The sequence below is a fragment of the Ammospiza caudacuta genome, chromosome 11 (genome assembly GCF_027887145.1).
Source record: "Ammospiza caudacuta isolate bAmmCau1 chromosome 11, bAmmCau1.pri, whole genome shotgun sequence".
Taxonomy (NCBI): domain Eukaryota; kingdom Metazoa; phylum Chordata; class Aves; order Passeriformes; family Passerellidae; genus Ammospiza; species Ammospiza caudacuta.
Window position 1 is genome coordinate 27,041,624 of NC_080603.1, and position 142,307 is coordinate 27,183,930.

Sequence of the window (142,307 nt, forward strand, 5' to 3'; positions counted from 1 at the left end):
TGTGTGCTCCAGTTTGGTGTCAGTGCTGCTCTGGATGGACCTGCAGCACATCTCCCTGCCAGCACAGCACATCTCCATCCCATCCCAGCACAGCACATCTCCATCCCAGCACAGCACATCTCCATCCCAGCACAGCACATCTCCATCCCAGCACAGCACATCTCCATCCCAGCACAGCACAGCACATCTCCATCCAGCACATCTCCATCCCAGCACATCTCCATCCCATCCGAGCACATCTCCCTGCCAGGACAGCACATCTCCATCCTAGCACAGCACATCTCCATCCCAGCACAGCACATCTCCATCCCAGCACAGCACATCTCCATCCCAGCACAGCACATCTCCATCCCAGCACAGCACATCTCCATCCCAGCACAGCACATCTCCATCCTAGCACAGCACATCTCCATCCCAGCACATCTCCATCCCAGCACAACACATCTCCACCCAGCACATCTCCCTGCCAGGACAGCACATCTCCACCCAGCACAGCACATCTCCATCCCAGCACAGCACATCTTCATCCATGCCAGCACATCTGCATGCCAGCAGCTCTGCAGGAAGGAGCAGCTCAGGGTCACACACCTTGCTGAGCTCAGCCCCCAGAGCCACAGCCGAGGCTCAGTTTTGGTGTGTGAGGCCTGGAGAAGGCAGTGCTGAGTCTCTGTGTGCAGAGCTGCCAATTCCAGCTGGCTGCTCTGCAGGCACAGGCACGGCTCTGCACTCTGAAGAGTCTCCTGGTAGTTTCTCAGCCAATAGGATAAACAGCCTAAACAAACAGAGCAAGTCTCAGATGAAGTTGTCCTTAAAATACACAGATTGATTGTGTTATCTGTAATAATAATAAAATAAACAAATTACACCACTTCAAATAGAACCAAGGGGGAAATCTCACTATATGGATAAAAGGAAGCAAGTCAGAACTGACATTAAAAGTACAAAAGAAAGAGCAAAACTGAATAAAGGGTCTGATTATCCCCCAAACATTCTGCAGTACTTCTGCTAATGCAGAACTGCCCAACACTGAGCTCAGGGGGCTGCTGTTGTTTCTCACCTGCTCACTCTTGGTGCGCAGGCTGTGAAGGCACCAAACCCCCGTGTCAGAGCAGAGTGTCCAGAGTTTCACTGGGTGCCTTGTTGGGGCTGGCGTCTGACAGCAGAAACAAATCACAAACTGATTCTTTTGCACTTGTGTCTGGATAAATGCAGGTGTTTGGCAGCAGGAGCACCACAAACCCCAGCACAGCGTCCCAACAGAGCAGCTTTTGTTGAGCAATAAGGAAACCTCACTCCCCCTGAGCAGCAGGGAGCAGCTGCAGCTGGAGCCCTGCTCACCAGGGATGGACATCAGGGGCACAGGGACCAAGCTCTGCCCTTGCTGTGGTGCCCAGGCTGTGCCCGGGCTCCTGTGCTCTGTGCCTGTGCCAGCCTGGAGCTCTCAGAGCTCCCAGAGCTCCGTGGATGGTGCTGTCCTCTGGCTGCTCTCCTCAGGAGCTGGGATGCTGCTTCAGCACCCCAATATCTGTGCTGTATTTGTCCTGGAGCCCTTCCCACTGCCATTGAATTGGCTCTGAAATATCAGCCCACAGTGGTATTTTTGCGCTTTTTATATTTGAAACCTAAGTCTTTGTTGGTCTTCTTCCCTGTGAGGAGGGTGAGCTCCACAGAGCTCTCACAGGGCTGGATTGGGTTTATCACCTGGCCCTGAGCACAGGGTGTGTCACTGGTGGCCATCTGGGGACCACACAGCTGCTGTGTCCTGGGCTGGGCTGGGACAGGCTGGGAAACATTTCCAGCTGGAAGGAAATCTGTGCCTGGATGTCTTGTGCTAAGCTGCAGAGGCCAGGGAACCTCCAGGGACAGAACCTCTGAGCACCTGTCCTGATGGGGCTGGGATGGATATACACCTGTCCTGGTGGGGCTGGGATGGATATACACCTGTCCTGATGGATTGGGATGGATATACACCTGTCCTGGTGGGGCTGGGATGGATCAGCCTGTCCTGGTGGGGCTGGGATGGATCAGAACCTGTCCTGGTGGATTGGGATGGATATACACCTGTCCTGATGGATTGGGATGGATATACACCTGTCCTGATGGGGCTGGGATGGATATACACCTGTCCTGGGGGGGCTGGGATGGATATACACCTGTCCTGGTGGGGCTGGGATGGATATACACCTGTCCTGATGGGGCTGGGATGGATATACACCTGTCCTGGTGGGGCTGGGATGGATATACACCTGTCCTGGTGGGGCTGGGATGGATATACACCTGTCCTGATGGATTGGGATGGATATACACCTGTCCTGGTGGGGCTGGGATGGATATACACCTGTCCTGGTGGATTGGGATGGATATAAACCTATCCTGATGGATTGGGATGGATATACACCTGTCCTGGGGGGGCTGGGATGGATATACACCTGTCCTGATGGATTGGGATGGATATACACCTGTCCTGATGGGGCTGGGATGGATATACACCTGTCCTGGGGGGGCTGGGATGGATATACACCTGTCCTGATGGATTGGGATGGATATACACCTGTCCTGGTGGGGCTGGGATGGATATACACCTGTCCTGGTGGGGCTGGGATGGATCAGAACCTGTCCTGGTGGGGCTGGGATGGATATACACCTGTCCTGGTGGGGCTGGGATGGATATACACCTGTCCTGATGGATTGGGATGGATATACACCTGTCCTGATGGGGCTGGGATGGATATACACCTGTCCTGATGGATTGGGATGGATATACACCTGTCCTGATGGGGCTGGGATGGATATACACCTGTCCTGGCGGGGCTGGGATGGATCAGCCTGTCCTGATGGATTGGGATGGATATACACCTGTCCTGGTGGGGCTGGGATGGATCAGAACCTGTCCTGGTGGGGCTGGGATGGATATACACCTGTCCTGGCGGGGCTGGGATGGATCAGCCTGTCCTGATGGATTGGGATGGATATACACCTGTCCTGGCGGGGCTGGGATGGATCAGCCTGTCCTGATGGATTGGGATGTATCAGAACCTGTCCTGGTGGGGCTGGGATGGATCAGCCTGTCCTGGTGGGCCTAGGATAGGTGCTGGTAGCAAAGTTTCATCTTGGATGGAGCTGTTCACAGCTCTAACATGCAAGTATTCATTTCCTTGAACTACCAAACACACACTTTATCCCTTTCAAACAAAACGCTCAACTTTTTAATGTGTCCAGCTGACAGAAATATATTTCAATTAAATATTATATCACAACTTATGATACTTATCACACTTACACTGAGTGTCTTACATCGCCCCACAAATCTTGCTGCTAATTCAATATTGCTATTTCACTCTGCTCTAATTTATGTTTAACAGGGTTCAGTTTGAATTTCATTATTGTTTGTCAGGAGTTAATTCTGATGATCAGTGAGTTCACCTGTTCTTTGTGGTTTGGCCTCAGCAAACACCATCATAGGAAGAGGGTTTGATCCCTCCAGGCTCCTCACACAGGGACACACATCAGTGCTGCAAGCCTCTCAGCAAACGCATGGTGTTGGTCACATTCTGTGCTGCCACTGCCTGAGCTGGTAAAAGAGGTGTTTTCTTACCCCTGATTATATGTGCAAATTGAAAAGAAACTGGTCAGGTGGGTGAGGTATAAAATAGAATCAGCACCAGCTATCCAGATGCAACATTCCTACAGAAGCTGTGTTTTATAAATCCTTCCTAACTGAAGTGAGCAGAGGTTCCGTGAGTGAACCCTCCAGGGTTTGCAGTCCTGAGTGTTCAGTGTTGGCATCACCTGCCAAGGTCACTGATAAAGCTCCTTTGGAGTCAGGAGGAGTGGGAGAATGAACCGTGATCCAATGCCTCAAAAATCCTGTGGGCTGCAGGGCTTTGTCTGCCTTAGTTTTGGAAGTTTCATTGCTGTTTTTTGAAGCAGCAGTTGTTGCTCTGGTGGAACCAACGTGCCCACAAAGCACAGCCCTGAGGCACAGCTGTGCGCACTTACAGGGGCTGACCCTGAGGAAGGAGACTCCCCCAGGTTCTCACTCTGAAACACCTCGTTCCATCAGGAACTGCCCTTTGTCCATTGGGAGAACCAACCTGCCATCAGGAATTTGGGTTTAATGCAGCCCGGGAGCGAGATTTCCCACTCAGTTTGGGTCACTGTTTTGTGCTCAGCTTGGTCTGGAAAGCAGAACCTGTCTGGATCATGGACATTGCTCGGTGACTTGCTGATCAATGTGCACGTCAACATAAGGGACTCTGCCATTGTCTTTTTCATTTTTTCTGCTGAAAAGACAGTTATATTAATAAAGTGGATATGAGTTGATAGTTTGGGCTGTTTTAAAATAGGCAATCCAGCTAGCATGGTAGAATCATATTTATTCAGTTTGGGCACTTTAGTTAATAATGGAGGTTTGTTTTTCAAAGGACAAATAGGGTTTAATATATTGGAGTGAATTTCCATAAAGTCAGAAGCCCAAGGCAGCACAGGAATATGCTGCATTTTCATGTGCTCACCACATTTCCATGCACAAATCAACTTAATTGTGTGCATGTTTTTGCTTGGGGCCTTGTGCTTCTGCTTTAAAACGAGGCAGTCTTTTATTTTGTTTTATCTTAGAGCAGCCTTTCTTAGGAACTGGCCCTGCAGCTCGTGGTTGCAGTGGCAGAGACAGTGGGAAAAGGCAGGAATGGGACTGTGTTCGTGCTCTGGGGCTGTGGCAAAGCCCAGAGGTGCAGCAGAGACTTGGGGCCACAAATCCACAGTGCCTGAATAGCCAGGCTGAGCTCAGGCTGCCAAAATCTCACCAGGGCAGCTTGCAGCCCTTCTGAGAACAAACAGGAGAGGAGAGAGCAGGCAGATGGGAGGGGTTGGAGCAGGGATGGTGCTCCTGAGGAGCAGGGATGGTGCTCCTGAGGCCAGGGCCCCTGGGAATGTAAGGGGACATTCCCAATGCCCCAGTGCCCCAATCCCAGGGCCTGCTCCTGCTCACCTGCTCCTGCTCACCTGCTCCTGCTCACCTGCTCCTGCTCACCTGCAGCTCAGTCAAAGCTCACACTCGAGGTCTCCCCTCTTTGGCCTTTCCTGCTGCCCTTGACCAGCCTGGAAACGACTCTGGTGGGACCTGGCTGTGGAATAGCAGGGCTTTGGGGAAGGAAGGGGTCAGCGCAAGCCCACGTTCCCCGTTACTCCTGATGGCACACGCACAGAGGGGCTGCTGTGGGCACCGTGGGCTGTGGCAGCCTCATCCCCCCCAGCTGTTCCCCAGCTGTTCCCCAGCTGTTCCCCCAGCTGTTCCCCAGCTGTGCCCCCAGCTGTCCCCCCACTGTTCCCCCAGCTGTTCCCCCAGCTGTTCCCCAGCTGTGCCCCCAGGTGTTCCCCAGCTGTTCCCCAGCTGTGCCCCCCAGCTGTTCCCCCGCTGTTCCCCAGCTGTTCCCCCGCTGTTCCCCCGCTGTTCCCCAGCTGTTCCCCCACTGTTCCCCAGCTGTGCCCCCGCTGTTCCCCAGCTGTTCCCCCAGCTGTTCCCCCAGCTGTTCCCCCGCTGTTCCCCCGCTGTTCCCCCACTGTTCCCCAGCTGTTCCCCAGCTGTTCCCCCAGCTGTTCCCCCAGCTGTTCCCCCGCTGTTCCCCCGCTGTTCCCCAGCTGTTCCCCAGCTGTTCCCCAGCTGTTCCCCCACTGTTCCCCCAGCTGTTCCCCCGCTGTTCCCCAGCTGTTCCCCAGCTGTTCCCCCGCTGTTCCCCCGCTGTTCCCCCACTGTTCCCCAGCTGTTCCCCCGCTGTTCCCCCGCTGTTCCCCCGCTGTTCCCCCAGCTGTTCACCCAGCTGTTCCCCCAGCTGTTCCCCAGCTGTTCCCCCAGCTGTTCCCCAGCTGTGCCCCAGCTGTGCCCCAGCTGTGCCCAGGTCTGTCAGTGCTGCAGACTGGCTGGCTCCTGCGTGGGCTGTGCATTCCCGTTTCCTGCCAGCCTCTCTCAGTGCTGTGCCTGCCGTGGGTGAGTGGGGCTGGGCTCTGCCTCAGGCACCCAGGGCCATCCCCAGGGCCACCCCCGGGCTGCTCCAGCCCATCCAAGAGCAGAACTTGGCAGGCACTTTTATGGACTGCCAGGGGAAGGTAGAGGCCCATAAAGTGGCGCTGATATGTGCAGTGTGCTTCAGCAGGAGGGAGACATTCTGTTCCCAGGCCTTTGAGGCGTTGTGGAGAAGGAAAACACACAATTGACTTCCCAGCTTCCAGCCACGTGCACCAGTTGTGGCAGTGCTGGGACAGAAACGCCGGATCTGAAAAGAGAGCAGGAACAATCCTGGAGCTGTACCTGCACAGGCTGATGCTGTCACTGTATTTGATCTGACAGGGAAGATGCTAAAATAAAACTGATTCTCTCAAGGCTCCAAGGAGCTGTCCCTGGAAGAGCCAGTGCAGCTGGAGAGCCTCCCAGGCTGGCTGGGAAGGCTCCAGTGTCCCTGCTGGGCCACCACGAGCTGCTGCTGTCAGAACAGGGTCCAGGTGAGAGCAGAGCTGCTCCTCCAGCCCTGGACTGTGCTCTGGGGCAGCACTGGGCACCTTGGCAGTGCAAACCCAATGCCCATGCTAGCTGAAGGAAGGAAAACTCTTCCCACTTCTCCTCCACAGTTCATTGTTTAGCTGCCATTTGGTTGTTTTCCATCAGGAATAACATTTTTTCCCCCTGTAATGAACCACAGTGTCTTTGTTATATGGTTCTGATTAATTGAGTGAGAAGTAAGACCCGTAGGATTCTTGCTTCTTTTCCTTTCTTCTGGTATTTGGTGTTTGTATAAGGATGGCCAGTTGCCAGCTTGGCTGGCTGTACAAGATGAGGAGCAGTTTGCATGCTGGGTGTGTGCATGTTATGTGTGGGGTTGGTGTTAATCCTGAATTTGCTGTTCATGGAAGGCCCATTGGTGTGGCTGCTCAAATCTGCAATGCACTGGGGAGTCACTTACCCTCCCATGCCTGCATGGGTCGAGTCAGAAATGGAGGAATTCCACCAGGATTCAGGGAGAGAATTGTTTAAATTGCAAAGGGATTGATTTGGGAAAACTGCAGGTAATTTCTAACTTTGCTCTCTGATTGCACAATCCGAATTCTTCCTGCAGTCCCCCAGGTGATGCCAGGTTATGCTGCTCTGTCTCCCCAGTGCCAGTGGGATCTCCAGTGGGAAAAAGGGAGCTCTTCATAGCTGGGCACTGGTGATCTGACCACGTTCCCCTTCCCTCCTGAGCTCCAAACACTTTCCTAATTCTCCTTGGCTCCCCAGTTCTCCTTCAGTCCCTCCAGTGCTGCTTTCCTGGTGCTTTGCTCTCCCTCTCTCCCCACTCCCATGTGCTGAGCAAGCTCCCATCCCTGCTGCTGTTCCTGTTTATACAAGCTGCCTCACGTGAAGGAAATTAAGAGGTTGTTTAGCCAAACTGTCTCACTGCACATTTTAATTCTCTAGATTTATGATAGAGCAGCTGTGGCTGAATCCCATTTGAAAAGCTTTTGGGACATTTTCCTATAAGTGTGAAATGATATAAAACCTTGGAAGGGGTGAAAGATTTTATCTAAAGCAATAACAGTAAAATATGTTTATGTTCAGGCTGTTTGTAAAACAAGACTGATGCATTCTTTCACCAGGGAACTTGCACCTACAGATGGTTTTAAGCCCAGTTGCCGCATGGATTGGGGTCTCTCTAAAAAGTCCCCACAGTGCTGTTGTTCACCAGAAATGGCCCCGGAATGTTTTAGAGTTGAGGGGGAAACGGGCACCTCGTGCAGCTGAGCCAGCATGCCAAGCAGGTCTGAGTGGGAGTGAGCACAGATTGCTCACCTGAACAAAAGCAATCACATCTGATCAATCAGTGCCGAGTTCTGCCCTCAAAGACAAGGAAAGGGAGGAAATCCCTGTGGAAGGATGCCAGGAATGCCAGTGCAGGCAGTTTGCTGCACAGGAGGGTTTGGCTTTGGGTTTGTGCAGTGTCCCCTTGCCAGGGGAGCAGCCTGGTGGCATCCAAGTGACTCAGGTTACCAACCCAGAGCCCTGACAGAACGTGGCTTTATTGCCTTCCTGCACCAGCCACAGAGCCCATGGCACGCTGTCCCCCTGGGTGACAACAGACGCTTTATCACCAAGGATAATCTCAGTTTGGGTTTTCCTTCCAGGCTGTTCTCTGCTCTCACAGTGGGACTGAGACCAGGGGCTGGAATGGTGTCACTGCTTATCCCCACCCTGCAGGGGTACTCTGTGCAAACTGAGTAAAAAATGTACTTTTCCTTTCCTCCTTCTTTGCACCCTACAGTGGAATTAGGAAAAGAAAAGGACTGTGTACAAATTAAGTGCAAAGATAGTGTGAAAATGAAGCAAATTTCCACAGCTTCTTCAGTGTGATTGTACAGAAAATGCAGGACTATTTTCCCAGCGGATTTGCATCTGATGTGTTTCTTCTTTCTGCATAAGGAAATGTTATAAAAACCCAGAAGCTTTAAATAATAGAAGAGGAAGACGTTCCTAGTGGGGCTGAGCAGAGCAGTCCCAATTTAACTGATGTAACTGTACATTCACTCTGGACCTTTGTCAACACACATTAAAAATACCTCATCAGTGTAACCCATTTCCTGCTCTAGGAGAGCCCTGGGAGATCATGGCTGCAGAGTGGCTGAGGAGCCACAGCCAGGCTGGGAAAGGAAGATGTGAAAGTTCAATTTCCCTGTTGCGTAATGCCCCGTGTGGCTCGGGCTCTCTCAGCACACCTCTGAGCGGGCAGGGGCACCCTGGCACTGAAATGGGACCTCTGCTATTGCCAGGAAAATCAATCCTGATTTGCGTAAAACTTCCAACTTCCACCACACAGAATCGTGGCTGATGAAGTTGCTGTGTTTAATGTACCCCTGAACAAAGAAGAAATTAAAATTAAGTCTATTTGTTTATCCTGCAGTAAGAGACTGTATTTACACTAGTTCCTATCACTGCAATGGGGCATTTTAAGAGAATAACTTGGTTTAATGTGCCTTGGTTATCTCATATATTCATTACTCTGAAGGATGGATTTTGATGAAATAGTATTTTCCTTTTTATAAATCAGGCACTGTAGCAGTGGTCATGTAATGCCTCACTGTCCCGTCTGCTTTTCAATAATCAAAACTCTTAATTTAGATTTGTTTACATAGGGTTAAAATGAAGTTTGATTCCTTTAGCGCCTTTATTTTACACTTGGCATGGTCCATAACGTGCCTGGATTTGCTTGATTAGTGATGAATTTTGGAAGGTCAGGTGTAAACCAGCGCAGGCAGAAATCCCAGGAGGGGCGAGGCTGGAGCCCCAGGAAGAGGGGTGGGATTGTGGGAGCCCCCAGAGCAGCAGCTGATGGACAGGCTGTGATTACGCTGAGGCACTGCTATTGTGCCATGACTGACAGCCCCAGCCTGCTCCAGGCACGTGGGAAGGGTTTGTTCACAAACTGCGCCCCAGGTGAGGCAGAAACCTGAGCCCTGTGCCAGCCGCTCGCCCAGGTGTCAGGGTGCTCTGCAGGGGCTCAGTCAGGGTGTCCCAGCATGGCCAGGGGCTGTGCCAGGATGGGGGCACTGCCTGGATGGGGGCACTGCCTGGGATTGGGCTGTGCCAGGGATGGGGGCACTGCCTGGATGGGGGCACTGCCTGGATGGGGGCACTGCCTGGGATTGGGCTGTGCCAGGGATGGGGCACTGCCAGGGATGGGGGCACTGCCTGGATGGGGACACTGCCTGGATGGGGGCACTGCCTGGGATTGGGCTGTGCCAGGGATGGGGCACTGCCTGGATGGGGGGTGTGCCTGGGACAAGGGCTCTGCCAGGGATGGGGGCTGTGCCTGGGACAGGGGCTGTGCCAGGGACAGGGGCTGTGCCAGGGATGGGGGCACTGCCAGGGATGGGGGCACTGCCTGGGGCACTGCCTGGGATTGGGCTGTGCCAGGGATGGGGCACTGCCTGGATGGGGGCACTGCCAGGGATGGGGGGTGTGCCTGGGACAAGGGCTCTGCCAGGGATGGGGGCACTGCCAGGGATGGGGGCACTGCCTGGGGCACTGCCTGGGATGGGGCACTGCCTGGGGCTGTGCCAAGGATGGGGCACTGCCAGGGATGGGGGCACTGCCAGGGATGCGGGCACTGCCTGGGATGGGGGCACTGCCAGGGATGGGTGCTGTGCCTGGGACAGGGGTTGTGCCAGGGATGGGGGCACTGCCAGGGATGGGGGCTGTGCCTGGATGGGGGCACTGCCTGGATGGGGGCTGTGCCTGGGACAGGGGCTGTGCCAGGGATTGGGCACTGCCAGGACACCCCCAGAAACCCCAGCAGCCTTTGCCTGGCAGAAGGAAAGCCCTGGGCACGGTAAACAGAGGAAATCACTCAGGATGCCTGGAATAGTTCTGTGTGGGGAGGCTCAGGCTCCCACGAGGAGCCAGCTGAGCCTGTAGCTCTACCCTGTAGACAGCTCAGTTCTCCTCCCAGGATGTGTAAACTGCCCCACACTAAACCCAGGGACCCTTGGGATGCAGGGAGGCTCTTGATGAGGAGTGCTAAGGGAGAAGTTTTCTTGGTTTTCCTTGTCCTGTGAATCTGTATTTGCATTTCCTTCTCCTTGTCCTGTGAATCTGTATTTGTGTTTCCTTCTCCTTGTCCTGTGAATCTGTATTTGTATTTCCGTGAATCTGTATTTGCATTTCCTTCTCCTTGTCCTGTGAATCTGGATTTCTGTGCATTTCAGGGAAAGTTATGATGCAGTTCTGGGATTGACTCCTGAGTTTGATGGACTGCCACACAAGGATCAAATCAAGCTGAAAGAAATTGAAGTTGTAGCTGTCATGTGGAGTGTGACAGCTGTAACTGCAGAGAGGGATGATCCCAATGGCTTGCCTTCAAACCCCTTCATTTTCCTGCTCACTGTAATCTGTTTGGACAATCTCAGGTCATCTGTTCTGTTACCTGCCACAATTACCTGTCATGGAGAATCTAGAGCCAATTTTACAGGGGGAGCAGCATTCCCAAAATATCTTAGTGTTGTTCCAGTGTGTGTGGAAGAATTCCTGGGGAAAAAAAAAAGATCTTTTGTTCTCTTGGCAGTTCTTCATGAAAAGTTCTTTATGAAAAGTTTGAGCTTGCTCACTTACAAGGTTTAAATGATGTCTGTTTATGCAGCACTTGTATCAGAATGGATTTACACACAGAATGTCCCCAGGTGGGAAGGACACAAATGCCTTTTTGTGCTGGAGTCTGTTGTTTAGCCCCTTTCCTTTGACTGCTTTGTCCCTGGATCCCTGATACTCCAGGTCTATGGGCAGCGTGGTGCCAGGCTCAGCGTGGAGGGAACGTGCAGGATGGGTCTGACATCCCCCTGATGGGGGACCAGCACTGCAGGGATGCAGCCTCTGTGAACTTGAGCATTGAGGTGTCTTGGAACAACCTTGGGACACTTTGCTTCCTTCCAGCATCATCCCATTCTTGTGAAGGGGTGGCTGAAGGGGGCAGGAGGATGAAAAAGCCAGAAGAACTTTTGCAGGAACGGTGTTCAGATATTTAGTGGCAGACAAGATTGTCACAGAACGTTCAAAGGCACATTTCTGCCTGATTTTCCTGTTATTAGTGAAGCTAAAATAATTCCTAGTTTCATTTCTAATAATGGTTATAAGGAATGGACTGGATTCCTGTTATTGGGGTATTTTTATACCTCCCCAAAACGGAGCTCTAAGTGGGTGCAAATTACCTCTGCAATTCACAGGTGTAAGTATCTGCATCCCATTAGCAGAAATATTTAAAAGAGGAGTTGGTGGAGAAGCACTTGCCTAAGCAGGGCTCACTGCAAATGAATTATTCCCAAACTTCTACTTTTTCTTTTCCTTCTCCCTCCTTCTAGCGAACAGTGGGGAGAAGCTGATGCTAAAGAAATGTTGATTTCCCAGCCCTGAGGACTTGAAGCGTGCTTTGGTGAGTGCTCCCCTCCCAGTTCAGTCCACATGCCTGAGCTGGAGCTGTGAGTCTGGGTGAATCTCTGCTTAGAGCCCTTATTAGTCCTTATTATAATCTCTGCCTTAAGTCCTTGTTAGATTGTGCTCAACACTTCCTCTAAGAGGTTAAGAGCAAATGGAGCTGGAATTGCCTTGTTTGGTGCGTGAGTGACACCCTGAGCAGTCTGTGCTGAGACACGTGGGGCGTGTGAGCACCCAGGGGTGCTGTGCCCGTGCCAGGGACACGCGGCAGGGCCAGGGACACGTGGCAGCGCCAGGGTGGCAGCTCTGCCTGCTGTGCCCATGCCAGGGACACACGGCAGCGCCAGGGTGGCAGCTCTGCCTGCTGTGCCCATGCCAGGGACACACGGCAGCGCCAGGGTGGCAGCTCTGCCTGCTGTGCCCATGCCAGGGACACACGGCAGCGCCAGGGTGGCAGCTCTGCCTGCTGTGCCCAGGGACAGCCATCCTGGCACGCTGTCACAGCCAGAACCCAAAGGAAAGCCAGAGCACCCTGTTTCCAGAGCATGCACATTCTCCTGCTCCAGCTCCCCCGTGTGTGCACGTTCCTGCAGGAGTCTCTCTGTGTCTGAAGGAGAATTGCTTTGCACAGCTGGGCACGTCCAGCCCAGGGCAGTGCCACACGTTGCAGGGCACGTCCAGCCCAGGGCAGTGCCACACGTTGCAGGGCACGTCCAGCCCAGGGCAGTGCCACACATTGCAGGGCATGTCCAGCCCAGGGCAGTGCCACTCGTTGCAGGGCATGTCCAACCCAGGGCAGTGCCACACGTTGCAGGGCACGTCCAGCCCAGGGCAGTGCCACGTGTAAATGGCCAGGCTGCAGCTGCAGTGGCCTCCCTGGGGCTGCCCTTGTGCAGAGCTGTGGGTGCTGAGGGACAGACCCTGCTCTGCCCTGGGGCACTGTGGGGCACCTGCAGCCCCACAGGAGCAGGAGGCTTTCATTGCCAGGACTGCCTGCACAGGAGGGCAGCCAGGAGGGCACAGTGCCCTCGGGTTGGTGGCTGTTTCCAGGTGGGCACTGAGCTGGGCTCCCAGCAGAAAGCAGCTCAGAGACAAGATCTGTCTGTGCTGTGGGGAGATCACCGAGCCTGGTGTCTGCCCCGCTTGAAGCTGGTCAGAATGTGAGACAACAGGAAATAACACCCTTGTCATCAGCAATTTTCCAGGCTTTGTCAGTGGACAGCTCAAAATGAGGAAGGCTGACCAGCACTGCTCTCATTCCCTGTGGGGAATAAACTCAGCTAGCCAGGATGGTTATGGGGGGAAAGAAAAGAGATCCCTCACAATTCTTGTCTTCCCCATCACCTGTACAGAAATGCACGTCCAGCTGCTCCAAATGGCATTGTTCCCTCTTAGAAGTGTTAGTTGGCAGCAGCAGTGGGGCAGTGCTAAAGAAATGATGTATTATTCAATTATAATAAAAGGATTACAGAGCTTTCTCTTCTTGCAGCCAGGAAGGAATTAATGCCTGCAAGTTCTGGTAGCCAAGGATGATAAAGAGACAGAACCACAGATCTTCATTAATGCAGAGGTTGCCTGTTTGAGCTCGTAATGTCCCAGCTGGTGTGTCCATGCAGTTACAGAGAAGGGGCAAGCAGAGTCAGCTCTGTTCTGTGAGGGATGACCAGAACCTGAGGACACTTTTCCAGATGAGCTGTGTCACAGACAGGCCTGAAAGACTGAGCTCTAGAAATGTCAGGAAGGTGAGAAAACCTCCTCCAGTGAGTCAGTCTGTGAGCTTCCACTGAAAACTGACCTTGTTCACCCTGGGATTACTCTGCATCCTAAGTGTCCAGTGAAGCAGGTCCTGAGGTTTTGGTTCAACCCTTGTTCATGCCTGATTCAGTCAGACTCCCACGGAATCCTGTGAGAAAAAATGAGTGAAAATCTGCCATCAAAACTCCTGCAGTGTGCATGCACCACAGACAGAGATCTGCTCTGCCTGAGCCAAACTGCACGGGTGCCTGAGACACTCTGGAGCTGTGTGAGGGATCGCAGGGAACACTGAACACGTGGTTTACATTGCTTTTGTTCTTCACACACCAGGGCTTGAGGCTCAGGTGAAAGGCAGGTAGAATCTGGTTTGGGAAGGGTCATAAAGAGAACTCAGTGTTACCTGCTGGCTGGTGGAGCACAGGTCTGTGGAAGAGAGGGGTTACAGTTCTGTCCCCCGGCCTTTAGGGCCTCCTGTCACCTCCCTTTGGGGCTGTGGGAATGGCTGCAGGGAGATGGATGACACTGACCAGCCAGAGCCTTTGTCTGAATTGATTTCCACATGGAGATTTGCCAGAATTCCTTTTTCCAAGGCGTCCCTTCTGGGAAAGCTCACTGCAGTGTCTGAGCAGGCTGACCTGCCCTCCTGCAGCCCCTCCTGGTGTGACAGCGCTGGGAAAGGGCTCTGAGACGTGGTTTCCTCCTTAGGTGTCACTGTGCTGCTTTCTCTCCTCTGCCCTTCCTGGGCAGTGGGTGTTGGGTGGCACAGCCATGCCCTGGGTGAGAGGGAGTTAAATCAGCTGCCTCCTGGAACAGGGGTGCGCAGCTCCTCTCCCCTCATCCTGCCTCTGCTCTTTATTTCTGCCTGCAGGGTTTGTGCTCAGCAGCACTTCTGGGTCTCCTGTGCTGGTTTCAGCTCCAGCTGCTCCCATCTGCACAGGGGATGCAATCCTGTGAGCGCTGCTTCTCCTGAAACAGCAAATTTCAGTGTAAATAAATTCCCACGTGAGAAACACATGAGAGAGAAGGACTTGGAGCCAGTACGAGTAGGGAGGTCTGAAGTGTTCCCAAAAATTCCTGAAAGCTCCCAGGGATTGCCTTTTTTGCTGAAAACTGGAAATACTTGACAAGGACAAGGACAACTCCACAGACCCCCTGGAAGTGCCCATGAACCACTGATGCTCTGCAAAGAATCCAGAGAACTTCCCTGGGTGGTGACTGCTGCAAATGAGGAGGGATTGTCTATTGCCTCACAGTTTGGGTGGGCTTTAATTACTTAGCACAAAATGCACAGAAAGAGAATTTCTAGGAAATGCTTTCAATCTATACATTGACCTTGCACCAATTAGAGCATTTAATACATTGCACATTTAAGTTAGACTTAATTTAGTAACACAGCTTAGGATATCATTTGGGATCAAAGATGCAGAGTCTTTAGATATTTTGTCATCCTTTTCAATCTCTTCAAGCCCTTGTCAGCGCTGTAGCATTCTTTTAGGACTGGGTAGAAGCACACACAGATATTTACAATGTTTTATTAGAAATGATTGCTTGTTGCTGTAATGAAATGTGAAAAAGGTAACATAAGGGCCTAAAAGTAGGTGAGAGACTGTAATATTGCCTGTTAGAAATAATAAACACACTGAGTCACTAAGGGCTATGTGAGATCATCATGTGGAGATTAGACAAGAGAAATGCTGACTGAATCCCAGTGGCAGGTACTGCAGCTCTCCAGAGGGCAGAGGTATTTCACAAAGAGGGTTTCTATTTCCTTATGAAGGCTTTGTCTGTGTTACTGCTCCTGCTGAGTCCTTTCCATGCACTATAACACTACAGTGTGCTGTGGAACAAACAAAAAGTCCACAGGAAATGTGGATTTCAAAGAAGTCTCCTCTGCTATCCAGGCTTATTTCAGTTCTTGTTCACACTTGATTTTGGCCGTGGGGAGGGAAGGGAGATCCTTCAGGGCACTGTTCTCCTGGAACAAAGGGGAGTGCATTGACAACAAACACTTTTTATAGGGCTGAACTCCCCCAGCTGCCCCCAGGCCCTGCATACACAGCACCTCTGACTCAGCTGAGAGGGATTTCTAAGAATCAACCTCACAGATCGGTTTTGCTTTGCTCTTGCTGTGGGGGATCAGTAGGAATGCCACAGTGGAACAGAAGGAAACCCTCCTGCAGCCAGACCTTGCTCTCCAGCCCCACAAACCCACTCAGGCCAGCTCACAAGCAGCAGCAGGACTGGGAGAAAATGTTTGAACTCCAGAGCTCCCCGAAGTGCTGGCCTGTGGCAGGGCTGGGGGGACAGGAAGGGTTCACTGGTGAAAGCACAGGTCAGCAGGTGTGCCACAGTGCCACCCTGATACACGGCGGGTAGGGAGGAGCTCAGCCCTTCCTCCTGGTCCTCAGGGCTGGGCTGGAACCTCAGTCAATGGTCTCCTTAGCTGGGGATGCAGAAAACAGGCTGAGAGGCACATTTTTACTGATAAAGTGGCTGAAAGGGAAGACACAGGCACTGTATCTTCCAGTTAGTCATCCTTCCTATAAGAACATGAAAAAAACTTTGATTAGGCTCTTCAGCATTTGTGTCCTTAATTTTCCCATTCCATTCCTACAGATTTCTTCTTTACCTAACTATGTATAATGAGGCTCTGAGGAATTAGATCGTTTGCTCACCCTGTACCAATCTTGTATAAGTTTGATTTATGTTACTTTGAATATTCAGGTCCAGCAGACTTGGGGTGAAGTTCAGGTCCTGCCTGAATGCCATCAGGACTCAGGGAGGATACCGAGTGTACAGGACTGTGCAAATTCAGGAAGAGTCAGGCAGCTGTCACTGGATGTTGGGCAGTAAATAAGTGGCTGGTTTCTTTACGTTCGGCCGCTGTGGCGTTCCCTGGCAGCGGGCACAGCTCTGCCCTGGGACCCGGGGATACCCCGCTCACTGCCGGGCTGTCCTGGCCAGGAACGCCCCGAGGGATGGAAAACCCGCGGGTTTCACCTGCCCAGAGCCTCCTCCGGGCCGGATCAGAGGCACCGGGCCGTCCTGGGCCCGGCCCACCCACAGCACCTGCGGGCCGTGCCGGGCTGTGCCGGGTCCTGCTGCCCGCGGGGCGCGGATGCGGTGGGAACGGGGCGGGAACGCGGGGCTGCAGCTCCCTCTGCTGCGGGACATCCCCGGGCTGCGCTGCGCTGCGCTGCGAGCAGCGGGGACTGCTCTGCGCCGGGCTCCCTTCATGGCGGGGATGCGGTGCAGATGCGGGTTTGCAGCTCCCTCTGCTCCAGGAACACCCCCGGGCTGTGCTGCACTACACTGCGAGCAGCGGGGGCTGCCCGGGCCGGGTCCCCCTGGGTGGAAATGCGGTGGAATTGCGGGGCTCCCTACAGGGTGCAGATGCGGTGCAGATGCGGGTTTGCAGCTTCCTCTGCTGCAGGAACGTCCCCAGGGTGCAGGTGCAGTACAGATGCGGTGCAGATGCGGTTGGGGATGCGGTGCAGATGCGGGTTTGCAGCTCCCTCTGCTGCAGGAACATCCCCAGGATGCAGGTGCAGTACAGATGCGGTGCAGATGCGGTGCAGATGCGGTTGGGGATGCGGTGCAGATGCGGGTTTGCAGCTCCCTCTGCTCCAGAAACGTCCCCAGGGTGCAGGTGCAGTACAGATGTGGTGCAGATGCGGTGCAGATGCGGTTGGGGATGTGGTGCAGATGCGGGTTTGCAGCTCCCTCTGCTGCAGGAACGTCCCCAGGGTGCAGGTGCAGAACAGACGCGGTGCAGATGCGGGGCTGCAGCTCCCTCTGCTGCAGGAACGTCCCCAGGGTTCCTCCCAACCCAAACCATTCTGTGATTCTATGACTTTGAAGTCTATAAAAAATGGAGATGCGATTAATAATAACAATTATATTTTTAAAATAATAATGGACAGAGCAGAGTTCTTACCTCCAAAATAAGTTTCTCCTTATGCACAGGGAAAGAACCTGGTTCTTCATAAAGTTCCCTTTAATGTTGACATTTAGGGGCATTAGTTTAATGTCTCTAAGGCTTCAAAAGCAATTTGCATAGTAAATTTCCCCCTTTATATTTCAAGTTCACATCAATGCACTTGTAAGGAATATGTAGCTTTTTGCTTTGGTGTTATCATACCTTATTTTTTCTATTTGCTTGTGTTTTTCTGCTCTCAGCCACAGCATGAACTTAATTGTTATAGAAAGCATATTCACTACATGAAATTTTAAATTTACATGTACAGATGAAAATGATTTTATGAGAAACACTCAAATGCTTCCAGGCCCTTTCTCTGGGTCCTGTCGTGGCCACTGGTGGCATATCTGGAAAAATGGTGCCTGAAACCCACAGGAGATGGTCTGTCCTTAGTGCAGTTCCTTTGGTTCAAAGGAGGTTGCTCACACTGTGTGTGTTTATCAGCAGTCCTTTAAAGCACCATTAGTGTTTGCTGTGATTGCTGCTCCCCTTCTGTGGCATTCCAGCTGCTGATTCACTGCTGAAGAGCAGGAAAATGTGCAGGAAAATCATGATCAAACACCCCCTCCAGAAAATACACAGAGGAAATATTCAACTGAGCAGACACTGAGAAAGAAGGTATTCCACTCCATACCGTGTCAAAATGCCATTTTTATTTCATTCTATAAAGCTGAACACGAGAAGTGTGTGGTGCAGTGACTGAAAGCACTCTCCACTATGCATGCTGCTAACTGCACTAATTCCAGAGGCAGCACTTCAGTAATTCCATGGAGTTCAATGGGCTGGTAATCAGCAGTGATTGCAGCTCAGTATGGAAGGGACAGTGCCTGATTTGCTCTGTAATGAGATCCAACAGGAGGGAGCACGGCCGTGCTGTCAGCGTGGGCACAGTGTGGCAGTGAGTGAGTGAGTGAGTGAGTGAGTGCAGCCTGGGGCTCTGCTGCCACCCTGCCTCCCTCCTGCATGTCCCAGCCCTGCTCACGGCTGGGAGATGGGGTTCTGGGCATTCCCACCATCAGCTGCCACAATTCCAGGTGGCACTCCCTGGTTTCCTGTGCTTTCCCACCAGTTCCAGGTAACACTCCCAGTTTTCCTGTGCTTTCCCCCCAAGAGCTGCCGTAGTTCCAGGTGGCACTCCCTGGTTTCCTGTGCTTTCCCACCAGTTCCAGGTAACACTCCCAGTTTTCCCGTGCTTTCCCCCCAACAGCCGCCCCAGTTCCAGGTGGCACTCCTTGGTTTCCAGGTGGCACTCCCTGGTTTCCTGTGCTTTCCCACCCACAGCTGCCCCAGTTCCAGGGGGCACTCCCTGTTTCCATGCCCCTGGGTTTGTGTGTGTGTGAGCAGCATCCTGCTTGGCCCATCCAGCTGATGGGAGCAGCTCCTTTAGCTCAATTCCCCCTTGTCATTTTTCAGTCATTCCTGCACTCCAGGCCTGTGCAGTGAAGCTTCTTCATGGAACATCCATATTTTACCACTTTGCCATGAAAATGGGTGTGAACTCCATCATCTCCAGTGGTGCTGTGTCTGAACTTCAGCTGTCACTTCCTCACCCCTTTGGAGGGTGACTGAAGGCAGAACTTGGTTTTGTTAGTGCAGGCATGTGAGCAAGAGCTGTGCTTTTTGTGACTCGTATCTATTTATTTTCATTTGTACATGCAGTTATCTTGCATATTTCTGGTGCCAGGCTTTCTGCTCCAGCCAGCTGAGCAGGAACAGAGATATTTAGAGTGGATAAGTTGTATCACCAGTATAGATTTACAGATAATTAAGCAAGATGGAAAAACAAACCAGAAATGCAAGCTGGTAAATGGGTCCCTATTCTGTGCCAGGACTCCTGGCAATGCATAAGGACAAGGAGAGATGTTGCAATAACCTGATGCTCATCAGCACCAAACTGGGACAGGAATCCAAACAATCGGGAAAATGGTTTGTGGTGATCCTTGTCACACCTGAGCCACTTTCCACGGTGTCCATTCTCCGCTTTCCTGGGTGTCCATTCTCCCCTTTCCTGGGTGTCCATTCCCCACTTTCCTGGGTGTCCATTCCCCACTTTCCTGGGTGTCCATTCCCCACTTTCCTGGGTGTCCATTCCCCACTTTCCTGGATGTCCATTCCCCACTTTCCTGGGTGTCCATTCCCCACTTTCCTGGGTGTCCATTCCCCACTTTCCTGGGTGTCCATGCTCCTGTGTCCCTTCTCCCTCTGCTGGAAGAGAGAGCTGAGCAGTGCCAGAGCCTGGGACCAGCTCATGCACTGAGAGCAACTCCTCAGGAGTTTCCAGGTTCAGAGGGGAAAATCCTTCAGTAGTCCCAATTACAACTTGCTTTGTCCTTCATTTTGGGGGGGTTTATTTATTATTTTCTAAATAAATTCAGTTAAGTAGTAAGGATTTCCCTACTTTGGAAAGTCTCAGGGCCTCTTCCAAATTCTGTTATAATTAGTTCAAGACTATCTCCAACTGTTTTCCTGAGAGGAAACCTTTCCTTGGCTGCAGGAATGTTGGCTCCTCTTCCCTGGAATCCTTCAGCAGTGTGATATCTCCTGACAGGATGCAGGTTTTGGAGTGATTGCTCCAGGCTTTAGCAGAGCAAGATTTGGGTCTGGGAGCCACTTCTGGCACTGCTGCCTGCTCTGGGAGCTGTGTCAGAGATTGGGTGCCTTGACTCCAGGGGCTGAACTTTGGCTCCAGAATTTGTTTTGATGTTCTCACTCTGCTTTCAGGGACATTATCCTGTGTTTGAGGAGGTAAAAATAGAACAAAAGCTGCTCAGGATTGTGAGGAAGGACTGAACTGCATCCATCGGGGCTGCACAAGGCAGAAGTGCAGCACAGTGCTGCCTGCCCAGTCCAGCTTTTGGCAGAGGGGGCTGTGTGTGATGAGATCAATGTTTCTGTAATTGTTCTGGTTTAACCTGTGATGTCAGCCTCACTTTCTGAACTCAGGGAAGTTCTACATAGGTGAAAATGAGGAGCCATGAACTGGGCACTCCTGAGCAGTCACAAAAGCAGCAAATGAGGTGCATATGAGCAGAATGAAAGTTCAGATTCTTCATTGTTGTCATGTGAGGCCCTGTAAAGCTTTGATTTTCTTCCTTTGATCATACCAGAACCTCCTCTCACACGCTGCAAATTCTTCTGTAATTTTGTCTGAACAATCCCACTTGAAATCCCAACAAGCACAGATGTTCAGGCAGATTTCAGAGTGAGAATGAATAATGAAAGTTCATTATGTTCTACAATGTCCCATTTAGAGCAGCCAGCTTGTTCTGAGCGCTGGTGTGAGCTGCAGTGGGCTCTGGGGCTGTCTGAACGGGCTGTGGTTCAGGAGACAGCCACGGGCACTCCTTCCTTTGCTGCTTGTGATGGCCAGGGAAGGGATTCCTGCCTGGGAAGGTGCTCTGGGGTCTCTGCATTCAGCACGGGCTGTGGCTGCCAGAGGTGAGAGATCTGTAACACTTCTCCTCCAGCGGCCTGGGCTGGAAATGCTGATTTCTGATGGCACAGTCCTGGTCCAGGGGATCCCATTCCCATGCAGAAGCTGTGGCTTCAGGCAGCCCCTGTCCCTGGCATCAGTGTCTGTCTGTCCCCTGTCCCTGCCATCAGTGTCTGTCTGTCCCCTCGTGGCAGTGCCCTCCTGTGCCCATGGCAGCTCTGCCTCTGGCTGTGCTCACCCTGAGTGCATCTGATCTGGAAACAGATCACAAAAAACCATCCATTATGGGAAAATGAGTGTGGAAGAGGTTAAGAAGGAGTAAAAATCTCCCCCTCTATTGTTCCTACCCTAATCCAAGCCCTCCTTGGCGTTGTGGTGATGTAGAGAGACTCCCTTGCCTGCTGCCATCCAGCATCCTTGAACAGTAAGGAAAGAAGGAAATTTCCATGGAAATGGCTTCATTGTTTCCTATCCTTGATGTAAGGACAGTCATTTTATTGTTGAGCTTGGAGAATGCAGTTTATAAAGGCAGGGTGGGTTTTCTCCTGGGAGCACAGTAAAGGAGTGAAGGATCTTTCTTTCAGTTTTTCTTAGCACATTGTGGAAATTGGAATTTTCCTGCCATAGGTTTTGCTGGGCAGGGGGGTGCAGGGGAGCAGGGCTGGGCAGCAGCTCCTCCCTGTGTGCAGACCCTTGGAGGGCAGCTCCGGGGATGTCAATGTCCCACTGAGGTCAGGCAGACACAGCTGCTGGCCATAACCCCACAGGAGGGGTCCCTGCTCCTCCAGAGCAAAGCTCTGCTGTCAGCCCTCAGCCTGGAGGTCTGCTCATTGCACTGCTTGTGTTCCTGCTGCTCGTTCACCTGCAGCTTCTTCTGCAGCTTGCAGTCGTGCTGGGACAGCCTGTGCCCTTCTCTGTGCCTTTGGGAAGCCACTGACCCCAGGCTTTTTGGGATCTGGTATAATTTCCACTGGAATTTGGCTTAGTAAATTTGTTTTCCTTTTCTACTTCAATGTCTTTTCTCTTACATGTCTTCCTAACATTTATACAGACCAGTGTTCGTTGCCTGCTTGTGGCAGACATACAGACCAATTTATACATTTATACTGACGAATTTATGCATTTATACAGACCAATGTTCATGTCTGCTCATAGCAGATATTTATACAGCCCAATTTACACCTTTATACAGACCAATGTTCATTGTGTACTTGTGACATTTATACAGACCAATTTATACATTTATACAGCCCAATTTATACATTTATACAGACCAGTGTTCATTGTCTGCTTGTGGCAGACATTTACACAGACCAATTTATACATTTGCACAGACAAACTTATACATTTATATAGACCAATTTATACATTTGTACAGCCCAATTTATACATTTATACAGACTAGTGTCTGCTCGTGGCTGTAGTGCTGCACTTGCACCAAGTGCCCAAGGAACCCCACAGGGAGTTGCTGCCCTGCTCATCATTTGCTGTCTGATTGAAATGTTTTCAGTGGAGGATAAGCAGGCGTTTAGGATCGCTACTACATCTGTAAGTGGCCTTGGCAATGCTCAGGGATAAATGCATCCTGTGCTCAAGCAGTTCACAGTTGCCATTGTCATGGTGACCTTTGCTGTTGTCCTCATTCAAATCTGGCAGGAGATAAAGGCTGGAACAGTTCTGAGAAGCAGAGGAGAGTGGAAAAAGCTCATTAATATTTCACTGAAGAGTGGTGAATGAAATCACACAGTCACTGCCATGAATTTCCTTAGCAGCAGACAAGATGGAGTGGAGGGATCCTGGCACTGGCAGACGTTTTCTTGTAGGAATAATTCCATTTGAACAGATTTGGGGGTTTTCAATGAGACGTGTTCTCATTGAACAGGGAGCTCTGCCAGACTTGACCAGCTCCCAGTTTTCCCTGTTGCTGAAGGTTAGAGATACCCAGTGAGTGATACCAGAACACTGCCTTAAGATCTCTGTTCAGTTTAATTGAAATTGAGGACTGAAGGGAGGCTGGGCATTGGCAAGGAAATGGGAAATTTACTGTCTCAAAACAGGAGAGCAGAGAGGACACTGCTAGGGGCTCAAGGACCAGTGATATCTTCACTGTGGAAAGGCTTCTGGCAGGTCTTTCAGAGGCACTGGTATATGAGACATTAAAATAATAACAGAATCTGATTCAGGAGCCAGCTCAATTCCAGAACTGTGCTATGGATGTCAGGCCCTGGTGGAGTGCTGGCACAGGAGTGAGTAATACAAAATCTGTAATACAAGCACTGGTAAAATGGACAGGAAAACAAAATTACTGCACCTTTCCCTATGAAATAAATCTCTTTTCTGTCCTCTAGGGCTTGTTTTCTGCCATTTGTGAGAAAGAAAGGCCCATTTTGCCATCTCATGCAGCTTGCTCCAAATGGGTTTCGATTTTCTCTAGATGAGGACATTTTTTGCAGATCCTAACAACTTCAGGAATTCTAGCAGTAAAAGGTTTTGATGGGATTCTCTAATTTAGGCTCAGGGTCTAACAGTAACCTGTTTTTCCAGGCCCAATGCATCTGGAAGCATCTGGGCATGTCATTCTGGGAAAAAAGGGTTCCTGATTAAAATTAATGATTAAAAATAATGCCAGCACCCCAGCACCTCACCCCAGAAGTAAAGCCATCATTTTGGGCTTGGACTTAACACTTCATCTCTCAGGTTAGCAACTGTAAGCTAAAGAAAGTTGTATATTTGCATTCATTTTTGCACGCATAGCAGTGAAGTTAAATTTAGTTTGTAAAAAAACCTCACGAAAATACAATGTGAGCATACAAATCAGGCTGTTTTGTGAGGCTCAGTAAACATAAAGGAAGCAGCATTTTAATCAAAATGAGGAATTGCATCCTAATCACCCCTGAGCACATGCATATTTCATAAGTACATGTTCTGCAGAGCAAAGGCTGTGTAAGGAAGGGGCTGCTGATGCTCAGCTCTCGTCTCTCAGCCCTCTGAGCCCTAGCAGGCTGGCTCTGCACAAACCCAGCCTGATGGGAGCCCTGCCTGCTCATGGCTGTGGGAAATGTTTGATAAAATAAAATCAACCAGAGCAGCAGCCGTGGTGTGGGGAGCGATGCTGGGAAAATGGAACAGGGAAGCCTTATAAATATGATTGCCTGGCAAAAGACTGTGAGAATATGGAGACTATAAGTGAAATTGAAATGAAAGCAAGCTTTGAGATCCCTCAGTTACTGAACAACTGGAAAACAATGGCATGGCCAGCTGAAGGTAATCCCCTTTTGATGGAACAACACCCTCTGCTTGCAGACAGGCCCAAGGCTCAGAGCAGACCCTGCCAGCTTGGCAGAAGGGGCCCAAAGAGGAGTTTTTAGGGTTTAAAATGTAACAGAGGATGGGAATGTAGTGATTCTTATAGACTGTACGTAAATGCCATAGGATTTGTGTATTGTACTAGATTGGTTAGTGAGAATTAGAATATTCAACACAGCCAATGATTTATTGTATTGGAACGGGAACCTCGCTCTCTTAGCTCTTGCCCCTCTTACTCTTTTACCCTTTTTACTCTCTTATGCTTTGGCTCTCTTGCCTTTTTTGCTCTCTCTCCCTCTCATCCTCTCTGCCCCTCTCTTCTCTCAGGCCTGCTCCGAGCTGTGGCTGCAGCTCCCAGCAGGGCCCTGCACCCAGGCCCTGTGCAATGAACCCCAAATCCCAGCAGGGCCCTGCACCCAGGCCCTGTGCAATAAACCCCAAATCCCAGCAGGGCCCTGCACCCAGGCCCTGTGCAATGAACCCCAAATCCCAGCAGGGCCCTGCACCCAGGCCCTGTGCAATAAACCCCAAATCCCAGCAGGGCCCTGCACCCAGGCCCTGTGCAATAAACCCCAAATCCCAGCAGGGCCCTGCACCCAGGCCCTGTGCAATAAACCCCAAATCCCAGCAGGGCCCTGCACCCAGGCCCTGTGCAATAAACCCCAAATCCCAGCAGGGCCCTGCACCCAGGCCCTGTGCAATAAACCCCAAATCCCAGCAGGGCCCTGCACCCAGGCCCTGTGCAATAAACCCCAAATCCCAGCAGGGCCCTGCACCCAGGCCCTGTGCAATGAACCCCAAATCCCAGCAGGGCCCTGCACCCAGGCCCTTTGCAATAAACCCCAAATCCCAGCAGGGCCCTGCACCCAGGCCCTGTGCAATAAACCCCAAATCCCAGCAGGGCCCTGCACCCAGGCCCTCTGCAATAAACCACAAATTCCACGACCTGGCCTCAGAGATCTCTCATCTCTGTCCGTCCTGACCATGCCACCCCCTGACACTCTGACAGAGCAGCACAGAGCTCTGTGCTGCCAGAGCTGCTCCCTGCCTGTGCCTGGGCAGGACAGAGCTCTCAGGTCCCTCCCTGTCCCCAGGTGATGCTCCCAGGAGGGGCTGGGTGTCCCCTGGAGGGGCTGGGTGTCCCCACGATGGGGACTGGCTGTCCCAGGGATGGGGACACTGCTTTGCCAATAGTGACACTGATGGACACTCCACTCCGCTGTGAGCACAGAGCCCAGCTTGTCATCAGCCCCAGGGAATAAGATAAACACATGAATTGAAAAGATTCAGTGTTTGAAAACACTCTACCTCCTTTCCAAGCATGATTTCTTTAATCTTTCTCTGAAACCTTCGTGTCTGGGGCAGTGAGCCACGGTTTCCATCTAGGCTGGTGAAGGAAGGTGTTTGTGGCCGGGCTTTCCATGCTGACACACTCTGTCCAGCCTGGGCTGGCACCCAGCCTGGCTCCTGCAGTCTGTCACTATCTGAGTCAGAAACCACACATCAGAGAGGCTGGAACCGTCCCTGCAGCTGAAAGGCTGTTTGCTGAGTGTGATTTTATCGTCTTTGGGACGTTTCCCCTCACAATCTCATTAAAGTATTCATGAGTTCTTTCTCTTGACTGGAATCATTAATAAATAGTTGATGTCAGAGGCATAGCTCTGCACTTCCTTTCTGGATGGATCTTTCTGTATTCCACATGTTCCCAGTCTGACACCTCCTAATCAGGGTGCAGAGCTCTGTATTGTATATATTATATTATACATAATATTCCACATGTTCCGAATCTGATACCTCCTGATCAGGGTGCAGAGCTCTGCCTTGTCAGGTGTTCCTGCCCTGGGCATCCCTTCCTCAGACACACGTGGGACTCTGACCCTGCCAGGGCACTTCCCAAGGCACAGATTCCCAGGAATTACAGCTGGGGGCAGCCCTGGAGCCTGGGCTGAAGGTTCCCTATCAAATGCAGGGTGTAGGTAAGAGCAGTGCTAACCAGCAGTGTTCTTACGCATGTTCCTGGTTCTCCAGAGGCAGAATTTGGTTCCAGAGCTTTCAGTCTGTCATCAAAACTCAATTTGATCACACTCCTGGGGCTGAGTTTCCCAATCTGCTCCCTCTGCCTTCCTTGGAGCTGGGCGGGAGAGAAGGTGATGGGGAAGTAAAGATGGAGCAATGAGGGGCAGAGACAACCCACAGCAGAGCTCCTGGGAATGCACAGCAGGCATGGAAATTGCAGCTTTACACATGGCTCTTGCAGCCATTAATTTTATCATTATTGGAGAAGGTCCCATGTACACAGCTGATTTTCTGCTGCTTCCAGATGGGGTCACAGCTGGGTCACTCCAAGCATATGCCCTCTTCTATTTTATTCCCTCCCTTCAGAAAGGGAGAGCTGTTTCCTCAGCAGTTTGGATGCTACCTTTAACCCTCCCTGTGCAGTTTCCCTCCGTGGTGTGCTGTTACAGACTGCACAGCATTGGCTTTTTCTCCAGCATGCCACAGACATTTTGGAGCCTCCACTGCAGGAGTGGTTCCTGAGAAGTGTGGCATGGCTGGGTTTGCTCAGTGCCAGGTGTGACCTCACTGCCATCCTGGGCTGATAACCTTGGCAGTGACATCCTGGGCTGCCATCCTGGGCTGATATCCCGGGCTGATATCCCGGGCTGACACCCTGAGCTGATATCCTGGGCTGACACCCTGGGCTGCCATCCTGGGCTGACACCCTGGGCCGATATCCCGGGCTGATATCCCGGGCTGATATCCCGGGCTGACACACTGAGCTGATATCCTGGGCTGACACCCTGGGCTGCCATCCCGGGCTGCCATCCTGGGCAGTGATATCCCGGGCTGATATCCCGGGCTGATATCCCGGGCCGCCATCCCGAGCTGATATCCCGAGCTGATATCCCGGGCTGACACCCTGGGCTGACACCCTGGGCTGCCATCCCGGGCTGCCATCAGCCGGCAGCGCTCGGCGGAGGTGTGGCTTGGCGAGGACACTGATGCTGCCGCTCAGCCGGGAGGGGCCGGGCTGGCAGCGTCCCTGCTGCCGCTCCATCCTCCGGCACCGCTCCATCCTGCCGGCTCCTCCCGCTCCATCCTGCCGGGCTGGCAGCGTCCCTGCTGCCGCTCCATCCTGCCGGCTCTTCCCGCTCCATCCTGCCGGGCTGGCAGCGTCCCTGCTGCCGCTCCATCCTGCCGGCTCCTCCCGCTCCATCCTGCCGGGCTGGCAGCGTCCCTGCTGCCGCTCCATCCTGCCGGCTCCTCCCGCTCCATCCTGCCGGGCTGGCAGCGTCCCTGCTGCCGCTCCATCCTCCGGCACCGCTCCATCCTGCGGGCACCGCTCCTCCCGCCGCAGCTCCCGCTGCTCCCGCAGCCTCTCCCGATGCTGCTCCGGCTGCCCCAGCCCGGGTACGGCTGCCCCTGCATCCGGCACGGGGAGCGGCATGCGGACACCCGAGCAGCCCCAGTTCATCTGACAGCACCGGAACGATCTTGAAGAATTCCATTTCTTTTCAGCACCTTTGCTGCTTCATTGTTGCCTGGCTTTTTGACAGCATGAGTTCTGCTCATTTGGGGTGCTGCCTCCCGAATATTTCTTCTTCAGATGCCACAGAAGAGAGTCTAGGAAAACAAAGAAACTTGCGATGTGGAGCTGACAGTTCTGGTTTCAGCCGGTGAAAACTTGCAGAATCAGTGAGAAGGCAAAGGAAAACACGCCTAGGACAATGTCGGTGACTCCTGGTAATTTGTCACTCAATGGGACGAGCTTCTTGACGGAGCATCACAGCATTCTGGACAAGCCCAGTGAGCAGAGAACTTGGAATGTCTTTCTGTTCTGCTTGACTCTTGCCATTGCACTCCCAGCCCTTCTGGGCAGCATTTATTCACTGGTTTCCCTGCTGAAGCTGCAGACCAAAAGCACGGTTTCGTGGATTGTGACCTCTGTGGCAGCAGATGATCTGATCAGCATGGTGCCAGTGATTATTTTCATGCTCATGCAGTGGTCAAGTGAAGTCCTCCCCCAGCCTCTGTGCACCACCTCCGCGTTTTTGTATTTATTCCAGGGCATTTCTAGCAACCTGAAAGGGTCTCTTATAGTTTCCTACAACTTCTACACCCTCAGCACGCCGGGGACACTGAGCTGCAGCGCCTCCAGGCGCCGTGTGAGTGTGGCGTGGGCCATCCTCGCCATCTGGACCGTCAGCCTGCTGCTGTGCACTTTGCCTCTCTGCGGCTGGGGCGGGTACATCCCCACGTCCTGGGGCTGCTTCGGGGACTGCGGCAGCTCCCACACCGTGCTGGTGTTGGCTGTGTACTCGCTGTGCCTCTCCCTGCTGGCAGGGCTGGCCGTTCCCCTCTCGCTGCAGCTGCTGTGCTCAGGTGAGCCCCAGGTGCTGCACACGGGGCACCCGCAGGGCTCTGCAGGCTGCAGCTGCCCCGGGACTCCCTGGGGCTGCGGGGCCCCGCGGCTGCCGCTGCTGGACCCTGGGGACAGAGCCCCGGAGCCCTCCCAAGCCTCGGAGGTGGTGTTTGGGAAGGGTCTGGCTGAGAGCGGCACCCAGAGCAGGAGCTCCACCGTGGGCTTGGCCCAGAAACGATTCTCGCTGATCCTGGCGCTGACCAAAGTCCTTCTCTGGCTGCCAATGATGGTAAATTCTCCGATGGCTTCACTTTGCAATGCTCACTTACATTTCAGTGGGACGTCACCTGTGGGCCATGGATTGAAACATGAACAGGGGCCAGTGCAGTGTTCCTCGTAGGGTAGCTGAGCCAGCAGAGGTGCTCTCCAGCAGGTCTGTGTCACTGCATGAGTTCCACTGGTGCCAGAGGGTTTGGCAGAGCCTGGTTCATGGCTCTGACACTCTCCCATCACATCATTCATGTCACAGGAACACCAGGGCAGTAAGGTCCCCCTTGGGTACTGCCAGCTGTGGGACAGGGCTTGCTCAGCATTCTGGGGCTGGGAATTGAGCTAAGAGCCCCTCTGTCCTGTCCTCTGAGACACATCCTTTGGGTTAAAAAGAGGAGTTTGGTATTAAAATGTAGTTTGGTGGCACCTTTGCAAACCCTGTAGTGCTGGGACAGGAGGGAGTGCTGCTGTGGGCATTGTGTGAGTTTGGGAACGGGAACCTGAGAAAGGGATCTGCTGGGAACAGGGAACGTGGGGAAAGGGATCTGCTGGGAATGTGGGGAAAGGGATCTGCTGGGAATGGAGAACGTGGGGAAAGGGATCTGCTGGGAACGGGGAACGTGGGACACTTACCCCTGCCCCTGGCTGTGTGAGGCTGGGCCTCCTCGGTGCCACATGGGACTGGCTGGCACTGGCAGCTGCTCAATGGTGCTCAGCAGATATATTTAGCTTCAGCGAGGGTTTTTCTGAGAAATACAGCATCAGAGGAGAGCAGTCAGTGTGTTTCCTCCACTGTCTGTTGGAGCCACAAGTGTCCTCAGCCAACACCAATGACAATCTGTGTCCTACAGTGGTGTCATATCCACAGCGAGATGCTCTCCTTGTTCCTGGAAGCATCTCCTGTGCCCAAAGTGATTTGCATTTCAAAATGCTCTGCCTTTCAGATACACATGGCTGTCCAGTACATCACTGGGCTGCAGAGCCTCTCTTTTGAGGCCCTGAGCTTCCTGCTGACGGTGCTGGCTGCTGCAGTCACCCCGGTGTTTGTGCTGTCCCAGCACTGGCTCCACCTGCCCTGCGGCTGCATCATCAACTGCAGGAGCAGCTCCCATGCAGTGCCCTCACCAGGGGCCAAAAGTAAGTGTGCAAGGGTTGTTGGTGTGACAGAGCTTGCACACCTGCCCTGGTAACCTTCCTGGCATCTTCTAGAGCCCTGTTTTTCCTTGGCTTTGTGCAAAAATAGCTGGAGGATCAGAGGGGGTCAGGTGGAAGAGGCTCACAGGGATCATCTGGTCTCAACTGCAAATGTTAAGGGCTAAATATTTCTGAGGATGTGGGAGTTGCTTTCCATTCTCTGGAGTGAAAATCCTCTACCATCAGTGGACAAATTCCTGACTTTCCCTGCTTGTTCAGGGAGAAAGAACTCCTGAATCTTAGAGAAAAGCCATCCCCAGTGCATGGCTTTAAACACACCACCAAGGTGCAGAATGGCTTGTGCTGCCCCTGCTGCCCTTCTGGACACTTTCCCAGAGAGAACGACTGCAGTTCATCTAGAAGGCAGCTCCTTCTCACAAGTCTTTCTTCTCAACAATTCATTTTTGTAATGGAGGGAAAATTGCCTGTTTATTCCATGTTTTAACATGTCATTTGCATTACGTTTGCAATTTCATTTTTCTTTGGTCCCAACTCCTAACACACTTCCTTTCCTTCCTGCCTAGGCAAGCACGGCGGTTTTGAGTTCAACCTGTCGTTCCAGCAGGGCTGTGGCATCTACAGGATATCCCTGGAGAGCCCTCCCCATGCCAGCAGGAATGGCAAACCCTCGTCCTACCCCAGCCTGGTGGGCTCTGCCTGCGGGGAGCCGGGCAGAGGCAGGGACAGCCTGGGACACACAGGGACAGGGGCGCTGGGACACGGCCCCCGGGGCACCAGGGCTGGCACAGAGCCCTGCCAGGGCACCAGGGCTGGCACAGGGCCCTGCCAGGACCAGGACCAGCAGGACACCAGCCCTGGCCCGTTCCCTGAAGGACCAGAGTGGAGGCTGTGCCACCAGGAGAGCCCCACGCCCGAGCTCTCGGACTGGGAGTGGTGCCGGAGCAGATCCGAGAGGAACCCTCGGCAGGTAAAGGTGCAATTTTGTTCTTTGCTGATAATAAGGGTTTCCTTATGAAATAGGAATGATTTTTACTGACAGTGATACTTCTATTAATCCCATTTTTTAGTAAAACTCATACATGGCACTGAATAATGTTTAGTCACCACAGACCTATTTGCGGGTGTTGATCCTGCAATAATTTCTCACTTGTCTTCTTAATCATGGGGTTTTCTTATTTTGTGTGCACCTGCATGATTTGTGTATGGTAAGAAGTAAGCATGAATTATGTTACTTTATCTAAGTGAATAGGAAGTTTCTCTCCAAAAGATGGCATTTTCCAGAGAATTCCACTGTGGAATTCAGTGGCCATTGGGCATTGCTGCAGGTGGGAGTGGGGTAAGAGCCCAGGTGAAGTCTGTCAGACAGGAGCTCTGGAAGGCTTCATTAGGAAGGGCTCTCTAGAAGTCACCTAATCCAAGCAGGGTGATTTCAGAGCCGGATCAGCTCATGCTCAACCTCTGCACATACACAGGAGATGCATAAGGTGTGTTTTGTATTCAAATATGGGCTTCTCTCTCCATCTGATAAACACAAGTTTATCATCTGAGTCACAGTAGGAATTTGGCTGATATTTCAAATGGGACTGATCATCCCTTTCATAAAACCACCACTGCTCACTCTGTTACAGTGTGCAGAGAAGAATTCCTACATTTGGGGGCAAAAGGGAGTGGTGACTCAGCCTGGTTTTAATCTACCAGTCCTTGCCAAGGCCTCATGTGCCATGTTCAGCTTGGTTAATGAAATCACTGTGTCAGGTTCATAGCTCCTTGTAGGAGTTTCCAGATGATTTGAAACAAAAATTATAAAATTCCTTTCCCCGTGTGCCCTGGTGCCAGTTCAGCTGCAGCCGTGGCACTGCAGCAGGTGTGAGTGAGCAGCTCTTTGTGAGCTGCTCGGTGACTGCCTGGGGTGCTTTACGTGCCCTGGGGCCTTGTACAGCACTTTGGGACATACTCTTCCCTTCCTGCATTACAAAGAGTCACAGCTCATGCACTTCTGACACCTTCCCAGGTACAGCCCACTGCCAGGCCCTGGAGCTCCCGTGGGGTGAGAGCTCCAGGTTTGCAGTCACAGCTCTGCCTGGTTCTGACATTCAGCAGGAGCTGCCAGAACTTCACAGCTGACATTTGCTTTGCAGCTGGGAAAGGGCAGGGCCTGAAACCCCTGCGAGCTCTGTAAAAATAACTTTAATGATTGTTCAGGTTTATGCTGGATGAAAGATCAATTTGGGCCACACATTGATAAGCTGAAAACCATCTCCTTTATTCATCATGTCTGGAAGTCCCAAAGTCTAAGTGAAGTCACTCTGCTCTCATCACTTTGCATTTCCTACATGTGTTAAAGAAGGAGACTCCCCCAGCATTGATTGGCCTCATCCTTCTGCAGGAAATACAGGGGCTCCTCTGAGAGCCCATAAATACAGGGGCTGAGAGTCCATAAATAGAGGGGCTCTTCTGAGAGCCCATAAATACAGGGGTTCTTGGTGGAGGGCTGCTGATTTTCTCATCAGGAGGAGGAGCTGTAAGAGCTAGCAGCAGGAGGGGATCAGCCGTCCCCACAGGTGTGGGACCAGCCAGTCTGATGGGGTTTGATGTTTGAAGAGCAGGTGCCAGACAGGACCCAGGGTGGCTTTGGCTCCCTCTGGAAGCTGTGGGCCTGGAGAGTGGCACCTCCTTGAGGTGGCAGCAATGACTGTGGAGCTGGTTGGCTCTTCTTTGTCTGTTCTGTGGGTAAAGAGCTGCTCCATCAAAGTGTTTTCTCTGGAATAAAAGTGGCATGAGAGAATGAGGCAGCGGGGTCTAAATTGAATATATGATAGGATGGCTGTAATGGAGAGGGAGAGAGAAAATTGTACTTGTCATTTCCAGCTCCTGCTTGGCTGCAGTTTTGAAAAATACCTTTAACATCTCATAAAATACCCGTGTATCTCCCTTCCTAAAGAGATTGAGTGTAAATATGTCTTGTCTTATTTTGTCTGTGCTTCAGTGCCCTCAGGCAACAAAAATTTCCCAGGCTGGCAGCTTTTTCCAGGCTTGCTGATTATTTTTCTCTACCTCATCTGTGGATTGCCTCGAGGAAACTCTTTGGAGAGGCTGCACAGGACCCATTTATGTGCCCTGCAAGGAAAGAGAGGGGGAGGCTGTGCAGGTGACCTCACTGAGGAGGAGCAGTGCAGGCAGGAGTGTTTAACATGAGAAGGGCACAGCTTCTCCCTGGCTGCAGGAGGGTTGTGAGCATTCCCTGGAATGCCAGGCACAGCACAGAAGCTGAGTTGGGGATGGCCTTGGAGGTTCCCATTGCTGGTGGGAATCTGCACCACCTCAGCCCTGCTGGTGTGCTGAGCTCTGCCCAACGGGGCTCTTCCTGCTCCGCTGCTTGGAACGTGTTCCTGATTTCCACAGAGGTTCTGTGGTGGGAAATCAATGTCACATTCACCTCCGCCTCCTCACCCTGCTCCAAGGCAGGTGCCCCCTGTGTGGTGCTCCTGCTGCAGCTCCGGTGCCCCTGGCTCTCTCTGGGGCTGCAGAGGAGTGCTGATGGCAGGGACATGTGCCCAGGAGGGCAAGACTGGATCGAGCTCCCACAGCCCTTCCCTCCAAGGCGTCCTCACCCTGGGGCTCTGCTGCACCTCCTGGTGCTGACAGACACAAATCCAGCTCTGTCTGCACCAGGCAGGCCATGGCAAGTGCTGGGCTCAGCCCATCTCAGGTGAGCTTCTCTCCTCCTGCCATGCCCCCTGGCTCTGCATGTGCTGCAGCCAGCCTCAGAAAAGGCAAATCATTGCAGCAATTAGTTTCACTGCAGCTAATTTGCACTCTTAGGGAAGTGGAAGGCTAAGCCTCTATTTTAAAACAAACAGAAAACTCATTTTCTCTGGAAAGGAAAAGACAGGATCCTTACTGGAAACATTCTAAAAATAGACCTTTTCATCTCAAGCTGTGTTTGACCAAAGTAATTAGGAATGCAAACTGCTCAGAGCTGTTTCAGATTGCTGCATTTCTGTTTGGGAGGGCAGCAGGGCCCAGGGGAGCAACAGGCACACGGCACAAGCTGAGGGTGCCCTTGGTGCAGAGCCCTGTCCCAGGGAGGAGGAACAGAGTCCTGTGACCTGTGCCTCACTGGGACACTGCTGACACACCTGTGCTGCACCTGTGCCTCACCTGTGCTTCACCTGTGCCTCACTGGGACACTGCTGACACACCTGTGCTGCACCTGTGCCTCACCTGTGCTTCACCTGTGCCTCACCTGTGCTTCACCTGTGCCTCACTGGGACACTGCTGACACACCTGTGCTGCACCTGTGCTTCACTGGCACACTGCTTCACAGGGTGTACCAGCAGAGTCTGGTTTGCTGTGGATTCCTATTTACTGCCATGGATGTGTCATGAGAAGCAAAAATGGGTAATTAATAATGGGATCAAGGACAAGATAAAGGTCACTTTCTGTTCTCATAAATAATAATTTAAACTGAAAGTACTTCCAGTAATAATCAGTGCTCCTTGGCTGTACCTAAACCCAGGATAAATGCATTTATCCCTCCCTTGGGCCCCATAACCACGGGTTTAGTCCCAGCACTTTATCCACAGTGCTCCCCAGGGCACAGCATTGTGGTTTGCACTGATAAATGGATTCTGTACTTTAGAAATAGGTAAAGGTGTCTGGAACTGAACATTTCCACGGAGCTGTTCAAGTGGGAAATGACAGCATTCAGTGAGTGTCTCCCTGGTTACTGACTGGGCAGTGACAGAGGAGCCTTGATGGATCTTTTTCACTTTAACAGCAAATACTGAGAAAGCTTGAGAAGACTTTCAGAAAGAGGCACTTTCAGAAAGTGATTGGCAATGTCTCATTCTCCAGACCTGGAGTGCTCATTCCAGCAAGTGGAGATTGCTCATTCTCCCTCCAGGTGCCTCACGCTCAGTCTGGCAAATCCAAGAGTTTGATTAAACCAGACATAACCATGCACTGAAGGAATCAGCTTTTATTTAAACTCTGGTTGTCATATTCTGTAGATTTCACAGTCAGTCACAGGCACTTGGGACTTCATACACTAAGGTGTACAATACCACAAAAAAACTTTTCACTGCTCTTTCAAGTCATAATACCAAGTGTGTAAAATTCTGCAAGGAGCAGGCAGTGAGAGGAGTTAACAAGGGAGCAGAGTGGCCGATTGGTGCTGGATTTTGGGCAATCTCAGCACAGTGGCTGATTTTGCTGGGTTTTGGGTAATCTCAGCACAGTGGCTGATTGGTGCTGGATTTGGGGAAATCAGCACAGTGGCTGATTGGTGCTGGATTTGGGGAAATCAGCACAGTGGCTTTGTGCTGGATTTTGGGCAATCTCAGCGCAGTAACTGATTTTGCTGGATTTTGGGCAATCTCAGCACAGTAACTGATTTTGCTGGGTTTTGGGCAGTCTCAGCACAGTGGCCGATCGGTGCTGGATTTTGGGCAGTCTCAGCACAGTAACTGATTTTGCCGGATTTTGAGCAATCTCAGCACAGTAACTGATTTTGCCGGAATTTGGGCAGTGTCAGCACAGTAACTGAATTTGCCAGATTTTGGGCAATCAGCACAATAACTGTTTTTGCCGGATTTTGGGCAATCTCAGCACAGTGATTTTGTGCCGATTTTGGGCAATCTCATCACTAACCATGTTGTTTCCCCGCAGCGCACGGGCGGAGCCCTGGCCGTGCCCCTCTGTGCCTTCCAGGGCACCGTGTCCCTGCAGGCTCCCGGCGGCAAAACGCTCTCGCTGTCCACGTACGAGGTGAGCTCGGAGGGGCAGAAGATCGCGCCCGCGGCCAAGAGGATCGAGGTGTACCGCTCCAAGAGCGTCGGGCACGAGCCCAGCCCGGGCGAGCCCGGCTTCGCGGACACGAGCGTGAAGATTCACCTGGAGGTGCTGGAGATCTGCGACGCCCCCGAGGCGCTGGACACCGTGTCCATCGTCAGCAGCATCAGCCAGTCCTCGGCGCACGCCCGCTCGCCCTCGCTGCGCTACTCCCGCAAGGAGAACCGGTTCGTGAGCTGCGAGCTGGGCGAAAGCGCCTCCTACTCGCTGCTGGTGCCGTCCAACAGCGACTTCAGCATCTCCATCCCCGACACCGTGGAGGCGCACCGCCGCAGCAGCCAGCAGCAGGGCTCGGCCCGGGCGGGGTACCAGGAGGAGATACAGCTGCTGAACAGAGCCTACCGAGAGCGGGAGGGCAGCAGCTAAAACTGTGTTTAATCTACACGCCCCGGCTGCTCTGACAGGCAGTGCTGCTGTCCGTCACCTACCCCCGCAAATACAGCATCTGCTGGTTTTGTCCTATCATGCAAATTTTGTTTAGGTGCACTGTTGAATCAATTCGAACTCTTAATGCTGTATCAAGGGGATAACAAATACTCAAGTGCTTTACAGCTTTCCACAGTGGATTTTAAGTTATTTATTTATATATCTATTTATTTGAGGCACACGTGTGTCTAAATGGAATCCTAAATAAAATCTCAAACCCCAGCTTTGGTGTTTGTTGGCACTGGGTGGCGTGTCTGCAGGAACCTGTGGAAACGAGGGAGCAGCTCCACATGTGGGAGGTTACAGCAGTTTTGATTCACTTGCAGTCCTTGTAAGTATCTAAATCGATATAGTACTAGAAATACTTTTCTAACACCTGGACAGCACTGGCTGCTCTTTGTTTCACGGATTAAATCTGTTTTCTTGTTGATTAGGCCTGAAAGTATACGAATTCAAACACTAAGAAAACGATACAAATTCCCAATTCTGCAACACAGCGGCCGGTTGGGGGACCCGAAGCCGGGTCCAGCAGAGCGGGTCAGGGTGAGGACTCGAATCCGGACCCCGCGGGTGGGTTCGGTCGGCTCGGGACCCGAACACGAGACCCGGGGGCTGGGTTAGGTGAGGCCGGGACTCGAACCCTGGGCCCGGTAGGGTCGGACTCGAATCCGGGCTCCGTGCTCTGCGAGGCAGCGGGCGGGCGGGCGAGCGGGCGGAAGCACGGCGGCGGATGAGGCGGGCCGTGCCGGCGGATGAGGCGGGGCCGCGCCGGGCCGGGCCGGGCCGGGCTGAGCCGCGCCGGCACCCGCGGCCATGAGCTACGAGCAGCGCCGTGACTGGGGCCGCGGTCGCGGCCGGGGCCGGGGCCACGGCAGCGATGGCGGCGCCGCCGCCGCCTCCTCCGCGGCGGGCGGCGGAGGCGGGCGGGGACGGCACCCCAGCCACCTGAAGGGCCGCGAGATCGGGCTGTGGTACGCCCGCAGGCAGGGCCAGAAGAACCGGGACGCCGACCGGCAGCAGGTGAGGGACGCGGGGACGCGTGCTGGGGCGGGGGGCTGTCCCTCTCCGCGCAGGCAGAGCCGGAGGTGTCCGGTCGTGCCCGGAGTCCCTGGTCACAGCGGCGGGCCGGTGTGTGAGCGCTGCTGTGGCCGTTGTTTGCGGTGCCCGGAGCCCTGGGCACAGCGGCGGGCCGGTGTGTGAGCGCTGCTGTGGCCGTTGTTTGCGGTGCCCGGAGCCCTGGGCACAGCGGCGGGCCGGTGTGTGAGCGCTGCTGTGGCCGTTGTTTGCGGTGCCCGGAGCCCTGGGCACAGCGGCGGGCCGGTGTGTGAGGGCTGCCGCGGCCGTTGTTGGGCTGCTCGGGCTCCCCGCTGATGATGGACCCTGTGCTTTCTGCCCTAGAGAGCTGTGGTGCGCATGGACGAGCGCCGGGAAGAGCAAATCGTGCAGCTGCTGAATTCTGTCCAGACTAAAAACGACAAAGAGCAAGAAGGCATGTCCTGGTGGTCTGGGGATGAAGAAGGGTAAAGAGATATAATTACCAGTTCATTTATTTACTTTGAATTGCACAAACTTTCCACAAGCTGTCAGGAAGATGTGTCAGAAGTGATTTGCCTTTATTGAGTGTACTGGCTCAACAAATACCCTCCAGTTTCTCCACATGTCACATTGTCACACTGAAATGGTTGTAGTCATTGCTGTAAAACTCTTTCATTACTGCTGAGTTTAGGGTGTTGAATTTCTACTTAAACTCATAAAACTTCTAACTCATCTCAAGGCTTACTACAGTGGATGCATGGGACTTTTCAGCTCTCTTGGCCTCTGGAACAACTCTTCCTGAAGTGGATTATGGCTTCTGTTTTGAGTTATTGTGCAGTCTTGGAACATTTTCGCAGGGTCTGTTCTGGAGTCATTAAGGATTTGCAGGAATAGCTGGAATGGGCCCGTGTGCTGAATGAGGGGATTGGGGCTCCCTTTGGTGTGGGATCCAGTTATGGGGCAGTGGGTCAAGCTGTCCTTTTCTGATGATGCTTTGTTTTTGTTGCTTTGGGGCTTTGTTTGGTACGAAAGAACAAAGTGTGTTTTTTCTTAGATCCTGATGTCAGGTTTTTGGTGGTTGGTAGTTTGAGACTTTATTTTGGTTTAATGATTTTCGCTGCAGTGACAGACCCAGAGCGGCTGGCGCTGCCCCTGGATCCCTGGCAGTGCCCAGGACTGGGTTGGACACTGGGGTTTGGAGCACCTGGGGCAGTGGGAGGTGTTCCTACCATGGCAAGGTGGCTCTGGGTGGCCTTTGAAGTCCTTCCAACCCAAACCATTCCGTGGTTCTCTGTTCCCATGGACTGTTGGTTCATTAACTGCTGGATGTAATTACCTGCACTCTGCGTGTGGCCAGGCACAGCTGGGGGAATCTGAAGTTCTTGTTCTGTCATTCCAGCCCTGCTCCAGAGCAGCCTGCCAAAGTGAAACCAGATGCTGAGAAAGCTCCTGTAAGACAGATACCAACCTGGGAGAAAACATCCCTGGATTTGGATGTGGAATTCCTCTGTGAAAAAACCGAGCAGGATGCTGATTTAGATGAACAACTTAAAGAAGACTTAATGAAGAAGAGATCTGATCCCAGATATATTGAAATGCAGGTACTTTTCCCTGTGTTAAGTTGAAAACTTTTAACTGGATTTTTTAAAATTAAGCTAACCTCAAAATGTAATCCCTCATAATTTACTAGAAAGTCGTCATGATGTTACTTTTGCTAAAAATTATCTTTAGAATTCATAAAATTTATACCTATTGATAGAACAGTGGTTAAAAATTGGAAATTACAAATTTCAGAAACAGTTAGAATCTGAAATTTGAAGCTGACGTGTTGTTCTTTTGGGTGGGTGTCTCTTTCTTTTTTATGGATTGTGTCCCTGCAGTTATGTCTGAAACTAGAAGCACAGCACTGGGCTGTGAAGGAATGGCCTCCTGAAAACAGAGGGGGTTTTGTTTTGAACAGCCATGTACAGAAAATGGTCTTTCCCTGGACACCAGTTCTCTCTTCCATACCAGGCCCTACTCTTGCACCTGTATATACCTGCCTTGTTGTGTACTTAAGTGTTGGGCTGAAATAATTTTTCTAAATTGAATGAAACTGAAACAACACAGGAATTAAAGTTATTTCCCACGGGCCTGTGTTTATACAAGTGTGGCTGAGCAGTTTGTCATTATTTTGTAGTTTAGCCCAAACTAAAGGGTGAAATCTAATAGAGGTGAAATCTGTTCTATTGCTTCAGTGTTGAAAAGATGTTTAAAGAGAAACATTTTTTCTTTTTCCCCAGAGATTCCGAGAGAAGCTGCCCTCATACGGGATGAGAGAGGTGAGTGTGCATTGAGAGAGTCTCTGTGGTGCAGTGCTCCAAAGAGGGGCTGTTATTAATTGATGTTAATTCTTAGGCTGGTATCCCCTGTATGCAGTAGAAATGGAATATTCTGATATTCTGTTTGCTTTTGCAGGCTCAGTGGGTGTTCAGTGAGCTCCTTCCTACAGTCCCTCTATTTGTCATAATGTCCTTGCTGTTAGGATTGGTTTCTTTAAATAGTCATACTGCCCTTAACAGTCCTTGGGGTGGGGAGGACGAGGCTGGGAAAGTGTTCCTCTTGGTACAAGAAATGTTAAAATATTGTGCTGAAAACCTTTAGTTTGTGCAGGCTTGGAGTCCAACGGGGCAAACTCTTGTGTTCAGCTTCCAGAGATCTACAGGAGCAAAGCAGGAAGCAGAAAGGTTAAAAATGTATTTCAGGCTTTCATTTTAGTTCTTCTATGTTGCTTTCATTCAGGATCTAAAGCATTTAAAGCTAGTGTTGAGGTTGAGCATGCCTTAAACCCTACACATGTGAAGTGCAAATGTGCAGAAATGGCTTCTGTGAGATTTAACGTTTTTGGTAGCATTACAGGAGGCAGCAGAGCACGTTGATACTTTGCTCAGAGTTCACCCCACAGGAGCAGGGAATTGTCAGAATCCTCCACAGCGTGTTTGCAGCAGCAGAGCAGTAACAGCTGTGTCTCTGTGTGGCCAGGAGCTGGTGAAGCTGATCAACAGCAACCGCGTGACGGTGATCAGCGGCGAGACGGGCTGCGGCAAGACCACGCAGGTGACACAGTTCATCCTGGACGACCACATCGAGCGTGGCCTGGGCTCCACCTGCAGGATCGTGTGCACACAGCCCCGCAGGATCAGCGCCATCTCTGTGAGTGCCCCTGCCCAGGCTGCCGCAAGTAACGGTGCTGGTAACCTGCACTCACTGGCTGTTCACAAGGTTCAGTGTCCGTGGAGCACTGGCACTGCAGCCTCCTTCTTCCCTGGCTTTAGTCATGGGGTACATCTGTGGGTTTAATGGATTTGGGCAGTGCAAATGCCCACTAAGATAAAAACTAATGCAGTGTCAGGCCCTCTAGAGGTGTGTTAATGAGCAGGAAAGAATCTGGCTTTCAAATGCTCTGTAGTTACTCTCCTTGGTAGTTCAGTGTCAGATGGCCAAGCTCTGAAACGGGAATGGGCTGGTAATGCTCTGTGTTCCTAGAGAGTCTTGTTCCTGGGTTGTTGCTCTCATGGGAGGAGAAAAGGTGTTCTTCAGGGCATTTCTTAATTTACAAACCTCTCAGAACCAGGCGTTCCTACTGGTGAGCAGCTCAGTCAGAGATCAGCCTGATTTTCTTTGTCCCCCTCAGGTGGCCGAGAGAGTGGCTGCTGAGAGGGCAGAGAGCTGTGGCAATGGCAGGAGCACGGGGTACCAGATCCGCCTGCAGAGGTGAGCGGCTCCATGGCAAGGGTCTCTTGTTATCCAAAGGAGACAATTTGAAAAGTACTTCTAAAAAGAAAGAACTGCTTTCCTGCTGGTGTTTTCCCCTGAAGGAATTCCTGCGAGGAAGGGATGAGCTTTTTGAATTTTAGGAAGAGGTTTGAGTGCATTTACTATCTTTTATGTGACAGTGACTATTCTAAGTTAGGCTTTGTCTAATAAGTCCTGTTTTCAGCTCTTGTAAACGGTTCTGCTGTGGGCAGAAGTAAAACTGATGTCCCTAATCAATGAATTTCAAGAAAAAATGAAAATGCTCCAAACCATATTTCTGTGGAAAGCTGTGCATTTGCTACACATATTTATGGATCAATTCCCTGGGACCATGTAATAGGTGCAGTGACAGAAGCTTGCAGAGCAAAAGCTTTTACGTTTGTAGTTGGCTATAATTGAAAAATCTGAAGTGGTACCAGCACGTAAGGGAACCCGTTTGTTGAAGCAAAACTGCTGGTGAGAGAGGAGAGCTGAGCCCTCCCAGCATTTTACCTGGGGTTCATAGAATCTCTGCTATTCCTCTTTGCTCCCAGTGCTGTGCATGTGAGTGCCCTCTGAGCTGCAGGAGGTGGGGATCAGCACCTCAGTGTGCAGGGGATGGCACAGGGTGCCTGGAAGCCAGGGCCTCTCCCTGCTCCATTCCCCAGCCACAGAGGTGATGCAGCAGTGGCCCAGTTCCTTGTGCTGTGAGTGAGGGAGGCAGTGAGGCACATTGCATCATGTCTGCCATGGCACCTGCAGCTGGGGTTTAAAGTTTTACAGCATTTTGTTAAATACAGAGGAAAACTGAGGAGTTCTTATTTTATTGTGTCTCTTTCAGCCGCTTGCCAAGGAAACAAGGTTCCATTTTGTACTGTACCACGGGAATTGTCCTGCAGTGGCTCCAGTCAGATAAGTAAGAGCTCCTGTTTAATGAGACACTGAATGCAATTATGGAATGAGTCCTGAGCTGTTCCAAACAGTCATGGCTCTGCTTTTTATTTTTTCTAAAAGCAAAAGTTTAACTTCTTCCCCTTCTCTTTTTAGGCACTTGTCCAGCATCAGTCATGTAGTTCTTGATGAAATCCATGAAAGAAATCTTCAATCAGATGTTTTAATGAGCATTATTAAAGATCTTCTGAATGTTCGGCAGGATCTGAAAGTCATACTGATGAGTGCTACTTTAAATGCAGAGAAGTTTTCCGAGTACTTTGGTAGGTGAAATGCTTCCTAGAAATGTTCTTCTTAAGTAATTTAGGCTTCTAAAAGTATAGTGCAGTTCTTGAATGATAGCATTGATTTGTATCAAAGGAAGAAATTACTTCAGTTTTACAAATACCTGCCAGCTGCTGGAGATGCAGTTTCTCTCAGTTTTATCTCATTGCTTCTGGTTTTGCTTTTCAGACACATTATGGAAACAGAATCCACAGAATATTTTCCTAGTAAATATTTACCACGTTTAGCATTCTTGCTCTGAGGGGGCAAGCAGATGGAACTTTGTGTTGTTCAGTCTCACAGCTTTTTCCAGTAGCTGGAACCAGTTGAACATCGTGGTGTGCAGAATACTGCCTGCTGCCCGTCCTTCTTTTATTCAGCAGCCTTACTTGGGGGTGAATGTGACATCTTCCCTGACAACTGGAAATGTCCCGTAGACATGACAGCTATATTGCAGAACTAGTGAGGAATGTTTATTGCTTCTGTTCTTGCAGTGCAGTATTTCATCAGTGGTTTTAAAACTGAGTTCTGCCTCCCTCCACAGACCATTGCCCGATGATTCACATCCCTGGGTTCACTTTCCCAGTGGTGGAATATCTGCTTGAAGATGTCATTGAGAAGTTGAGGCAAGTGTTTTTTCTGAACATCGTTTCAGAGAGTATTTGGGCGGGGGCTTAGCCTAGTGTGTGTATGTTCAAAGATTAACTTGTCATAAAGAAGAGTTGCCTGTATTTTTCAACAGTAAACCTCCTAAGGGGGGCCTTGTACAGTAATTACAGGTTACCCATAATTCCACAGTTACCTGGGAATATTGGCTTGAGGGGGAGAACAGTTTCTCTGTTGCTGTGGTGAATTTTCAGGTCTCTAAATTAAGCTAGTCTTTCTTGCTGTTCACTTTTTTCCCCTACCTGTTCTCATACTTAGTAGGGCTGGTCCCTGCTTTTGTAAGATTTCTGTCAGAAGAGAAACTGAAGATTCTTACACATGATTTAGCTAAAGCACAGCATATTGTCCATGGTTTGAAAACTGTGCAGCTGCTGTAAATGCCCTCAGTTTCAAATGAAATTGTGTCTGCTCCTGCTGTGCACAGGTACACCCCGGAGAAGACGGACCGCCGGCTGCACTGGAGGAAGGGCTTCATGCAGGGCCACATGAGCAGGCCAGAGAAGGAAGAGAAGGAGGAGATCTACAGGCAGCAGTGGCCAGGCTACCTAAGGCAGCTGCAGGGCAGGTTGGGCCCAAGTTTCTCTTCTACTTCCATTTTACAGGCAGCTCTGAAGTGACAACCATAAATTAGTGCTGTGTTGTGTTGCTGGGCTTTAGTAACAGTGGGATAGTGGCTGCTGTGGAAAATGGTGATGGAATTATCTGTACAGTTGGCTGGCAGCTAGTGAAGTGCTTTAGAGACAGCAGGATTAGCTCCCTTTGCCTCTGAGTTGTTCAAGTTAAATTTCAGTTCATTACCTAAATACAAATTGTCAGTCCCTGGCTCATCAATGAGAAGGAGGGAGGTCATGCAAGTGCTTCAAAACAGTTCAGTCATGACATGGTAATTCCTCAGCAGTTCTGAACTGACAATAATCACACTGAACTAAATGTGGAGAGCCCTTTGGAGGTGCAGGAATTGCTCAGAGAACTGAGCTGATTGCAGGTGGGTTCATGGCTGGGTGGCTCACTCAGAGCTTTACATGTCTGTGCTTTCCCTGCTGCAGGTATTCAGCAAGCACAATCAGTGCCTTGGAAATGATGGATGATGACAAGGTGGACCTGGACCTTATAGCAGCACTGATCAGACACATTGTGCTGGAAGAGGAGGTACAGTGGGACTGAGCTGGGGGCAGTGCCAGAGCTGGCAATGGCTTTGGCTGGTTACACAGAAAGAAGAGAAGTTTTTGTTTGCTCTTCTAAGTAATTGAACAGTTTTGAACTACTTTTATGTTCAGATAAATACATGGAGGTAGCTCTTTTCTAGAAAAAAAAAAAAAAACCCTTGACAGACTGTACCAGGCTGGGTCAGTGAGGTTTCACATCTCACATGCCCACCATATGTCAGTGTGCAAGGAGCTGGCTCTCTGTGCAGTGTGTGATGTGTTCTGACCTCTCTTCCCTTCACTGCCTCTTTTCCCCGTAGGATGGTGCAATTCTGGTGTTTCTGCCAGGCTGGGATAACATCAGCACTTTGCATGAGCTCTTGATGTCTCAAGTCATGTTTAAGTCAGGTAAAACCCAAACTCTCTGTGGGACTTCTGGCAGTGGCACTGGGGGCAGACTCCTTTTGCATGGGGTTGCTGCAGTTGGGCTGGATTCATTTTTTCCCTTGTCTCCTCTCCAGAGTGTTCAGCAGGTTTTGTGTGTCTGGTGTCCTTTCCTCTGCTAACAACAACTCATTTTCCTCAGTGTGGGAGTGACAATCTGAAAAACAACCTGACCTGCGTCTTCTTCCTCTTGTCCTTTCCTGCAGCTGGGAGAGCTCCCATCCAAAACTAAACTCCATTCTGTGTGTGCTTCCTCTGTGCTTCATCCTTGAGCAGCTTCCCCTGCTTTGCTGATCGTTCCCTTAAATCCTGTTGATTTGAGAATTTCTTACAATCCCTCAAGTACTCTGTGCCTGTCTGACACATTTAACTTGTCCTTTTGCATCTCTCATATTTCCATCTCACCTGTCTTAGCTGGGCTCTTGGCTGTTCAGATGGTGACTTGCAGTGTGGTTGTGTACATTCCATAGATGCAGAATTCCAGTTCATTGGAAGATTGAGTGTCAGTTTGTGTATTAAACTTGACCAATTATTTAATAACTTCAGAATTTAAAAAGGAAGTCTGAATTACTATACATAACTTCACATATTGTCTTAACTCTTCATGTTGTAGCATCGTAAAAAAGGCCTTTATACCTTTTTACTTTAGAATTTGCTGTTATGATACAAATACCTGTGATCTCAGAGCAAGAAGCAGTAGCCTGACTTGCGGCCTATTTTCTCTGTTCTGCATGGTTGATTTAATAGATTTTCCTGTAAAATTGGAAGTTTCTGTGCTTACACCATATCTTCTACTGATTTTTAACTTTCAGATAGGTTTATTATCATCCCTTTGCATTCACTGATGCCTACTGTTAACCAGACTCAGGTATGCTTCTCTTTTATTGCAATTTTTCACAACTACAAGAAAAAAAAAAAAAGAATGAAGCACATGTTTGCTTTTGGCAAAGACATAAATGGGCCCTGGATAATTACAGGTGTTCAAGAAGACCCCGCCAGGAGTCAGGAAAATTGTGATTGCAACCAACATTGCAGAAACCAGGTAAGTGCCTGGCTGCCCAGAGCCAGGAAAGCTATGTGTTTAACAAAATAAATGGAAGTGATGATTTAAAGTATAAGCCTCTTTGGTGTTCCTGAAAATATGTTTGCGTTTGTGCCATTAGTTTAGAAATATTTATAGACTAAACAGAGTTTTCCTATAATTGTTTTAAACAATCCAGCCAGCTCTGTTGTTTTGAACAGTTAAACTACAGGAATACTAAACAATTGCTGGAATGATTTGTACAGGATAATCTGAGCTGCCTGTCCTCTGTTCAGAGTCCAAGTGGGAACTTCTGCCAGACCAAGGAGAATAAATCAGTAACATAGTTCTTAATGAAATTCCAAAGGCAGATTTTTTTAATTGCTGGCTCTGTTTGGGAGGGAATAAAGAGAGGCCAAAGCCAATCCTAGGTCACACTTGCAAAGGTGAAAAGTTGCTTTTTTTTCCTCTTTTTTTCCAACAGCATCACGATTGATGACGTGGTGTTCGTTATAGATGGGGGGAAAATAAAGGAGACTCACTTTGACACCCAGAACAACATCAGCACCATGGCTGCAGAGTGGGTCAGCAAAGCCAATGCCAAGCAGAGGAAGGGTCGAGCAGGAAGGTAGGAACAGGGGGTGCTTAGGGAAGTTTGGGGATGTTGAGTTTCCCACAGTGCTGAAGGTTCTTTATTATTTGCATGTGCTGGCACAGCTGGCTCCTGTTCCTGGGCAGGGAATGATTTCCTTGCCTTCCTAGGAAGCTGAATTGACTTGTGCTGTGTTTAACTCCACAGTTTCCCTCCTATACAAGAGTGTCCTGCATTTTGTAATTTTTGTCATTGCCCTCACACCTGATTTATGAGGCTGATACAGTAAAGTGGAAATGGTGTAAAAATTAATTTCTGTGTTCTCTATGCTTCTTTCCTGCTGATGGGTCTTCAGAAGACTGAAGTGGGTTTTACAATTGAATGCATTTCAGTTCTAATTCCTGGAGGAGTTTTGGGAAGCTCTTTGTAAGAAATAGACCCATAATGTATCAGTTTCGTTGGTTAAAAAAACCCAACAAATGCCCAAACCCATAAGAATAGTTTCTTTAAATCATTGCAGGGTTCAGCCAGGCCACTGTTACCATCTGTACAACGGGCTGCGTGCCAGCCTGCTGGATGATTATCAGTTACCAGAGATCCTGAGGACACCCTTGGAAGAACTTTGCTTACAAATCAAGGTAAAGGCAGGAATCTTCAGAAATATTTATTACCTATTTTTCCATTGGGATAAATGGTGAGAGAATAAGTTAATCCAACTGTGAGCCTAGAGTTGTTCATCCAAAACAGTGAGAATGCCAGTGAGTCAATTTATATGATCTCTTAAAAGAATTTTACTACAAAGTCGTTTTAGAACTGGTGTGAATTTCCTTTTTGGCAGTTTGCATTGAATTCCTTACAAAAGCAGAAGGATTGCCATGTGTAAGTGAACTGAATGAAGAATAGATTCTTCTGCTGCAAATTCCATCACTAGTACATTTTTTTGTCCTTAGTTCTTAACCCAAGAAATTCTTACTGGGGCTGTGAATTACTCACACTACTTCAATGAGTGTGGTTACTGCTAACCAGTTTTAGACAACCATCTTTCTCCAGCTGCTGTAGGCTTTTGTTGCGATTTTTCTTTCAGATCCTGAGGCTTGGTGGAATTGCCTATTTTCTGAGCAAACTGATGGACCCCCCCTCTCGTGATGCTGTGATGTTGGCCATAAATCACCTCATGGAGCTGGTAAAGTGTTGTTCATCTGTTCAGAGCCGTGGTACTGTGGGTGTCACCAGGCAGGGGTGCCTGCACAGCTCTGGGCATTGCAGCCCCTTCCCCTTGCGCAGAGCCTCGGTGGACCCTCACTGCACAGAGGGGACATTCCACACAATCCGTGGTGCTTGGGGCCCTGCAGAGTGCTGCAGAGGGACTTTGTAAAGGACTCCAAACACACACGTGGCCCTGCACTTCGGTGACTCCCTCCTCTGTACCCTGCTGCCTCCCTGCTGCCGGTGGGTCAGTGAGGAGCTGGAGACAAACGAGCACGTGGGAGGAGCACCTTGTGTCATCGTTCCCTTGGCTGCTGGGGCAGGAGAGGTTCATGGCACATTTGTTCTGCTGACTCCTTGCTCTGGTGGCATTTGTACAGATGAGTTGTAGCCATAGATAGGAACAGCTGGTTTGGGTATTAGTGGGGGATACCTGTGTACCAAGGAAATGCTCCCCATTTCATATGGTGTGTGTTTCTTTCCTCTCTGCCCTTGTGCTGGCAGAATGCTCTGGACAGGCAGGAGGAGCTGACTCCCCTGGGTGTGCACCTGGCACGGCTGCCCGTGGAGCCACACATTGGGAAGATGATCCTGTTTGGAGCCTTGTTCTGCTGCCTGGACCCCGTGCTGACCATTGCAGCCAGCCTCAGCTTCAAGGACCCTTTTGTCATCCCTCTGGTAAAGTCTCACAGACCACAGTTACCTGTGGGAATTTAAGAATCTCAGGAGGACGCTGGGACTCAGTGAGGTGTTATAGTTTAAGAGCACTTTCATTAGTGTCATGGTAATTACATTTTTACTAGTGAGTTGCCTTTGCATACTATGAATTATCATTTTTCCTGTGGAATATTTGAAATAACTATAATTCTCATGTGTTACATACAAAGTACTGCTGTACAGATGTACCTGAGTTTGGAGAAGAGAACTGTCATGTCAGTCTAGGTATTATGTAGGTTCTGATTTTTAGGGCAAAGAGAAAATCGCAGATGCAAGAAGAAAGGAGCTGTCAAAGAACTCGAAAAGCGACCATCTGACTGTGGTGAATGCCTTCACTGTAAGCATGTTTTCATGTGGTTTTTTCTCCTAGAATTTTAATTTTAATAATATTGATGATCCTAAGGAAAAAGCTGATCAGCTTATGCTCTGTAGGCTTTCTTGTTTGGCTTCTACAGAAACATGAAACCCAACCGATTTTCACCCTTCTAGTGTTGCATAATCTTGTCTCCAGGCTCAGTAACCTGATTTCTGGAGGACAAGTCTGAAAATGACAAAGGAAACACAGTACTGTAGTTACCTTGCTGAAATTGTTCACTTTTGGCCTCTACAAGAGGCTGAAGCCAACTTCAGAGTGTGGGATGTTGTGCTGTACTGTGTTGTGGTGAGGAGAGGAGGAAATAAACAGCCTGGAAAACACAAGTTACTGCCCAGAACTTTAACTTTGTTAATTCCATCAAAGGGTGGGTGCTGTGGCAAACACAGCCAGGTATCACTGCCCACCAGGGCAAAAGGAAGGCTGTGATTCAGCATGTTGTGAAGTTGTGTTTCTCTGCACTGTGGTGTGTGCACATATACAGAGAGATCAAAGGACTTGCTTTCTCCCTGGTAGGGAACATGTTTGATGACCTCCAGTTTTGGCTGTCCTTAAGTCTGTAGTGTTCACTTACACAAACCCCTTACACTTCTGGTTTCCATTCCCAGGGCTGGGAAGAGGCTCGGAGTTGTGGTTTCAGGAATGAGAAGGACTATTGCTGGGAATATTTCCTGTCCTCAAATACCATGCAGGTAACAGCACCTGCCAGGGCCACACGGGATCCTGTGTGTGGGGAAGAGCAGGAGCCTTTGGCACAGCATCATTCTGTGCAATGTTTGTTGTTTCCTAGATGCTGCATAACATGAAAGGGCAGTTTGCTGAGCATCTCCTTGCAGCTGGGTTTGTGAATAGTAGAAACCCCAAGGATCCCAAATCTAACACCAACTCAGGTAACCATGGAGGGAAAGGGAGCACTTATCCCAGCTGAAATCTCAGCTTGCAGAAGTGCCTCACTCTCTTTGCTGTCTCCTGCAGGTAATGAGAAGCTGCTCAAAGCAGTCATCTGTGCTGGCCTGTATCCCAAGGTGGCAAAGATCCGGCCCAGCTTCAGCAAAAAGAGAAAAATGTGAGGGTTTGCTTTAAAGCTGGTTTGTATTCAGGGTGTTTTCTACATGGCATAATTTGGCAAGGTGAAGCAGTGGCTTGAGTGAATGGCATGAATGAATCTCACTTTAGAGTTGGAGTCATGGTTGTGCATTCCTTCCTCTGAGAAGGGTGGGATTGTTGATTTCTTAACATCTGGATTCCTGGTAGCACCTGAACTAACTTGTGTGACCTTCTCAAGCCATGCATGATGTTACAGCCTCTCAGTAGCACTGCTCTAAAGGGGTTCTACAGCAGCAGTTCAAACACTGTCACTCCTGGTTCTTTGGGAAAAGACCCCAGGGATCCTGCTCTGTTGATTTATCACTTCTTGTATTATCAGACTTTTTTTTTTTGTTGTTGTTTTTTCTTTGAAGGGTGAAAGTTTGCACCAAGACAGATGGATCAGTGAATATCCATCCCAAATCAGTGAATGTGGAGGAGACAGAGTTCCATTACAACTGGCTGGTGTACCATTTGAAGATGAGGACCAGCAGTGTGAGTCAGAGCTGTGCTTGTGGGGTTCATTTGTTTTATTATCCCCTCTTAATGAGACTGGGTCAGGGTTCAGCCTTTGTTCTGGGGCCTTCCTGTCCTAGGCCATTCCTTGTACACACCATCAGATTATTTCCTTTGTGATACTGGGGTATTGTACCACAAATAATCAACTTCTGTAGTTTAGTTCTTGGGGTTTTGTTGAGGATTTGGGTTTTTTAAGGTCTGGCAGTAACAGGTGTAAATTCTTTTAGTGTTTTTTTTTTTTTTTTGTTTAATTTAAATACAGTCCTAACACTTCTTAATATGCTGATGTTTTTTCCTCTCATTGTTTGGAGCATCTGGTTTCATTTCACCACTGTGTTAAAGACTGAAAGACTTGGGACCATTTTTGCCCTTGTGCAATCTAATTTCGTGTAACTTTTTTTTAACTGAGTTGCTTCATGCATTCTTTAGAATTTCTGAGTAACTGAGTAAGGATCTTCTGGAAATCTGTAGGAGTCTCATTAAGGATTACTGATGGCACTGGAGATATTTAGAGGGTGATCAGAGAATTCTGTTGTTGTGCAGATTTACCTGTATGATTGTACAGAGGTGTCTCCATACTGCCTCTTGTTCTTTGGAGGGGATATATCCATTCAGAAGGATAAGGACCAGGACACCATCGCTGTGGATGAGTGGATTGTTTTCCAGTCTCCAGAAAAAATAGCAAACTTGGTCAAGGTAACTGTTTCAAAATCATGTACCTGGGAGGCTCAGTGTAACACTGGTTCTGCTTAGGGATCTCTGGATTCGATATTCCTGTGGGCCTATTGATTTATCACTCAGGGAGATGATGTTTGAAATGCACTCCCAGCAAACAGTTCTAGCACACAAAGTAAGCAAAAGAGATTTAATTTTGCACAGATAGTGTGGGATGACTTGGTCAGTACAGGCGACATCCACACAGATGTGGAAACAGGAGAGTGGGGCTCCTCAGTTAATAGGAATGGGTTCCATAGCACTGTTTAATATTAGATCCCAAAAATCATACCGGACTCTTTTTTAAAATTTTATTTCTATTTTAAACCAGTCTTTTTAATCCTGAGGTAGTTAGCTAAGTGCTGGGTGGGCTGTAAGAGGCATCACTTCCAGAGATGGTCACCTCTCATCAAAGTGACTGGGTTTTGAGAGTGTTTGATTGTGAAAATAGCAGTGTGGAGATGAACTGAGGGGAGAAGAGCAGGTATAAAGGTTGGGAGAACAGGGGCCCGAGGCACTGGAACCTCTCTGTTGGTGCTGTGTGTAGCAGTAACACCCATCTCTTGCCTTTTTCCTTCTTTTCCTTTCTTACAACACTTCCCAGAAACTGAGAAAAGAACTGGATGACCTTCTACAAGAGAAAATAGAGAGCCCCCATCCCGTGGACTGGGATGACATCAAAAGCAGGGACACAGCAGTGCTGACAGCGATCATAGACCTGATCACCACGCAGGAGAACGAGGGCGTGCGGAACTTCGCGCCGCGCTTCCAGGGCGAGCGCTACAGCTGACGCCGCCGGCCTGCGCCTCCCTGGCACAGCAGCTCTGAGGCTGGGCAGCCACTGCTGTGGGGGAGCTGGAGCTTTCCTCGTCCTGAGGAGCAGTGAGTTACCTGGGCTAGCTGGCAGTGTGTGTACGTGCATGTGTTCCGTGCTCCGTGGGGCTTCGCGAGGGACGGAGAGGCAGCTGGTGGATGGTGTAAGGTTCTTGTCCTGCTGTAGCTGTTTTCTTTGGGATTTTTACCCATCAGGTGACAGATATTTAAAAACCCTGCTAAAATACTGCTTAGTAATACCTAAACTGTTTTGGTTTTTTTTTTTCCTTTAATGGGGTGTGGTGAGTAATTACACTTGCTGTGTTATTCCAGCTGTGCAGCAGTCTGCTCACCAGTATTCCACAGAAGGTAATTACAGCTTAATTTAACTAAACTTGAAAACACTTGTTGAATTTGTATGGTGGGAGGAAACAATCTTCAGAAATTCTCCTTTTCTGCATTTCATCCCATTTAATTAATCTTCCTTTGTTTTCTGTCCCCATCCATCATCACTACTGACTGAAATAGCAGATTGCGGAAAGCATGGTTAGATGAAAGTCATGTTGGGTTATGTGTTAAGGGTTCATTGCATTGGAGGCTTTTTATTGTTTTGTATTTTTTTAAAGAAGTTCATGTATGGGTTATAGTATTCCATTATGAGTCTTTTTTTGCAAGTCTTATTTCAACTGTTCTCACTGTTTTGAATGGTCTCCAGATATGGAAGATTATTTGAATAACAAAGTTTGTTAAGGATTTTGAGGTTTATCCTTGAGAAGAAAAACCTGGAAATATAATTTTTCTCCCTTCTTTGGTGTTTTTTTGGTTTTCTTTCTTTGCAGACATGACTCTAATCATCAAGTTCAGGGGGATTTATGCTTCATTGTGAGGAAAGCAGAGCAGCTCAAGTGAAACAAGTTGAAGTTAGTGGCTAGGCTGTGCTTTCTGTTGGGTTAACAAGGGATGGAGGGTGCCAAGCTCCTCATTGCCACTGGTTTAACCTCCTTCCCCAGCACCAAGTGACCATTCCACCCTCAGGTGTTCTAAATGAGGAGACAGAGGAGGAGAATCACCCTGCCCTGGGGCTGGGGATGCCAGAGGGAGGCTGAGGAAGGGGAGGGAGGAGGCAGGCCTGGTGCATTCTCTGGGGGATCACCACATCAGGTTGGACCCCCAAGCAGCAGAGGGAACTGAAGACTTTTCCCATCTCCCCCTTAATGGTGCCTCAGCAATGAGATGCTGTCCCAGGCACTGCTCCAAGTCCAACAGGTAAATGGGATCTATGACATGAGGTAGGACACAAGATTGTGCTATTTATCTTTACAGAACAGGAAAATGTAAAATGCCAGGGTTTACTGAAGAGATTTACCTTCTCTGACAAAAATGACATTGTCAACTGGTGGCTTTATGGCATTTAATACAAAATCAAAACTTTTTTTAGTAAGGATTTAAAAGCACTTTATTGATTGTTGTCCTATAAAATCATAGAAGTCTTTTAATTCCTGAAGAACTGTGTCCAACAATAGGAAAAATGAAAAATGTCTTTACAAAACATTACAGCATTTTTTGAAAAACTAGGTATGAAAAATATATACAGTGCATTAAAAAAATCTGAATAAAATTAATGCCTGGATTTATACATTCAGTTATGTGTTAAACATCCACATGTATACAGTAAAATTTGTTAAAACAGTAGCAGTGTTTTTACTATGTTAAATAAGTCTTTGTTCAATTTACAGTTTCTCATTACTATTCTATCAGTCCACTTATAAATTAATTTGCAAGGCTGTATAACCACTGTCACACTGTCCAGATAAGTATTTTTGTACAAAATTACTGCCTTCCTAATGTAGCTTAAGTTATTAGATCGACACATCTTTACAAACAGTTCACTCACCACTGAAATCAGCATCTTACATAAAAACCAGCAGAGGCTGGGGAAGGCAACAGAATGAAGCCTTGGTAGTACAAGTTGTCCCCTCGTTTCCACACTGCTGAGTCAGCAGCTGGCCCTTAACACAGAGGGTTTTTCTCATCCACATCCACACTCTCCCACCTCTCTGCAGCCACCTGCCCTGAACTCTGCTCAGCCACGAGTGCATTTGTTCCCAGAGCAGTGAGTGCAGTTCACGTTCTCATCGCCCCTGTTCTGAAGCACTGAGTGAGGCGAGACCTCAGTCGACAGCTGAGGAAGCCTTAAACAACTGCCAGCACTAAATACCTGTGACTGCAGCAAAACACCTGTGCTAGGAGGGAGCAGCAGCACCTGCTCTGCACAGGGCGGTGCCTTTATCCAGCTTGCAGAAATCCTTTGCCCACAGCAGAACCTGGAGCAGTCTGAGCAGCCTCATGGAGCTGCAGAGTCCTCGTGAGGTGCTGCCAGCTGTGCCCGTGCCAGGCCAGGGCCAGCCCTGGACTTGCCCTGGAGAGGTAGGCAGCCTTTAGAGAGGCCAGAGCTGGGCACTGGAGCTCAGGGAACACACGGCTGCTGACACAAAGGCAAGTGTGACACAGGGCCTGGGGCTGCAGGACAGCCAGCACTGCTGAAAACAACTTCAGGTGCTCCAAAGCAGAAGGAGCGGGAGCACAAGGAGGCAGCGAGGCAGGAGCTGCAGGAGTGCCCAGCCACTGCTGCAAGTGCTGCTGCTGCTGGGGCCGGGGCTCAGCCCGGAGCTGTCGGAGCAGGGATGCCAGTGTCCGGGTGCTGCTGGGCTGTGGCCCTGCTGTCCCCTGTCCCAGAGCAGCCCCAGTGGGGTGAGGCACGGCTACACGTTGGTTTCCAGCCCCAGCAGGCGCCCCATGCGCTCCATGTTCTTGTCCAGGGTGGCCCTGCAGGTGATCTCCTTGGCACACTCCGAGGGGAACCAGCCCCTCTGGCCGTCCCGCAGCCGCTCCCCCTCGTACCAGCCTGCGGGGAGGGACAGCAGTGACACCTCTGCACCGACCCTGCCCTGCCCTGGGGGCACTGAGGGGCATTCTGCATCTGCCTTCACTGGGGATCGTGCACCAGGTCAGGAGAGCTTTGGCAGGTGTTTGCAATCCAGCCAGACCAGGTAAAAAATAGTATGTGCAAAGCATTGCACAATTTCACTGTCTTTTTTGTCATTCAAATATAGTTTGAAGTAATGCTATAGTACAGTGACAGAATCTCTGATTTCACAGGTAACTGAGCAACAGCAAGTTAGAATTTAGTCCCTCAAGTACTGACTTGGGCAGCACTTGGTGCTATCGATGCCATTGTGGGCAGGTCTGGGCAAGAGCCACAGTGATCTTGGGACACAGGATCCTGTGTCAAACCTCAGCTCAAGCACCCTGTGCCAGAGCTGCAGCAGGAGAGCCCAGGCCATGGCACGACAGACTGGGGCTGTTTCTCTTGGACAACCCTGGCACTCGCTAGAATGTCTGAGCTCTGTGGTTTTAGACTAATTCAATTTCCTATTTGTGGACACCTCCCATGCCAATACTGGCCAGCAGCCATGTTCTACAGCTGGTTACAGCTGCTGCTTCCTTTAGAAACCTGAACCCAAACGCTCACGTTTTCCTTGGAAGTTGAACTGTTACTCACTGCAGCCCTGTGCTAATAGGAAACACATTTCTGTAGCTGGATCTCCCTGCAAAGGTGACAAATGGTTACTGACACAAAATCCTCACTCACCATCATTCACTTTTTGATAAACCAAAACCACATCAGCGACTTGGAGAGAGAGCTCATCGGCCTGCTTGGCTGTGTACGTCCTGATGGTCTCCACCTGAGCCAGGCCTGGGGAAGGAGAGAGCCAGGCTCAGTTACACCAGTCACGGGCTTTTACTACAACAAGCACCATTCATTTAAAACACTTCCACTCTACACCTTCCCCCATGCCTCGGGGCGGCTGCAGCCCAGCCCCAGTGAGGGCAGCGCCCTGCAGAGCACCCAGCAGCCCCAGCATTGTCACTTACTGGTCCTGTCCGTGTGCTGCCTGTCGCTGTCCTGGCCCAGCGCCGTGATCCAGCGGGCTCTGTCACTCCTGCAAAGCACAACCATGTCCCAGCTCATGTCCTGGAGAATGCTCAGTTCTGAGGCTGCCCCTGCTTCTTCCAGTGCCTCCATCTCTCCCTTCAGCCCCTGTGAGTAACCCAGCACCTCTGTGTATGCTCTGCCTTCTTCCCAGGGCCATAGAAAGTTCTCACCTAACACTGGTGCTTTTCTCCTTAGGACCCAATGCCACAGGAGGGGGTGAAACATGATAAAACTGTGCTGAGAGTCTTTGGTTCAGAGAAAACATTTCAGTTTTACCTGCACAAAACTATTCTGAACTGTTTGGCCTTGGAAATTCCCCTCCCATCCTTCTCAAAAGATAAGACTATAAAAATAGGTAACTTAAAATACAGGAATTCTTTTCAGACTCTTGCTCTGAGTGATGATCAGCTGGACTGCTATTTATACTGCAAACAGCACAGAACAAATCAATAATAAGTCTGCAGAACAAAATGTCTTTTCATACAAAGCCCAGACAACTAAAAATGTCCTGCATTTTTTCCCCAATAAAATTGCATTTCCAAACAAGTCTGAATCATCTCCTGCTTTCATAATGAGATCTTCAATAGAAAGCACTGATGATCTTCAGTTCCTTTCATGGTTATTCTAAACTTTGAAAGCCAACCTAAAACTATCGATTTTTCCAGGCAGGGACATGTCTGGAGCACTCCCTTTCATGTCTCTGTCCTGCCTCCAGCTTCCCCCAGAACAAGTGAACTCTTTCAGCGCTGGGAGGCCGAGGAAGTTGATGGCACATGCACACCCCAGAGCAGACACTGGGTGCTGCTGCTTTCTAAGGCAGGGCACTCCTATGGCACGTGCACATCCCAGAGCAGGCACAGGTTTCTAAGGCAGGGCACGCCTATGGCACATGCACATCCCAGAGCAGGCACAGGTTTCTAAGGCAGGGCACTCCTATGGCACGTGCACATCCCAGAGCAGGCACAGGTTTCTAAGGCAGGGCACTCCTCAGGGCGCCCCAGAGAGAGGAGCAGAGCTGCTCCTGCCCTAACCCTGCTGCTCCATCCACCATCAGCACATCCCAGCGCCTGCTCAGGGCCCAGAGTGCTCTGGCTGTGCCTGGGACACTCCTGTGCCACACCCTGGTGCTGTGCCTGCAGTGACAGCCCCACGGTGACAGCCCCACGGTGACAGCCCCACAGTGACAGCCCCACCGTGACAGCCCCACAGTTACAGCCCCACGGTGACAGCCCCACAGTGACAGCCCCACAGTGACAGCCCCACAGTGACAGCCCCACAGTGACAGCCCCACGGTGACAGCCCCACGGTGACAGCTCCACGGTGACAGCCCCACAGTTACAGCCCCACGGTGACAGCCCCACGGTGACAGCCCCACGGTGACAGCCCCACAGTGACAGCCCCACAGTGACAGCCCCATGGTAACAGCCTCACGGTGACAGCTCCACGGTGACAGCCCCACGGTGACAGCCCCACAGTGACAGCCCCATGGTAACAGCCCCACGGTGACAGCCCCACAGTGACAGCCCCATGGTAACAGCCCCACGGTGACAGCTCCACGGTGACAGCCCCACAGTGACAGCTCCACGGTGACAGCTCCACGGTGACAGCCCCACAGTGACAGCCCCACGGTGACAGCTCCACGGTGACAGCTCCACGGTGACAGCCCCACCGTGACAGCCCCACAGTGACAGCCCCTGGCAGCACTGACCCTCGGGTGAGGCTCCCAGCACAGGGCTGGCCCCCACAGGGACCTGCCCGAGGCACAGCTACACTCATCTCTGCAGGCAGAGTTCCTCCCTAATCGAGGCCTTACCCAGCAGTTTAAATTAATAACCCAGAAGAAGTAATAGAAAGAAATAAATAAATAAACATGTGCTACTGTGGGCAGGGCGGGAGGAGCTGCCTGCGGACACAGCCAGGTGCAGAAACCCCTCGGCAGCGGTACTCACTGCGTGTCTGCTCCCAGGAGCATCTCCACCCTGTCGCCGGCGTGGTTGCTGAGCAGCAGGAGCCTGAAGAGGTGGGAGGCCGCGCTCCTGCCCGGGTGCAGCATCCCCGGGGCGCCCCTGCCCGGAGAGGAGCCGGGCCCGGGCTCGTCCCCGTCGCAGGGCAGCACCAGCAGCTGCTCCCGCAGCGAGTACCCGGTCACGTTGTAGCTCTCCTCACTGCGGGGCAGGCAGGGAACAAAGCCGGGTCAGGGCTCGGATCCCCGCTCCCTTTGGCCGCCAGCAGCCACGGCCGCAGCACCGCGGCGGGGACGGCTCTTCCAGCGCCTCCCAGCCCCACACAGGGGTGAGCAGCTGCTGTCAGCGCTCTGTGTAACGCAAAGCCCCAGCTGAGCTCCCAGGGCACGTTTTCAGACATTTTCACCGGGGTTCTGGGAAATAAACACTGACAGGGCTTTGGGCTCTTTCTGCAGAATGACTTTGTGCGCTCCCAAATGACGGACACACAGCATGCTTCTAATGGAACCAATTCTGCTCAGATGCCCTGAAGCAGGGCATGGGTTGACTGGGGTTTGGTTTTTTAGGGTAAGTTTGGGGATTTTTGGAGGTGTATTTTTTTTTTTAAAGAAGTCAGTTCAGTATTTTAGTCTAAATAACTCCTTAGCCAAAGGAAGAACAGGCAATCCCAGCTGGGAGTGCTGCCATCACTACATGGGAATCTTGTGTCTGAAAAAGAGATGTGTCTATGCATTTATGCAATGAATAATAAATGCATTTCTTACGAATTAATCAACTAGTCTGTACATGTGCACAGCTAATCATAACAGAACCTCTTACTAATTAATCAGCAGATAAACCTCTACAAATCCTTCCCACTCCTCACTTCCATCCCACCAACCCGCTGGATCAGACTGCTGCTGCAGGGATCCAAGCACAAGTAGAAGCAGTGAGTGCATTTCCCACGAGCCCTCAGGGTGAACATTGCACTGATTTCAGCTCAGGCCCTGCCCCAGCCCACAGCCAGGTCTGTGTGAGCAGGACTGGGCTGACCCTCCCTGAGCCCCTCGGCTGAGCCTGTCCTCAGGATCCAGCATCCCCACACCTGCTGCCACTGACTGCTCCTCTCAGGACACTGCATTAGTGCTTGGCAAGTATTATGGCATTTTAATGATTAAAAAAAAATCAGATTGCATCTACACACAGCAGGGGCTACAAGGACAACTGGCAGAAGAAACATTCCCAATAAATTAAAATCTGGGCAGTGGGGAAAAGCAGATTTTTATCCCTCTTCAAAGCCTTGCACACATGCCAAATCCCTGCGTCCCCTCCTGCCCAGCCTTGGGGAGCAGCCCTGTGACTGGAGAGCCCTTGGGCTCCCTCCTCTGCAGCATCTCCAGCAGGTCAGAGGCACAGCTCAGCAATGGAGCCAGGGCAGAGCCAGGGCTGGAGATGAACTCTGGTAAAGCCCCGAGTGCAGCCTCAGAAATGCCCATTTTTAGCTCCAAGTGAGGAGAGGTGTCTTGGTGCAATGTTAAGAATCTTCTGCGATTCAGCTGCTGAAGGAAAACCACAAACATTCAGCCCCAAGTCCAACAAACATTTCTGTCCATGCTGTGGATCCATGGAAACGCTGTGGGTGGGAGCAGGGCTCACCCCGAGCTCCAGCACTGCTAACGAAATCAGGGGGAGCCTCATGCTCCTGCAGTCCTGGCAAGTGTGCAGGGAAAGGACAGCCCCAACACTTCATCCTTCCCAAACTTGTCTTTGCTAGGGCATAAAGAACCATCTTTTTAATTCTTCTGACAATTTGGAATCTTAACTGTGTTTGCCAGAAGTAAATCCTGTTTAACAAGCAGTTACTTGTTATTGGTAACCCATGGCAGAGACTCAAATAACTCCTGAACTCATTCCACAGCCAGGATCACGTTAAAAGTCACTGTGATTTGAGAACTGAACACAAAAACAGTTTTATACTGGGGAAGCTCTTACCTCTTCTTCTTGGTGATGATGAGGACATCATTGAAGAGGAAGAAGTACACCTGCTGCTTAGAGGTTCTTTTGGAAAAAAGTCCAGTGTCCTCTACATATGCTGTTAATTCACCCCTTTTCACCAACCACCGAGAAGAGGAAACCAATGGAAATGGCTGCAAGGCAAGAAAATCACATTGTAATCCTTCCCAATTAAAAAAAATTTAAAAAACAGACAACAGAGTACAATCTATTTGGGGAAAACGCTTGAATAAACCCAAAGCTCAGAGATTACAAACACAAAGAGGTTACCAAAGTTCAAGGGACTGCATCGTTGCTACAACACACAGGTTGCAGCTGCAAATACCTGGGAATCACTGGGGCACCTGTCATTGCTGCTCATGGAAAAGAGAAATGAACAGACCTGACTGATCTGCTCCCATGGGGCTGGAACAGGCTGTGAGAGCTCCTGAGGGCACCAAGCAAAGCCTGACCTCAGGAGTGTGTCTGCAGGGTGAGAGCAGCTCCTGAAGCACAGGGGACATGGGAGTGTCCCTGGTACCTCAGGGCTCCCCTTGGAGCAGAGGAGACGCTCCCCGTGCCAGTGCACTCCTTGGGGCAGAGCTGGCACCCTCTGTGCCAGTGCCAATGGGAAAGAGGGGACATGGGAGTGTCCTCGGCACCTCAGGGTTCTCCTTGGAGCAGAGCTGACACCCTCTGTGCCAGTGCCACCAGGACAGGTGGGCAGGGTGTACAAACAAAGCCTCCTCACCTGGGAGTGCAGCCTCCTTCCTTCCCCACCTCTGTGTGCTCTCCTTGGCAGCACCAAGGGAAGGCTCCCATGGCCCTGCTGCTCTCCTGAAGTGTCCCAGCTGCCTGTCAGGCTTTACTGAAAGGGCTGATGAGGGATCCTACAGCTGCTGTCTTTATCCAGCTCATGGATGGGGCAGGAGCTCCCTTTGCCCCAGCTGAGGGCCAACACCTGCAGCAGCTGCAGCAGAGGACCTGAGCTGCCTGCTGTGAAGCCTTGCCTTCATGAACCCAAATTATTGCCAGCTGCAGGAGACAGAGCCTGCATGAGGCCCTTTTGTCCCTCTGGGCCAGGAAGGTGGAAGGAGGGAGATGTGGGACTGTGCTGGTCACACAGACCCTGTGAGGCTGCCCCCAGACAGACACTCCAGGCAGACCAAGGTGATGAGCACAACTGCCTGTTTTCCCTCCATTTAAGCACCTTTCACACGCTTTAAACAACATCCCTTCATGCAGTTTGTTAGCTGCCTCCCCCATTCTGCATGAGTTGGCTTTTTGTCTCTGTTAATCCCTGGCCAAGCCAACTGCAGCCTGCCTGTACCTGCTGAGCCAAACCCAAACCCCGTGCTGGGACTGAGACCTCACTGCTGGAAGAACAAACACTGACTCCCTAAACAAACCCCACAGCTTCTCTTGTGCAAAAGATGCAAAATTTAAGAACAAAAACTGCTGAACCTTAATTAAAAATTGAATTCCACAGTTCAGCCATGTACACAAGCACCAGGAGGTTTGAGTCACTTCCCTTGGTTCCCATGAAGCTCTCCACAGTTACATCCAACTAAATAATAAACAAATCTCCAAAACTCTGTGAGACTGGGCAAGAACAGAAATACTTTAATTTATAATGGCCATAAAACAGAATTACAGTCCCATGATGATTGGTTTACAAGCAAAAAATACTTTTAAAAGTTCTATTTGAGGATGAACAAAAAATTCCTCTAATCTGTACTCCAAATGAGTTCATCCCATTTTCCTAATTGACTCTCTTCCAGAGACAGCTTGGTTTTTTCCTGAATTGCCAAAGGAGCAAATCACATGCACCATGTCCCTGCTGCAGAAAAGAGGCTCTCAGAAGTGAAAAATGCCTTGAACCAGAGCTGGGCTCCCCTGCCCTGGGGCCTGAGGGGCTGCAGGGCTGGGGCTTGGATGCAAAATGGGAAATCTCACACAAAAGGAAGGAAAGACAAAGCCCCAGGGCAGGTGGGGTCACCCAGGAGCCACAGAGCCCGAGGGACAGAGAGGGATAAATAAGAGACAGAGAGGGATAAATAAGGAACAGAGGGACCCCAGAGCCCGAGGGACTCCTGGGATCTGAGGGAACCTCGGAGCAGCTCAGCCCCCACTCTGGGCTGGACTCATCAAGATTGGAGTCTGGTACCCCCCATCAGGAAATGCTCTGGTGTCACTTGCCCAGAAGTGCTCTGTTTGTTGCTGCTGTTGCTATAAGCAAATATTATTGCTATCGATTTTTAGACAATATTTGAGAATAAAAATACTTTGGGCAAGTTGAAAACGTCTTTTTGGAGGCAGCATTTGCCCCAAGCCTGACCCAGGGCCTTTCAAGAGCTATGCTTTTAAAACCATGAACCAACCTCCACTCACTACATGCCTGATAATGAAACAATCTTCTGTCAAAAGAATCCCCACTGTGTAATGGTATCAGACATGAATTATAGCAATCAAAGACAGAAATGGGATTTTAGCGAACATTGAATAGAAACAATAAATGTACTTGAACAAAGTCTAATAAACCTCCCCTACCTATGGCTGGGTCTGCTGGTGTTTCCTACAAAAGACTGATAGTACAGGAAGTTTTTAATAGAAACCTGTGATATCCCACCCTTGAGGGGAAGGACAAACACCCCTGGGTCCCTCCCTTGCCTGGAAGTGTTTTCCCAGCACACCTTTCCCATCAGGTACATAAGCAAATCTGAGCAGTGAGCAGCAGCCTTTGGCCTCTCTCCTAATGCCAAAATTTTCACAGCAGTTTTATCTTTACAGCAAAGAATACTCTACACTCAGTATTTATTCAAAATCCCTTGTGCTGTAGCATCACCTTCTAATAAAATTAAAATACTTGACCAAAAGTTTTAATTTCTGTCATGCCACAACAGTTCACTTTTCCAGAATCACTGTGGGATATGACCATGCTGGTGATGCTCCCCTGTTCACTGTCCACGCTCCTCTCCTACCTTGATTTTGAATTCCAGCTGGGAGTTAATGGTGTACATCATCTCCGTCCTCTCCATCTTGCGGGCGCCCTCGTTGCACAGACGCACGAGCTGCAAACGGGACAGGGCTGAGCAGGGCCTGCAGCCCAGGAGCCTGCTGCTGCTGGGGAGGCACTGCTGGGGCACGGAGGCAGCAGGGCACAGAGGCACTGCTGGGGCACAGAGACACTGCTGGGGCACGGAGGCAGCAGGGCACAGAGGCACTGCTGGGGCACAGAGACACTGCTGGGGCACGGAGGCAGCAGGGCACAGAGCCCAGCAGGGGCACAGAGCCCAGCAGGGGCACAGAGCCCAACAGTGGCACTGCTGGGGCACGGAGCCAGCAGGGGCACACACCCCAACAGGGGCACAGAGACACTGCTGGGGCACACACCCCAACAGGGGCACCGCTGGGGCACGGAGGCAGCAGGGGCACATTGGCACTGCTGGGGCACGGAGGCAGCAGGGGCAGTGGCACTGCTGGGGCACGGAGGCAGCAGGGCACAGAGGCACTGCTGGGGCACACACCCCAACAGGGGCACTGCTGGGGCACGGAGGCAGCAGGGGCACATTGGCACTGCTGGGGCACGGAGGCAGCAGGGGCACAGTGGCACTGCTGGGGCACGGAGGCAGCAGGGCACAGAGGCACTTCAGGGGCACACATCCCAACAGGGGCACAGACCCCAGCAGGGGCACATCCACCTCACCATGGTGCTTCCAGGGCCACAGTGACCAGGCCTGGCCCTGTGGCTGCACCGCTCCCAGCTCCCCCTGACCCCAGTGATCCCACAGGAACCCCATCATTTGTGATTCTCCAGAGGGCTCAGCCCCATTCTGGCTGAGCAGAGCACTGCTCTGACCCAGGCTGATGATCAGCTCCACACACACACCTTCCTCCCAGCTGGATTCACTTGCCACACTGCTGCCCCACAAACCCAGAATCACCACAGTATCATCCATTTTGGGATCCCTTCCCAAGTAGGAGGCAGTAATTCTGCACAAACCCAATCCCCAGTGCCCTTCCTTAAATACAACAATGCAGAACTTTCAGTGCTCCTCCTGCCTGCAGTATTTATGCATGGAAAACATCAATTTTTCCCTGGAAGTACTCAGGAATTACTTGAGAGCATACCTTGCTGACTTCCTTCAGAGCCTGCTTGCAGTTCTCATATTTCGCTGAATCCTTGGGAGTTTTCTGGCAAATCGTCTGGAACAAAACATCAGTTACTTCAGAGGACCAAGCAGCACAGACTGCAACCCACAGAGATTTCACATCTTAACTGAAATCCAGGAGCTGAATCACAGCTGTGGACTGAGATAAAGAGGGAACTCCGGTCACTCAGTCACACTAAGGAAAGCCTCCCTGCAAATGTTTGGGAACGAAGTGATGAAAAACCTCTCAAGATGAGGTTTATACAAAAAACAAAACTGAAAGAGTGGGAAATAAAATGCTAGATTTGATTGTTTAGATTATTTCAGCCAAAGAGGGGAAGGAGGTATAGGAAAAAAAAAACCCAAGAAGGGGAAGGCACCCCCAGTGACACTTTGCAGGAATACTAGATTATTATTCCATTTTTTACCTAGAAACATACTGCAGAGAAGAGAGAATTCAATATCCATGAATGAACTAACTGTCCAGGTGATCAAATTACTAATTGCTCAATTTAAAAATATACAAACAAAATTATCAGTTCTGTTTTTGGCTCCCACCAGTGCTGGAATCTGAGCCTGATCACAATCTGCACTCCTGCTGGCGATCCAGCTCCTCACTTAGTCCTGGCACCTTAAGTGAAATACCCCAGCTCCTGGTGTGAATTCTGCCTGACAAACACCACGATGGCACCCCCATCACTCTGAGTCCCTGCACAGGGAGGGACAGCTCAGTGCCACTCACACACAGCTCCCTTGGGATGGAGTCCATCCTTCAGCTTGCCAGAGTATTCCCTGCCTAAGGGCCCTCACCATCCCACAGGACAGCAGGTCTTGTTTTTGAGCTGCAGGGTTCATTTCAATCCTAGCACTACATGCAATTCCTGGGCTGGTTCCTCCTGAGTTTCAGAACCATTCTGACCCTTTACTGTACAATTTCCCCACTAGAACATCCAAGTATTTGACTTGTGAATGGGGGAGCAGGAGGGCCCAGTCCCAGTCAGCAAAAAATGCAGCAGGAATCCATAATCCACAGCCCAGGAATGCTGTAAGGGAGAAGGCAGGAAGAGACTGGAGAGACCCAGAACTGAGATAATGTTAACAGTGTGAGAACAAGCAGCAGGAAAGAGGGAAGCAGGTGCTCTCACATCCATCAGCAAGGGGAGCCGAGTGACTCTCTGCATGGGGAGGATGAGGAAGGAGATCATGGGCAGGTTCCTGCAATCCTCGTGGGACTCGATCCGGGACAGCACCTCCTTAAACGCTGGGTTTGTGGCTCTGGGGGAAAGAGGATGGAACAATTCAATGGGATGTTCTCCCAAACGATTTTGTGAGTTGCTACATTTTAAATAAAATGATTTTATAAAAAGGAATGTTATTTTCAGGAGTCAGCCACCCCAGCCTTCAGCTTTATACTCTCAGACCCACCAGCCCCAGCACTGACATTAAAGCTCAGGAGCTGCCACCCCTGACTGTGAGGGCAGACCCAGGAGTGCCACTGTCCCACTGCGTGACACTGAACTGCCAGAGGAAGGGGAGTGTGAGCCATGACCTGGCAGGAGGAGGTGCCCAGCAGGGCCAGCCCAGCCCGGCTGGGAGCTACCCCAAACTGGGGTACCCAAAAGGGGCACCCAGAGCCCCCCGGCCCCGGGAGCCCTGCAGGGGGCTCTCCATGCTCACAGCAGTCTCTGCAGGGTGCGCTGCTGGTACACCTCGTTGGTGCAGTACTTGACGTAGGGGTCGAAGGTGGAGCCCGCGTGCCTCGCCACGATGTCGCTGATGTCCTCGATGAAAATGTTGTTCTGGTGCCTGGCCTCCAGCTCTTCAAAGAACCTGGGGGGTTAACATCCACTGCTCGCTTTTACATGCAAACAGCATCTTCCTCTCACAGCGTTCCCCTGACACAGCCCTGTTACCAACCCATGCCAGCTGGGCTGGCCTTGACAGGGCGAGGCCATCCCTCCTTTGGCAGGGCAGCGAGGGCAGGGCTGGCAGGGCACAGGACACGGCCCCAGGGCACAGGACACGGCCCCTGGCAGCTCAGCAGCAGCGCTGGCACAGCCACTTCCCACTCCCCCATGCCACAACCAAACAGCATCACTGAGCTGGTCAGACCAGAATTTCCAGAAACAGGGTTGGAAAATAAATGAAACGACTTCATACACACATAAACACATTTCCTCTTGCAATTAAAGGCAGCACAGCACCAGAAGTCCTCGATGGAGTACAGGTATGTGGGGCTCTGAGCCATGTGGTGGTGGAGCAGGACACGGTGCTCCACATCCTGCAGCCCTCCACCGGAACCGAACAGGGACTGGAAGCACTGAAATTGGGCACAGAACCCAAAATCCTGAGCTGGCCCTTCCCCTGACCATGCTGCTCTGACAGCTTCCCTGCTGTGTCTGTCCCACATGTGAGTCTGGCCACTGGATGCCTCCCACTGCTTTCTGCACTCCCAACGCTCCCAAAGCAGCAGCCCTGATTTCCATGGTGCCCACTGGAAATGCCCCACGGCTGGGGTGGAACAGCTCAGAGCAGCTCTGCAGGTCACCCCTCACACATGAAACGCTGCCCTGGCTGAAGCCTTTGTACACCAGCATTCACTGCAGGAACCCTCAACTTCCTGCAGTCAACAAGTTCATACAAAAATCCTCATACAGCACAGAAAATATCAAGGAAATACTCAGAACGCATGAGCTCACATTAAGCTCCAATATTTTGAAATCTGCTTTATTTAATTTCAGCCCTTTATTCAATTTTTTTATCGCTAACACTGGCTCTTCAAATCTGGCACCTTTTTCAAGTGATGCCCTCCACAGTTTGCTTTACAAACACACCTCAAACACGCCAGAGGAGCAGAACAGGCTGAGCAGCAGCTGAGTGTGTGCAGCAACAGAGCTTTACTAAATTAAGGCACTCTCCAGGTGTGCTCAGAAGCAGCTGCTGCACGGAGTGGCTGCCAGGCTCTCGGTGGGTCAGCAGAGCCACCGCAATCGAGTGGATTTTGGTCTGGTTTTGGGTTTTGTGATGTTCTGACGCAGGAAGTGCAGATGGACTGGCTGACTAACAGGGCTCAGGGTTTGTTCCGGCCCTGTCACTGCAGCAGCAGAGCCCTGAGCACCTCCTGTGCCCCACACAGCCCCTGCAGGGCACGGCACATCCCGAGCTGCCACAGACCCGTCCTGTGCCGGGGGCTTGGGTTCAGTGCCAGGGCCAGCCCCAAGGGGCACACAAATAATAAAATTACAGAAAAAAGAGCCTGTAAGTATGGAGCCTGCAGTGTCTCAGGAGGCACAGCAGAGCCCCATCCCACACTGGGATTTGTTTCTCTCTGCTCAGACATGTTTATGGCTGGGAGAACCTCCCACTGCTGCCAATTCACTTTGCTCAGGAAACGAGGAAATCCAACATTTCCTGCTGTGCTATGGCACACTGACAAGGTGTTGGACCCTGCTGGGCCACAGCTTCCACCTTTAGAATTTATCTGGCGCTTCATCAGTGACATCAGCACAGACAGTCCCTGTAAGAACAGTAAAGACATGGGAGAGGAGAAGACAGAAAAAAAAAAGAAAAGAAAAAAGGGAAAAGAGAGACAAACAGGAGCAGTATATCAAAGTCCCATCTCCCAATACGTCCCATAAGGAAATCCTGCATCCAAGTTTGAATCAAAAGCTGTAGTTTTCCATATCCAATCTGCTAATTATTGGATACAATCAGTGAACCAGACACATCATAAACCCTTTCACTTACAATTTCAGGATAGATTCTGCCATAGAGCTCAAGACTGAGGGATGGAATGATTCCATTCAATTTAACCAACAAGGAATTTGCTGTGATGTGTGCAGCTATTTTTGCTGAATGTCAGAAGGATTTACTTCAAACATCTCTTTGTTAAATCCAGGACTTTTCTGGTTAAAGTTAGATCCAATTCAGAGAAAGTCAAACAGCACTGTAGGACAGAATTTCATTTCCCTCATCTTGTCCTTACACTGTTTAAAGAACCATCCACTCTGCAGCACTCCTGAAGGCCGAGGGCCAAATTCAAAATGCAGGTTTAGCTCCAGGGTGCTGCTGGCACCAGCAGGGACAGAAACCAGGGGAGGGGCAGCAAGCAGAACTCAGCCTCTTCCCCTGGAGATAGGGGCTGTGATATGTGCAGCTGTTACCAGAGTAACAACTGCCACCTTGAGATAACTTCAGCCAGAGGCAACAGAGATTTCTGATTAACCTCTCCAAATCTGAACCTTCTCATCAGGGACAGAAGCTGAACATCTGCAACATGACTGTCATTTAGGGAAGGGGAGGGGGATTTAAAATAGTGAAAATAGGAAAAATAGTCTTATTTCCATAGAATCTTCATGCTGAATCAAAATAAAAAAGGGCTGGAGAGAGGGTTATTAAAGTGCAGAAGTGAAATCAGTTTGAGTTCCCACAATCTCAGTAATGGAAGCCAACACACATTACTGCTGCACACACAAATGTACACACACAAATGTAACACCTGGGCCTGCAGACTGAGAGCCCACAAAGCTCCTTTCACTGGGCAAGGGCCAGGCAGGGGCAGCTGGCCCTACAGCCTGTGTGCCCCCTGTGTGCCCCCCGTGCCCAGCCCCAGGCTGTGGGAACATGAAATGGGAATGTCTGCAAGTCATGAACCCAGCACAACCACAGTGCTCAATCCTGTCACTCTGCGACGAAAACAGAGTTTAAAACCTGACAGAATCTGTTAAAATGGTTTTGTCAGGATCTTTTCCTGCCAATGCTGCTCTGGTATCACAGAATCATCTGCCTTTTGCTGGTCTAATGGCAGAGAAGGCACAAATGCTAAAGCTTTCCTTCTTCCTATTAACTGGGGATGTGACCCTGCAGACCAACTGCTCCTGAAGACTAGAAAATTAGAAAAAAAATTAGAAAATTCCCTAATTTCCCTGGGACTCCTCTTTCCCCAGAGAGGCTCCTGGGGAGCTGTCTGACCTGACAGAGATTTCTCAGGCTGCATTCCTGGCTCACTCCTGGCTCAGCTGCTCCCTGGCATCCCCACAGCCCAGCCCAACAGCCCCTGACCAGTGAGAGTTCCAGCCCATCACACAAGGGTCAATGAGCTCCAGCTCTCTGAAGCCACCTTCCAGGAGTTCCCACAAACACACACAGCAGGTGCTGCACAGGTTATCCATCCCCACTCCTCTGCCACAGACATTCCAGGGAGCTCCCAGAGGCACAGACAGTCTCTGCTCTCTGCATTCTTCTCCCAACAAAGGCAGCTTTGTTCCCCCAGGAATGCCCTGTCAGGCACTACAGCCCCATCCTGGTGTTACCGGAGAGTTTCCATTAAACGTGTTCCAGGTCAAAGTTCCTAGACAGAGGCTTTAAGCAGTTTCAAATAAAGGTTTTTATGAAGTATTTTCATCAGCACAGGTTCTTCAGCTCACCAATCTTTTGTCCCAGCAACCAAAACCACTGGTAACTACACTAATACTCAGGTTTTGTACTAGGCAAAGGCTGCTTAAAAACCAGCAGAATGGGAGAGACTCCATTTTAAAGTGAAAAGGTGGATTTTGTTACTTTGAAATCCCTTGAAAACAGAAAGCAGCAGTTTGGAGATACCAGGCTGGTATCTGGTTTAAAATCACTTCCATTGTTTACAGAAATGACGTTGCTCAAAGCCAGCACAGTTTTGTTTTAGTTTAACAGTATTGCAAAACTTGGGAGATAAATTATGTTTTCCTTTAGGTTTAAAAAGGAGTTATGACTTCTGATTTTACCCCAAGTCATAAAAATCCAAGTTCTAAAACCATGAGACTTCACACACAAGAAAGAATAAGATAACTCTAGGCTAATGTGGTATTTTTCCATCCCTTTTTTTCCTCTCCCTCCCACTTCCTTTGAAGACTATTAATCAAAAGGGATGTTAGAGTTCCCCTAAGAGCATTGCTCTCCCCATCCCCATGGTCCTTTACTTTCACAACTCACACTGTGTAAGGAGCACCTGTAAAAGGAACTTTTCCTGGAAAATGAAGCCTTTGATGAGCTGCACTCCCTGACACCAGTGCCACCAGACTGGGGTGGCTCTGGGGCCACACAACCCCAGCCTCTGACAAAAGAGCTCAACTGCACGAGACAAAGAAGGGGGGTAGGGAGGGAGAAAGGAAGGGTCCCCAGCCAAACCCAAACATTCTCCTGCTCTGTAGCTCCTGAACTGGGTTTGCACTTGACACAGCACATCAGCCTCCAAAAAACAAGATCTTACTGCTGCATGAACTTCAGAAGACAAAAGTCAAACTGCTGCACAACAGATGTTAAATTCCACAGACTTTGTGGTGTCTCAGAGAAAAAAAGCCAAGAAATGACTTTACTGTGACTGGGGACATGGACCTTCACAAGTTTCACCAAGGTAAATGAGGGTTTAATGCTAAAGAATTCACAAAGGGGACAAAAGAAGGGGGAGCAAAATAAAAAACCATACAGAATCCTTGTTCAACCCTCAGCCCTCTTCTGAAAGGAGCCCAATATTTCTCTGTTCCACAGGTAAAGAGATCCATGTAAAGCTGTACAGAGCCACAGCTGTGAGCACTCAGTACCTTCACCAGCCACTGCAGCCGCTGTGCTCACTGCAGACTGCAAATCAGGGACAGGAAAAGCAACACAGACAGTCTGATGCTTTAGTTATGTGGAATACATAATCCACCTGCTGCTGTGAACAGAACAAATTGCAAGGAAGCCAAGCCACTTCCAGTAACTTTGTGAAAGAGAGTGTGAAGTACTCTGAGAGCACATACATATGCATGTCCTGGATTAAATAACACTGGCAGTAATTACCAGCCAGCAACAAGACTCCTCTGCACTTGTATCTTGTAAGATCTGCCATTTCCTCCTCTCTAGGCACTATCTGCAGTGTCTGTTTGCCTGGCTGCAGACTGAAGGAATGTGCCCCAAAGCAGCAGAGCAGTGATGCCCGTGGCAGCAGAGCCAGGCCCTGGTGCTCACAGGGGTGGGTGAGGGTCCCAGAGATGCCCCTGGCAGCAGAGCCAGGCCCTGGTGCTCACACAGGCCTGAGTGACAGTCACACCTCAGGACAGCACCTCTGCACCACCTGGCACCAGCCAGCTCTGCAGGGCAAGCATGGAACTCCAGCTCCAGCTCAACAGCTCAGCAGGGCACACTGAGCTTTATCTGATGCCCTGCAAGGAGCAGGTCTGAATGCCTGAGCAGCATTTAGCCCACAACTGCTCACATCTGAAGGATGCTGATTCCCACTATGATTCACTCTGTGGTTCCCTTCCCTCCCATTTTCAGACACACCAGTCCCAGGCCAGCCCTGCTCACACTGCTGTGCAGATCTCTGCCACTTGTACTTCCCACCTGCAAACCAGCAGGAGTTTGGGAAGAAATGCCCACCACTAAAATGGATAACTCAGCATCCAAAGAGAAACCTGCTGCTGTGCTTAAGGATGCACAGCTCTGGTAAGTACAGAAATGCCACACTCACTTTTTGCTTGCTTCATAAACATCCGTGATGTTGGAGAAGAGGTGGTGGCTCTCTGTTTTGGTCATTGTGAGGCTCAGTTCCCTGGAATTTTTAAACATCCGGATCAGAATCTCCAGGCTCAGCAAATAGGAGTGCTCAGAAGATATCACCTCAAATATTGCCTGCAAAGTGAAGGGGGGAAAGAAGATACTTGCTAGTGACTGGGCTTTTTTCCTTAAAAACAAAAAGAAAATGTTGAGCAGGAGTGCAAAGCAAAGTTTTGGATGTAAGCTAGAGATTATGACTTAAATATTCATCTCTGTAATAGTTGCATCATTAATTATAAATAAGTTATTTAATACTAGGAAAAAAGTCTTTGTTAACAAGTCTATATTCAGAGTTTTCAATGCAACTGCAAACAGGAGACAGAAGAGAATTCAACACAGGTGTGACCCCAAGAGCAGAGCAGTGAGGCTGGAGGGAGCAGGCTGAGGTCCCTGGTGGAGCTCTTCCCAGGCTGGGAACAAGTCACCAGCACAGCAGGAACGGGGCAGACACTCTGCTCCTGGTGTGCAAGGAAGGCAGAGAGAATCACCTGACCCTGAGCCCAGCACATTGTGGAGAACAAAATCCAGAGCAGGGCGCCTGACACACGGCCAGGGGCTGGGGCAGCTCCCTGGTGCCTGCTGGGCACTGCTGGGGGGCACCTGGAGCCACACTGGGGTTCCTCTGCACAGAGCGGGGTCAGGGCACGTGTGAACCCCAAGGACAGTTACGCTCTCAGGGGGCAGTGGGCACCCTGCAGCTGCTACACACACACAGCACCTTAGGCTTGCAAGGGAACACCTACTGAAAATAGGTCAAACCAGTCTGAGACACATTTTCTTTAGCCGAAAAATGCACGGATACCCATCTCACTAACAGATTCTGAAAGATGGGATGTGTATGAAGACAGGACATGGACATTAATCAAGGCAGAAGACAAACAAATATATTTTTCTGCAGTGATAATGTATATAACTATAAAATAATCTAATAGGCTCTAAAAAGCAATTCAAAGAACGGATAAAGAATACATGATAAAAGGCAGTTTAAAAGAAATACAGCAAAAGCATGAATTGGTAATGTACCTACAGCTTAAAAATATTTATTTAGGCTCCCACTGAAAGAACTGCCCTCTAAAATTCAAATTAAAACCCCTCAGGCATGAAAAAGTTTTTTGGTAACATTGAAGACTTTACATTTAAAAGGAATCCAAAGAACTTGTTCTTTTTGAAAGGATGCAAGTATGGCTCCAGGAAACACTGACTAAGGGCTCCTAAAGGATATCACTGAAATACATGCCTTGTCTCAAAAGCTTCCCAGCAGGAGGAGGCTGAGCCATGTCCTGAAGAGGAAAGAAGGCACTGGGGCAGATTGCCATGGCAGGCAATGCTGCAGGGCTCCTAGCCAAGCCCTGCTTGCTGGGGAAGGACACACCTGGGGAGGAGCTGCAGGGACACAGCTGCCCTGGCCAGGCTTGGCAAGCTCCCCTTCCCTGGGACACAGCCCTGCAGGGAGGAACGGGGGCACAGCACAGGGACAGGACACAGGGGCAAAGGGGACAGGGAAAGTGGGTGGAGAGGACACAGGAGCAAAGGGGAGAAGGAAAATGGATGGAGAGGACACAAGGAGAAAGGGACAAGGAAAGTGGATGGAGAGGACACAGGAGCAAAGGGGACAAGGAAAGTGGATGGAGAGGACACAGGAGCAAAGGGGACAGGGAAAGTGGATGGAGAGGACACAGGAGCAAAGGGGACAAGGAAAGTGGATGGAGAGGACACAGGAGAAAAGGGGACAAGGAAAGTGGATGGAGAGGACACAGGAGCAAAGGGGACAGGGAAAGTGGATGGAGAGGACACAGGAGCAAAGGGGACAAGGAAACTGGATGGAGAGGACACAAGGAGAAAGGGACAAGGAAAGTGGATGGAGAGGACACAGGAGCAAAGGGGACAGGGAAAATGGATGGAGAGGACACAAGGAGCAAAGGGGAGAAGGAAAATGGATGGAGAGGACACAGGAGCAAAGGGGACAAGGAAAGTGGATGGAGAGGACACAGGAGCAAAGGGGACAGGGAAAACGGATGGAGAGGACACAGGAGCAAAGGGCAGAGAGAGAACAGACAAGCACCCTGATGCTGCTGCTGCCATCAGGGAGCCCCTGCCCTGCTGCAGGGCTCAGGGACCAGCTGGGCTCCAGCAGGCACACCCCGTGCCCAGCACTGCCCACAGGGGTAGGTGCAGCCCAGAGGCTCTGTAAAAGCTGCTCTTTGCTCCCCACTGCTATGGAAACTCCTGTGCCACATTTCCTTCCCCTCTGGGAGTCCCTGTCACCCCTTCCCTGGCACAGCAGCGACCCTGGTGCTGCCAGGCTGGAGCAGCCCAGGAGCCCCTGGCATGGACACAGGCACCTCAGCACACTCTGGGATCATTTTTTCTCCCTGGGGAGAGAGGAGACTTCACTGGAGAGCAGGAAGGCAAGCAATGAACTCTTATCAACAACCAGAGCTCTGAGGCAGGCATGCAGTGCAGCCCTGAGCAGCAGCCCCAAAACACAGAGTACCTCCTGTCTCTTCCTTTCCTCCTGGCTGATGGCTTCTGACAGGCCGTTCTTCTTCACCTGAAAAGACAAATCAATCGATGTTTTAATACCTTTTGTGGGAAAATGGGATTAAAAAGAGAGACAGGACTATCAAAACCTAGAAAGCAAAGCACCAAGGAGGGCCTGGCTCTACAGGAGTTCTAAACACAGGACCCAGATCAGGAGGGACACCAGGGCAAGGGAAAGGAAAGGGCACAGCACCACACATGTGGAAAGCCCTGCTCTCTTTGTGGAGCAGAGGCACATCACAGACACCAGACCCACATCCATTTCTGTCAGTCTTCTCCTAATATGCTATCACCAACAGCTTTCTCTTCTTGCTCCACCTGCTCCCTGGCATTTTAAAGGATATATTATTCCTCATTTTACTCCTGCACAGCAGGCCCCACAATGCTGGGCAGCAGGAATAAGGAGGTGCCACACTCTGGTCTGCACACCAAAGCACAGTCACAGGTAAATGCCTGTGGAAGTTACAGCAACATTCCAGTGTGGGAGCCACCAGCCTATGGAACACAACTCCCAGACCCCCACAGCACCACGAGCAGACACTTCTGGATGCTGAGCAAGAGCTAATTAGATGGCTTTTTATTTAACAATCAAAGTACATCTTAATCAGGAGCCTGAAAGCTTCAGAGCATTCCTGAGGAAGTGCAATGGCACTGAAAGGTGCAATGTAACTTTTTTCTGGATGCCGTGGAAGAGTTTTCTAAAAATACACAGCACAGGAAATAGCTGGGAACACATCCCCCAGATTTCAGTGCTCCCTGTTAACACAGACAGTGCCAGAGTGCAGGGAGCTCCACGGGGCACCTGCTGAATTCCTGCTCCAAACTGCAGCTGGCACACACAGGTGTGTCCCACTAAGTACACAGCAATTCAGGGCACATGAACTCACAGCCAAGGGCCCAGCCTGACACTCCCCACCAGCAGCAACACTTCCAAAAGACAGAGACCCAGATATGGAGACTGCTCTGGCCATTTCTGCCAAAGAAAATTCAATACCTAATTTTGATGTGTCCAAAATCTTTAAGCTGAAGTAATCTAAAGAAACATCACATGTGTGATACTAAGCAAACAAAAACTTCATTTAAGCTAAGAATATGATCAGAAGGAATGGAAGAAGCCCAACATCACTGCTACCAACACTGGACTGGCTTCTCCTCAGCAATGACTGATTCAACCATGGAGGTGAGAAGCAAAGGATGAGAGGAGGACAGGTGAACTCCATTCAGGGACAAAAAGTGCCTTCAAAATGAGAAGGTGCTGAAAGGGGGAACTCAACAGGAATCTACAAAGTGGCTGCACCACAGCCAAAGTGACCACAAGCCCTTTCGTACAGGGAGAGAAAGGTGCAGACATCAGCCCTGAAGGCCCCAGAGAGTCACACCAGGGGTCTGGGCTGGTACCACGGAGGGGAGGCAGCCCTGGACAGTGACCCTGGGAGTGACCCTGCACAGTGACCCTGCACAGTGACCCTGCACAGTGACCCTGGTAGGGGGCAGCCCTGCACAGTGACCTGTGAGTGACCCTGCACAGTGACCCTGCACAGTGACCCTGGGAGGGGGCAGCCCTGGACAGTGACCCTGGGAGTGGCCCTGGAAGGGGGCAGCCCTGCACAGTGACCTGTGAGTGACCCTGCACAGTGACCCTGCACAGTGGCCCTGGGAGGGGGCAGCCCTGGACAGTGACCTGTGGGTAGCCCTGCACAGTGACCCTGCACAGTGACCCTGCACAGTGACCCTGGAAGGGAGTGGCCCTGCACAGTGACCCTGCACAGTGACCCTGGGAGTGGCCCTGGGAGGGGGCAGCCCTGGACAGTGACCTGTGAGTGACTCTGCACAGTGACCCTGCACAGTGACCCTGCACAGTGACCTGTGAGTGACCCTGCACAGTGACCCTGCACAGTGACCCTGCACAGTGACCCTGGGAGGGGGCAGCCCTGGACAGTGACCTGTGAGTGGCTCCCTAAAGCCACTCACAGCACCTGAATTTTACATGAATGAGAAACCAGTCACATCTGAGATCAGCATGTGTGAATTCACTTCAGGAAGACAGAAACACCCTTTTTATCACTGTTCTCATGAAGAATCTGAGCACTCCATACCTGAAGGGCACTACCCTCAGGCACAGCGTGGAGGGAGCTGCAGCACTGCCAGGGCAGCCTCCCGCAGACAGAGGGGATTCTCTGCCCCTGCCCTCACTTTCCCAGCACAGGCACTGCTCACGAACACCACAGGCATTCTCCTCCTCCTTTCCTAGCATGTGCTGAAACCCAGGACTGACATTTTCCAGCTGACTTCCTGCAACAACTCCAGACTCACTTTTCAACTTCTTAATACACATTGACAGCATGTAATTTTTCCAGAGTTATAAACACAGTCACTATGAGTCTCACATTCCCAGATTTTGTTTTCTCCATGCACCACCTTCTCCCATATAATCCCCACTTCCAATTTTGCAAATCAAATACAGACAGTGCACAAGTTTGTGTGTGAGGAGCAGTAAAGAACAAGCCAGTTTCTCTAAGTGAAGCACAGCATAGTTCTCCTCCTGAGATGGTCCTCATGCTATTTCTGTCTCAAAGCAAATTAGTGTTTTGAAATTATCATTATTATTACTAAATAGCGTTCCTTCCAAAATACCTCAGCTGTTGAACATTTAACTGCTAGTTTGCCCAGAAGGCAGAAAAAACAATTTGACTTCATTATAAACACTTTTTTTTTTGCAACATGAAGCCAATGAACTGTATTTTAAGTATCTGATTGTTGGAAAAAGAAAATTAATGCACGTATTTACAAAACCACATTGTCTTGCCTTCATTATAATTACCGAATCAGAGATGTTCATCTTTCAATACTTTAAAGTGCAAAGGATCATCAGCATCTGTAAGAAGCTCTGCTAATCAGACCATCTAACCAGCCTTTGGGGCGCTCCCTGAGGCTTAATCCCTCATTTATTGGGATATACAGAGCTGATGGTCAAATACTCCAGGCGATCTTGTCATGGCATAATCTCTCTAATGCCTGAGATGAGCATCTACAACATCCTACAAGTTACATTAACAAAAAACAACCCCAAACCCTTCATTATAGGGATATCCCTCCAGAAGGCACAGAAATGGTCCAGAATTTTTATGGTTCCTTCAGTCCCAAAATCCCATGTACAGGAAAGAGCTGTGGCAGTAGCAGCTGCTATCAGTGATCTGTCAGGCTGTGAGCAGGGAAGGCAGTGAGACTGCAGCCCTGAGCAGAAGAGCTGAATTCACTTTGTTTAACGATGCTGCTCTGCCAAGGCCCTGCAGACACTTCCCAGCCTGTGCAAGGGACAGCACAGCACCACCAGCTCTGCTCTGCACTTCTCAAAACGCTTTCCATTAAACATCTGCACTCGAGCCAGCCTAAGAGCTGCTGTGCAGTGATACAGAACAATTCAGCAGCAACTTGTTTGAAACTAACTGAAGCCTTTCTTTAGTATAATTCACCCTTTTAGTGAACTCACACAACTCTTTTTTTAATGAATCAGTAAAGTTGTGTCTTTGCCAAGTACAGGACTCTAAAATGAACTTGGTTTCATTGTTTTTTATGTGAAACAAAGACCAGTAACTGACTGGGACCTCCATGTCGTTGTTATAAAGTGACAAAGATGATGACAAATTTCAGCCAAAAACTCCAGCAGCGAGTAAGAGAAGACTTTGCTTCAACCCACCCTGAGATGCTGTCTCTGGCCATACAACTCACCACAGAGAGCTGGCTCCACGTCGACCTCAGGGGCTTATAGTGAAAAACAACCTTGTCATCCAACTTCTGCTCTTGGGGCTCAGACTCTTCATCAGAATCTATGTCCAGAGCTTTTTCCTTATAGTTCTGATATAATACAGCATTTTCTGTCAAATAACAACAGTATGTCAGTCATTGCTAGAAAGTTAGTTTAGTTGGTCTCATAAAAATTTAAACTAACATTTAAACAATGGAAGAAACCAAAGTGTCACTGTGCTGCTCACACTCCACGAGACAAAGATCGCAACTGATTTGGCTGGACAATGGTGCAGTACAGTGACAATGGATCACTGTACCCAAAGATCCTCCCAGACCGAATTAAAGAACAGATGTGGCCTTTGTCAAGAAAAAAAATAGCAAACAATTTTTTCTTCCTTGGTTTGCTGTACCCAGTTCTGTAATTAACCAGCAATTAGAAAACAGGATTGTGTGTCAGTGGAGCAGCCACTGAGTGCAGGTCTCACTATTTTCATGTCCAGGAAAAGCACACTGCCCAGGCCAACCCTTCTTCTGTCAACTCTAAATACTGTCTTCACATTTCACTGTTTCCCAGTTTCAGAGATCTGAGGTCAGAACTATTCCAAATAGAAAGTTAAAAGACAAAGCCTGTCTGAGTAAGCAGGAGACCTATGAACCTTCAGACCAAATACCCTCCTGGTGTATTTGAGTTGTGCCATCATTAATGGAGAACTATCAGAGGCAAAGGAACACAGGCATGGAGCACTCCCATTGCTTCCCAGCCTCCCTGGTCACACACCCCTGGCAACAGCAGTGAGCAAGGACAGAAATTCTACACCACAAAAACCCACAGGCCAACTCAGCCATTAAGCAGGCAGGCTCTGAAAGGTACTTTTAGATGGGCCAGGCTTTGGATAACATCCAATCTTCCCCTACAAGAGAAGGGGGAACTGAAGTGGAAGTTTAGCTGCTCCAGGCAGGGCCCCAACTCCTGCAGCCCCTCACCTGGCTGGGTGGGTCTGTCCCACCTGCTCAGACCAGGTGTGGCCCTTGGAGCAACTCTGGGGAAGGGCCTGTCGAGTTTATACACTTTTAACTGAGGAAACTGTCACAGCAACTGAATTGTGGGAGGCATTCCAGAGAAAGTTAATAGCTGGTATCACCCCAGACAGACGGGACCATTGAAGAGAATCCAGAAAACATCATCAGGAGATAGCGTGAGAAGAGATAAAAATAAAGAGTAGGAAAGGGGATGATGCAAAGAGAACACAGTGGGAAGCTCTGAAAACCGAAACAAGAGGAAGGTAACACAGCTGAGATGACCTCAAAGAGGCATTAAACAGGGAAAAGCCACGAGACTAGCAGTTATTATAACAGAACTTCTGTGGACTTATCATAGATGTTTTCTTGTTGAAGTATCAGGAAAAGCAGCAAACTTGGCAAACCCAGAATTAACAAGTACCACAAAAATACAGCTCCACAGACAGTGTTCTCCTGACACTTATATCTGAAGCCTAAGCAGCAAGAAATGAAAATGCTTACAGAGCCCAAGGGCTGAGCCCAGCACCCCGAGCTGATGAGAAGGCACAAACAGCTGTGTGACCCCCAGCCCAGGGTAATGACTCAGGTGTGTGCTGCAGGGAGGGCCCAAACCCCTGATGGATCAGATGTCCTGCACCTGGGCACAGCCCCAGAACAGGCAGGAGGGCAGTCCCACCTGGAGGAGCTAACTGTGCAACTGCACAGAGCTGTCAGGGCTGAGGCAAACACAGCCAACAGCTCCGGTTTGGGGAGGGCAGGAGCTTATGCGGAGAAGAAGCCCTTGACACACCTTTTAGTCTGTCACTTCATAGTCTTTAAAATAGCCCTAAGGTAGGTCTAGTGCCAAAATTATAGTCCCAAATCTCAGCTGCATTACTGAAAAAGAAGGTACTGAGTCTTTGACTCCGTACAAAGGATGTGAGCAAAACGATCCTGAAGTTCATTTCCCTTGGGAGTTATTAGCAAGTCTGGACAGAACAGGACTCACCTTCCCCATCAAACGTCCCTTGTCCTTTCAGCATCTTCTGCAGGTAATTTTAAGAGAAAAGAGAGATATGTTAGAAGGAGGAGAATGCAAAATAATCACAGTAACAAGAATGTCTGTTTTATTCAAGACTTGGGCACCAGATCAACAGGGCCTAATCTGTAAACTTCATGTGTCGGACAAGAGTTCAGTAAAAACAATTGTGTCACGAGAGAAAGTGAAAAGCTACACTAGTTTCATTTCTCTCATGCCTTGTTTAGATGTGTTTTCCCTGTGTTTCAAAAACAGACTGCACTGGCTGGAGAGGGGTTCAGTGAACTCGGCTCATCCCTCTGTCCCAGGGCTGTCTGCAGAGGCGCAGCACTGAGAGGCTGCCCTTCCCCTCTGCAAACAAAACCACTCTGAGCACTGTGTAAAGGAGCCTTCTGAGAGCACAACAAACCCCTGAAATAAAACAGCTGCTCTCGTGCAACAAGTCCCAGGGCCAAGAGTCTATTTCATAAAACACCACTTGCAGAGAACTCTGTGAGGACAACACAGTTTCATGTCCTCCTATCTTAAACTTAACTCACTGTTTTAAGTCTACTACCAAACCAAACCACACTTTGCAGCTGTTGACAAATTCATCAATTTCTATTTCGCTGTTTGCAGTGTTTTCACAGAAGCATCCACTACCGTAATTTCAAACTGGCTGAAAACTGCTATAAAGCTGATAATTATTTTAAAAGCTACAGCATCAGCTCTTGGATGTACTTCATTACACAGAAATCTGTGAATACATTTCATACAGTAACAAGTTATATCTAAAATAAGGAAATACAATATTACATTATGATAAGTGAAAGAACACTATCAGTATGTCTTTACAATTTAATACATTAACATTCAATGTAACTCTACTACAGAATTCCTAGGGATTACAACCAAGATTTAAAAACAGGCATGCTGCTTTTACTTTCAGGCATTAAAACACCTGAAGTGATTTCTATCAATTTAAAAATCACTCAGTGATTTTAAAAAATACTTTAAAGGTAATGTCTCAGAGAAGTGAGGGAGGAAGTTCATTTTTCTGTCGCTATTCTAGCACACAGACTTTATTAAGACAATGTCCCTTTTTTTTCCTGTTTACTCCTTTCTGGGGAACAGGTTTTAAGCCCATGGTTCAGTTGTGAAAGCTGGAGAATCCAGCAGGAAAGGCGAGCAAGAGGCAGCTAGCAAAGGCTCTCCTGGGTTTCAACAGAGCCTTCCATCTCCAAGACCTCACTTGGAAAACAGCACTTTTAAAACTCACAGTCAAATGAAAAGTTTTGCGTTATCAAAAAAGCAATCTGAAAACTCCCAGCATTTATGAGAAATGCAGGATCAGCAGGGCCGCACTCCCACGGAGCCAACACCTTCACCTATCAGCACACCTTACCTTTATCCTCCCCAGGCTCGAGAACTTCTCCTTATCTTCAACCACCGCTTTCAGGATGGGCTGGGACATTCTGTTCTTCTTCTTGCAGTCGGCGGAGCCGTCCAGGTCCACGCCGCTGACCACGGCCCGGCGGTAGGACGTGGAGCGGAGCCCGCGCCGCAGCGCGCCCGGGCCGCCCTCGGGCTCGTCCTCGGGGTCGCTGCCCAGGGCCGGCCGGGGGGTCTCCACCAGGCTGCGCGCCTTGAGGCCCCGCTCGTGGCCCTGGGCGCGGCCCGCGGGCCGGCTCTCGGCCAGGCTGCGGGGGATCAGCTGCTGCGAGCCCACCCTGCGCGCCGCGGGGCTGTGCGTGCTCAGCAGCGCGGGGGGCTCCGCGCCCGCCACGGCCGATCCGCTCCCCAGGGACACCACCGGCTCCTCCGGGGGCCCGGCAGCCCGGCCGCGTCCAGGGGATCCTCCCGGCTCCTCCGGGGGCCCGGCAGCCCGGGGGCCGCGTCCAGGGGATCCTCCCGGCTCCTGCGGGGGCCCGGCAGCCCGGCCGTTCCTAGGGGATCCTCTCGGCTCCTCCGGGGGCTCACCAACCCGGGGGCACGGTGGGGGCTGAGCGCTGGCTCCGAACACGATCCGCTCCTGCCGCGGGGCCAGCGCGGGCAGCCCCGCTGTCCTGGGCGGCCGCGGCCGGCGGCCCTGCCCGCTGCCCGGCGGGGAGACGGTGCCGTTGGCGGTCGAACCGACGGGGCTGTCCGGTGGCAGGGCGAGCAGCCGGGAGCGCCGCTCCGGGGACAGCGCGGGGGAGCCCGGCGGCCGCACGGTCCCGTTGGACACCGATCCCATGGCGGGGCTGCCGGTGCCGGCGGGCTGAGTCGCGGGGAAGGCGCACCTGTCCTCCACGGGGAAGTCGGTGACGAGCACTCCGCTGGGGCTCTGGTACGACTGCGGCCGCGGCTTGCTCCAGGCGAGCGGCAGCGGGCGGGGGGTCGCTCGCCGCCTCCAGCGCGGCGCGGCGGGGCCCGCCGGGGGCTGCCCGTCCATCGCCGCCCGCCCGGCGCCGCTCGCCAGGGAGGCGGGCGCGGAGCGCGGCTCGTCCGCCGCCACAGCCCCGCCGGGCGCGGGGCCAGCGCGGGCCGGGCCGGCCGGGGAGGGCCGGGCAGAGGAGCACCGCCCGCTGCCGTGCCGCTCCCGCCCCACCTGCGGCTCGGCTGGGGGCGGGCGGAGCGGCGCTTCCGCCGCCGGCACGGCCGCTGCCCCGCCTGGGCCCTCCCCTGCCCCGCGCAGGTACCGGCGGGTCCGGCTGTGCCCCGGCTGTGCCCCGGCTGCGCCCGGGCCCTCCCCTGCCCCGCGCAGGTACCGGCGGGTCCGGCTGTGCCCCGGCTGTTCCCCGGCTGTGCCCCTGCCCCGTCTGGGCCCTCCCCTGCCCCGCGCAGGTACCGGCGGGTCCGGCTGTGCCCCGGCTGCGCCCGGGCCCGCGGGGTGAGCGGGGTGAGCTCTGGGCACGAGCCGGCCGCGTTACCGGGGTTGGCCGAGGAGAGCCGCGGGCAGCAGGGCAGCGCTGCCCGGCCCCCGGTTGGCGGCAGCGGCAGCCCGGTGCTTCCCGCGGCGGGACCCGCGGGTGTCCTGCCGGGAAAGGTGCTGGCTTGCACGCTTGGCACACGGCAGTGCCCCCAGCCGTGCCTCGGCCGTGCGGTGGTGCCGCCATCGGGACCCCCCGGCTGTGCCCCCACACCTGCCCGTTCTGTAGCGGCACCTGGCCGGCTGGCGCTGCCTTACTGCCGGCAGCGAGCTGGGAGAAAGCTGGGAAAGGAACAGCTTCGTGGTAAAAAAATGGGGCATCGACAAAGTACCTGCTGGGAATTCTGACAAACTACATCACCCTGAAAAACCTGTGTCTGTAAAAATGGTAAAACTTGGCTGTGACTTTGGGACAACATACAGCTTAAACATACATCAGTGGAGAGCAAAGTAGATTTTAAAAAGGAAAACAAAATATATGCTCGTTTCTGTGCCAGGGCAGGAGTTCTGTCGACTCTAGCAGCCCAGGCAAGGGTCTCTGCACTCCCAGGAGGGGAGAGCTTCCGCACAGAGTCCTGAAATAAAGAGACACGGGCATTTTTCTGCTCTGTTACATGCAGTAATAATTACAACATGCCCTTATTTTGCTCTCTGCTCCTCTACAGTTAAAATCTGTCTCTGCTTCCACTGGAAAAAAATAAGGAGTCCTGTGTTTTAAAAGCCATTTTGTCACAGCACAGGGAGCATCCGCATGAGAAATTAGCTCCGCTATTAAACGCCACATTGGCTAGGAATCTAAAATACAATATAGAATGCTTCCCTAGTACTGAATCATGAAGCTGGACTATTTGTCTGTCTCAAACGCACGAAAGGCAAAACCTAGGTGTGATTCTGCTCCTGTGTAATTGGCAGAGCAGAAATAGCTGGAATGTTTGGAGGTGCTGGAGGGCAGGCCCTGCCCGCACAGTGACAGCTCTGCACTCACCCACTTAGGCTCCTGGATGAACTTGAAGGGAGAAGGGACAGAAAAATATTGTTAGATTGGTAATTGTCCTCTCCATACTTGCAAGACTTGAATTTGCCAGATTTCATATATCACTGAATAAGATACAAAATTGGAGTAGATTGAAAGAGCTTTCTTGTCTTTTTAAATATATGAAAATTTAATTTATACTGAGTCTGTTAACAATCAGAAAAAATATAGAGTAAAATATAAGGATCAGACAACTCTGTGTACATCCACTTAAACTTCAGATGTATTATTAATTCTTCTGCCAGAAGAGCCCAGTAAAACAAAAAAATCTTGCTAAGAATCCAATTAAGCAATGCAGAAAGAAATTAAAATGAACAAATGTGTATGTCCACAAATGAGACAAGACTGCAAATTGCCACTCCATCTTCAAACAGTCAGAGCTGAAGGGAGAAGCCACAGGCAGAACCTAAGATGCTGGTTTAGTTGTCACTTGGGATTTCCCAATGAATTATTTCTAAAATTATCTCTCAACTTTCCACGTGCAATTGCCAAGGTATTGGATATAGTTGCAGCATATTACTTAACTCATAAATCCTAATTATTAATGACTGAGGTAATCAGCTTTTACAAGATTATTCTCTTGCACATACTTATTCACTGTGCTACAATTACAGGAATAATTTTGATTCCTGAACAGCCACCTCAGTGGCTTTCATGCACAGTGAAAGAGAAACAAAACCTTACAATAAGATTGCCATCATAAGAAAAGTAAAATCAACTCTGTAATTTAAGAGAAGAAAGAAATGTACACGTGGTTATTAAGCCTTCTGACAAAGGCAGGGATTCACTGAAATCCCAAACTCAGCGCCCAGGCAGGCCAGCGAGTCCTTCCCTGGGGCAGCTCCCTGCCCAGCACACAGCCTGCAGTGCTGCACCCTTGGCATGGGCGCAGGAACCTGCAGGGCAGCCTCCCACCCATTCCACAGCACTCCAGGTAACCCACATGTGGAACCTTGAGCATCTGTGAGGGAGAGCTCCCATTTCCCAGCCACAGGACCTGAAAGCTGGTGGCAGGAATCAGCACCAAACCAGAAGCATGTCCATACCTGCCCGCAGGCAAACACTCCGTGATACCCAGAGCCCCTGTTTATCACAACCAGCATGAGGCAGGTGTGCACAGATATGTTCAGTGGGGAACATTTTTATTGCCTGAAAATCTACCGAGGAAAATGGAGGATTCTTCCTCTTCTCCCTACATCCACATCAAAAGCACACTTTGCCTCTGTGCAATCAAAGAGCAAATCCAGCAGTGAGACCTGGCTTTGTTTATGACCCAAATGCTTCACGTCTCAAGCACAGTGTCCTGTAGGATGGTCCTGGCCATGTCCTGCTGTGCAGGTGACCCTGGCTGCTGGCTGGAGCCCAGGCCCTGCTGCCTCTGGGCACCCCAGGGCCATTCCCAGCACATCTGTCCCCTCTGTGCCTCCCAGAGAGGGGAGGGCTGGAGTGTCTCCAGGAGAAGTGCCCAGTTGCTGGTTAATCTCCAGAGGAATTGACTGCGTGTCCCATCGGTACTGACTGCCAGCTAGGGAGTAGCAGTGCAAATTACATTCTTCTGAAACTCTCCTGTTTCCCTGGCCTGTTCACAGGCAGCTGAAGAGGCAGCGTGCTCTGCTCAGAGCATTCTCTGTCCCAGAATTAGCATGCAGGGGATAAGGCTCCCTCTGTCCCACAGAAACCCTTCCCAAGCCCAGCGGTGGCAGGGGTCACCCCAAGCAAAGAAAAGACGAGGTGTCAGTGTTACAGAGCCAGCACTGGGGACATCCCTGTCACTGGTTTCACTGCTTTTCCAGGGACATGAGCCAAGGCAGTGGAGCCTCCTTCCAATGCAAGCAGCAGCATTTTCCCAAGGAGGACACAGTTACTGCAGCAACACAGGCAATCCCACAGCACTGCCAGAGCTCAGGAAGGGTCGAGCCTTCCGACCTCCTGCCCCTCCTTCTTTTCTCCACAACTGTACGTAGGCTGTGAGAGACTTTACTGTGAACACTGCTCAGCCAAATTATAACTGTAAATCAATCCAAGATGGCAGAAGACATTTAATTATTCCTATTTTCCTCTTAATTGTTTTGTTTTGGTGTTGCTAAAATACTCAGCAATAATAGAAAGCTTCGCAGCATTCACTAAAAGCTTTAGGGGAAAAGCACATCTCATTGTACTGCAGGAATAAAGGACCTGGTAATGCCCATGGAGCATCAAAGTTGAAACAAGATGCTGTTTTACTGCTGAACTGGCATGAAAGAAAAAGACTAAGAAAGAATGTGCACCCAAGAAACACAACTGAGGACTGAGGTGCTGCTGTCTGTGTGACTCTTGTCATGGAGGGTACAAATTCTTGTCTACGATTGTAAAATGAACTTTGTATTTGCTGATATTTAGACTGATATTACTTGTTTCCCAGCTGATTTCCTGATCATGTCTCTTCCTTTCCTCCTCAGAGGTGTGTGCAGAGATTGTCTCCTCTGTGAGAGAGGGAGGGTGCCTGGCAGCTCCAACATTTATAGAGTTGACAGGGAGTTTTCCAACTGGAAGTATTTGAGATTTCAATATTGTAACTGTATTTTGTGTGTGTGCATTTCATATTTTGATGTGAAAAACATTTCCCACCTTGCTTGAATGTTGTTCTTTGGTTTTGCTTTTAATTTTCCAACACAGTTTATATCTCCCAATACTTTCACCAGTAAAACTCCCACAGGCTTCAAGGTAGATAATCATGCCCAGTAAAATTGGGTCAGTGTAACATTAAAGTAGGTGATTTCTGTCAAAGATTATCAAACTTTCCAAAAGTTACACCTATTTCTAATTTCTGTTCAGTGAATATGAAATGAATCTGAATATTAAAGGAGAATTGTGAAACTGGGAAGTGTGTCCCTTCATCTCCAGTTTAGTTAAATACATTCTTTTTTCCAGTTTTACAATTCCATTTTAAAATTCTGACAGTGAATTTCCCCTCAGTAACTCAAAGACCATTCTTTCCATAGGAGAACAGTTAAGAGAAAGTCCCAGAAAATGCAGATAAAAGCTCTTTAATCTGATGACTGTACTTCATAAGATGTTGCTATTTAAAGAGTTTGCAGGATTTCAAACATGACCTAACAAAAGGATGGAGGCACTGCTTGCCATAACTGAAGAGTTTTTGTGGTTGCCATTAGAAACTCGAGCAAGCTGGGAGCCTGCACGGACAGTGAGTGCAGCTCAGGGCTGGCTCTGCTTTGTTCTCCCTTTGTCAGCTGTGCACAGAAATGCCTCAGCAAGAGACAGGGGCAGGTCCCCAAGGGGCTGCTGCTTATTCCCTCAGTTTGGTTGCTGCTGGGTTTTTTGGTGCGGTTTTTATTTTTTTCAAAGGAATGAACATTCTGCCCATACAGAAATTAAAAACAAAACAAAAAAAGGAGAACTCCAATGTTTTTTATTTGTTTCCTTGCCAACATGAGCGGCACTGCGCAGTGGGAGAGGAGTCAGCTGCTCTCAGCCCCTCTCAGGCCGCGGCTCCCAGCCCTGCCCTTGCCAGCAGGTTCCAGGTGCCCCGTGCTGCCTGCCTGGGCCTGCTGGGGCTGCACAGCCCCTCTGCCTCTGGGCAGCTGCTGTGAGCAGGGCCTGAGGCTTTCCAAGCCCCACTCTCCCAGGTGAGGTACCTGAGCCCCAGGAATGGATTCCTTGCCTGCACGGCTCACCTCTGCTCCAGCTGACAAGGCAGACGCTGGGCAAAGGTTGGGCTCCATCATCCTAGAGGTCTTTTCCAACCTAACTGGTCTTGTGATTCTGTAATTGGGGTGAATTTAGAAATGCTGAACCCGATTTCATTTCAAACAACTGATTAACCTACAGTTATGTGCCAGATTTCCTTGTTGCTGCATTGAAATGCTGGAATTTTATGAATGCCATAGCAACAGAATCAAAGTGAGGAAATCTGGAGTGCGAGGCAGGGAAGCTTGTGTCTGTTTTTCTCTAACGAGCTGAAGCTCTGAAGCATGCCTTTCCCCCTTCAGTTCCAGTTTCCCATTTGTGCTCCCCACAGCCAGGCTCCACGCCTGGCTTGGCTGCAGTCCTGCAGTGGAAACTATGCATGGATGGATGCGTGCAGAGCCTGCCTGCCAGGGGCTGGGGACCTTCATTCCTCCCTCAGCAAGCCGGCCTTGGGGCCTAATTGGACCAAATAACCACGAGTTTGACCCAATTCCCTGATCTGCTCACAGAGGCCTCTCTCACCCTTCCCCTCCCCCTGCGCCTTTCCTAAACATTTTGAAAAATTGGCACTTCTCTTATTATCTTTCCTCTCCAAGCTATTAAAAGTGTTCCTAATTCAACTCTGATCCTACTAATTAGCTCAAATACGTTTTAATTAGTGGGATTTATTCTGCTGTTGAACGTGCCAAAATTCAATTCTAAGGTTTCTCTAAGCTCAGTTTCTTGAGTTGTCTCCTTTCCAGTCAGATACAAGCTCTAATTTTCTAGCAGTCGCTTCAGTGTTCTTCTAAATTGGAAATAATTTCTGTCATATTATCTAAGTTCTTTTTTCATCCTTCACCTTACTCTGTCTTATTTCCTGACCTGTGACCACACAGAACAGAGTTGAAGTTGTGGACCTAATAGTCCTGAGGAGGACAAAAGGAGAGTGGATGTGTAAATGAGGATATTGCAGGAGAGAAAATCCCTTCAGCTGGAACAGCAGCAGGTCAGGAGCAGTGAGAATCTGAGAATTCATACAGCACTTCTAACAAGACTGAAAAGAGAGAGACTTGGGGGTAGAGACACTCACTGAGCCAAAAACAGATTCCCAAAAGAAAGGAACTTTGGTTTCAAAAGGAAGGGAATAAAGGAGTGGATAGAGCAAGTCCTGCTTTGCCAAGGCCTCTGATGCAGCAGCATGGCCAGTGAACTCTGCCTGTTCAGCAAATCTGGCTGAGACCGTTCCTTTTATCAGTGAAACAAGTCCCCACAGACAAAACAATTGTATTGCTTTTTAGTTGGTTTCAAAATTAGTCATGGACTGATTTCATTCCTTAAGTCAAACTGAAGGTGATCAAGACCTTGCAAAAAGCTTTCTTACAGAGAGGCAGGGTTGGACCCAAAATAAGCAGAAGCCTTGCCCATCATCACTGCCATGGAGAATAAACTGGTTTATAAATGTTAATAAAGAGTTTAAATGCTTTTCAAGTTACTCTGACAAAGCTTGGCATGAGAGCCATGCAAAATGATTTCTTCCAGCAGGTCAGCTGGCCAGTGTGAGCCCTGCACGGAGCAGAGGCTGGGCAGGATACTTCCACATACTTTACCTAGTTGGGAAGAGCTGCAAAGGCACGAGCCTCTCCCAGAGAGCGGGGACACGCTGCTCCGAGCTCCAGCGGCTCTGCCAGCACCGTGCCAGGACCTGGAACGCGAGGGGAGCGCGGCATCCCCGTGGTGGCCATGGAAACAAAGGAGGAGCTGCCCTAAGGGCCGGGACGGCCCCCTACCCTAAGGCAGGGTCCAGCAGTGCTGGCCGTGCTCTCTCTGTGTGTGCAGGGTCCAGCAGTGCAGCTCTCTGCCCCAGCAATGCTGGCTGTGCTCTCTGTGTGTGCAGGGTCCAGCAGTGCAGCTCTGTGCCCCAGCAATGCTGGCTGTGCTCTCTGTGTGTGCAGGGTCCAGCAGTGCAGCTCTCTGCCCCAGCAATGCTGGCTGTGCTCTCTCTGTGTGTGCAGGATACAGCAGTGCAGCTCTGTGCCCCAGCAATGCTGGCCGTGCTCTCTCTGTGTGTGCAGGATACAGCAGTGCAGCTCTCTGCCCCAGCAATGCTGGCCGTGCTCTCTCTGTGTGTGCAGGATACAGCAGTGCAGCTCTGTGCCCCAGCAATGCTGGCTGTGCTCTCTCTGTGTGTGCAGGGTCCAGCAGTGCAGCTCTGTGCCCCAGCAATGCTGGCTGTGCTCTCTGTGTGTGCAGGATACAGCAGTGCAGCTCTCTGCCCCAGCAATGCTGGCCGTGCTCTCTCTGTGTGTGCAGGATACAGCAGTGCAGCTCTGTGCCCCAGCAATGCTGGCTGTGCTCTCTGTGTGTGCAGGGTCCAGCAGTGCAGCTCTCTGCCCCAGCAATGCTGGCTGTGCTCTCTCTGTGTGTGCAGGATACAGCAGTGCAGCTCTCTGCCCCAGCAATGCTGGCCGTGCTCTCTCTGTGTGTGCAGGATACAGCAGTGCAGCTCTCTGCCCCAGCAGTGCTGGCCGTGCTCTCTCTGTGTGTGCAGGATACAGCAGTGCAGCTCTGTGCCCCAGCAATGCTGGCTGTGCTCTCTCTGTGTGTGCAGGATACAGCAGTGCAGCTCTGTGCCCCAGCAATGCTGGCCGTGCTCTCTCTGTGTGTGCAGGGTCCAGCAGTGCAGCTCTCTGCCCCAGCAATGCTGGCCGTGCTCTCTCTGTGTGTGCAGGATACAGCAGTGCAGCTCTGTGCCCCAGCAATGCTGGCTGTGCTCTCTCTGTGTGTGCAGGGTCCAGCAGTGCAGCTCTGTGCCCCAGCAATGCTGGCCGTGCTCTCTTTGTGCAGAGTCCAGCAGTGCAGCTCTCTGCCCCAGCAATGCTGGCTGTGCTCTCTGGGGAGCTGAGAAAGCCATCAGCAAGCACTGAAGCCCCAGAGTGCCCCCACAGCGCAGTGACAGTGCTCTGTGGCACACATCTAAGTGATGACAAGGAGCCTGTGGATTGTGATTCCTGTTTCAGCACTGCTCACATTTGTACATGGTCTTAGTGTGTTTTGCATTTCATTTTTACAGGCGGCTAGTGTATATTTTGTAAGGAGGGTTTTTAGTGTTGAATTATGGTCCTCTGGGGTATAGAAGACAAAAGGTAGCAGTGGATTAAGATACCAGGCATACAGCAAGAACATTTCTTTCTCAGAAAATGTTGCCCGGCTTCTTCCTAGCAAGTTCTGTGCTGTTGAATACCTCCGGATTCATCTGTGGTGTTAAAGTGCTTTTGTTTCATTTACAGTTTACTCAGTTTCTCAGGAGATGAAAGAGAAATAAAGTGACTGAAAATGTTTTCAAATGCAGTCTGAAAGCAAGAGAAACCTTTTGTTTCATTGCTTGGAAACCCCAAAAAGAGAACTGCGAGGAGCAGTTTGCTGTGAGACTCAGTGCTTCCTGTTCTTCTTGTTTCTGCATGTTCTTTCTCTCTTAAGAATTCAGACAAACGAGAAGAGGGACGCTCAGCCGCTGGCATGCTGTGCCCCAGGGTGCTGAATTCAGCTGGCACTGCCCAGCCCCGCTCAGCACCTCCCCATGCAGGGGCAGAGCAGCCATGGATATCATTCCCTGGGAATGCTGGATGTACTTTGTGATCCCGTGTTTTGCAGTGATAAAAGCCAGACACTGGAAGGAAATAGAGAACATGTTTTTCCCTCTAAGAAGAGGAGAACATGTGTTACCAGCCAGTTTGCTCTGCTCAATACCTACTTGCTCTGTGTCATCATTAATCAATTCTTCAAGTAGCAAGATAACCAAAGTACATGATTTAGTCATCTCACTGTGAGTTACATGGGCTTGTTGAGCAGACCAATTTTTAAGCTCAGAGATGTTAAAAATCAGATAGAAATGCTTTCATGAGGTGAACTGTTGTGTACTGGGGGGAGAGAATGTTCGTTTTTATCAAAGAAGATTTTTTCCATTGGTATTTCCATGGATTTCCCTGGGTGCAGTTGTGCCTGTACCTTGTGGACGGACTCCTGTGACGTGGCAAGGACTGCACAATAAAGCTCCTGGGAATGGAATTTGGTCTGAGAGTGCAGCACAGCCCACACCTCTCCAGTTGTGCAACGAGGGATTCACAACATCCCAGCTCCTTTGCAAATGCTCCTAAAGGACTGTGCTGGCTTAGAATTCGTTTTTGAGCTAATGCCAAATACAAGTTTAAATCAGTATACAATAAAAATGAAGTTCCTTGTGCCCAGCTGGGATGTGAGGGGACTCCTTCAGCAGCTCCAGCACTGACCTTGGGCCATCGAGGGAAATGGCAAAGTGCAAACTGTCACCCACTAGAAACAGTGAAACAGCTTTTTTTAATAGCTTCATTTTCTTAGTGGGATAAAAATAAATGTTTTCTTAGAGGAACTAACGATCTGAAGAACAAAACACTAATTAAATGGGGTGTTTTCAGACCTAAAACCATGCATATGCCTTAATGAAACAGGCACACAACAGTTCAACTTGTACCCTGATCCTCTTTACTTTGCTGTTGATGTTTAACTTGATTTCTATCCACAGTAACATTCACTGCAGCACCTCAGGGCAGGAGGAAACTGGGTCTTAAACAGCCATTTTTTGCATTGCTGAAAGCCCTCAGCCCCAAAAAGTCACAAGAACTGGAAATGCTCTGGTTCTGTCTGAAGGCAAGGCAGAAACACTGACCAGTGACAACACCAGTCCCTGCTGTGCATTTTAACCACTGCCCAGTGTCCCCAGTGTCCCCAGTGTCCCCAGAGCTGCAGGGCCCAGCACAGCACCCAGCTGCCTCCAAGGAATTCAAGCTGTCCAAGGGCAGAATCCAGCTGCTCTGAGGGAGGCTGCTCAATCATTTTAACAGCTTTTGTCTGTAGCACAGGATACAACAGCCTGCTGGGTGTCCAACTACAGCCAGCCAGGGATTGAGAGTTTAAAAAACCATTCCCAAAGCTCCTGAGAATTCCAAGGGAAATATTTAAGCCAGAAGCAAGATACACACAAAGGGACAGCCAGCTGCAGATGCTCTTATCCTTTGCATGAAAAGCTAGGAATATTTGAAATACTCCAGATAGTTATGACTGGGCAGCAAACACCACAGCAAAGATCTCTTTGTTTTAAGTAAACCATTAACAGAGCAGCCTAATCATAATGATAAAAACCACACTGGTATTCTTGGACTAAACTCCCTCACTGTAACTGTCCATCCAAAAGTAAAGCTGCAAATTCTGAGATGCTTCCAATAGGGGAAAAAAGCACATAAAGAACAAGCTTCTGGGACACAAAGATTGGAAAGCTGATCTTTCAGGGGGTTTACTAGAAGTATGATGTATTATAGCAAAGGAGGTCTGCTCTAAAATTTCAGTCCAAAAATAGTTTTTCTCACAGAGACCTACTCTGAGTGAATACATAATATTAATATATAATTGGAAACCTTTCTTTGTCCTTTGCACAGTTAAATTCCAGTTCTTAATTACCAAATTGATTTAATCCATGGTTATGTTTTTAGAAAGAAAAGTGTGTTTTAACAACAGTCCGTACCTGGTTTCATAAGTTCCTTGCATTATTGCACCTGGAGGGATTTAGGTACCAATATATTTGGTATTATTTACACTGCTTCTATTTTGAACCAAACAGGTTTGTGGCGGAAAAGAAAACTAATAAAAATCAGTGTTTCTCATTTCTCCTGTCTTTTATGTCACCACATACACAGGTCAAACACAGCAAGGAAATAGGTCTTCAGTTTAAATGTCTGCAGTTTTTATGTGGAGTTCTGTACCCGCAGGAAACTGATATGGAAAGGGAGAAGGACTGGACTCTCCCAAATCTGCACATTCACCTTGTTTTCATAAAGCACATTTGTAATTCTTTCCTTCCTTGGAGAAAAGCTCAACAGAAGTATGGCCTTAGTCCATGAAAAACATTAAATCACATTTGTAGATGGTGTGCCCTTGGCTCCATCCCTGCCATGGGGATCTCTCTGATGTGCCAACCCAGGCCTTGGGGGCAGCCCTCATCCTGCTCAGGACAGTGGGGCCAAGCACAGGACAACGTCCCCATCCTGATTCTGCCAGCAGAGCCAAGGACAGGGTCAGTTCCCCATCCTTACTGTGTCAGTGTGTAAGGGAAAGGTATTCACACCAAGGGTGCTGCACCCTGGCCTTCAGCACAGGAGCAGGGGGAGGGATGCTTTATTTGGGGATGAACCTGGAAACACTGCTTTTATTCTACATACTTCAATGAAGGAATTACTTGGGCATTTTAGGCACATGATTAGCTATCTGTGCTAATATGTACAGATGGACATCTGTTTTCCCTGGAGAAAAGGGAGCAAGAGAAAGGCACACAGAGGGGACCAGGGACAGGGACAGGAACAGTGCCACTGCACTGCGAGATGCCCCCAAAGCTGGAAGGGCAGGACCAGGCACATCCCAGTGGACAGGACCAGGGCTGCTGGAGAAGCTGTGAAGGACCTGTCTGGAAGGATCCCAGAGACCCTTCAGGGCTGTAAGAGCATTGGCAGGGCCCCTGGGGAATGAGGGGGTCCCAAAGGGAAGCAGGGCTGGAAGGGCAGCTCTGCCTCTGTGCCCTCTCAGCTCTCCATTCCTTTCCCTGGCACACAGCAGTGCCAGGCATGGTGCTGAGCAAGGCAAACCTGATACAGGTTCTTTTCCTCTGTTGGCACTTGTATTCATTAGTCTCATACCTGTGCGTGCTCACACAGTCTCACCAACGTTCATTAGCAAAGGAATCCCTCTGTGTCAGGTGCTTTGTGCCAGCCCTGCCCTGTGCCCAGCTGAGCTGGGGGCTCCCAGAGCAGCAGCTCATGGACAGCCCTGGCTCCTGGGGAACACAAACATCCACAACCTGGGGGAACACAAACATCCACAACCTGGGGGAACACGAACATTCACAACCTGGGGGAACACGAACATCCACAACCTGGGGAAACACGAACATCCACAACCTGGGGGAACACAAACATCCACAACCTGGGGGGACACGAACATTCACAACCTGGGGAAACACAAACATCCACAACCTGGGGAAACACAAACATCCACAACCTGGGGGAACGCAAACATCCACAACCTGGGGAAACACGAACATCCACAACCTGGGGGAACACGAACATTCACAACCTGGGGGAACACAAACATCCACAACCTGGGGGGACACGAACATTCACAACCTGGGGAAACACAAACATCCACAACCTGGGGGAACACAAACATCCACAACCTGGGGAAACACGAACATCCACAACCTGGGGGAACACGAACATTCACAACCTGGGGAAACACAAACATCCACAACCTGGGGGATTCACAACCTGGGGAAACACAAACATCCACAACCTGGGGGAACACAAACATCCACAACCTGGGGGAACACAAACATCCACAACTGTGGGGGGACACAAACATCCACAACCTGGGGGAACACAAACATCCACAACCTGGGGGAACACAAACATCCACAACTGTGGGGGGACACAAACATCCACAACCTGGGGAAACACAAACATCCACAACCTGGGGAAACACAAACATCCACAACCCGCCACTGACAGAGAGGAGGGCTCCCTTTACCCAGGGACTGCCCTCCATCGTCCTGCTCCCTGCCAAAGGGGACAGATATTCCCCTCGTTTTGCAAAGGGAGGACAGGCAAATAATGAATCCCAGAATGGGCTGTTCCTTCAGAAGCTCCCAGTAACCAGGGGCAATGCCAGGCTGGCTGTTCCCAAAACACAGCGAGCTTTGGAGCTTTGCACAGGGCTGCAGCACAGGACCGCAAATGGAAAGCAGCCACTGCTCACACTGAGAGCTCCTGTCAGGGAAAAAAGAAAAGCTCAGCACAGTTTTAGTTCTGTATTTAAAAAATCCAGTAGGGAAAGCTCTTCACAAAGTTAAACAGAGGCAGCTGAGCTGGCAGCTACACCAGCCCCACATTAACGAGCTCAGAACAGGCCCATTCCCAATCCACTAGGAGAAAGATTGCAAGACACTATTTTTAAAAGATCCATTTCTCCACCAGACCATGTACCATCATTTCACTCACACATAATTCACATTTTGTCCATTCCCGTTTTCTATGGAGAAGTGAAAAGACTGTTCTGAGAAAACAAAATGGAACAGAATAGATTTAAATGTGCCTTTGTGATAAACACTGTTAAAGACTGTTCACTTAATAAAGAGTAAACTATAGAAAAGAGTCCTTTTAAAAAATAATTATATGTAAAGTAGGAATAATTGCTATGATTCTTAAACAACTTAGGAATTATTTCATATGTTTCAATACCTATTAAGGGTAAGAGAGAGAGCAGAAGTGTCCTGCCCTGGAGATTCATTTATTTCATAAGTCACTGCGAAATAGACACTGTGTCCTACAGGGAAATGGATGAGATGGAACAAAACATGACTGGAGAGAGAATTATCCAAGACATGGAAAAACAAGTGAAGAACAGGCAGTTCCAACTTCTGTATTCACAGGCCAAGCCCCAGTCAGTGAAAATGAACAGATGACTTAATCACTTTAGTAAATAAGGGCTCTGTTTGGATGTCCCCAGTCTGAGAGAAAGTTCCTGTCAGGCTCCTTGCCTTACCCTCTGCCCTGGGTGCTACAGTGCAGGGCTGTGCAGGGCAGCAGGATGAGCTCCAGGAGCAGCTGCAGGGCACCAGCACTGTCCATCCCTCCCTCAGCTCTGTCCATCCCTCCCTCAGCTCTGTCCATCTCTCCCCAGCTCTGTCCATCCCTCCCCAGCTCTGTCCATCCCTCCCCAGCTCTGTCCATCTCTCCCCAGCTCTGTCCATCCCTCCCCAGCTCTGTCCATCCCTCTCAGCTCTGTCCATCCCTCCCCAGCACTGTCCATCCCTCCCCAGCTCTGTCCATCCCTCCTCAGCTCTGTCCATCCCTCTCAGCTCTGTCCATCCCTCCCCAGCTCTGTCCATCCCTCCCCAGCTCTGTCCATCCCTCCCCAGCACTGTCCATCCCTCCCCAGCTCTGTCCATCCCTCCCTCAGCTCTGTCCATCCCTCCCCAGCTCTGTCCATCCCTCCCCAGCTCTGTCCATCCCTCCCCAGCTCTGTCCATCCCTCCCCAGCTCTGTCCATCCCTCCCCAGCACTGTCCATCCCTCCCCAGCACTGTCCATCCCTCCCCAGCACTGTCCATCCCTCCCCAGCTCTGTCCATCCCTCCCCAGCACTGTCCATCCCTCCCCAGCTCTGTCCATCCCTCCCCAGCTCTGTCCATCCCTCCCCAGCTCTGTCCATCCCTCCCCAGCACTGTCCATCCCTCCCCAGCTCTGTCCATCCCTCCCCAGCTCTGTCCATCCCTCCCCAGCTCTGTCCATCCCCTCCTGAGCACTGTGGCATGTGGGACATCAGAATGCAAGGCCTATTAATCCTTTGTTTCCTCTCCAGTTAAATTCTGTAGAAGATAAAGAGCTGAAGTTGTTCATGACTTACATTCCTAGACTGATAAGCTTGTTTTCAACCAACCTTTACAAGCTTCCAGATGAAGTCTGACTAAAACTTTGAAGGTGGAAAAAGTGGGGAAGTGTTTGACCTTGGTCATTGCTTCCCATGGTAGCAACAGAAGAATTGCATTCAATCTTTTTTTCACCTTATTTTTCAATATAGTTCAAAAAGGAGCCTTGGAGCAGGAGAAATTGAAAAAGCAAAAGGAGAAAGTTAGATTTCCCTGTCCTTGAGGAGATAGAATTCAGCAAAGCCAAAGTGACCCTGGTTAAAGTACTGGATAATAAATGGATAAGCCTTTCTCCCCAGCCTCTCTGGAGACTTAAGACTCATTCCCAACAGCTTTTTTCATCTGCTCTCAAAAGCTACCCAAGCTGAATTCACTGAGGGTTTTCTGACTGACCTCAGCTGAAGACAGGTAATAAATAAAAGCCCATCAGAGTCCAAAGCCCACATTCCTAAGCAGGGTAAATTATTGCTGAGCCAATCCCATTTCAGTTCTGCCCACATGAAGTAGAGCTGCAGCAAAGACACCCAGTGTGATAATCGGTATTAGACATTAATTATTAGCTGCTTTCATTTTGCAGGGCTTTGCAGGGACAAGCACTCACCCAAGCAGCAATTAAATCACTTGCAAAACCCCAGTTTGTGAGAGACAAACCGATTTAAACAGATCCCCTGAGCCACGTGTGTATGGTTTGCAAAGACATCAGCTGACCCTGAGCTCCAAGCACTGTTTTGTCCTGTGCCTTTTGCCTCCTGAGGTGCCTGGTGCACACTGTCCTCATCTGCTCCAGCCTTCCCCCTGCATTCCTGATCCCTGCTCCTGAGGGTGAGGCCATCAGTGCACAGACAGGGACAGGGACAGGGACAGGGACAGGGACAGGGATGGGACAGGGATGGGACAGGGACAGGGACAGGGACAGGGACAGGGACAGGGACAGGCATGGGACAGGGACAGGGACAGGGACAGGGACAGGGACAGGGATGGGACAGGGATGGGACAGGGACAGGGACAGGGACAGGGACAGGCATGGGACAGGGACAGGGACAGGGACAGGGACAGGGATGGGACAGGGATGGGGACGGGGACAGGGACAGGGACAGGGACAGGGACAGGGACCAGGACAGGGACAGGGACAGGGATGGGACAGGGACGGGGACGGGGACAGGGACAGGGACAGGGACGGGGATAGGACAGGGACAGGGACAGGGACAGGGACAGGGACAGGGGCAGGGACAGGCATGGGACAGGGATGGGGACGGGGACAGGGACAGGGACAGGGACAGGGACAGGGACCAGGACAGGGACAGGGACAGGGATGGGACAGGGACAGGGACAGGGACAGGGGCAGGGACAGGCATGGGACAGGGACAGGGACAGGGACCAGGACAGGGACAGGGACAGGGATGGGACGGGGACAAGGACAGGGACAGGGACAGGGACAGGGACAGGGACAGGGACAGTGACCGGGACAGGGACAGGGACAGGGACCAGGACAGGGACAGGGACAGGGATGGGACAGGGACGGGGACGGGGACAGGGACAGGGACAGGGACGGGGATAGGACAGGGACAGGGACAGGGTTTCCTGCTCTCCCTTTGCTCCCCAGCACTCAGCCACCATCCGCGGCAGCTCTGGCACCCCACTCCCTCCTGGAAAGCCCCCACAGCCAGACCCTGCAGGGCCGGGCTGTGCCCCACATCCCTGCCTCCTGCACAAGGCCGTGGCTGCTCCGGGACCCCCCTGGCCCTCCCTTCCCCGGGGCTGCAGCAGCCTTGGCAGAGGCCTTTCAGCACGAGTGCTGCTCAGCCACAGCTCAGGGACAGTCCTTACGCACCAGCCTGTCCTGGGAAAAGAAATTAGAAGCTAACCAGTGAAAGGCAGTTTGGATGAACCACTGGAGAGCAGTATCCTGAGATTTACATTTCAGACTCCACTTAAGGCATAATTCCTCTGGTATTCACTGCAGTATTTCAGCTGTGATGAACACATGTGGCATTAATAAGAAACACAACAGACTGTAACAAGAGTCCCACTGCTGTAAGTGCAGCTCAGGAGAGTAAATAGAAAACAGTTATTTGTAGAAACACTAAATCATAAGGAGAGTATTCAAGAGCCTGTGACAGAGAAAGCTGCACAGTTTATTACTGGCCTTGGAGTTTATATGAAGCCTCAGGCAAAGGTAAATAAACCTCGAGGCTGGGAGCTGGGGCTGTGTCTGGGAGGGTGGGAGAGCTGTTGGGGAAGCCACGGGCTGGGGCTGGGGCCAGCACGGGCCCAGCACCCACCTGAGCTCCTGCTCAGGCTCCTGCCTGTGAAGGACACCACACACAGATAGCACACCACACACAGATAGCACAGCACACACAGATAACACACCACACACTCTTTGTTGTGTCTAAAAGCACCAATCCAGCCCTTTGATAGGAACTGGACCCGCAGTTCAGCGGCAGCAGAGCTTCAGAGCAGGTGTGAGGTGGAAGGCAGGCTCAGAGAAGTGCTTGTAAGGAGAGCAGAGGAGCTGCCTTCCATAAGGAGGCATGGATGTACACATTGGAACTGACATACTTTTTCCAAATTTGCAGTACTGATTAAAGGCTTGGCATGGAAAAACATCCCAGAATATTTTCTCCCCTGTAAATTAGTAAGCTTCCCTCATTCAGTTGTACTTGATTGTTTGTGGGAAATGCCCTTTATAGCAAATAGGAAGAACACTGAATAAAATTATCAGAATAACGCTGTCTGTCAACTCTTGCCTTTCCCAAGGCAGTCAAAAATGAAAGTGTTTAGCATATATAGATCACTGGAGCATATTAAAACTGTGAATTTTGGTTTATCTACAGACTATCCCTTTAAAGAGGCAGCTGAGAGCCCCTTCAATGTGAATAAAGTCTCCAGGAGCATATTGCAACAAATCTCTACACCACCCTTCGGAATTCAATCTGTTCCAAGTCAGGTCGCCAAAGAACCTTCTTATTTTCCTTGTGCCTAGAGAGAGTTCAGCACAGGGCCAAAGGAGAAATGGTTAGAAATATTAAAAAGGGAGAGGAAACAAAAAAAAAATCTCAGGAGAGCAGATCCTAGAAATACTGAAGTTTAAAGGCTGAGAACTGGCAGACATCCAAGTAACATAGTGGAGAGACAGTGGGGATTGCAAGGAATTGGCAGGCAGACAGCATGGGAGATGCCAAATGAGAGCTCACAAAGAGTGAAATGAATCAGAACCTAGAGAAGAAGATGTGAGAAAGAAAACTCAGCACAAGGGAGAAGGAGGGAAAGGAGACACGATCCAGGATTTGCAGCTTTACTTTTTGGACAGAAATAACTGAAAAACCCCAGACTGAGGGTTCTGGCAGAGAAAGGCAAGAGCCCGGGGTGATGGGGCACACCGAGAGAAGCAGCTGCAGGGAACCAGGATAAGGCAATGGAATGGAAGCCCAGGATCCCTCGTGGGCAGGGGAGGAGCGGGTTTCTGTGACCACTTCTCTCCTTATCTCCAGGCTCTGCTATGCAAAGAAGCGATGCTGCTGGAGGGAGGGAGGAGCAGATTTAACAGGAATGCATTCCTTTGGAAATCCTGTTGGCTTCATTGGAGATTTCAGGAAAACCTGCAAGTTTAGACTCCATATGAAAATTGTGCTGGACATGACTCCCAGCCAGTCACAGCTTTATTTCTGTCTCTACCTGCTTGCCATGGCTAAGGAACAGAGCCTTGCCCGCTAAGAAAAGCCATGGTTAAGAAACAGAGCCTTGCCTGCTAAGGAAAGGCAGAGCCCTTGTTTCAAGAGAGATTTAAGGATAAAAGAATGTGCCCCTTTCTTTGCAACCTCTGCAGCCTCTGCTCTGGGCACAGGGGGAGCACATGGGCGCTCTGTGCTGTGGCTCACCCGAAATCCTGAGCCCTCCAGTGCCCTCACCTCCCTCTTCAGGCTCTGACCTCTGGTGCCCTGCACGCTGAAGTCACTAGACAAAGGTACATGTTGAATCCCTACCCTGAAATAATTAGTGCAATCTCTTTATTATTTGTGCTCCCTAATTTTGATTCCACAGGTAACACAGGGGGCTGCAGTCAGACCCAGCAGCACTGCACACGGAGGCACACTCACACATCCAGCACAAACCACTCAGTTCTGACCCCAGCAACTTCAGTACCTTCTCCCTTCACTCCCGTTTTCCCATTTGATGCAAGGTGCTGTTTTACCATCAACATCTTACATACAAGTGCACTTAAATCCCTCTCTAAGCAGCAGTTGGGGCAGGTAAGAGTGAGTGCGTGGGTGTGGAGGAGGCAGGTGGGCTGCTCTGGGCTCCCAAAGCTGGCTGAGCTCACAGCTCAGGGTGACAGGGAGGCAAAGGCAGACCAGTGGGTGGGTGTCACACTGCTCAGACCTGTCAGGGATAAGGCTTTAACACCTGGGAGCTGCTGAGGCCAAAGAGCTCTGTGCACAGGGGAGCACACGGGTTTCAGTGGCACATTTACCCGAACCTCAGGACACTCAGGCTGGCAGGGCTGACATCCAAAGCCTTGGGGTACCAGCACATCTGCAAGCACAGCAAGCACCTGCTGTCCCCTTTCTCCAGGTGGAACACCAGCTCTGTGCCAACCTGAGCACACCCGGAGGTGCACACTCAGAGCATCCATGGGGACAGGGAACCCAAAGCTGTAACAGAACAGCCACCAGCTGCTAGGGGTGCTGCTGCTCCCCTTTCATACATCACATAATGAATTTGCTGTACCAAAATCATGAGAATAAAGGAAACTTTTTGAAGAACATTTTTATAATTTTGATATTTCATGGGAAAAAACTCCTGTTCTTTTGTGATTTTTTGGGTTTTTTAGAAAATTTGAATTGATTTAGAATTTTTACAGTGTTTTAGAGCACTTTGGACTGCAGCAAGCTGCCCACAGGGCTGTTATAAGGAATAACCAATATCATACATCTTATATTCACAGTACAGAACAACCAGCCCAAAGATAATTCACCATCTGGCCATATCCTGGGAGCTAAAACCCAGAGGGGGGCACATTGGTGTCCTGTTTGTAACTGGGGCTTCTTCACCCTCCTGAACCAGGACATGAACCAGGACCTGTCCAGGCTAAAAGTGGTCAAGTGAGGGATCCTCCAGCCCAGGTCCTGGCAGGTCCAGAACCATTTCCATGGAGCGCTACCGTGGAACTTGCCCAAAACCCAGACCAAAGTGACTGTGCCACACAACAGGCTGGTGAGCTGAGATGGATTTGGGACATCAGCACCAAACACCTCAGGGAAGGGAAGCACAGGGCCCTCAAACCACAATCACAGCTTTAGGAAAGGCAAAGCCTCTGGGATTTATTGCTTTTGGTGAAAAGTAAGTAAAGGCAGTAAAGCTCTTAAAAGAACAGAAAGCTCATGGCAGAGTGTGGCCTCACATGTTTATCCCATGTCTCCAGAAGTACTTGGAGCACTTGCCATGTGGAAAAGCAAGCCAATCAGCTATTTTTAGACTCACTTGATTCAACACATGGACTGAATTCTGTTAGAAATAACAACCTTCTCATGTAGTTATTGCAAGTGCCACTAGACAGAGCTGTTCATCTGATTTCTAACCTCAGAAATATTTATGAGAGCAGTGATGTGCTAGAAATCCAAGAGGAGTTTGTGTTACAGGCTCCTTCAGAGAAGGGGCACAGGCCTGTAAGAACTGCCTGGCGTGCACAGCCAGGGTGTAGCTTTGGCACACACTATAAATAATCTCCTCTCTGCAGCTGAGAGCTGCATCTGCCCCTTGTGAATTCTCTGGTCACTCACCAAGAGTGAGTGATAAAGAGATGACAGATGAAGAAAAAAATACTGTTTTTTCTTGGTTAAACTAGAGTGTATGTGTTGAACTTGAAAATGAAGAGTACACCTGGAGATCTAAAAGTGCTGTGACAAGTCTCTGGCTGTGGAGTAACTGTCAAAGACATTTTACCAGGATTTGGGAAATGCTCAAACAACAGTATCTTTGGAAAACAGAGAAGTTTCCATTCCAGGTAGGGAACATGCATTTAGACAGTCCTTAAGGGAGCACCAGTGGACTGGACTCAAGGATTAGAACAATGCAGGTTGTTCAAACCCAACATTGCAGTTAATCACTAGGTGATGCTTGATGGTGGCTGGTGCAGGATTGCCCAGTCCCTCTCACCAGGTAATGCAGAAATCACCCAGGAATTAAAATGCTTGGATCCCTGCTGGTCGATAGAATCTAATTATCTGCTCTTTTCTGATAAATTTAGGGTAAACTACATTTTCTTTAAAGAAAAGCAAGCTGTCATTTCGGGAGGAAGCAGAGAGAGATCAGCATTAGCACTGGTTCTCCCGGGTTCACGCCCTGCTTTGCATCACATCAACCCGGAGCAGGAATTTCTGGAATTTCTGCAGCAGTAGCTGCAGCCTTGATTTCCCCGTGTGATTGGAGCTAAGCAGCTGTGCAGCCCGAGCCAGCTGCAGGCCGTGCCACAGGGCAGGGCTGCCGGAGCCCTTTCGAAGGCGTCAGATTATTTATAGTGTGTGCCAAAGGTTTCGTGTCCTGCTGCTCCCGGCTGGCATTCGGTGCCATTCCTGTGCCAGGCTGGGCAGGGCACGGCCCCTGCCCGCCAGGGACCCTCTGAGGATGTGCACAGGCCACAGCAGGGCTGAAGCTGCCCAGGATCACACCCCAGGCCCTTAGTCAATGTGTTTGTTGCTCAAGAACATGCCTGCGGCTGCTTTTGCTCACCTCCTCAGCTAGCCCTGACCTTGGCAGTCGTGTCAGCCTTGCCCTGGTCCCACACTGAGCAGTGAGCTGCTCTCTGCTCTCCCCCAGCCCCGCTCCTGTCACCCTGCATCATCCCCAGCGCTAACTGGAGGTGAGATAAAGCCCCCAGGCTGCCCTGGGGCTCCTGCACAACAAGGCAGGCGCTGGATACACGTTTGGTTTTGCCCTGTCAGCACACCCCTGCCCAAAGCCGGCTCCGAGGGAGGAGCAGGGCTGGGACAGCAGGGCTGAGCTGCACCTCCTGCCGTGGGAGATGTGCCGGGCACAGCCCGGCCAGCAGCATGTTAAACCGGGTCATCAGTCATTGCAATTTCCAGTGCTAATTATTGCTAGCTTATTAAAGCTTCTGAACTCAGTGACATTTCTTGTACCTATGACCTCGTCACTTCTTGCTGAATTTTGAAAGTATTCAGGGGTTGGTCATATCCACACAGAGATTAGAAAAAGGAAACTCTGATACCTTTGTCAGTTCCCCTGATGGTCTCTGCACATTGGCAAGGGACTGGTCAGGTTTTGAAGATGTGTAAGGGAGAAAGAAGCACCAGCAGGCGTGTAGGAAACACTGCAAGGAAGATTCAGACACGGATACACTGGAGGTTGAGTCCCATGCTCTGCTCTGGAGGTTGCAGAGGTTGGAGGGGGCAGTCTGGCGAGGTCAGCAGAGTTTTGGGGACACCCACTCGCTTTGGCCAAAGGCTGGAGGTCACCCACCCTTAGGTCAGAGCGTGACCCTTGTCTCTGCAGAGCCGACCCGAGCTGAGCCGCGTTAAACCACAGCTCAGTGCCGCGTTAAACCACGGCTCGGTGCCGCGTTAAACCACAGCTCAGTGCCGCGTTAAACCACGGCTCGGTGCCGCGTTAAACCACAGCTCAGTGCCGCGTTAAACCACGGCTCGGTGCCGCGTTAAACCACGGCTCGGCGCCGCGTTAAACCACGGCTCGGCGCCGCGTTAAACCACGGCTCGGTGCCGCGTTAAACCGCAGCTCAGTGCCGCGTTAAACCACAGCTCAGTGCCGCGTTAAACCACGGCTCGGTGCCGCGTTAAACCACGGCTCGGTGCCGCGTTAAACCACGGCTCAGCGCCGCGTTAAACCACGGCTCGGTGCCGCGTTAAACCACGGCTCAGTGCCGCAGCTCCTCGTTCCCGCAGCCGCCCTTGGTGAAGGTGCATTTCCCGGGGATCTGTTTCTCCATCCCACCACACAGTGGCACTGCAGCAATTGCCATCCATTCCCCTGGAAGAGCCGGAGACACTCCCTTGCACTTGCCTGAACCATTTCGACGGGAATTTTCCTGCCTTATTTCCATGGCAGAAACCTCGTGCAGAGTTTGTGCTTAGTCCTTCTACCAACTTCTGCCTAAACTGAACTAACAAAAAGCAAAATTATCTATTTGCTTTAGCAAAACCACAAAGTATCAGAGACACCAGCTGAAGGGAAACAGCTCAGGGAGAAAACCAAGAACAGAGCGAGTCTTTCAAAATCTCAAGCACTTTCTTCCTCTAAAGAATCAGTAGTTTGGGCCCACAGAAACTCTTGAAAAGATCCATTAATGTCAGTGTCAGATAAAGCTGTGTCTAATGATATATATTTTATTTCTATAGTGATACCTTTGTCCTCATTCCTCTCCAGTTTCAAGGCTATAACGGAGCTGTCTCTGGCCAGCAGACCCAGATTTAAGGCAGTTTGGAGCCAATGGAACATCCCTGGGGGATTTACCATGGCAGCTCTCCCCACAGAGGCCAGCTCCCCGCCTGCCTGCAGACACGCTGTGCTGCCACAGCAAGGATTATCTTTTTGGCTTGGCTCACACACTCCTCTGCTGCCTTCCTTACCATGGGGAGCTGGAGATAGAGCTGGCTCTGGCAGTCCTGCTGGGGCAGCTGGCAAGCCTCCTCCCTAGCAGGCTGCAGTTATCGTCTCCCTCTCATGGCAGGACTGCTTGGGGATGATTTGTTGTCACTGAAGGGCTGCTGCTCTCAGCAGCTGCCAGCCCCGTCTGGCAGCTGGAGCTGCTCCCCTCCAGGGGTGGTGCTGTCAGGGCTTGGCCTGGGGACCCTAAACAAAACAGACTCCATGCTGCACCATGCACTGTAGGAAAACTTGTCTGCCTTGACACACAACATGGCCTTGCTTGGGTAATGATTTGACCTAAGTAGTAATCTCTACTAAAAAATCTCCACAGAAAAATCAAGTAATTGATGAGCCAAATAGATCTGTTCCTTGGCAGGTGTTTTGCCATCCTGGGTTTTCGTGTGAAATTCAGGGTCTGTAGAGCCAAGCAAACCTTATGCCTTCTGCCTTTCACCAACCTGCCTCCTTCCACACCAGCCTTCTTTTGGTTAGAGAAGTGGGGAGGGAGCTGTGGCTCCTGGGGGCCTTCCCTCAGCACCGAGCATACATTGACTTTTGCAATGTCTCATTTTCAACTATCAACCTTTGCCTCCCAAAAAGGGGAGATATTCCATGGTTCTGTGGCTCTATGTCCCCTGAAATTCTTGCAGTTGGAAGTGCAATAAAATGCAAAGAGCTTCAGGAACTGAATGGGATCAGCTGGTGCTGGGGAAGGGGAGCTGGGAATAGCACCCATGGGAACAGAGCCCTCTCCACCAGCAGCTGGTTCTGGCATGGCCTGCCCAGGGCTGGGTGTCCTGTGGGACATGCACAAGAAGAGATGATTCCTGTTCCACCTTCCCCTGCCAGAGATGAGCTCCTTAAAACTTAACTCAGGCTGTCTTGGATCAGTCTGGAGAGGGCTGTGCCTCCCTTGGTAGCAGAGGGGAGATGGGACCAGACACTGAATGAACAGGGAAGAGGTGCCAGAGCAAACACACATCAGTGAACAGTCCCTGTCCCCCAGTGCCACCTGCTCAGATGCTGGACCCTGGAATGGCTCAAGGCCTGGCACAATGCATTCACAAGGCTTTTTGGAGGTGCTGTGAAGAACGAGGGATGTTGGAGTCCTTCTCTTGGGGCACCTCAAGGGCAGTTCTGCCTGTGACAGTCCAGCAGCCAAGGTGCTGCCAGACCAGTGCAACAGGGAAAAACTTCCAGACACTCTGTGCAAGTGGAGGCAGCAAGGGCAGAGCCCCAGGAAGGTCAGGAAGGAGAAAGGGAAGAGGAGCTTTGAGGAAGCTCGGAGCTGACATCAAAAGCTGCTGTCATTCAGTATGCTTCAAAGCTATTGGTGTTCACTTAGTTTCTAACTGGAATGAAAAAAGTAATGTTATTTTTGCTTGCTATTGCTTTGTTACACTTGCCATCTAACTTGATTCATGGTAATCCTCTTACCACAGCCATCTGCCAATTTGCAGCCAATTACTCAGCCTTGCTGAGCCCCTCTGGTTGCACCAGAATGTTAATCTGAAACATTTCACCTGCTTCCCATCCATCCCAGCAATGTGTGCCCTTACTGGTCACTGCTGAACAGTTCCCAACATGGACCAAAACTGGACAAGGCTTTGCTTTTCATATATCAAGAATGTTTTATCCTTCCATTCTCAATGATTAAGCAGATCTTGGCATATATTATTCTGATTTTTCATCTGAGGTTATTTTTAGATACAACATATTCTACATTTCTGTAATTGTGCATCCTTTTCCTTTGTTTTCTCCATATAATTGCAGAGCAAGATGGATTTCCAAAGCTTTGGAGACAAAAATGAATAGTGGTGTGGGTGCTTAAACTCAGTTTACTGTCCAGGCAGTTAATGAACATGCAGATCCACTCCTAAAGCTCAGGACCAGCTGTGTTTCCCTCATTTGGACAGACAGGATAGACTTTCATACCTAGAGGAGAGGGAAAGGGTTTTTGTCATCAGCAGTTGAAGACAGTTGGGAATTGCTTGAACTTTCTAAAGAAAACAAGGAGTTTTCTCATGTCAAAACACGGCTCAGAGTTTGCTGCTGCTGAAGCCGATGGATTCCACATGAAGGGGCCTTCAGAGCTGGAGTGGTGAGGGCTGTCCTGTGCAGCAGGGAGCCAAGAGCAGGGCTGACATCTGGGGCCGAGCTGGGAGGGGCCAGCAAACTCATACTGGAATGTCTGTGTGCACTCCTGCAGAACCAGAAAGCAAGGACAGCTGTGGTCCAGGGGCTCAGGAGGAGCACACATCCACCTCTCTCAGTTCAGCTTTTGCACTGGAACTGTTTTGGTACAGGGTGGTGCAAAACGGTCTGGCTTAGTCCTCAGGCAGCACTGAACCTCCAGGGACAGTGGAATAAACCCCTCCCCAGCTATGTTCCCAGCCCAGCCTGCACAAAGGACTGCTTGGGCATCCAAAGGGAGCAGGCAGCTCTGGCCAAGCATGTAGGGCAAACTGGAGTCATTGGTGATGTCTTTGGGTGCTGTTCCAATGGTGAGTGATTTCTGTTCCAAGCACTTTCCAGAGATGCTGCCTGAGACAGGGAGGTGGGACTAATCCTAGCAGCCTCCCAGCAGCTTTGGCCAGGGAGTTCTATTCCCAAAGCATTCCTCCCCTAATGAAGCCATTGCTAACCCCAGCAAATCGAACGGAGCAGGCAGGAGCACCCAGGAGGCTGGGCAGGAGCTGCTGCCCAGCTTTAATCCAGGAGGGGATTACTGACACACCAGGGCTGCCTAAATGGCTTAACAGGCATAAGGCCACACAGCCCTCCTGCTCCTTGGAATGCTCTGAGCCCTACACAGCTGCACGTTGGGGGACTGCCAGGGTCAGAGGGGAGGAAACAGCACGTGCTTCCCAGCTGGCATGTTTAATGCTCTTTGTCTTCCTCTGAGACACACACACGCAGGTTAACTTCAGCTGACTTCATCTCTCATGCAAATACTGCTCCAGATAACGTGGAGCCATTGTATTTACCCTGCCATGAGCCTAAACAAGGGAACAATCTTAAAATCCCATGTCTGTATGCCTGCAATTGGGACTTAAACACGTTTAACTTTAAATACAGAAGCAAGGCACAAAGGTTGAGCCTGCTTCTGTAGTCTAATGACAGCCTTCCCTCGAGAATCCTCCCAAAGCCTCGAGGGGTGGCACCTCAGGGAGCAGCTGGCCCAGGTCAGGCTGTCTGTGACCTGCTGCTCACAAAGCTGCTCAGAATGAGCTGGCTGCAAAGCCTGGTGCCACATGTAGACGATGTGGTAACCACGTAGCAGGCAATTAAGAATTGAACAGACACAGAAAGTTCATGTCCTCATGAGTTTCCAGAGGCTCCCTACATGTTGAAGAGGAAACAGAGTGGACCTAGCAGCCATTCTGCCCCTTTTTCATGGAGCCGTGCTCTGGATATGGTGGTTCCTGTGCACTGGGGAACAACCAGCGCTTGAGAACCTGCTCTGTGTTCCTCAGGCTCACAGAACCTATGTACCTAAACTTCAAATGAGCCTTTCTGGTTGGGAAAGGGAAAGGAAAAACTGTATTTGTCATCAAATTAACAATAATCTCTAAATCCAAATTGCCAACAAAATATTTTGGAATGACTCTTCAGTGACAATTGAATGTCCCAGAAGAGTGAGGTATTCAGTTTGCTGAGGGACACGTGAGGCTTTATCATAACAACGTCTGGAACAACAATTGCTGTCATGATGGTCATAAAGAAACACTGAACACAGGAGGGAAAGCCCAGTGAGTTTCTAGAAGCCCTGACCATCTGACTTTTCATTCTCCACCTGTAACATCATGTCTCTGGGCAACCTGGATTTAGCAAGTAGCTCATTTTACCACAGAAACAGCCTGGCACCATGAAATGCACTGTTCATTAAATGTCTTCATCTGTGTTCAGTGAAATCAAAGACACAATTCCCACTGACTTCCGTGGACAGGATCATGCTCCACAGCCTGATCCAAAGACAACAAAAGCCAAGAAAAGGTATTTATTGATTTCAGCAGACTTCAGGTCTGGTCAGGATCTCAACCATTCATCACTGTACATAAGGGAGTTCTGCTATTAAAATGGAAATGAAATATCTTCCCTCTGTATTATCAGGGGGAAGTCGTGGCATAATTGATGAAAAGACAAGTCAGAAAAATTATGTTGTCTTTCAGTGAAGAGGAATGTTATCTTGGAAACCAAAACTCCAACATGAAACATCCATGAGCAAAGCACTTGAAAAAAACCTCGATACTAATCATATGCTAAAGAGAAACAGCAATAAAGACCAACCCCCTCCTTGCTGACTCAGATAGGAAGCTGTGGTGAGGATGCTGCAGTATTCCTTTTTTCATGCTTAACTGCCACCTAAAGTGTTGTCACCTGAATAAGCATCTTCTAAGCAACTGACTGTCTCTGCACTCAAGTGCTTTGTTGGAGGAATGGCTGAAGAAATAATTCCAGAACCAGAGTGACAGTGTGAAAGGAACTACAATAGGAAGAATGAAGAGCTAGGTAATGAGCAGGAATGTGGGGCTACATCACAGCACTTCACTTTTTCTTACATTGTATCTTCTATCATATTTTATCAAATATCATACAAATTTTAACTTATCCTACAGCTTTTTATAAAGGATCAGTATGATGTAGTATGGACTCTGTGTCTAAGGAACCAGCACAGAAAACAAATGTCTTACCAAAATTATTTGGTACAGTGAACTTGTGTTTTCTAGTTGCTGTGAAGGTAAACCCTTTGCCAATGCACTGTAAGATGTGGGGTAGGCCTGTGAGAGGCAAGCCCTGTGCTGCTGTCACTGTGCCAGGCTCAGCCTGTCTCATTTTGGAGTATTCACATTCTGACTCTGCCCAAATGCAGATCCATCACACCAAAAGCCCATGTTCTGATCTGTGGCCAGGGGACACTGCTCTCCACAAACACCTGCACTCCATGCCATCTTCACACGGGGACACATTGACAGAGGCAGCAAAGCTGCTGCTGAAGCTGCTCTGCCTGACCAGCACAGACCACAGACAAGAGCTCGCAGCTAATGGAAAAGTTCATTAGCAACAGGAACTGGGTTAGATTAATTTCTTCATAACACTGATTGACTTGGACAGCACATTTCACTAATGTTTATGCTGCAGGGAAACATAATTATGATTTCCCTGAGTGACAGAATAAGATGACACAAAACATGTAATCAAATTTTGAAAGGGCAAATTAATCCTGTAATTGTTTGATAATTCCTTGCCAGTGTTATTTGAGCTGTTTGATATATCCAATGAAATGAAGATCGGAAGTTGCACCAATAAACACCACTCACAGGACATCCTTGCATTGCACATATCACTGTTCTCACTGCTGGCAAATGATAACCTGGAGCTGTAGATGGCTGCCTCTGAGTGTCCCCGCCGTGAACTTGGCCTGGGTTTGCTGCCATGGAAATAGTCACCTGCCAGACACTGTCTCAGATGCCCCAGGGCAGCCTTCTGACATGCTCTGCGCTACCAAAGCCTTTACTCCACTACAGCCTTTGTGTGTTTGGCTCTGACATTGATTAAAGGCACAACTTTGTCACAGCTCAGTGGCTGAAGGGACTCCTGATTCTTAGAGCTGAAGGTATTTTCCACCAAGTGGCTCAAAGGAGGATGTGGCTGAGTGGCAGAGGTTCAGACACGTGTGTCCTCTGAAGGTGCAGACAGACATGTCTCCTCACTGCTTTGATTTGTAACAAAAGCCTTTGTGACTATAGGAGAGGGATAAAGAGAAACCTAAATGCAGGCAGGATTTAATGAGCTTTGAGGGCACAAACCAGCACATGGTTCTCGCTGTGCACTGGGGAAGGATGGCTGCAGAGAGAGCTTTCTGTCACAACCCCTGCGCTACACTCATCAAGCTCAGTCCATAGCCTCACCAAAGAGGAGATGAGAGACACCGGCCAGGACAAATCCCGGGGACTGCTTGTTATGGCCTGAGCTGCACACAGCAGTGGTTCTCATTCGGCTGTCGTTCAGTATTAATGCAAAATGAGAATTTATTAAAGACACCGATAGAATAATTGATCAGGTTAATGTCTCCAAGGGCAATTCATGCCTGATGGCAGCTGTCAGGTCAGGCCGGCCGCAGCTGAGGCAGAACAAAGCCAGCGGAGACGCCCGGAGGAGGCGGCCGCGGCTGAGGACGCCCTTTGTGCCGGCTCTGCCCACCTGCTCCCGGGTGCGGGGCCACAGCCGGGCCCTGGGGAGCCGGGGGAGCCGGGCAGGGCCGGGCAGGACCGGCCCCTTCCCCGCCTCGCAGCTGGCGCAGCGCCCCGCGGCCCAGCCTTCCCTGCTGGCTGCTGCTCCGGCTCTGGCAGAGAGTCCCAGCGCGTCCCAGGATCGCTGCAGCCTGCACACACCTGCAGGGCACTGCTGAGCCCTGGCCGTGCACACACCCTGGCCGTGCACACACCTGCACGGCACTGCTGAGCCCTGGCCGTGCACACACCCTGGCCGTGCACACACCTGCACGGCACTGCTGAGCCCTGGCCGTGCACACACCCTGGCCGTGCACACACCCTGGCCATGCACACACCTGCACAGCACTGCTGAGCCCTGGCCGTGCACACACCCTGGCCACGCACACACCCTGGCCATGCACACACCTGCACGGCACTGCTGAGCCCTGGCCGTGCACACACCTGGGCCATGCTCACACCTGCACAGCACTGCTGAGCCCTGGCCACGCACACACCCTGGCCGTGCACACACCCTGGCCATGCACACACCTGCACAGCACTGCTGAGCCCTGGCCGTGCACACACCCTGGCCATGCACACACCTGCACTGCACTGCTGAGCCCTGGCCATGCACACACCTGCACAGCACTGCTGAGCCCTGGCCATGCACACACCTGCACGGCACTGCTGAGCCCAGGCCGTGCACACACCTGCACAGCACTGCTGAGCCCTGGCCATGCACACACCCTGGCCACGCACACACCCTGGCCATGCACACACCTGCACGGCACTGCTGAGCCCAGGCCGTGCACACACCCTGGCCATGCACACACCTGCACTGCACTGCTGAGCCCTGGCCGTGCACACACCTGCACTGCACTGCTGAGCCCTGGCCATGCACACACCTGGGCCATGCTCACACCTGCACTGCACTGCTGAGCCCTGGCCGTGCACACACCCTGGCCATGCACACACCTGCACTGCACTGCTGAGCCCTGGCCATGCACACACCTGCACGGCACTGCTGAGCCCTGGCCATGCACACACCCTGGCCATGCACACACCTGCACGGCACTGCTGAGCCCTGGCCATGCACACACCCTGGCCATGCACACACCTGCACGGCACTGCTGAGCCCTGGCCATGCACACACCTGGGCCATGCTCACACCTGCACAGCACTTTGAACCCCTGCTGGCACCAGCATTGACATGCTGCTGCTAAAACCATCACTCCGCCTTCTGTCAGTTCCACATCTAAGAGATAAAACACTGAAATGCTTGTGAACTCTGCATGTAGCACCCAGGCTCAGAGCAGTTCTGTGTGATGGTGACTGAAAAACTGTCCAAATCCCAAGGGTTTGAGTATTTCTGACCTGGTGAAATGCAACTTTTGCTTGCATTGATTTTGAAGAGATCTTTCCAGATGAAACTGAAATTCCATTAAGTATGATGAGTGGCACAGTTGCAAGTACAGATCTATCTGGATCCTTGAGGCTGACCTTATGGTCATCATGGACTGAAGGTGATTAATACATAAACTTCCTAATTCTGCTTTGAAAAGCCATCACAGGAATAACATGGTATAGAATATATAAGGATTTATTTAGTCCCTCAACTTCTTCAAGTATGTAAGCCAATGGAAGGTGGAATAGAATATTCCATAGTATGAATGGACTAAATAAAATGCTAATTGACTTTGCTAGATAAAAAAATTAAGTGTTGTGTGATTCTCAGATGAATGTGTGATTCTTATTTATGATGCAATAATAATAAATTAAATCCAGGCAGGGCTAGACAATGTCTGGAGAGGGGGATGTGGAGATGAGGCTGAGGCAGAGCTGGCAGCCCTTCGTCCCAGGAAAGCATCTCTGGAGTGAGTGAATTTAAAATTGGAACAGGCAGATAATGCAGGTGCACCCAATGATTTCTGCCCTCTGAACAGAGACCACGTTTTTTTCCAAGCCACAGATTCTCTCCCACCAAAGACTTTTCTTCTCTGGCAGATGTTGAGCAGAAGCTTTTTATTATAAACAGATGGGAAAGATTTTTCAATTACCAATTATTCAAAGTAACAAAGAGGCCTGTAGCCTAATTTAGAGATTATATTGAAATAATGTTTATGTACATTAAAAGTAGCATTAAAATAATATTATCAATCTGGATTAAAATTTTAATTTCATTTGTCATCTTTGAAATGTTATCCTATACCAGTCCAGTCCAAGAGACTGGGCCTGTCACCTGGACCTCTCTGGAGTAGATTGGAGGTGCAGATTCTAAAGGCATCCCACCACTCTGATCTACATTTTCAGCTTCTCCAAGAGGATCTGTGAGGCAGCACAGCCAATAAACTGCATTTTCAGCACCACTAACTACAGTAATCACTATTAATTACATAAAAATTTTGAATTTATTTTAATAAGCACTGACTTGAGTGTGAAGAAGAGAGAGAGAGAGAGAGAGGAGAAAAGGTCACAAAACAATTAGAAAATGTCAGTCAAGAAGGAACTCCCTGTGTCTTGTTGAGATTACCCAAGACACTCACAAGGTCATAGAGAAGGAAACCAGAATTACCCAGTTAGAAAAATTCAAATGGTCCAAGTTTTCTTTGTGTTGCCTGTTTCTAACATGTTAAATCTCAGGATCCCATTGGTCCAACACTAAATGAAGCCTTGTTTGTTCATTGACCTCGGTGATGGAGTGAAGAAAGACAAAAGGCTTTTCTAGGGGCAGCAGTACTTCTGTTTTTCCTGCACAACCCACAAATAGCTCAGTGATTCTATAGAGCATATCCTACAGCACTGCCTTTTTCAAGCTTCTCCAAAGAAAATCTTCTGTCTTACAAAATACCCCTCCGACCTGGATAACACTCAGAAGGATGAAGAACTGATGCTTGTTCAGAAGCTAAATCAATAACAGGGGATTAATTTTACTTTCTGGTTTACCACTCTTGCATCTGCTATTATTTGAAATATTTTGAAGAGGGGAAAAAAAGAAGTGGTACATTTCCCTGTAACCTCTTCACTAACACTCCTGTTACCATCATTTAATTATTTCAGTACTGTTGAAGCCCTGTAAGATTTCTACAGGCATTGAAGTTCTGGGTATTCTCCCTCCCCCCAGTCACTAGTGGGAGCAAAAGCTTTGTGTGACCAAAGCAAAACCACAGAAAAGAACCAATCATTCAACTCCTGACCATTCCTATCAGTGCCTCTGGCAACTGTACTTGTTTGATTTTCAGCAGATTTCTTTTTCAAATAGTAAAACAAGAACAGATTTTCTTCTTAATTCCTGTTTGATTGCAGGGGGGATTCGTGTCAAAGGATATTCCTGGAGATTCAAATGAGCTGTTAGAAATGATGTCTCCTAAAGTGTTTAGAAAACATGCAAACAATGTGCATTCTTTGGGATTCTTTGTCAGGGCAGATGCAACAATAGACCTCAGGAAAGATGAGCAGATGTTATTCTGCACACTCTTCATTTCAGAGGCTTTAGAAATTCATGAGGTCTTTTGTAGGTTTTATGAATCTTCTAATAACAGTGCAGCTGTTCCATTCAGAACCTAAACTTGTCATCAGACGTTTACTTGCGTCTGCAGATGTTGAAGGAATGGCCACACTTGACAGGTTTGTCAAATGCCTTCCGTCTCCAAAGGCAGCCAGGCAGCTCCTGTAAATTCCGTATTTTTCCCTCCTCCCATGCCATGGATTCTGCTGTTCCATGGCTGGAATCCTTTGGTAATTCAGTGTTGTATTCCCTCCATCCCTTTAAGCTAGAGCTCTCAAAGACAATTCAACTTTCTCAGAATATTTCCACTTTCTACACGGGCAGCATTATGATTATTTTCCAATTTCATGAAAACAGCCATTGAAGCTGTCAACAACAGCCCAGAAACTCATGTACTGCCACGCACGAATGTGTTCTCATTACATTCTGGTCAGGCAAGACAATCACATTGCAGATGGTTTCACTGGAAGACGTGGCTTTCATCAACAAATGCACTGTGCTGAAGCTGGCTGGATTGCCCAGAGCCAAGCTGTTTTACACCAAGCCTCCTCTGACAGAGCCACCATCCCTCCTGCCTGGGTTGTGAATGTCCAGATGGAATATTTAGGTCTTCGCTCATTCTGCATTTTTGTTGTCTTACCTTGCATTCACTTTAAATTCACTGATGGGTTCATTCAGCTATTTGTTCTCCTGAACCTTGTAAAATGTTGCTTACTCTTACTCATGTAGTAACTGCCGTAGCAATTGGATGTTCCCCAGGAAAAACCCAGACATCTTCAATATTGTGCTTGGCTCCTCTCCAAAGGTAGGACAGTACCTCACAAGCTTCTGTCTCTGCTCTATGGCTTGGAAATACCCTTCAGCTGCCTGTAGTGCTCCCTGAATGCAGCCAGTGTCCCTCTGAATGCAGAGCATCAGGGGTCATTCATCCAGCACAGGAGCCACACAACAGATTCCTTTGGTACCTGGTAGTAGCAGTTTACCTTAACAACAGTGACATTTCTTGAACCAAAAATATTTATGGTCTGCATCCAGTGTATTTAGTCCTCAAATGAGAACTTATCTGCCTTTTGTGTTAAGTACCGGCAGTAGTAATGTACAGGTAAGTACTCACGAATAAGTGTGAACTTTGAAAGTGTGAAAATTTGACATTTCTGAGCCCAGAAGAGAGATGGAAGAAAACACACAATTCACTCAACAGGAAGAGTTGCTTTCAGAAAACAGTTGTGAGGTGGAACAGGCTTGGTTTTGCCATGAAAGACAAAATGACAGTGCTTCACTTGAAGTAAGAGCAGAACTAATGCTGTAACTACTGGCCTGTGGAGAGCATCAGACTTGGGATGGGGCTCAGGTGGTAGTTCAAAGGAGGGACAGACCCTAAGGACAGAATGTGGCACAGAGCAATTAAAACAGTGGTTGGGCAGGTCCTGACAGAATCTGAATGTGCAGACAAACGCACCGAGTGTCAGTGAATGCGAAATCTCACCCTGGATTTCCCCTGCAACCTTTCTTTTCTGCAATTAAAAACCAAGGCAGCCAATGCACAGAGGAAGCCCTGGCTCCTGCGCCTCCCAGAGAAGGAAGCTTGCTCAGCCTGACAATTAGAAATAGAAGAAAGAAGTAGAAAACCAGAAAAAGAATATGAGGTAGGACTTCAGCCTGTTCAAAGAGCTGAGCTGGGTCTGGGGGCTATGAGAGGGCAGATCCCCACTCTCCCTTCCTTCCTTCCTGCCTCCCGTGGGGTCTGAGATGATTCCCACCCCGTGACACTCTCCCACCTTGCTGTCCCTTGCTGTGGGGGTTGTTTTTGCTGTAGTGAGCCGTCCATTGCAAATCAGGAAAAGCCAACTGCTCTGCAGGGAGGTGACACTGCGGGGTCACAGCTGCCCTGGGCAGCCTGGGCCCTGCTCCCAGCCTGGCACAAAGGTCCCTGTGCAGAGCCCGCTGAGGGCACCATGGCCCAACAAGCACTGCAGCTACAGAGATCCACAGGAAGTGTGCTAAAGCAGTGAGAGGAAATCTGACAACTAACACTTCCTATTTTCCTAGATCTCCTCCCCAGAGGAGCAAGCTGCCAGGTGGCGTGTTGGACTGTATTCCCAGCTGGGAATAGATTGACATGCTGCTATTTTGTGTTTCTCTGAATCCCGATGGATACTAGCTGAAATGGTAACTGTGATAACTATTCTGATTAACATTCACTTCATTATTTCAGAATAAAGGAAAACAGCTTTTCTTTCTCCTCTAAAGATAGGGCCTGCTCATTACAGTTTGGGATGTCCATATGTTTCCCAAACTCAGGCTGCAGCCCTGCATATGGAATTGCTGGTAATAGCCTTTACAACTAATTATTTGAAAATACTTAGGCTAATAAAATTATTTTGAAGAGATATCCTGAGTTTGCCAGAGATATCTGACTGTGCCCTGAGGAGGGAGATGAACAGCTGAGCTGAATCCTGGTGGGTCCCATGTAGAGACCAGGAATTTGAGGAACACAGGAAATAATGGTTTTTAGCAATCAGAAATTTATAACAGCTTTTGTGCACTTCTGGGCCCCTGGTACTAGAGAAGCTGAGACTCTCTTCAATTACACTGGAAAATGTCTCACAGGCATTCTTCTCTGCATGCAGAACGGGACCCAGTCTGGATTGTTCTGTTGTGCATGTGCAACTCTTGAATTTGCAACATAATTTAAAGGAAAATCTGAAGGCATCTCCAGGCAATAAAAGGATACTAGTCCATAGAATGGGCTGGCAGTGATTCAGTGATAATATAAGAAGATTAGTGTCACCAAGAGGTTACACATTCAGCCTCTGACTCAAGTGAAAATTCTGGTATTCAATGAGAGCACCATAAGCAGAAAGCTGTCAGCCAATCTACCACCAAAAGAAGCAGGAAAGCAGGAACCACATCAGGCTACTTTTAAAATATCAGGGCCCCTTGAAAACAATCTCCCAAATGTGAAGCCAATGACAAAGAAGCACCCAGCTGGACAGTTCAGTTCCTGCAGCCCGCGAGGCCTGGCTGAAGCCCTGGCACTGCCTGCTCTGGGGTCCCCGCTGACCAGAGACAGATGTCAGCACTGCCTGCCTGGGGGAAGCAGGACAAGAGAAAAGGGAAATTAAGAATCTCAAAAATGCCTTTACTTATATTAAAAAATTATTAAAAACCAACCAGGAAACATTACCTCTATGCTTCCAGTGCTTATTTTTTCTTTCTAAGAATTAAACCCTCAATATACTAATGAAAGGCCTGAAATGTTTGTAGCTTCAAAGATCTTTGTCCTGACTTTATTTTGATGTAATAAGCACTGGCAAAGCTAGTCTATAATTTTGATTTAAAAAATAAATCTATAAATAAACAAGTGTGGTTGATGAAGCAAAACTGCGTTTCCAGCAGAGGCATACGCTCAACCACAGAATAATAAAGAAACAAAAGACCAGATCCAGAACTTTCCAAAACATGTTGTCATTGTGCCTAGGGGTTTCAGCTGCTGGCTCCAGTCCTCTTCCCTTTGCAGGCAGCTCCAGAGGAACTCCCCTCTCCGGTGCAATCAAAGCCAGATTGACTGGTTTTTGGAAGAGGTTTATTTTTGTCGTTCCCTTTCATTTCAGGCACTTCCCCAGCCCCAGCCTCGCCGTGTCTCCCAGCCGGCCCCAGAGGAAGGTCTTGTCCTGCCTGGGCTGGGCACAGTCTCTGCCCGGGATGGGAGCCACAGCTGCTGCTCCACGCTCTATTTTTAGATCCAACATTTCTTGAGAAAACGGCTGAAGGATTCATTAGGGCGGCTTTTCCTCTCTGATCCCCGCTGCCACATCGGATACAGCTGGAGCGGTGTCCTCAGAGAGTAGGGCTCCATCCAGTGTCTGCCGGATGAGTTACTGAGGGCTCTGCTTGCCTGTATCAATTAAACCGCAGAGACCGTTCCACTCCCGAGGAAAGTCACGCTCTCAGTAACAGAACCAGTAGTAACAACTGGAACAGGATTCTCAACACGATTCTCGGCTGCTTTGCCTGGCAGACAAACATCCTGGGGTGCTCCCAGCCCTTCCAGATCTGTTTCCATTCAGACAAGGCTGAGAAAACGTGACGCTCTTATGAGGAATAGGCGACCACACATTTTCAAAAATAGATCGTAGTGACACTCTTGGGTTTGAGTTGCTGGGTTTTGTGGCAAAAGATGCCTTTTGAGCTTATCAGACCCAGGATTTGATCCTTTTGCTTTAAACAAGTGAGCCTAAGCATAAGGATGTGCACGGCATTGTTAAGCACAGCCTCCAGGTTCCTGCCTTCCCATGAAAAGTACTCTTCACCATTTTGATATCTAAAAGCTTGTTTCTGGAGTGACTATTGGGATGTTCTGAGCCACACTGCAGTACAATCAGGTATGTCCCAGTCTGAAAACACTGCTGTCACCAGAATAAAACTGGATAAGCGCATTTATCTACATGAAAAATTGTCCTTTAATCTTAGTTCCACCCCGTAAAATGTAGGTTGCATCTTAAGCTGCTCTGTGCTGTCGGAGTAGGTGAAAGGAAGCTCCTTTGTACTCCTCGTGTCTCATGCACAGAGCATTAGCACGTGCAATTAGGCGTGACATTTGGGTAAATATTGCTTGTGTTAACAGCCAAAGCACCCAGGAGACAGCGAGCAGCGAGCAGGGAAAGCAAGGGGAACAAAGCCCTGCTGAGGCAGAGTTTTGTGCTGGCAAAAGTAACACACAAATCTGTGGATTATTATTTTCACCTAGACCAAACTCCTGATATGTTGTTGGTTGTACTTATTCACTTTCTATGAGTATTACTCTTCATATTCAGCATTAAGCTGAATTCTCAGGCATCCTATAAAACCCCAGCTACTTCCTGATTTTAATATCCTGAATTTCTTACTTTGTATGTACAAAATACTCATATTCACCAGTTTTATTTAACACTGACCAGCTCAATACTAAAGACGGGCTGAGAATGGGGATGGTCCTGTTAAAAGTTTGCACAGAGACAAAAGAAGAATGCAAAACTAGTACCTGTATGCACAGACTTGCTGCTAGGCACCATATTGGTTTAAAGGTTGTGCACTCTGACATTCCATCACCAAGGGCTGGACTGTAATCCCTTCATGCTTGCTGGGAATTTACACCCCGGGGTTTTCTGCCAGTAATTACAGTTGTGTTACTCAGCAGGCTCAGGGCAGTGGCTGTGCTCAGATCTAGGTTACTGGGGCTTGGCCCTAAGGTCTTTTCCAAGAACAAAAGATCCAGGTTGCAGTCAATTCTGAACTGCAAACTCCTTTAGTTTATCTTTAAAAGTGACACAAAGAAAGAATATTTTATCTGCACATTAAGAAAAAGTCCAAACCTTCCCCAAATGTATCCACATTACCCTGTATGTGAATGATCTGTGGATTTGGTTGCTATAAATAGGGTTTATATTGTGAAACCACATGAGATTTGAGACTGAGCAGTTGAAATGCCCTGTTCAGTGCCTCCTGAGCAGAGACTGCTGGAGCTGCAGAGCCCGGCCATCGTGGCTGGGTCACCTGCTCAGGGTGGCCCAGGAAGCCCAGCCACTGCTTTCCAATGGCCAATTTGCAAAGCTCTGCTCATCTTTACAAAGGACTGAGCTTTTTTTTTTTTCTTTTATGGCCTCCAGATGTTTTGGGATAAGTTTTGAACATTACATATTGCACCCATATTTATATTTTAAATAAAAACACACAAAAGATTTTAAAATAAAACTTCTTGCTGGCTGCTGGAGATGATTAACTGCGTAAACACTGCAAGTTGACAGACACTGGGCTTCATTTTTCATTCTGGTAAGTGTTCCATAAACGTTGCTTTTAGCTTTGTTTTAATCAGTTATGAATTTGATCGTGAGCTCCAGGACACCACCACCACCTTTAGCTCCAATTGCTGGGATCACACACCACCACAGGGAAGGCCTGGTGTCAGAACATGTAATATTCAATATCTATTATCACATTCATAAGCTGCAGGTGTTTAAAAGCCATAAGCTTTTTTCCCGTTAAACCTATTGGATGTGGGGAGCAGTGGGCACTGCAAGCTGGTCACACCATCATTTCATGTCAGGGCTGAGGACACTGGGCATGAACCTCCCTGGGAAGTGCACATGCATTTTCAAAATGCTCTTCTTGGGATCCTTCACCAAAGATTCTTTAAAAACCTGGCCCATCATGCAAGAAGATGAAATGTAAAAAAATTATAACTCTTGTTTTTCACTTCAGAGAAAACTTTATCCAAGGGTAGAAGCAAACACAGAGCTATTTCCTTTCAGAGAGGTTTTTCCTACCAGCTTTCACACTGCAGAATCCTTAACAGTCATTTGATGGACCTGCAATGGTGAATGAGTTTAGGATTGAGACATCATTTCATTTTATACCAAACTCCTGGTTATCATGGGGTTTCACAAGTGTCTGGAAATTTTTCCAAACTCTCAGAGTGGGAGTAAAAGCCTCATTTCCTGCAAACACCTGAAGAAGTTCCTGCAGAGTTCCACCAAGCAGTCATGGGTAAGATGAACTCCCCTTTTCAGCGGATTCGTCTCTGTTCAGAAACTCACATGTGCGAGCCTTGTTGGTGGCACAGCTCCAGCACCATCTGCTCCCGTGTCTCCAGAGCACAGGCAGAGAGACCTCTGATAACTGAGGCTGGAGCCCACGGTGTGTGTGTAACACAGAGCCACTGCAGGGCAGAGAGCAGCTCTGATAACTGAGGCTGGAGCCCACGGTGTGTGTGTAACACAGAGCCACTGCAGGGCAGAGACACCTCTGATAACTGAGGCTGGAGCCCACGGTGTGTGTGTAACACAGAGCCACTGCAAGGCAGAGACACCTCTGATAACTGAGGCTGGAGCCCACGGTGTGTGTGTAACACAGAGCCACTGCACAGGCAGAGACACCTCTGATAACTGAGGCTGGAGCTCTCCTGCCCTAGCTGTGGCTCTGCATTGAGCAGAGGGAGGGGTGGGCTGTGTCTGCATGGACACCTTGCTGAGCAGCCTCTGGAATCCCATCACGGAGATCACTGCTGTGCACAGGAGGGAGCTCTGGAGTCACCCCTTGGGCAAGGCAAGGCCAGCTGAGCTGCTCACTCTCCTGGGAGCTGCCAGAGGCATGAGCAGCAAATAAAGCGCTCCCTGTCCCTTATCATGTGCCCAGCTCGAGAGCCCAGCCCTGCCCTCCTGACGAGAGCCATGGGAAGTGTGGATGATGCACGACACACTACAGTTCTGCCTTGCTTGGCGCCCTGCTCAAGGCCACGTTTGTTCTTGAACAACCACTCAAATACCACGTTTGAGATCATGAGAGTGGGAACACACTCTTAATGTGACAGAGATCCATTCTATTCACTCTTTCAGAGCTTCTTCCTCAGCATTTTTTGCCTGTGACAAAAACATCGCTTGGATTCTCCCAGAAAACATATGACCTGCAATAGTGAGAGGGTTGTTTAAAGAAAGAGGTTATTTCTGCAGTGGCCATCAGCTGTTATGGATGGTGATTTCACAGCACCTGGAGAAGGAACAAGGAAAGACAGCCAGCAGCTCTGCAGGCAGTGTGGCCAGCCCAGGGCAGATGTGGCACCTCTGTAAGCACCTGAGGGCTCAGAGGGAGCACTCAGTTTCTCCACAGAACTTGTGTACCTGGCACACAGAGCTGCGCTCCAGACAACGTGTGGCATCTGTTCTAGCATGGAATTAGATACAAACCAGGGAGAAAGTTGGGTACGTGAACTATCTGTGTGTTTGCTCACTACCGTTGAGTTTGGCCGAATCTATTGGGAGCTGGGAGCAGTGAAAAACCTGTCAGTATTTACAAGCTTCTGGAACAGCTCCATTCTTTAATCATTTCTAAGCTCCAAGTAAGCAAGAAAGGACAAATGAACAGCTCTGACAACATACTGACTGACAACGTGTTAACATTTTTAAAGCACTCCAAGGGCGCTTTCCAAATAGGTTTTGGAAGGTGAAAGAAATGAACAGAATGCAGCGTGTGCAGCCAGAAGTACTGTGTGATGGTAGCTTCAGTGATTCTTCTGCAGTACTGAACATTCTTTGACTTGCAGAAACTCAAACAATCTGTCTCTGAAGAAATAGCTCCAGGATGTTGCGACAGGAAGGAAATGTACTGTGTAAATGCTGGAGCGTCTTATGGAACCGAGAGATGCTGCGCCTAAGGAAAACTGATTGGCAAACATTAAGGTAATACACGTGTCCAAAGAAAGGATCTATATGCTCTGAAACACAGAAAGCTGATAAAGTTGAAATTACAATGAGACATATATCTGCTGCCCTGTATCCGCTGCAGGATCACCTGATGTGACTCTGTTTGCAGTGTGAGCTGTGGGGTAGCAAAGTACAGCCCACACTGGGGCCCTTCACTGTGCCCCAATGTTAATTTTTATGTTTAATCCACCGGCATTGAACTGTGGGAATAACAGGGGCTGTCCAGGTTAATTCCTAAAGGGGAGCAGGAAGGAGCAAAGACCAAGTGCTCCATGAGCAGTTACGGGGCTTACCAAGGCCAGGCCTCTCTACATTCCAAGAAAGAAACAAAACTAAATGCACTTGGAAACTCAATTTGACAGCTATGAGCACTGCATTGTGAGTGCTGGAATGGGACCAATTTGTCCCTAAGATAAATCCTGAGTTTCTTGTAGGTGTTGAACAGTAAATATTGAAGCTGCATTGAGTAATGGTGTCCAATGAAAAAGGAATTTATCCACTCTAGGCACCAGCCAAAGCCTATAATTTTTCCTCAGAAAATTCCCTATTGACAGCACTCACAAGAGCTTTCCCACGTTGATATTTTTGACAATGCTGCTTCTATTATCAGCACAAAAAACACACCCATTTTTGCTATTGTGAGTGGTGCAACTACAAATTTATTCTCTCTATTAAACTGTCAGTGACTTTTTGCTGAAAATGTTCTCATCTTCTGGAATCTGGCTGCCTTCATCCGAGCTGAGAAATAAGGGAGAATGATCCATCCAAATTCGCAGAAATCACTTACTTGGTGAAAAGTTTTCATACTGTATAACCAGTGATACATCTTCAAAATGCTCAGTTTACCCACCACCCAAGGCATGTGCAGAGGATGAACTTTTCTACTTATGTTCTAGCACTATCCACGCATTTAGAGATGACATCTGACTCAAACTCACACAAACATCTAATAAACAAGTTGCTAACACATACACTGTGCTAACAAACCAGCAAAAGCAGGGGAGTGTTGGACTCTTTCTCTGAAAAAGGAGGAACTGGTACTCTGAGCAGGGCCTGAATTCCACACGCTCCTGGTCCTGGGGTTCAGCTTGACTTTTGCAGCCCCCAGTAGCATTTTGGTTACATTTCCTTACTCATTATACCTAAAAGCCATCTTACTGAAGCAGAAAAGTTCTGGAACCAAACAAAATCTGTTGGGTTAAGTAGGGATTCCAAGAGCCAAGTGAAGTGAATCTGAAAGTGATAATACCTGAGAGTGCCACCTTGTGTTAATTCCAAGAGATTGGGGAGGGCTAGCTGAAATTAGGCGCTGGGCAGCAGCTTCGGGAAGGCTCTGCCAGAAGGGCCATACAGAAATTCAGATTATGTTTCATTGATTGATTGTAATCCAGGTACCTTTTGAAGTGAACAGTGAGTCACATCCATGACAGCTAACAGTCTATACACATGGCAGCCTACTACACTGCAGTGGGGAAACGGTGCCAAAATAACTAAGAAGCAATTCCAAAACAAGCCAAGGCAGACCCGGATCCATATTTAGCTTTAAATTACAGAGTATCAGGAAAAAATGCCAGGTTGTCAGCTTTTTATACTGTACTCCATGGAACACTGACAACAAGAAGGGCTGCATGGCTGGAAACCAAAGTTGGGGCAGAAGGCAGGGCAGGGTTTGAGAAGAGCAGGGAAGGCCAAGTTTAAGGCAGTGAACATTATGGAAGTGTGGGAGGTGGCTGAGGGCAGGGCAGGGTTTGAGCAGAGCAGGGAAGGCCAAGTTTAAGGCAGTACAGTGTGGAAGTGTGAGAGGTGGCTGAGGGCAGGGCAGGGTTTGGGAAGAGCAGGGAAGGCCAAGTTTAAGGCAGTACAGTGTGGAAGTGTGAGAGGTGGCTGAGGGCAGGGCAGGGTTTGGGAAGAGCAGGGAAGGCCAAGTTTAAGGCAGTGTACATTATGGAAGTGTGGAGGTGGCCAAGCCCTCAGAGGCAGTGTCTCTGAGGCAAGGCACTATCCTGGGCAGCTGGGGAGGCTCTCCAGCCAGGCCAAGCCCGTGGCTGTGGCTCTGCTGTGCTCCAGGAAGGAGGGGATGGAAGCATGTTGACAGCCAGCTGGGAGATGGCTGAAACCACCAGCAGCCACAACAGCCGGAGGAAAATCCCTTCAGACAAGGAGAACCAATGAAAGGACTGAGGGCTGGCAGACGATCGCCGACGGTGCCTAGGTCTCTGGGGAGAGCCACACAGCTCCAGCTCTGTCCCACTGAGCTGACAGCTTGTGTGACTTTCAAACTCTTGTATTAGCAGAGATTTTTAGTCATCACTTAGTGCTGTATGGTCTGGGAGAAGAAGAGGAAGTAACTGCGTCTTCAGATGGGTCCCACAAAAGCCTTTGGTACTTTCAGTTCTGTGGAGGATTGAAATGCCTAGCCAGGGCATTAACTCCAGATCATTCAAGCTGAATGTAGATATTTACAGTCTTCCAAACTGCATATTCCAAGCATACAATTAGCATGAGTCATTAATCCTCCCATCCCCTGAAAGCACCGTCAGATGTCTGGTTTTCACATGAGGAAGTTGCAGTAGTCATACACTTTGATAAGAAGGAAATTAGGTTTTAAAGAAAAGAAGAGTATTTTTTGGCTATGTAGCCACTTAGCTACTGATAAACATACAAACCATGGCCGGGATTGAAATCCTCATTCCCACCAGTGAGGATACAGGCTACAGGTACCCTACAGCAACACTTTATCAGGATGAAGGGTTCTGCAGCTCAGATGGACTCTGCTCTGCAGCACTGACGTGGTGTCTGCCTCAGAACCCAGCCCCAAAGCCACACGTCTGCAGAGGTGCCACCCCACAGCAAGCCACAGACCCACACTGGGGGTTCCCAGTGAGTGATCCTGACCATCTGACTCCTCTGGAAAGCCCCTGCTCTGTTCCACTGGAACTAAATACAAAGAGAAGTGGCCCAGGTGCACTAATAAGGAAAACAGCTACCAGTAGATGAGCGCTGATCAGGACTGGCACAGCCTGATTTTATTGATCACCTTAAGTACAGTTTTTATTAAAGTACCCTTCTGATGGTCTCGATTCTTCAGCTTATGCAGGGAACAGCAGCACACAGGCATCTTGACCCCATGTGAAACCTCTTGAATTACTGGATACAAAAGTAATAAAACAGTGTGAGGCCAGTACAGTACTGAAGGTTTAGCCCTTCCCAAAATTAAGACCATCTGATATTTTTAAAGAAATATTTTGCTTACTTTGCAACATTTAGTTTTACTAACATATTACTTCCCAAAAGAAGTGGAATTTTTTTACCTGTTTATAACAACAACAATAAATCAGTATGTGTCAATGCCTTCATATATTGAACATAGAAAATATTTTTTTAAATCAGTCCCTTACATATCATCAGACAAGGGAATGCAAATAGTGGAGAATTCTTTCTGTACCCATTTTCCGCATTTCATATATCTTCTAAATTAGAGGTCATAAGCTGTAGCAAATACAGAGTTTAAAATCCAATTCATTAGCTCTATGAGCCGGGAAGGAAAATGTCTTGGATTTTAAAATCTATTTGCCACTTCTACATTAAGCAACAGCTGTTGTCAGAGTTTTAATGCTAACTTGAATCACAGAAGAAAATGTTAAGCTAGTGCTTTAAAAAATCCAGTGGAATTGGAGCCCAGCTCCATGGAATACAACATGTTTTCCTGTTCCTTTGCCAGATCAGCTGCTGAGGCGTTTGGAATAACATCCCTATCAGAAGGGGCTGAGGCAATGGAACCTTTTCCCCACTACTCCACACAAAGGTGGGAGCTGTTTCTCTTTCAGATAAAAAGCCAACACCAAGCAAAAGAATCTGCCGGGTGTCAGGCCATGGGCACTGGTGCTTTCTGTCCCCAGCGGAGCCAGGGAGGAGCCCCAGGGGCACGTGCTGGGTCCTCCTCACGGGGCTGCTGCACAAGCCATGCACTAGACCCAGGCAATTGGCCAGAAACAAACAAAAATATCACATACAATTGCACAAAGAGCAGTGTGTATGTCGGCAGGAGTGTAAATCCTCGCTGTGAGTCATCCTGAACATTTTGCAGCTCAGGACTCTCGCCCCCTTCTTCCCATCCACTGGAGGCACAAGGGACACCATGAGGTGAATAAAGGCTATCATGCCCTTCTGCCATTCTGCAGGCTCTGCTGCTGGATCTTGTCAGCTCTAGCTTTAACAGATGCAGTTTACTCTTCCACAGATCTTGTTAGATCCCACTTTTACCCACCATTCAGCCCGCACACACATTATACTGGGAAATGTTTTGGCCATGTGGAAAAACCCCATACACATCAAAGTGTAAAAACCAGAAAGCCTTGGGAAAACCTGGCAAGTGGAAACATTTCTATTGTCTTTTTGACTATATGAAATTGCTGTAGCTCGGTAAATACCATAAAGCACATCATAGAACTATTAAACCTTTTAACACAGCATCTTGACATTTTGATTTCCAGACTCACTGAGGTTTGGCTGTTTTCCTTGCTAAATTCATCCCATTTATCTCTGAGTTCACCTCACTTTTCACTTGTAGCTTCCTTCATTCTCTTGCAACAATCCATCTCCGCGCATTCTTTCTCCTCCTCCTTCTGTATCTCCACTATTTGACAAATGTATTCAGTTTCCTTTCCTGGTACAATTGCTGAATTTAATGCCTCTCCCTGTGTTCTGTGTGATGAGTCTTTTCTCTCTCCTGTGGCAGTCACACTGCCAGGCTTTGTGTGCACATGGAACCCTGGCCAACAGGGCCTGGAGGCCTTGGGTGGCCGTGCCCGGGCTGGGTGGGCACCACACCACGCTGTGGGGGGAAACCTGAAAACAAGGATCTCATTCAAGTGAACATTTGGTCTCCAGTTGAACATCTTGGAGCCTACTGGAGACTGAGAAGTACTCGTTCTCTTTGGGAGATTTTTGACTATTTTCCCACTTTCAGCATACATAAAAATACTGCCTGCTTTTGAAAACTCCTCTTGGGATGCTTTTTTCTATTTTTATTATAAAAATTATAAACAAGCACACTCACAACAGAGAACCAACACACATTAGGATGTCCTGCCTTGGTAACCCAACAAGGATGCCTTATGCCCAGCCCCACAGGGCCTCCAGGCCATGACCAGAACTCCCCATTTCTGTGAGACCCCAGCCCCCAGAGAGCAGCTCTAAGGCACCAGCACGGCTGGTACATCACTCAGCCACATCAACACCAGTGGCACAGGAACCGTTTGCATGTCAAATTCACAAATTAAACATGTGAACAGATGACAAGTGAACATCTTGATTCACACTGTGTTTCTCCTGCTTGTCAGCTCCTGGCAGTTAAGAACAGTCACTCCAAAAAGTGCTAAAAATAACACAGTCAGGCCCTGCCTTCAAATTCTTTTTTTCCTTCAATTTTGCTTTGATATTCTTCTCAATGCTGCTAATAATGAAGTTAACATGGCCCAGAAACCCTTGGTATAATTTTAAAGTAACATCAGAAATACATATGACCTATGAACAGATGGAAGGGCAGAAGGAGATGCAAACATCCAGCTAAGCCGTGCTATCAGTCTGGGCTGTTTTCTCAGGTGACATCAAGACAGCATAAAGAAGTATGAAAGTACAAAGACTCACAGACTGATTTGGGATGTGACCCTTGTCAGGGAGAAGTGCAGATCTACTTCCTCTCTCCCAGGATTAAGGAGAGGTTCCCAAAGGCTTGTCCCCATTTCTCTTGTGCCACACAACATGATGCATGAGGTGTTCTACACCATGATTTATCATGTTTTCTCTACAGCCTTTTAAAATGTCTCCAAACTCTAATGGTTTCCCCATCCCTTCCCTTGGATAACAGACTCCTTTTGGCACCCAGAGAGCAACTCCTGTGATCTTTGTGATCCGATCTCCAGCAGTCTCCTCTTGCCTGCCCTGGGCCCCGCAGGGCTTGGGCCCCTCCTCCTCCTCTCCTTCCAGGGATTTCACACAGGCAGCCCCAGCTTCCTGCCCGGCTCTGGCTCATGCAGAGGCTCCCCGGTGTCTCCTGAGCACATTTCACGGCCCACAGCCGCGAGGCACAGCCGACATCCTGCTGTGGCAGGAAAACCATTCCTCACAGCCAGCGTCACGCTCCGGGACAGCTACACACAGCAGCTCGGGAATTACCGCCTGTGAAATAAAATTTCCACTGAATTAAGCCCAGTTGATGCTCAGAATTTTTGATGTAGCTCTAGAGTCTTGACAATTCTGCCACAAACCTCGCAGAACACAAACGCATTGGGAAAAATTCAATCAGATGAAACACTGTGTGTTCAAAAAACTACAATTGCTGAAGCCCAAGTCCCCGTCAAAAAGTGAAAATTAATAAATGGAAACGCCCTTTTCCAAAAGTGACAAATCATTATTACACTTTGCCTGAGGGAATCCTAAACTGATCTTATTGTTCAAGTGAGTAAGCACGAGGCAGATTAACAATGTCTCCTAAACACCAGTTTTGAAGGCTGATTGTAATTCCAACCAGGGAGAGGGGTTATCCCAATGCCAGTTGTGCACTGTCAGCTTCTGAGCAGAATTACCATGCTATTAGTGTTTCTATGTGTAAAATTCTTGTCAAAACAGACTTCTAGTTTTTGAAAGAAAATAAGAGGCAAATACAAAATCATCAAGGGTTTAAATGAAATATCTCCTTGGAGTGAAATATTGTCAAAAGTACCACATTTCATACTATGTGTTAAGACACACCCTGCTCGAGACATGACACCTGGTATTCTAATTTTATTTAAATTATGTGTAGCTCACATATTCTAACAGCAAAGGGAAACTGGTCTGTAATTCTGAAGTTACTGAGCATTTCAAGTCCTGCCCAAAAGCAGTACAATATTTACAGATTTCCAAGTGCTGTTAGGGTGAGGATTTCTGAAATAATATAATAGAAATAAATATGATTGACTAAGTAAGCTCTAGGAGAATATAATGTTATTTCTATTTATGATGAACTGTTCATTAATACAGTAATGAGTAACACAGCAATACAATAACACAGCTGTAAATATTAATTTTACAACTTAAAAACATACAATGAACTAAAAAACTAAAGATTCATTCCCTATGAATGGCACAACTACCAAAGACTTTTACAGCAAGGTTGAAAAGCTTGTGTGGAAGTTGACTTTATAGCAACTAACACATTTATTTCATGTATATTGTTTCTGTGGCATCATCAAGGGAATAAAAAATTCACACTGTGCCTTTTTTGTTTAATTATGATAATGATCATTTATACCGATGGCATACAGATAAAAGCACAAGGTATCAAGATACTTTAATCCAAATTTAGTTCTTTTCTGATTCTGTTATTCCTGCCTCTTTATGCCACAGATTTGTGTTGTATTGGTTAAAAAAGTAGGCAAGATGCCACAGATTTAGAGAGAACTGGAAATTGCTGAATGCTCCATTAAGAGATGCATTTTGCAGAAGAAAAATCCCCAATACTTGCAGCAATAATAATAAACAAATATCATCATTGAAATCACCATGACTAAAACACAAGACGATCAATCTTGCCAAGACTGTATTTGTAAATTTTGATTTTTAGATCATAATTTTCTTTCACACTGAATGAGGAGATTAAATGAGGAGTAATTAATGAGGAGTAAAGCAATTTCTTCTCCTCTCTAGAGAACCTGGGAACATGAGGTGTTTGCACCTACAGCTCTAACACCTCCCACTGCACCTCACTGCACACCCCCAAACCAACCAGGCTGAGATGCACGTGGGTCAAAAGGTTAATGGGGATGGTGACCCCTGCTAAGTATGACAGGGAAAAGATTAATGTAGCTTTTGCTTATCTACATGAAATTAAAAACGGTGGAGGATAAAGCCTTTACACTGATCTTTGCTGAATGACTAGGCAAAAATTAAATATCCCAACTGACTTGTTCATCTTTGATGTTTTTAAACTGATAAACAGTTTAGAAATATCTTCTAGGAAAAGGAGATTATGCAAAATATTTTTGGTGCCTTGGACAATGAAACCAACAAAAAACGGATGACCATCACTAGCTGATAAATAAATTAAATCTCATCTCTGTTGCTCCAATTCACCATCCATTTCTAAAAAAGGATCATCATAAATGGCAAGAGGATGTAACAGAGTGACAGAAAAAGCAGTCTCAGGAGACCTGAATCTTACACTGCACTCTGTTTCTTTCCTCCAAAGTAACTCTTCCTTGCTTTACCTCTTCCTCTACACAGTGGAAATGATAGCACTAATCCTTTTTCTTTGGTCAGACATCCTGGAATTTGCTGAGAGGGAAAGCATTGCACAGAAAGGCAGGGCAGTCACCTGTGTGCTGGGTGACACAGTTTTCATGGCACGCTGACCCAGCACAGGCCATGCCAAGGGGACAGGGCACAGACCTTGTCACAGTGTGCTGGGTGACACAGTTCTCATGGCACACTGACCCAGCACAGGCTGTGCCCAGGGGGACAGGGCACAGACCTTGTCACACACAGCCCTTCCAGCCTCACTGCTCTGAATGGCCTCTGGGTTTCTTCGTGACACCATTTTTCTAAAGGAAATATGTTTCCTTTTCAACAGAGATACGTTTCTTACGAAGGAAACCACACTGTCACACTTTTCCTGAGCAGACAGGAACTCATGTCCAGCCAGAACTTCACCAGGGTGTTCCTGAGGCCAGTCACAGCCCTGCTCAGGGGATGCTGAACTTCCACTGGGGCCGTGGAAAGGGGCACTGCATCTTCAAAGGAAACAGATTTGCTTCAGAAAGGGGCAAGAAGTTGAAGAAACATCTGTAAAGACTGATAATAGATTCACTTCCTGAAATTCTTTTACAAGTCCTGCTGTGAAAAGCAGGAAGTATGGACAAGAGAAGGAAAGAAAGTTGCAAATAAGGGAAGAAATCTTTCTCACCCCCAAAACTGGCTGGTGGTGAATGGTGAATGGTGAATGGTGCTGGAGATGAGACTGGAAGTGTCCTTAGTGGGATCTCTCTGCCCTGATAATAGAGAGAAGGAGCTAGCAGTGTGGCTGCTGTCATCTGCCAGCTTTCCAGCAGGCTGCAGGGTGGCAGGAGCAGTGGGGGTGCCAGGGTGCACATCCCTGAGGCAGGGTGCCTTCCCACCCCAGCCTGGGCTGCAGCCGGGATGGACAAACCTTTACCATGGCAGGCTCAGGTCACTGCAACCCAAACTGGCACTCTAAAAACAAACAGTGACAGGGAGTGCCAACATTCCCAAGCTGTTCTGGACCTAAGAGGATGAGGGTGTTGAATACAGTGTTTCATCCCTAAATATTGAATTTCACAATATTAAGTGACAAGAGTGTCTACAGATGCAGATACACTGTTTTCTCCTCTCTGTATATGTACGTGAATAAATATTATACAAACCTAGCAGATCCCCTGATAATTTGATCTTTAAAATAAAAACCCAATGCATTCCTCTCAATATTCATTGCAAATCTTTGCAATTTGCTTTGGTGAACTTAGCCACAATTACCCTGTTGCTTCTCCTTTTTCTAAGGAAATTCAATTCTTCTATTAATAACTGCTGTAGCACAAACCAGATTTTATCCCATGCTGACAGACAAATCTGAGTTAAAAAGGGATCTCGGTTACACTTCCCAATAAATCCTCCAAGCAGGCCATTTGATTTTCCTCTCTCCTGTGCTTTACAAAACTTCTCCAGCTCCTAAATCTGCACAGCTTCTCTGAATCCTTTCACTGTGCATGCTCTAAATAGTCCCAAGTGTCTCCCAGAGCAGGCAGTCCCTTTGCCATGGGGCCATGCTGCAGGTGAAGCACAGCTCATTCCACCTTCCCTGCTCCCTGCTGCTGCTCCAGGCAGGCACACTGGAATCCCCAGCTCCACTGAAATGAAGCAATTCGGTTTTAACAGTGAAGTTATTGAGGTGCAGCAAAACATCCTGCACCTTGAAATAAAGCAATCATCCTTGAAATAAAGCAATCATCCTTTCTGCTCTAGCATAAAACATATCTGCTTTACTCTGCTTCCCTTTCTTTCTAAGTAGAATCAATAGTTCTCTATTGAATAAATCCCTGCCCAGCAAACCAGATTGTGTTTCCTGCAGACAGTTGATAGCTCAGTCTGACTTAATGGTCTTGAGCCATATTGACTTCCACATTTCAACACAGGAACGCTACAATAAATACCAAGAAGAGTAAAAGCACGTGAGATCTTTCTCTGTGTCTCTAAATTAAGGAAATTGATAAAATAGACTTGAACAAAGCAGTGCTTTATTTATTTATTTACTGCCAATTTGAACTGCGTCTGTTTCCCCTAATCTCTCTCAAGGCTTTAGCAATACTATTTGTAAAGAACAAAACATTCAACCAAAGATGTTGGCTGTAACCAAGATAAGCCTTCCTTCCCCCAAAGAAAAAGTGAGATTCCCCCAAACCCCATAATGTTTTGTGATAATAAATAAGCTCCTAGTCCTCCCCCACTGAGGGAAGCACATTCCTGGCAAGGAGCCACACGCTGGCCTCTGCCAGTGCCACTGCCCTCCTCCCGTGTGGAACCAGGCCTGGAAATGCACACTAGGTTACTTAAACTATTAAGGTCTTCTACAGTAGCTCAATATTCTTGCATCAAACTGCACCCAGAAAGGAAACAGAAGCCAATATTGCCTATTAAGCAGAGACAGGCTAATGGCAAGGAAAACAATTAGTAACTATTATGCAAATTCCGAATTGGTTTTTCTATTCAGCCATTTTTTTGGCATCTCTGAAAATGGCTTTTGTTCACACTAATATTTGGGAAAGAGGTTTTATTTATGCAAATAGATGCATTTCTAAAAAAAAAACAAATTGCATGTAAATGAGCGTATTTGTGCATCAATTAGTGAATTTGAGTTTTCTTTGCTGCAAATACACACCCATTTCAAATGGTTGCAAATGAGTAGTGAGAGGGACAGGAAAACATAAATGAGTCCATTTTCCTGAGCACTTGACAGACACCAAAATGCCCATTGTGGAAGAGATGGGGAGCTCTACAGATGGATAAAGACAGCAGCACAAAGCAGCATAGTCTACAGAACTGTAATTCTTAGTCTACCTTTTAAGTCTTCTGAAACACAAGAGAACAAATGGTATTCCAGAAAGTCCAAGTTTATTCTGCCCATGTTCTGCTGGCATGCTAAAAATACTCACTGCAAAGGGCACCAGAGATGTGACTAGATGGATACTTAAAAAGTGACAGTCAGTGGAGAACAGATTGCTGCTGAAACCAATCCCCACTGATAGGATTCCTCTGCTGGGCACTGCTGGGCACTGCTGGGCACTGCTGGGCACTGCTGGGCACTGCTGGAAAGGGAACCTGGCACAGTGAATTGATTGTGTCCTATTGATTGCATCATTTCTGGCATCACTATCAGTCTGCTTTGGGGTGACTGTACCTTTAGAAGGAAGCATTGAAGCACACTTTATGAATTTCCTGCCTCAAAAGATCAGGGATTAGACATGTGGAAGCATTTATTTACTCAAATAAAATACTCTTAATTTTGCAGTCTCTTGCTTTTTATACACTGCAATTAGAGTAAAGTAGCTGATTTGCTTCAGCAAATATTCAGGTATTCCTTCACTGTCTGGGGAGGTTTTTATCTTCTCAAAAATCCCCATATTTCTTTAAACAGTAATATAAAACACACAGTGGGTATTTGAAAAAATTTTGAAACTGTTCAGGCAATAATATTCTCATCTGATCTTAATAGTACTGTTTATGCAGCATATATAATTAAAAGCATTTTCAGTATCAGCTTAATTAATCTCAGAAGTTCAGTATTCAAAGAGCAGAGGAAATAAGCTTTTGCTGCTCATTATATATCATGCAATTATATGATGAAGACATCCAATCATAATTATGTGCCACAATAATAATTCTGTGTCAGAGAAGTTCCACGATCTAGAGGAAATAAAAGGCACGCCTCGAACAGTTTGCCTCAGGGCCTGAAGGGGCGATTTCTGAGACTCGGGATGCTCCTGAAAGGAGAGGAGAAAGCAGGTTGGCGGTGGGAGGATCTCGCCGCCGGGAGAGCGCGCAAACCCTCCCCGCAGAAAAAATCTTCAGCTAAAAAAGCAGTGATAGCTCTTGGAAAAGGGAAGCAAATGGCTCCTGGACAGCACTGAAGGTCACAAGCTGAAAGCTGAAGACTGGAGAGAAATAGCAGCCTGGGCTATTTCTCACTGTACAGACCACCAAGCTGAAGAATTTTTCAAACCTAAAAATCAAGGTGGGTTACGTAGTTAAATCATAATGAGAATTATAATGGCTTACAGAAGCAAAAAGTTGGGCCGGTCAGTAACAAACACACTGCAGAGGCTGTGACTCACAGGTGCACAACATGTGCATCAACCATTAGCAGCTGGATCCTTCTCCTCTGGTGAGGGATGTGTCTTCACTCTGAGCCACTGTCTCTCAAACCACTCCAAATTCAGGTGATAATGGACTGCACACACACAGGAACAGCAGCATCCTTATTCTCCAATATTATAATCCCAAATATGCCATTCTCTTTTCCTCGTTGTTCCAGTCACAGCTAACCCTTGTAATTCCAGTATTATTCCCTCAGCAAAGGAACAGAACATGCCATTCCTAAGAAGCTGGCAGGAAAACCAGCAGAATTCATCCTTCCTTGAAAAGCCAGTGACTTTTGCTAAAGCAAGAGTGACTTTTGCTAAAAAGAAACCATTAAAGAAGCAATAATGATCAGATTTTATGAATTCACACAGAGATAAAAATCTCTTCAGTTTCTATCCCTTTGTGGGTTTTACACCACTAAAACCCAGGTGCTGTAATGGCCTGAATGGGCAGAGCAGTTCATTAATGCGCAGCTCCCTGCTGCTAAACTGCCTCTTACTGTACCCCTAAACTTCATACACTGTTGCCATGAGCACAGCATGCATATGGTACATTAGATAAATGAAATTAATTAACCTTGGACTTGGGATTTTTAACTCCCTATGCATAGCATTTGGGAAAACAGTTCCTCAGAAACTCTCTAACACATTTTTACATTCTCTCAGACCCTGTGGCTATGCTAACCTACAGGTTCCTTTAGCCCCAGGTTGTTACACCACCTCAATATAAAAATAGCCTTCTGCCGAAACAAATAATATTATTTTTCACTGCAAAGAAAGCACAGAAAGCATCAGTGTCCCCAGGCAGTCTCCAGGGTGCTAAACGTGCTATTTCAGTTTGGTACTGCATGTACTGTGAACACACTCAGTACTCCCACACTGTGCTGTCTGATACATTCTCGTTGGAGAATTCTCCAGGCACCAGGAGCTCTTTCCTTTGCTACCAGGAAATTCCAGCAGTCAGCTAACCAGTGTGGGTCAAATAAAGGTTTTGCCCTTGCTATGCATATAAATGAGTACCCCCATACTTATCCACAAAAATGTATGCCTATCTACAAAGATTCCTGGGAGCTGTAAATCCCACCTGTTTGTTAGGAATTTTCACCCCTGCAGTGCAAGTCACCTCAAATGCCTTCGAGGGGGTCCCAGCATCTTTCCCTCTGCAGAATTTATTGACTCCTGGGGAACTCCTACACCTCTAAGCTATCCTGTCCTGTCAGGGCACTGGAGATGACCGAGGAATAGGAGGAAAGCAGAACCTTGCAGCTGGTTACAGCCACTCTGGAGAGCAAGCACCTTCCAGCTGCTGCTGCACCACACAGAGTCACTGCTTGCTGTGGCACACTGCCCTCCCCACAGCACTCACTCAGCCCAGGGCTGGCTGTGCACACCTGCCCCAGGCCTTTACTCCCCCACAGCCATGCTGATGGCTCCATTCCAGAACAGTTAATTCAGGGAGGCAGAGAGCTCAGCCACGTGCTCTTTTTTAGAATATTCACTTTCTTGGCCTCATTCATCAGGATTTCATTCTAATGTCTTACTAAACAGAAAGGTCTGAATTCAGGCACTTTGTGTAGAAAATGTGGATAAGCTTGGAATAAATGACCCTTATGGAAAGCGTGCCTTTTGAAGACTGTAATACAGGAAGAGCTTCCTGAGCAGGCCAGTACAGTTCAAGTGTGATGTCAGGGTCATTATTCCAAGTTTTTACCAAAACATCCTGGATCAATGCAGACACAGAAAATGAAAAACCTTTATCAGGAAAGGAGGTCACGGCCTCTTGGCTTTTGCATTATCTATCACTGTTATCCTCTGTTCCACACAAACCACTGTAACAGTTTGGATTAAGTTTTAGATGCAAATGTTCTGTATTTTAAAACACAAAATAGGAATAATTAGATGTAAGACCCAGTATTCTCAAAAATCCTTTAACTAATCTTAAGAGAGCTGCAATTTCACCTTTCTTTTGATAGATGACCAGTACCAATGTTAGATTTATACTTGTACACAGAGTCAAGGAGACACAGGACTGCCCCAAACTCCCAATGTCCCAGGAGAGGACAAGACCAGAGAAACATTTTCTTTTTCCAGCTACCTACCTCCCATAAAATCTGTCCTTTACTAAAAATGCACCATAGGAAATCTCAGGTGAATAAAGAGCAATACTGAGAAGAGATCCAATAATCAGTTACTTATTTTTCACATGGAAGAGTTCGAAGGGCTGCCAGCACAAGTGTGTTGGTATGCAGGAGCTGAGAACTAAAAATAGTAATATAAAAAGTGAATGCTTTTTCTTCCCCTTTCTTTATGCTTTATTTCTCTTCACTAAATGTACTTTGCACATTGTTAGGTAGATATAATATGTGTAGGAGGGATTGTCGAGGTTGCCATGGTTTCTCATTTTTAATGAGCTTTGAGACTTCATAATCCAAGCAAATACATTAATAATTACTACATCTATTTTTTCTCCCTTCCCCCCTCCCTCCAAAGCACTCCAAAAATTCCTGGTGCTAAAAGTAAAAGCAGTGATTTGAGAGACAATAAAACATCAAAGCAGAAGCCCACCCTCAAGGAGTTGGCAAACAAAGGCTTAGGGAGGAAACAGGAGAAGATTACCAGCGTGAGTCAGGGATCTGTTCCATAGCCTCATGTCTCTCTTAACATCTGAAGTGAGCACGGTATTTTGTTCGGTTGGGTGAAAAACTCCCCAAACACGCAGCAAACCAAGCCACATCTGTCAGAACCAGAAGCTGGAGAACCGCTGAAGGCTGGCTGCACCAGCTCTGGCGCTCTGTGCTAACTCTGTTCAATGTGCAAGGACAGACTGAAGTGCTCGGGAGTTTGTGGGCAGCCACCTCCCCCAAACACGCAATTCCAGGGCTTATAGCCTGGATTTGGCAAAGGAAGGGAGCAATTGTCTGACTTCAAACCCAAGAATCTGAGTGGGACAGCTCAGGCACTTACAGGCAAAGTCTTTTTTCACTAATTCACTGACTCAAAGTAAACAAGACTGAAGAGGCAAAAAACCACTACTCATTTATAAAACAAACAAACAAAATCTATTTCCTCCATAAAGTGCTTTGCTTTTACACTACTGGATCAAGTAAACAGAGGTAAATAAGATTAAATAAAACACTTCCAGCTTGGTGAGCAGCTAAGGAGAAAAGCTATTAATGCTTCAGCAACAATTGAAACATTTTGCACGAGAGCTTGCTGGCTGAAGCCATTTACTGTCACATCATTTTTGATGGTCTCCTGATACTGATGAAATAGGTCAAGGTGTAGAGGGAATTTAGGCTCTGGGTCTGTGAATAATTCCTTGACCCAAACACATTAGCAAAGGTGGATTTGTTACTTGCTGCCAGTGTTCACCTTACGTCGGGCAGTGGGGAGGAACAGAAAACCTTCCCTTCCATGTGAGGGCAGGTCAGATAGGAGTACTCTATTTATATACAGAAGGGAATTGTAACCCACAGGAAACCATCCAGTTGGTACCACAGTGCTTACATAGCTCACAGGCTGGGAGCCCTAGCCAAGCAGCTGGGGCTGAGCTCTCAAAAGCATCAGGCACTGCACGGACCGAGGGTGAAACCTCCGAGGGCTCCTTGTGGAAATTCCAACACATGCCTCTTGCAAGGCTCTAGTGTGGATAACCATCTCACTTCTGAGAGAGCTGGACACAGAAAGACAGTAAAGCACACACGTGGTAAGAGACTTGCTGAAGGCCACACAGCAAATCTGTGCCAGAGCAAGACATCAAATCAGCTCCCAAATCCCGGAGACTCCATCCACAGACCGCTCCTCTCTGTGACAACAAAAAATGACAGCAGCACTACCTCTGGGTAGGGCAGACAATCAAAACCCTGCTGTGATGTTAGAGATGAGAAGAGCCCTAGCACAGAAGTGCAATTTGGCAGAAATCTGGAAGAAAAAATGTAACTACTTCTGCAGTATGAATCACCACAAACTTAAACATTGTGAAATAAACTTTTGGTGCCAACTTCCTGCATGAAGTGTCTGAGGACTCTGACAGACCAGCAGTGTTTTTTTTTTTTTTTCCAATAAACTCTTACGGAATGAAAGAAAATTGCAATCAAATAAAAACCTCCATCCCACATTGCAGCATGAATCAGAAATTGCTGATTTCTCTTGTGAAGGTCGTTAGCATTCCACTCTGGAGTTTTGGAGAAGCGGCTCCTGTGAGCAGAGCTTGGCTGGCACACGCTGTCGCCTCCCCAGCAGCCCCCTGCCCACTGAGACCCTGGCAGTGCCCAGGGGAGGAGGCTCTCCCTGCTTTCTGTGCAGGACACATTGTGGCTGCTGGAGCCACACCACAGCTTTGCCCAGCACAGCCAGGAAAACCAGTGCCACGTACTGAGCAGGTCATGGAAAGGGTCTCAGTCACTCCCTCTCTGCATTTGCTTGACAAGCCATAACCACCCTGTAACACATTCCCTGCTATGTGGCTTTTGAAGCTACAATGTAAAAAAGAGGACACAAAATTTTTGGTGTATTTGATCTCTTTTCTCCCCTCCCAATAATATTTCCACACAGATAGACTCAAACTTTAAGAAAAACCTCAACCTGGTCTGAGGTAATTCTTTAGACACATAATAAATGTGAAAAAGGAAAAACCGCAATGAGCAATAAAAAGTTTGAGAGTCATTATATCATCTATGTTTCACAACATGATTTTTGATGCTGTCTGTGATTTGTTTTTAAAATTATATCTTGTGTTTTGATTTATGAGAAGTGCTTTAAAGTCCATGAGATAAAACCTCAAGAGAAGTCATTCCAGCTGGGATTGTCCTTGTAGACAAGGTACTTTTCCACAGCCCCTGTAGGTAACAGATCCTGGCATCTTTCTGCAGCCGGTGGTGGCACAAAGTACATTCTTGCTTCACGAGCTCTTACACAATTTCCTGTGCCAAGTACACCACATGACTATTTGATCTCATCCTTTCTCTGTCACACGCAAGAAGGAGCCCACATGGGGGATCTGAACAGCAGCAGGCCCAGGACCCTCTTCAATAATTCAACTTTTAGCTATTCTTCAAGCTGCATAGCTTTAATAGCTTTTTCATTTGATATTGCTTCATTAAAGGTCATTTTTGTGTGACATTTGCAGAACTAGTTCTCTAATTATACTGCTCAGCATATGAGAAGCTTTTTCAGGAACAGTTCATTCTCCTTTGCAAAGAGACAAAATTTAATTACAGAGTGGAAGATTTAAATAATGGTTACATAAAAATACTTATGTAAATCCCTTTTAGTTTAGGCTTTGAATTCTGAAAGGTCAGGCTCTTATAAGGTCTATAGTTTAGAAAGAGATCATGGCTTAATTATGACCATCATGGCATACTTCAAATTGTTTGAGTGGACATCGTTCATTCTCCTTTGTGACAAATTGTGAATTCTGAAAACAACTAGAGAGTGCCAGTCAGAATAACATAACCACCATCCCTCAGGGCTGGGCTCTGCACCTGGACATTTTCAGCAGAGTCAGATTAGAACTGGAACAAGGGCTGGCAGCCAACCCTCAGGAAAAGCTCATTGCTGAGGTTGGCATGGCTGCAATCACCTGTAACGCCGCGCTGCTCCTCCTGAGCAGGAATGAGTTTGCATTTGCCCTTAGTGAGATACAGAACTCTATTTCTAAGTTTACTTCCTGAAAGCTGATACAATTGTTCGACTTCCCTGAGCGCTGGGTGCCTTGGAAATCCTAGCCATGGAGGAGACAAGGCTCATTTAGCTTGTCAGGACACCTCACACGTCCAGCACACAGGTGTAATGCTGGAACTGCAAAAGCCAACGATTATGTTCCCCCTGTTCATATTTTAACTTTTTTATTAATAAATGTATCGGAAAACTTTCTAATCTCATCAATCACTTTCCTAGAACCCAAGCTAAATTGCAACAGACCCTTCTACCAGCCAACTCGACCTCAACTTTAAGGATTTCCTCTGAATTTCTGCAGGGTGCTTAGGCTCTTCCAAAACATGATGTTAGCAAAGGAAATGTCCCATACTTTGCCTTACTGGTCATCCATATTCTGATAAAAATAACATAGCTTTTCATCTCTTCAAGGCTCTTGTGTATTCTTAAATTTTTTCTACTACATGACTATCATATTGCTTTAGTTTTTCTAATTTAGTACACCGTCAGTATTGGAAGGTGGGGATTTTTACCCTTTCTTCACATAGTTAGGATATTAAATATGTGAAGCTCAGAAATTCAATGAGCGAGAAAGAACATACAACAAATTCTTTCTCTGCTGAATAACAGGATGCTTGGAGTACAGAGCTCAGAAATGAGATTAACACAGAGTTACTCAGCAGGAAACTTAACCATGTGTTCATTAAATGAAACTCCATGTAAGTTTGATTTCTCCCACACAGGGTCAGAAATTGCACCCTTATCCCCAAACCCAGA

The 142,307-nt window shown here is 49.1% G+C and overlaps 3 protein-coding genes across 4 annotated transcripts; 2 read left to right on the forward strand and 1 right to left on the reverse strand.

Moving 5' to 3' along the window:
• The first annotated feature begins 28,148 nt into the window (after positions 1-28,148).
• GPR149 (G protein-coupled receptor 149) lies at positions 28,149-36,430 on the forward strand. The gene is made up of 4 exons (XM_058812534.1): positions 28,149-29,075; positions 30,001-30,193; positions 30,775-31,178; positions 35,882-36,430. The coding sequence occupies exons 1-4, from the start codon at positions 28,152-28,154 to the stop codon at positions 36,428-36,430; spliced, it is 2,070 nt and encodes a 689-aa protein (XP_058668517.1). The 5' UTR covers positions 28,149-28,151.
• Positions 36,431-37,296: 866 nt separating this feature from the next.
• On the forward strand, positions 37,297-52,616 carry DHX36 (DEAH-box helicase 36). The gene is made up of 25 exons (XM_058812529.1): positions 37,297-37,510; positions 37,889-38,010; positions 38,925-39,126; positions 39,808-39,846; positions 40,547-40,717; positions 41,199-41,278; positions 42,141-42,215; positions 42,347-42,513; positions 43,059-43,140; positions 43,605-43,745; positions 44,227-44,329; positions 44,646-44,733; positions 45,582-45,637; positions 45,747-45,811; positions 46,275-46,418; positions 46,903-47,020; positions 47,467-47,565; positions 48,093-48,266; positions 48,556-48,642; positions 49,287-49,370; positions 49,469-49,568; positions 49,654-49,744; positions 50,139-50,259; positions 50,827-50,979; positions 51,602-52,616. Exons 1-25 carry the CDS (start codon positions 37,304-37,306, stop codon positions 51,785-51,787), a joined length of 2,955 nt encoding a protein of 984 aa, XP_058668512.1. The 5' UTR covers positions 37,297-37,303; the 3' UTR covers positions 51,788-52,616.
• A 638-nt stretch (positions 52,617-53,254) lies between these two features.
• Positions 53,255-82,201, reverse strand: ARHGEF26 (Rho guanine nucleotide exchange factor 26). 2 transcript variants are annotated; one of them, XM_058812530.1, is made up of 14 exons: positions 81,173-82,201; positions 79,759-79,795; positions 77,733-77,878; positions 73,957-74,013; positions 71,377-71,537; positions 65,571-65,723; positions 65,039-65,168; positions 63,874-63,948; positions 62,724-62,813; positions 59,743-59,897; positions 57,757-57,972; positions 55,747-55,814; positions 55,463-55,567; positions 53,255-54,715 (listed from the first exon to the last, which is right to left on the reverse strand). In XM_058812530.1, exons 1-14 carry the CDS (start codon positions 82,199-82,201, stop codon positions 54,573-54,575), a joined length of 2,565 nt encoding a protein of 854 aa, XP_058668513.1. In that variant the 3' UTR covers positions 53,255-54,572. The 2 variants fall into 2 exon arrangements, with proteins under 2 accessions (XP_058668513.1, XP_058668514.1); XM_058812531.1 differs by lacking the exon at positions 62,724-62,813.
• Positions 82,202-142,307: the final 60,106 nt, after the last annotated feature.

What these genes read in the sequence shown, in the direction of transcription:
- ARHGEF26 (XM_058812530.1), bottom strand. Translation starts at nt 82,201, where the DNA reads ATGGACGGGCAGCCCCCGGCGGGCCCCGCCGCGCCGCGCTGGAGGCGG. An exon ending in CGAGCCTGGGGAGGATAAAG is followed by an intron (nt 79,796 to 81,172) that starts GTAAGGTGTGCT and finishes AATTACCTGCAG; the next exon opens with AAGATGCTGAAAGGACAAGG. An exon ending in CTCCTGGGAGCAGACACGCA is followed by an intron (nt 55,815 to 57,756) that starts GTGAGTACCGCT and finishes TGTGCTTTGCAG; the next exon opens with GAGTGACAGAGCCCGCTGGA.
- DHX36 (XM_058812529.1), top strand. Translation starts at nt 37,304, where the DNA reads ATGAGCTACGAGCAGCGCCGTGACTGGGGCCGCGGTCGCGGCCGGGGC. An exon ending in GGGACGCCGACCGGCAGCAG is followed by an intron (nt 37,511 to 37,888) that starts GTGAGGGACGCG and finishes TTTCTGCCCTAG; the next exon opens with AGAGCTGTGGTGCGCATGGA. An exon ending in CTGTGGTGAATGCCTTCACT is followed by an intron (nt 48,643 to 49,286) that starts GTAAGCATGTTT and finishes TTCCATTCCCAG; the next exon opens with GGCTGGGAAGAGGCTCGGAG.
- GPR149 (XM_058812534.1), top strand. Translation starts at nt 28,152, where the DNA reads ATGTCGGTGACTCCTGGTAATTTGTCACTCAATGGGACGAGCTTCTTG. An exon ending in TTCTCTGGCTGCCAATGATG is followed by an intron (nt 29,076 to 30,000) that starts GTAAATTCTCCG and finishes TCTGCCTTTCAG; the next exon opens with ATACACATGGCTGTCCAGTA. An exon ending in GCCCTCACCAGGGGCCAAAA is followed by an intron (nt 30,194 to 30,774) that starts GTAAGTGTGCAA and finishes CTTCCTGCCTAG; the next exon opens with GCAAGCACGGCGGTTTTGAG.